This window comes from Aedes albopictus, chromosome 2, assembly GCF_035046485.1.
Source record: "Aedes albopictus strain Foshan chromosome 2, AalbF5, whole genome shotgun sequence".
Lineage (NCBI taxonomy): Eukaryota > Metazoa > Arthropoda > Insecta > Diptera > Culicidae > Aedes > Aedes albopictus.
Genome location: NC_085137.1, coordinates 53,279,891 through 53,424,069, shown reverse-complemented (window position 1 = coordinate 53,424,069; position 144,179 = coordinate 53,279,891). Strand labels below are relative to the sequence as shown.

The following is a 144,179-nucleotide window of genomic DNA, read 5'->3' as shown; positions in this document are numbered from 1 at the left end:
CTCCCATTCACCGTGGCGGTTAATCAACCGTAAACTCAGTTCGGCAAAAAAGAAGAAGTGAATAAATCTGATTTCAATATGTGTGCCGGCGAAGTGATCGAGGATGTGTAAGGTCGCATACTTTAAAAAAAATACTTGATAAAATATAAGATTTTCCAGAGTGTTCGTTAAAGAGCAAAAACAAAAGAACAAAAAATTCAATAAAACCAAGAACAAAACAAAAAAGCAATACGCCTAAAAATAAAAAGTTAATTTGAGGCAAAAAATGGAAAAAAGATAAAAACTTAAATTTTTTGAAAACAGTAGCAGAAGTTCTCAATCTTTAATTGAAATAAAAAACGTGAAGAACCATTTTTTTGACAAACTTAAATAAAACATAAAAACAAAATCTGTCATCGGTCAATAGGTAAAGGTCACTTGATCTACAAGTGGAGGGAAGCGAAACATTCAAACGGAGTCGTACTGTTAAACTCAATTGGTGGTCTCGTAACGAACATGTACCCACAAGGGACCCTTCCGGGATGGACTTGTTCTCTGTATGGTTTTCGACTCGACGAGAAGATCAAAGGATGCAAGGTGTTGGACTATCGGGTATGCATGTAGCATTACCATTTTGGAAAGTTAGAAAGCTAGGGTTAGTCTGCGGAGGGTCATAAACAAGTCAGCGGAAAACATACAAGGAGTAGAGAGATGTTTCTTCGTAGCAGTAAAAAAGCGCATTTGAATTTTGCAATAATTCAACGTCATGGTCAAAACCGAGTAGGTATTCGTTAATCTCTTGGATTCGATTTCGTATTCAAAAAGCTAAATTTCACAAGTGGTATATATCAGAAGTCCATTTTGACCATTCATGTTTGTACATATGTAAAAATCCAATGCTCACATTACATGTGAACAGGAGATATTATTCCGGGCAGCAGGTGCCAAGAGCATATCGAGTGGGCAACGCGTGTTGGCTCGCACTCAAAGAGGCGTTATCCTGAAAGAGATTTCGTTTGTGTTTTATGTGGCAGTGGCATGCAATTGGATTTTTCTCTTATATTTTTTTGTGGGAGTTGTTACCATTTCTCGTTCATTCCGCTGCTCTGGAATGCTTTTACATTCGGATTCAATTTGGATACATGAAACATTTCCCTTCGATGACCGTTTGTTCTTGGTACGGAAATTGAATGAGTGAATAATGGCTTTGAATAGAGTGAATGCATTGAACAATGTTGGAGGGGGAGGGTTATAATAGTGAGGCTCAAGATTTACATTTTTCGATCATAAGGGCTGTTTATGTAAATTGAAAGCATAAGGCTCATAAAATCGACAATTATACAATAAATGGACGCTAAAATGAGTGAAAAGCAATAATAAACTTCTCTCAAAACACGGTAACTGAATAAGTAGATCTTTCGAAGAACACACCAATGAATGAGGCACCGGTCACGTCCTCAGGATTATTGTGAAAGGAGAGGAATGTTAGTTTAGCAACTATTACTGCTAAAAGAAGAAGGGCTGCAAAATGGTGAGTCGATAAGGAGAGCGTCTAACAAAGCTCTGGTCCCCACAGGTTCCTACCTCCTTCCATTGGTCAATCGATGGCAAAGAACACCAGCTAAAAGTTGTTTGCTTATCTGGTAGTATAGCTTGGCACTGTTGTTCCTCTGACTTCAGCTAGATTGAAGAGGTAAGTCCCGAGCGTCTGATCACTTAGGAGCTGTGGCTCCAACAGCGTCTGTTATGGCATCCAGCGGCTGCATATGTAATACTGTATCGTGTCAGTTATACCTAAGAAGGCGGCAGAACGTGTAGTGATTGGGACGCAGATGAAACAGGTTATTCGGTGGAAGACGATTAGCGAGCGAATTAGTGCGTTGAGGTCACATCATAGACGTGACGTGAGGTTCAGCGTCCCGAGTTCAAGAAACCACAGGACGGTGCCTTGCAATATCCGATGCTTGTCAGCCGAAGGGGTTGCTGTACAATACCATAAAAACTAGACGAGGTGATAGGAGAGACCAACGGATCTGAAGATGTCAACAGTTCATGGGGGTTTGTACATGAAGCAGTGACAACAACAACGTAAAAGGTGATAGGTACTGCTCAGCGACGCCAACGTAATGGCGTCGTTCCACCAGAAGTCGAATGCTAGTCACCGGTACCCGGCTTAACAGGGAGCGATACAGGGTGACAAGAGCAGAAAAGAAACAAATTCACCACAGTAAAAAAAAACGCAGCATGAAAAGAGAAGCGCAGCAAATTATTGACAGGAACCATAAGCGGGGGTTTTATGCAACTGTCAATGGCACGCGACACAAGACTGCGCACATGCCAACCATGTGCACTGACCGGAAAGAAAATTTCTGACAGACAAAACCTGGATCAACATTTGAAAAGGGCCCAAGAGTCTTGTGTCTTCTTTCGAAAATGCTCCGTAAGGTCTAACAGCAGCCCTTCCACGCAAATGAACTCCGTTATCCGAAAGATCGATGTTTGCTCTATCTGATAACGGTCTTAGTTTGTGTGAATAAACTGAGGGGGGGCTCAGCAGCGGTGTTTGAAGTAATTTTTTACAAATGCTTGTAGACCCTTTTCAAATGTTGCTCCAGAAACAATGATGGCAGCTAGTTGGAAGGAGCACATTGAAGATTTCCTGAATGATAGTACCGTCGTTGGGGGTGATAATGGGTCAAAAAAGGATACTCAAAGATTGTTTGTTAAATAACAAATGCAGTTGAAGTCAGAATAACTTTTTATTTGGTATGTATACTCTTCTATATGGTAATGATAGTTTAGCAAGAAAGTATCACATTATATGAATTGTCTACTAAACTACAAATGATTAAAAATTGACCCAATCTCACCCCTTAGAGGGGGTGAGAGTGGGTCAAAGTATTCGAAGTCGCCTCTAAGAATACAAGTTAATTTTATTGATCATATCTAGTAAACCTACTTAAAATACAATGTAACCATGACGAATAAAAACTGAGGTAATTTTAAAAGATGATTAATCCACCTAAAAGGGCTAATACAATCGAAAAAATGGTTGAAACTTGGTAAAATAAAGTTTGCATGTTGTATCGCCATTTTTAGCCACCATAATCATCCTCATTTAAAGTTTCAACCTCCATGAGAGGAAGGGAGATTACAATGAGGTTGAGATGCATTAAATTATTTATTGAAAAAAAACATGATATTTTTCGACGTTCGTTCGTCTTCCGAAATTTTGTCATGTTACCGGTTTTATGGTCCCGGTATTTCCTGGATGCCACTACCGTCTGGTAGTTTCACGATATTTCCTTAAAATTTAAAAAATGAGTGGAGTGGAAAAACGCTATCAAGTATATTTTGTAAGCTTACGATATTGCAGTACACTAAAAATTAACTGATAATCAGAGGAGCTGTCAAAACGCATGGGTTTATTGTTATAAATGATTTTAGGCACTAAACGTATGAACACACTCGCTTGACACTTCTTCGACATATTTTCGGAAAAAAACGTGCTTTTATGAAGATACGGTAAACATGGCACCACTCTAACGTCAAATGGAGACTGAATAACAAGCTGAATTTTTAGTTAAGGTTATGTGCACTCGTTAACTTGCTTGACCAAATCTCACCCCCATTCTTAATATTTAGACATAGGGTCGAGAGTATTGAATATTTAAATAAAAAGTGCATTGATAGTCCGCTTTTTTCGTTGCATCAACCAAGTAATACATACAGCTAACCACTTATAAGAAAATTTATGGTTAGGTACTTGTGTGAAACATTACGAAGGAGAATTTTTTTTTTTCAGAGTGATTTACTAGTAGTTTCATCATATAAGTTTAGCCACAAATTTAACAAAAAAACGATTATTGCTAAACATCTTATTCTGCATCATGATGTGTAAAAACATCTTCTCTTTGAAATAATATAAAGTTTTCAATATAAATTGGCGATAGTTGATGAGCTATTTCAAATTTTATGTTTCTCCGTTTTGACCCAATCTCACGCCCCAGACCCATTGTCACCCCCATCGACGATAGTAAAGGAGCACTCAGGAACATGATTAACATATTCAGCGCCGATCAACAAAGGATCAAATTTTTAACCTGAAGATGATTCTAAACAAGTTTTGGGAATATAACTTACAGAATTATCATCTGTTAATTGATTTTAAAACAGTGTACGATTAAGTGAAAAGAAAAGCGCGGTGTCAGGAAATGTCACCATGCTGGAACATGGTTTTCCAGCAAATCTATTTACATTGATACGCGTAACGCTGGGTGGATCAAAATCAAGTATTCGGATCGCAGACGAACCCAGTCAACCAGAACCAAGATGTTGAATAAGATGTTAAAGAGGGGGCGATATGCGCACATTTTACATGCGCCTAAATGAAGGCATGTACTCATATGCCCACTTTATCATCTTATGCAACATCTTTAGCAATTACTGGTTGTCTGGAAAGTAGCTAACTCGTTTGTGACCTTGGATGGTGGATTTTTTTTTTCCTCCCCTGTTGGGGAAATTAAGCCACTGCGTCCAATAGGCTGAACTTTTGTGGCATGGTGGATTGTGGATTGAAACAGGGTGATGCGTTTCCAATTTACTGCTCAACATTGCACTCGAAGGAGCGATTAGGAGGTCTGGCATGCAAAAAATGGCACTATCTTCAAATGGTCACACATGCTCCTCGGCTTAACGTATCATTGATCTCTGGAGGAAGCTATTCTCCTATGAAGAGAGACATAGCAAGGATAAGCTTGACGGTTAACTCTACCAAGGCCAAGTACATGATGGCTTTTTTTTTTAATTTCTTTATGTGTATTTTAATATCACGCGAATTCTACACTGTACATGATTGCTGGTAGAGAGAGGCTCGCGGCTAAAGAAGTCCTGTGATCTCTACACGTTCGGGGAAACCCGAGTTTAAGAAAAAATGAAATCAACATCATCATTAGATATTACTCAGTGAAGTACTCAAGATCAAAATTAGCTATTGGTTTGTTTGACACAAGAGATAAAAGATCAAAAATAAGATCAAAAATTAGTATGGGGACGAACATAATAAAATCTCATTTAGATATTATAAGATCAAACTAATATCTGGGCAGATCTGGGCTGTAAAACATCAAACAAATATATAAAAAAAATGATCTGACAGATGGATTACAGTAAAACAGAAGTAATGTGGCCGCGACCAGAATCGAACTTATGACCTTGTGGTTTATGAGCAGTGACATTACCGCTGCACTACGACTCATGTCTGAAAATAGCAGGTAATAAGAGCATTAAGTTCTACGTTTTCCAAGGTGTTTGTGGTTAATGGTAGTTGTGTTGGCGCGACCAACGTCATGTTATAGATGAGTGTAAGAAAGAATTAATTTTGATCTTGTATAGTAGATTCCAGATTCCAGAACTGATTTTGATCTTGAGCAGTAATTTTCAGATCTTTCGATTTTTGGATGTTGCAAATGGAAATGCGAAGAGCTAATTTTGATCTTAAGCAGTATGTTTTCAAAATTTGTAATGATATATGTTCGGTTGCAGAATATTAATACAGTTTCAACCCAAAATTTGCAAACTGAAGCTATTATGATACTCTTTGGCCAATGCCAAATATTTGACCATTTTTGACAGTTAAATTTTGACCAAGATGTACCGAGCAGACAAAAATATTTGTCACTCTCGAAAAACGAATAGGAACAAACAGAGCCAAACAGTTTGCCAAAATTTATCTGTTAAAAGAGGCGTCTGGTCAAAGCGTGTACGAGCTCCTTGAAGCGATAGCATGGAAATTAAAAATTATAAAGCTCAAATGAGAATTGTACATTTTCCTAAACTAAAAGAGAACTTTTTACTAGATGATTCCACATTTTATGCCCATGTTACGAAATGTTACAAAGGTAGTAGAGTGTCCATCCCGGGACGTCCCGCACACTTATAATAAATTACAGTATTCGGTGAAAAAAATCACCGAAACTGGTCTGTAAACAAGCAAACTACAGTATTACGGCGAAATCGATGAAATTGCAGCAGAAAATCGGTGAAATCTAAGAAATCACCGAAGAACCGGTGAAATCAGACAAATTTACAGGAGACCTGTGAATATTTTACCGAACAGATCGGTGATGCGACTATTTTACCGTACTACTGTAAAATGCGTTTGACAGCCACGCCGGCAGCTTCGAACATCAGTTCTATTAGAATTTGCGCATCATCTCCAAGCAAGACTCTCTTGTACAGTGGCAGCAAGTGTAATTCCTGATCAGAAGGTCATGTATTCAATCCCATCATCGACGTTTTTTATGAAAATACAGTCGACCCTCCATGAGTCGATGTTCCTTGACTCGATATCGACTCATGGAGGTAGTTTTTTGCATATTGAAAAATAATTTTTGGGTTACTATGATGGTCCCCCGAAAAACTTCCCAAAGCATTTTTGTTCCACTACTCGATATTTCCTTGAGTCGATGGTCCCTTCAATATCGACTCATGGAGGTTTTACTGTATTGATTTTTTGTGCTCGCATAAAATCGCCGTAAATTTGTAAAACTTACCGTACTTTCAGTGATATTGATAATTCATTCGTAAACAAACATACCGAACGTTCTGCGATTTTTACGGTAAATTTGTAAAAAGTACCGAACGTTCCGGTAATTTTGACAGATGCATTTTCCTGAGATTCACAGTACGTTCGGTGGTTTGAAAAATCACCGGACTTTTTACCGTACGTTCAGCTGTTGAGATTACGGTAAAATTTTACCGTAATCCGTCATTTTTTCTAAGTGTGCGGGACAAGAATTCCCGGGATTTAGGGAATTTCGGGATTTCCCGTATCCCGGGATTTAATATTTGATTTCCCGGAGTTCCCGGGAATCCCGGAATGCATGATTTTATGCCCATTATTGGTGTTAAATTTTAACAAATCTTGATGGAGCCTGCAAGAGGACGATTCAGTTTTTGTTAACAACACATTCTCTTGACGACTTCTATAATTGCATCACAAAATCACGACATCCTGTAACAATCAAGTAAACAAAAATTTTACTCACTCGATAGTTCTAGATTGAGTTTAAATAAGGGCGAAAGTAACATGAGAGAGTTCTCTTCATCGACTCTCTCTTCTTCAAATTAAAGTGACAAGATGCAAGTATTGTTTAACTTTTTGGTCTTAAATCGCTAGGTTGCGATGCAATCTAGCGTCTAAGTGTAAAAAAGTTCGATTGAATTTGCATCTTGTCACTTTAATTTGCAGAAGAGAGAGTCGATGAAGAGAACTCTCTCATGTTACTTTCGCCCTTATTTAAACTCAATCTAGAGTTATTAAACTTTGTGTGGGCATGTATTGTTTGGTTATCCAAATCATCGAGACAATACCTAGTTAACAGAAACATGTTCGCCCCTTTAGAAGCTCAGTCAAGAGTTATATCAAACAATATCTACATTTGCTAAAAGAATTTTGAGCAAATTGCATTCATATTTTGCAACTAATCAAAAAAGTACTGCTAGCTCTCCAGCAGCATATTGCAATTTAGTTTGGGGTCCCTATTATTTATGAGATTTCTGAAACTAAAAAAGCTGTTTTTATGAGTGACTACTGTAACAATATTTCCCCTCCATATTCAACAAAATGGATAGGCAATAGCTGACAAATGGTGTTTTATTTGAAATTCATCTCAATTTCCACTGAAATCTGTATTTCCTAAAAATCCCGGGATCCCGGGATCTCCCGGGACATGCTACAATTTTTATCCCGAATCCCGGGACAAGAAAAATGCCCGGGAAATGGACACTCTAAAAGGTAGTGATACAAACTTCAAAAACGACATGTGTAGGAATATGTTTGGTTTATTGTGCGCCCAAAACAGGGCAAATTTCCACTAATAGGATGCAATCAGTGAAGTACTAGATTGGAGTAACGAGCTGAATTTTCGTATAATGAGGAGGTAAATTCTCCATTTCTGCAATAAAATGATACAAAAAGCTTGGCTATCATGATTCCTTGCCTAATTTAATGCTGTTCGAGGAAAATTTAGGGTAACTGTGTTATTGTTTTCACCAATTCTTGCAACTTAAGCATTTTGAAAACGGTGGTTGGCAGTGGTTGGTTCATTAGGATCTGGCGACCTCCATAATGTGTTTTTTATGAAAAGTCCAACTTGTTTGTTTGAGTCGTAACACTAGGAGGCTGTATTCTCTATTCCTCTGAAGCGTTACGTAATTTATTAATTCCCTATCGACTGAAGTGTTACATAAATGGGAGATGGTGCATGATGAAAATGTACATGATAGTTAGTTTTCATGGGCAATGTTGGGAAATTTCGACATTTATACAACGGGTTCTGAAGATCAAATTAAGTACTAATTTTGAAATCATATCACGATGAGATATTGAGCAGATATTTGGCAACTTTTTGAATATCTCACCAATATCATATTAAGATATGACATCAAAATTTGATCGTTTTGGGATATGATTATGCTATTCACGTCTAATCGGGAACTGCAGAAACATTGCCCAAGACCGACGTAGATGGTGCTTTACTGTACGCTCGGCGTTGGAGTGAAGTTACTTTGTAGCCAACAACTCTAGCGTGCGCAGCTTTTTCTTTTTTCTCACTCACTCTCGTAAACAAACACGCGAAAGTAACAGTTAATAGAGGGGGCACTTTGCCCCCTCTTTTATCTTGCTCTTTCTTGCGTTCAACAAAATGAACGAGCGAGAAAAAAGAAAAGGCTGCGCACGCAAGTGGCCAACAACGTATCACGGTAAGTACTGCACGCTATGTCCAAAGGGAAGTATTATGAAAAGTGAATGTACCTCAAATGGTATTCCCTAGAATCGTAGGTTTGGACCTCTAGTTTCAGAATCTGTGCGATTTAAAATATTTCATCTTGGGTTTTTTGAAATTTTTGATTTTTTTCCTATTTTCCCATACAAGTGTCGATAAAGTCATTTTAAGGTCAATTTCATCCCATATAAAAATGTATGGGAAAAAAACCCAAGATGGATGATTTTAAATCGCACATATTCTGAATCTAGAGGTCAAAAAATTCTCTACTAGCGAAAAACATTTGAGGTACATTCACTTTTCATAATACTTTCCTTTGGACATAGCGTGTACTGCTAGAAGCAGGACCTCCAAATTTGTCTCGGGAACGAGTATTTGTTAGCAGGGTAGGGCAGGCCCGGGGGGGAGTGGTGGTTTCTCCAATTTCGGCAAAAAGCGGAGGGGCGCCTAGTGTATGAAGCGTCAGTAATGGGGGGGGGGGGGGTTAACACCCAACCCCCTCCCCCCTTCGCCCTTGTGCACGGGCTTGCGTTACAGAAACCTACCCGTAGGGTTGGGTAGGGTAGGGTAGGGTAGGGTAGGGTAGGGTAGGATTGAAGCGTTGTTTATTTTGTTTCATATTTTTGTATTTTTTGTTAGAAGTGAGCACGCATGAAAACAAAAAGAACGGAGCCAGTTGGTGCCGTAGTTGCTTGTTTTCGAATAGGATGCATATGGGAGCGTGAGATTACTGATGGCACACATACCCTACCTAATAAAGTTCCCGAAAAAATCGCAGGAAGAATGCCATAATTAAAAGTTCTATTAGGAATATGTACCTTCATTTTGAATACTCAAAATGCGTGTGAGCTCTGTCACATCACTCCATTTCTTAAACTAGAATCTATCCATCAATACTGCCTAAAATTTTAATAATATTTGAAAAGAAATTTTCTTTTTGGTGGAGCGGACCTGGTGTGATGGTTAGAACACTTGACTATCACGCCGAGGACCTGGGATCGAATGCCACTCCCGACATACTCACAAAATGTGAGTTCTTCCTTCGGAAGGGAAGTAAAGCGTGGGTCCCGAGATGAACTAGCCTAGGGCTAAAAATCTCGTTAATACAGATGAAAAAAATTTCTTTGCGTTATAAAAGAAATCAAACAATAACAAAAACCCATTTATACTTGGCTTTGTTACCCTAAGCAAAAATCCAGAAATTGGAGTATTTCGAGTATGGAAAAGCGTTACGATCCATACAAAAATTTAGAGGTTTTCATACAAAAAAGCTCTAAGGAGGGGGGGAGAGAGGACAAAAAGTGTCGATTTTAGCGTTACTTAATAGATAGATGCTGCCTATGAACTGAGAATAACCTTGAAAGCTACTTTCCCTAGAAGTTTTTCCTTACCGGGGCGTTGGTTGTACGTCGCTATATAAGCGGAATGTCCTGAGTTTGATTGTCAGCTTCAACATCTGTAATTTTATGTTCAACTTTCCTTTCCCCTCGAGACCGTCTGAGCCCATGACTCAAACGGATGCGGATATTTGGATATCGACAAACGCCAACTCATAATGGACCCTCAAACGTACTGTAACAAGGAATAACAGCCATACATCAACATCATCCTGCTTATCGAACTATCGAATTTGTTCAAAAAAATAAATGCTAGATCTTTAGCGATACTGTCGTAAATGACTGAAGTTGTTCTACTTTAAATATACAGGGGATGGCCAAAATGTTTGGGATAGGCTACTTTTTTTTCTCTCACAAAAAAGTTCAATATGCTATAACTTTTCATAGAGTGCATCAAAAAATCTCAAATTGTGACTGTTTGTCAACCTGTTATATGTGCATCATTGGTACAAATTTGGGCTCGATTGATTAATCTTTCGCAAAGTTAGAACCGTTCGGGTATAACACTATTTTTTAGGCAACTCATTTTTGAGCTGTCATAATTCGGAAACCAGTGAATCGAATTGAATGAAATTTTGAACGTACACTTACAATATACAAATGCTTCACAAACTATTAAAACATAGATACTTTTTGAACGTTGAAAAAAGTTATCATGGATTGACACTTTTTGGATTTTTCTCGAAAAAACGTTATTTTTTTACATCAATGTCAATAAATTTTAGTGATGATATCCAAAGATTTTCCACTTCTGTTCTCAAGTTATCTTTAATCAGATATATTAGAGCCTATTTAGATTGAACAAAGAACACATTTAGTAATTTTTGTGTGGTTTTGTAAATTTGACTTATTTTCCTCTATTTGGGTAAAAATTTCAACCCGGTATAACTTAATTCGCCGTGAGAAAATATAACATTTTATAAAGCTGTATTAAGTATCAGTATATTATTGATAAACGTTAAAAATTTCATTCAATTCGGTTCACTGGTTCCCGAGATATGACAGTTCAAAAATTAGTTGTCTAAAAATAGTGTTTTACCCGAACGGTTCTAACTTTGCGATACATTAATCAATCGAGCCCGAATTTGTACCAATGATGCACATATAATAGGTTGACAAACAGTCAAAATTTGAGATTTTTTGATGCACTCTATGGAAAGTTACAGCATGTTGAATTTTTTTGTGGGAGAAAAAAAGTTGCCTATCCCAAACATTTTGGCCATCCCCTGTGTGTGTAAACAGGTTTTATATTTATTGGAATATGCTCTCTATGTACAGAAGACTAGAAACAGTTTTAGCTCAACATGCTGTTATTGAATACGGAATCCAGCTTTCCACGCTCGCCATAATGGCGGATGCTATAAAACAGTTTGACAGTATCTGTGCCCCATGTAACGCAACGACTTATTTTATCCATAGCAACCTTTGATAAACACATTTCTTCCCTGCCAGTGGAAAACGAAAGAGGAAAAATTTCTGCGTTTCGTTATCGTATCTAAACAAAATTAATCAGTTTTATAACATTTATTTTTCTTTTAGCCTGAAAACTTGAAATATGTTTGTCATGGCCGGACACCGCCGGAATGGGATTTTCGCTTATGCACTTCGACAAACGTTAACTATCTTACTGAATCATACTTTCTGTCGCGCACTTCGCGAGGACCGTCCGGAGGATGACCTGTGGAAGCTGGACGCCCGAGGTGCGTCGATTTCTTGGGACTTTGTCCCGAACCGCCGTTGGTGTACACTGACAACTGGAGCAGCCAGTCGTGATTACGGGTCACGAGGTTTGGGATTGCGCCGAAATACGGTGCCTGGTAAAATCCTGAATCCGTTCTCGATCATGCTTCAAGGGTTGCCACGGATATCCAACCGAATCACTAAATCAACGGCTGGGCAACTAACTGGCTTTCGAAGGTCAAACAAACTCCTATCCGTTCAAATTTGGCGAATTTATGTAGCACAGTGGTATTCAATCTGTATCATCTCTTCCCTTTACGACTATCTTTCAATTGTTTCGCCAACTTCACACTTATTGCCCTAAACTCCCACACTCCACAAACTAATACGTTACGGCAAATGTTACCCGTGGAAAACAAAATTAATGTGTTGATTTCACCTAGAATGTAAAACCACCGACAAACAGACGTAACACTCTGAACATTTTTCGATTCAAACACCCTCATTCTTGTTTTCGATCGAATCCACTTTCGAACGTTCATATTCCCGTTTACGCCAGCAAAATCAAATGGGTTACGGTTTCGAACGAATCGAATACGTTTGAAAGCGGATATGCCCGTAAACAAGAATGAGGGTGAAAATGTAGTCACGGAAACATTTGCCCAATGCTAAAAAAAACAGTTTGGCCAGCCATGAACTAGGTTGCGGTAGTGAGCAAACGTCAAACTTGAGCAAAACTCATGCGAGCACCACGGGTGGACAGTTGGCCAACTATCAAATTTTGGAATTGGTCATTAAATCGGTGTAAGATGGGAATGATTAGTGGTACGTATGTTGGTCTGTGGTAAAATATACATAACCCTTTGGGCTGGGTTAGTACTGCGAAGTCGTTCATTGAAATGCAATTAACAATCTAACCAAATTGACTATTTATTATTAGGTGCGGAGTAAACTGGTAGGAATTTCTTCGGGGTACATTGTCACAAGTTATGATCATATTTATGTGGTCAAGTTTGAATATAGACTTTGATACATTGCCACTAGTATCTTGTCTGAGGGCAATTGTTCTAGCTCCGGGAAATCCGGAACTGTTTGCCGAATTCCTGTTCACGACGATCAGGAATTGCCCTGGATAATCGCCTGAGAGTTTCCCGCTGGTTTCTGCTGTGCTCGCATCCTCGGCATTGATCCTGTCCACTGTGAATCGCCATTTCAGACCGCCTGATGGCCGCTCGTGGGCACCGCTGCTGGGATACTGGCCCACTGTTGCGACAGGCAAAAGCTCATAGCCTACAACATCTCCGAATCCACGAGTCATGTTGTTGTTGGAACGTCAAATTGTTGGTCAATCCCTCACTTTGGCCACGTCGCACGCGTTCCACGAAAAACTTCCCCGCAAGACGCCCTGACGAAAGCTGGTTGTATCGCGACGTACCGACAAGACTGTCCGTAACACTAAACACCACATAACGAGCCGCCATTACAGCATCCGGATGATCTCGAGCCAATGTCGTCGCTGACTCCCGATCATCCACCGCGGCCGCGGCTTCCAACGCCTCAAAGTCATCACCCTCGACATAGCCGGTCGGCTACTGGCCTCCCACCAAAACTGTTAGACGGGAACAACATAATGATGTGGACATATGGCAATTTTTCAGACTAGAAGGGAAAACTGATTTTTTAGAGATATATGCAGAGAACAAAAATGAGGATCCATTATTTTACGAAGTGGTATTTTAACGATAAGCGGGATGATTATTTCAAAGTTTCAATTTTGTCTGGTGATAATAATGAAATTCAGAGTATGTTTTTTCCGTTGACAAGGAAAATAATTGTTTATCAAAGGTTGCTATGGATGAAATAAGTCGTTGCGTTAGCTGGGGCACAGATATTGTCATATTGTTTTATAGCATCCGCCATTATGGCGAGCGTGGAAAGCTGGATAGTTTTTTTTCAAATTTTCGCCAGAAATTGCTTCATGACTTTCTACAGAATTATCAAAGTTTCGCCAACAAACAAGTCACGCTTCAATTATAGTCCTGTTCTTTTATTGATTGATATAATCATTTGATTATTTTGAGAAATTTAGCACCAAATTCAATATAACATTAAAGGTAATATAATTTCAAATGTAGTCTTTAGGATGGTAGTAATATTCATGTCACTAGTTCCCTAGACTATGAATAGAAATAGTTGACGAACACTGGATGCAACTTGTTAGGTACATTATTTGATTCAATTAATTTGTGATCACTCAACTCGTGCTGAGTGCATGCGCTTGTGTTTTTCTTCCCAGATAGAATGTAATGGCATGATAGATACATTACCATCCACTGGTATGCACTGCACAGAAATTCTTCGAAAGCCATCAATTATGCATGTCTACCATCCCAACCAAAGTACCCCCACGCGCTCATTACATCATCCACGCTTCGTCTTCTTTTAATTAATGCCAAATTAATGCTTTTATCGACAGGTTTGTCCCCGCCTGAATCTCTCCCTACTCAATTCCTCTTCAACATACCGTGTAATGATTTACAATTTTCCCCCGACGTTGCTCTGGAACACGTAATCCAAGTTTTTTCATTAATTCCGAGTATTCACTACTTCTTTGATAAACCAATATCGGAGTTTCTCTGCGGCTCCCATATGTACACTATTTACACTTCACCAACAGTTTTCTTTTATATCCACAGGGAATGCGCTCTTCAATTAATGATTCAATATGTATCAGCGTACAGATATTCAAACATGTGCACCAATATTTAACTTTCTCCTCTAATTGAATTATGCAATACTGCGAATTCTTCCACTTCGTTACACGGACAGAACATACGCTTTCACTGGATTGAGCTTTGCAGATGGTACATCGAGGACGGGTCAACTAATCAGCACTGATACTGCGTAGCAAAATTCCATTTTTACCCGAATTAGAACCACTTGAACTGTTTGCCCCAGGCGTGTACTGGAACAACCGAAAAGCCAACGTAACTTGAGCCACCACAATTAAATCCAATCCACAACGGAGATGATGCTCGGTAACTTGAACTTTTTCCACTTGAACGCCTCAGTCAGAGGCTTCAAAGTTCAAGCAGGAGACGAGTTGTTCATTTCCCGCACTGGGGCACTCCGGATCCTCAGGAAATTCTCGCCGTCAATCCTCGGGGGTGTGCCGAAACACGAAAAACTTGAAAGAGATGAAGAACTAATTATAGCTCCTCCACCGAAAGAACCACCACTTCGCCAGCAGCTTCGCACGTTGCCATGGGCTTCTTCTAACACGACTCGCGCCAGCTAAACCGTACTACTAATTATAATTAGCCATCCGCAGCCAACTTGAATCTGGAGTTCAAAACCGTTACAGAACGCACTAGTGGCAACCGCTTGCGCCCTTATCCAATGATCCTTGCTGCTTTCTTCCCATGCAACACCTCACTCACTGTATCCCCTCACTAGTTCCAACATCCACGAACTGTAGCTAGCGCGCACGAAAACTGGGGCAGTGTGCTCGACGCGTGACGACCTGCAAGACTGATTTCAAGTGCACTGCAGCGAAGGCTAGTAGGTCCTGCTCGGTCGGATGCTGGCGTTAGATGAGTTTTATCACCGTGCGGTGACAGGATAGCTGACAGCATCACTGGCGCTGCCTAATTCAGCTGCGGGTCCTGGCGGCGCCGCGTACATTGTAACCCCAGCTGAGGAGGATGCTGCTGCTCGGAGAGAGAGAGAGTGTTGTTGAGAGTGTGAGATAAAGATGTGGCGTTGGAGCTGCTGGGTCGAAAAGGATACGGATGGAAAGCTTGGATGAAAGCTTTAACTTTCAAAAAGATTTGGTAGGTGGCTTTATGACTTTAGTTGGGAACACACCTATATCCGAAACGGTAAAACGCAGGCATTCAGCAAGACTATGCTGAGGATGATGGGTTTGATTTTCGGTCGGTCCATGAACTAATGGAAATTGATTTAGCTTGCTTGGACATAGACAACCCGTCCAGCATTAAATAGCACAATTATACCAAGTTGTGATGTTGATATCTGAAACGAAAACCTCTTTTATTTTGATTATATATTCAGCTCTAATTTACGCAAATTTTAAATTTTTAAAAATAGGGAGAGCAATTAAGAGGCAATGTCAACTCCTAACTGATATAACTGTGTCAACGGCTGGTGGAATTTAAGGGAGGTTCCAGAAGGTTTCAGGAGTGTTCAGGGAGTTTCGTGGTGGTTCTCAGGGGCGTCTCTGGAGATCCCAGGACCCAGGGGTACCTTTGGAGGACTCAGGGATGTTTCAGGGGGTTTCAAGGGTGCTCCAAGAGATCACAGGGGTTTCAACGGGGTCACAGGGGTGTTTCACGTGGTCTCAAGGAGTCTTTTTTCCTTCTAAGCCAAAGAAGGAAAAATCTACTCAACACACACGAACACAAGAGCCCAGATAGTGTGGGGTTAAGGCCGTCTTCCACAACAAAAATAAAATCCAGGACTACTCTCTCTTCGGCCCACTAAACACATTCCCATGGTCACCAAACCATACGTCTCTCCGGAATCAAATGAAGGCATTGCTTCAGAGAGGGGATAGTGCACATCGTACCCTCCAGGTTAGCTGTGTAGCCTGCGCAGCATTGATGACTCGCTTTGGAGAATTCACCAAGATATCATGCTGGCGCTTAGTCATAGTTTCCCGAGTGGTCCTCACCATTATCTTTGTTCCTGGAAGGCGGGCAGGGACAAGAACTGATGCTTACGTGTAACACGATTTGACCTGCTGAAGGCAAGGGTATTACTACCCTTCATGCCCTATCAGCTGCAAAGGTTACTGACAGTATGGCCTTCACCAGCTTCTTTCCAACCACGGGCTCGGATCCAACCCAGTAGACCAACGCCTCGACAGCAACGCTTCCAAGATATTCTCTTCGCGGCCACTTAATCGCTGTAAGGATCGATTTCGACCGCAGGGCATCGGTATGACCGACGAAGCCGACTCCGAGCCCCTGGACCACCGCTTGTATCGTGTCTGAACTAGCCATTCTCCAAGTCCACGCGACACTTTCTCTGTAGCTCCAAGACGATGTAGGTGATAGTCGTTGAAACGACATTCCGGCCAAACCCACCCCTACAAGATTGTCCGGAGTTGTGTCCTCCCCGCATGTGCCAAGCACGCATTGTGCGAAAAGGCGGATACACAAACAAAACGTGTTCCACCGTTTCCTGTAAACCAGCACAAACCGGACATTCGGAAAAACCCGCATGCCCGAAACGGTGTAGACTGACCATGGCCTGAGTCAGGTGGAATGCATCTTCCCCATGGTGCCTGTTAACCCAACTACACTCAAACCTCCATTTAGGTCGAATCCATTTAGGTTAAATCTATTTCGGTCCCTCCATGTAGGAAACGTTACTTAAATGGAATCAGATTGTGTTCAGAGCAATTGTAGTGTTTTAGATTGGGGATAAGATTGGTGTAAGGGAATTAAGTTGCAAGTGTAGTTATGGGGAGTTCAGGTCGTGCTCAGGGGGCGGGAGGCAATGAGGGGGATGGAATTGGTTTGGGACTATTTTCCCAAGAACTTTATTGAGCATAGGTCATTGAATCTACTCGCATAGCTTGTGAGCTGAAATGATTGAATAAAAGTGATGCTTACAAAGCCTCATGCAACACCGAAAACGCCTTCGTAACGCCTCTGAAACTCGCCAAAAATCAGTGGAAGCTGTCTGAAATACCTTCGAAATCCCCCTAAAACCCCTTAGTACCTCATGTAACGCACCTGAGACATTCAGAAACCACCAAAAACGCCTTCGTAATGCCTGAGTAACACCTCAGAAACTCGCCAAAACTCATCGGAAGCTTTTGGAAATGCCTTCGAAATCCCCCTAAACCCCCACGGACGCCAGGTAACGAAACTGAGACCCTTAGAAACTCCCCGGTGTAATGCCTGACAAACCCCCCCCCCCCCTCCTTAAGCTCCCATGAAATCCCTTAGGTAATGTACTGAATCCATTTAGGTAATTAATCCATTTAGGTAAAAACTCTACACTGAAACCTCCATTTAGGTAGGATCCATTTAAGTAAAATCTATTTAGGTCCCTCCATTTAGGTACTTACTTACCTTACCGGTCAGGCTAAGGCCGGGGTGGCCTCTGCTGTACATAGTAGCCGCCTCCATTCCACTCGGTCCATGGATGTTTGTCTCCAGTTCCGCACTCTGCGTAGGGTCCGCAGATCGTCCTCCACTTGGTCGACCCACCTAGCTCGCTGCGCTCCACGTCTTCTTGTACCGGTCGGATGACTTTCGAGAACCATTTTAGTCGGGTTGCTATCCGACATCCTGATGACGTGACCCGCCCACCGTAGCCTCCCGATTTTCGCGGTATGGACGATGGTTGGTTCTCCCAGCAGCTGATGCAGCTCGTGGTTCATTCGCCTTCTCCAAGTCCCGTCTTCCATCTGCACTCCGCCGTAGATGGTACGCAACACCTTCCGTTCGAAAACTCCAAGGGCGCGTTGGTCCTCTGCACGTAGGGTCCATGTTTCGTGCCCATAGAGGACGACCGGTCTAATCAACGTTTTGTAGATGGTTAACTTCGTGTTACGGCGAACTTTATTCGATCGTAGAGTTCTGCGGAGTCCAAAGTAGGCACGATTTCCTGCCACAATGCGCCTCTGAATTTCTCTGCTGGTGTCGTTGTCGTCGGTCACCAGTGAGCCCAAGTACACGAATTCTTCAACCGCCTCGATTTCATCACCGTCGATATGAATTCGGGGTGGCGGGCGCGGTGATTCCTCCCTGGAGCCCTTTGCCATCATGTACTTTGTCTTCGACACATTAATAACTAGTCCGATTCGCCTGGCTTCATTCTTTAGTCGGATGTACGTTTCCGCCATCGTCTCAAATTTACGAGCAATAATATCAATATCATCAGCGAAACCAAGCAGCTGAACGGACTTCGTGAAAATCGTTCCACTCGTGTTTATCCCCGCTCTCCTAATTACACCCTCTAACTTTACCTAAATAGAGTTTGTGTTCAGAGCAGTTGGAATACTCAGGATTACAGATAAAGTTGGTTTACGGAATAAAATCAGAATTAAGAGTTAAGTGACGTTTACGGAGTGTTTAAGGGTTAAAAGTTTAAGAGTATCCGAGATCTCCCTGAAGTTTAGGCTATCTGATCAATAAGCGTAATCAGTGATCTATTGGAGCATTATGAATGGAATTTATGCTTACACAGCCTCATGTTGCTATGTGTTGTCAAGTGGAGAGTTCGTTGTCAGTTTGAGGATCTCGAGGAACTTCTTTGAGTATAGGTCATCTGATCTACCAATGATTCTATAAGGTTCTCCGAGAACTCCCTTGAGTATAGATCATCGAACCTACGAGGGCTAATAGTTGTATCTAAGAGCATTAAGAATGAGGTTTATATGATTGAATAGGAATATCCGAGAATACCCTGGAGTTAAGGCCATCTGATCTACAAGTGTAATCAGCGATCTATTTGAGCATTATGAATGAAATTTATGCTTACACAGCCTCATGTAGCAAAGTGCTATCAAGTCGTGAGTTCATTGTACGCTTGAGGATCTCCAAGAACTTCCTTGAGCATAGGTCATCAAATCTACTAACGTATTTGGTTGTCTCTAAGAGATTTACGACTAAGGTTCATACTCACACAACCTCAAGTAACTATGATCTATCAAGTTTTGAGTTCGAAGAATCTTTGAAACGCATTGAAACGCTTCGAAGCGCCTCTGAAATTCCCATGAAATCTCTGTGAAATTCACCTGCGAGCTTCTGAAGCCCCCTTAAGCCCACCTTAAATCTCCTGGAACGCTCTAAAACGCATTAAAACGCGCTACACCGAAACCTCCATTTAGGTAATGAGTCGGGACTGCCTAAATAGAGTTTTTACCTAAATGGATTCATTACCTAAATGGATTCAGTTTGTTACCTAAATGGATTACAAGGTTGCAAAGAAGTTCAACAAGGGAGAGTTACTAGGAGATTTAAAGAAGATCATGCGGAGTTTCAGATGGCTTTTAAGGAGTTTCAGGAGGGGGGGGGCTTCAGGGGCGTTTTCGGGGGTTTTGGAGGATCTTAGATCAGAATTGTCATTCAAATGACTAGCTGGGCACGAAACACGAAAAACCTTGCGAAAACCCTGCAAAATTCCGCCAGACTGAAAAATTATTGAATGTCGGGTCAAAGTCGGATCAATTTTTATCGTATGTTGGGCCATTGTTGGACCAACATCGAACAACTGTTGGGTCTATGTTGGGTTTGGTGGCCAAAATAAAAACAGGTGAATGATAGGTTGATGTCGGGTTTGACGTCATCAATGCTGGAGCTGATATCAATTGAATGATGGATTTGACGCTGGACACTGACACTTTTCAACACTGCATGGAAGGGAGGGGGTTGTTTAAGGGGCAACATTGCATCCCCCTCCCCCCATACCCACCCCCTAACACCACTCACTACTTCTTTCCCATAAACCAACCTTATACCTAATCTTAAGTACTCCAACTGATCTAAACACAATCAAATTCCATTTAGGTAACGTTACCTAAATGGAGGGACCTAAATAGATTTTACCTAAATGGATCCTACCTAAATGGAGGTTTGAGTGTATACCCCTATACAACCCCTATTAAACCTCCGTCAAATTCACCTGCGATCCTCTGAAGGCACCCTTAAACTTCCTGAAACGCATTGAAACACCTTAATACGCATTGAAACGACTCTGAAACCTTCGTACGTGCGTTTTGAAGCACGATGACGTAAAGCGCATCGTATGCGTTCGCAACCCTCAGGAACATCAGCCTACAAGTACTTTCCAGCATACCACGGTAGCTTTCGGTCCTCAGCGCAGTGTCCCACGCCGGGCCGCCATACCATAGTATGGACATAGCAACACTAGCCAGAAGCTTACGCTTACTGTCATCCACCGCAGAGCTATTGGACATCATCCGGGACAGTGCCGCTTTAGGCTCTTTTACAGGCGTAATCAACGTACATTGCTACCGAAGGTAAGCTTATCGACGATCATCACACCCAATTGTTTGAGGAAACGCTTCGACGTGATAGTGCAATCGCCTACAACACTGATGATCACAGACTGATCACCGCTTGCTGCTCCGACTTCACAACCATCACCTCACCATCCAGAATCGCCACTGCACAGTATCAAATCACCCTTTTCTTACGCTGGAGCGCTATCTCGGCGGTTTTGCAACCGAAACGATGTAGTGTCTATGATAGACCTCCCCTTCCGGATGCCGAACTGGCTGCTAGAGAGACCATCTATACCCACGGTGTGTCTAAACATTCTATTGAGGATGATCTTTTCGAGCACTTTCCCCGTCGTGTCGATCAAGCATATTGGTCTATATGCCTACGAGTCTCCTGGTGCTTTCCGCACCTTTGGCAAAAGAACCAGTCTCTGCCTAAAGCATTGTCCAGTTAGAATTCGGACGCAAAGGATAATTTATTGTGACGCTCTAAATGATCATAATCATATTTGTTTCACTGCAATCTGATTATAAACAAGTTCTCTATTGATGGTGAAAATTTCATCGATTTTCTTGCTACGAGTGAAAAGTTATTTCAGATTGAAGATATGTGAAGGAAAAAAAATCTTGCACAAACACGCTGAAAATTTAGGGTGGTCATTTACGACAGTCGCGAAAAATGTTAATACCTCCAAAACCAGTATGTGTGATTTGCTCAAATGTTGTTAACCATGCCATAAGGAAGTGTGCAAGGAAGATTAAAGTTTATGTTCATGGATAAATCTGCTTGGAATTCCAAGATTTGCCAGGAAGTTCGAGCTCTGGACATCGTTTTCTCACATCACGATTTTTACACAAAATGTGTACAAAGATGATAACCTCAAGAATCGCGTGCTGCTTTTCAAAAATGCCCACAAAGGATGTGAAGAGGTTTGAGCTACTTTGGTGAGCTATAACGACAGCCTGAGATGTGCAGTGGTGTCATCACTGTTGAATAGTGTTTAATAACGAAAAAACACTCAAATTTTGCTTCTTTGGAATTTACTAAACAGCCCTTAATTTCGCAAGAAAAGCGATATTTGGTAAAGTTTCTTTAGATTGCCAATCAGACTGGTAGAGGGTCTCAGGACACTACAGAGATGACCCGATTGTTAAACAAATACGCCGAAGGGGTTGATGTTAAAATTTACCACCATTGTGCAGATTTTTAAAGAAGTTATCACGGAAAAAATGAGAAAACGTATTAAAAATTAAATTTAAAAATTTTAATGATATTTTTCCATGAAACTACAGTAAATTATCTTTGTTTTGAGGGCTTAACCTTTTCTGTTTGTTATTCCACCTCTGAGATATAAGTGATTATCTTCGTCCGGATTCTAACTGGACAATGCTTTATTCCAAACTTCTGAAAAAACTCCCTCGTTGATACATTTCTGCCTAGCAGACCTGAACATCTCGGGAGCCTCTACAATAGCTACATTTAAGACCAGGTTTGGAACTCTGTCCGGACCTGGGGCCTTACCTACACTAAGGGACTTTGCTAACACCGCAAATTCCACATCACTAAACCTCTCCTCGTCGTCAGCCCCAATCCCAGACTGTCCTATGAAGGGAGACCAAGCACTAAGATCATGACGCGGAAAAAGCCCTTCGATGATCTACTCCAACATTTCTGGAGATTGCTCTGTAGGAGTCATTACACGATATCGTGTAGGCATCACCCCACGGATTCACATTGACACTCTGACGGAGACCCTCGAAGCATGCCTTTTCATTCGTCTTTATCTCGGTCTTCAGCGCGGCTTTTGAAGCGCCGGATACCACCCGTCGTTTGTTTGGCTCTTCCTCAGATCGTGCTTGCTGCATCCACCGCCTAGCCCGTGAACAGGCGCGGGATAGGTCCGCAATCGCTCGAATCCAGCTGTAAGCCGGTGGTCTCCCATTTCTATGGAGGACTCGCCTAGGCACCGCTCGCTATCAGCTCGTCGCCGTCTAAGCCAAGAAGGTCTTGCCTACTTGGACCACCTGTTGCGAGCCTGTTGTTCACGGCTTTCCCGGAACAAATCAAACACATGGGTGTACTTCGGCGCCGCATCTCCTGCACAGTTTGCTCCTGTTAGGGCCTTTGCAGCCCCATGACTTGTGTCTTGGCTCCAGACACCTGAAACATACCTCCGGTGGCTCATGGAAGGTCAGATGACATTCACACCAGCCTCCCTACTTTAACGGCCTTTTTTACGTCTGCCACGGCTAGCTGAACCAAGGCTATCTATGTCCCTGCTGACATTTTCCGTAGCTGAATGGTTGTGGTGGCCACCTGTATCTCGAACTGTTGCCGCAGTGCCGTGACGAGTTCTTTCGCTTCAGTGATCTCGTCTAGGTTCTTCACCTTCAGAGTCGCCTCTGCTGTAAGAGCCCTCGCCTCGAACCCCTTCGCCCTTTGTAGGTGACGCCCTTTCGCTCCTTGTCACGCTTGAGCTCAAGGATCATTTCACTCAAGGGGAATCAGAGGCGTCCGATGTTTAGGTGTGCTGATCCAGTTGTAGTGTAACATAAAAAAATAAAAGAAATTTATATTTGTCATGGTAACACATGAATAACACGTACTTGAGGACAATTCTACACGATCTGGACGAAAGGACAATGTGAAGTATGGAGCTTTCAACATTCTATGATAAGATAATAAGATTCTGATAGTCGAACCTTTCGACCAAGATTTCAGAACCTACTTCTCACAAAATTTCTCCTCTCTAATCAAGCATCATTTTCTCCGGCCAGCATCTCGCTCTCTTGCAACGTTCCGTGCTATCACCGACCGACGCACTCCGCAAATCAGTGTACGGACCAGCACGACAAATCAGCTGGGGTTGCCTATGGCAACAAACCAAAGCCGAAGCGTGGTCGACCTGGACTAGACCGGAGTCTGCGGAAGGGCCAACAAGATATGTTTCAACGCACTTTTCCGAGCGTCGTCATGTTACGGCTGCTAGAGCTAGTGCTAGGGTAACAACAATGCGGCATCGCTTTTCAGAATGGACGGAAAGCTTCGTCAATAGAGCGGAGAGTACATGTGGAAGCTGGGAAGCTGCAGGGGAGGCTTTCCATCCTGGCGCAAGCAGACAAGTTTAAGCTGTGTAGTGTGTTGCCTGGGTTGTTGTCGCCTTCGCCGTTCGGTTCGATGAATGCTGTTCTATATCTGTGGGTAGGTACACCGTTGTAGCTGAGAGCAAAGCGAAGCACAGCGCTCGGTTGCTATCATCCGTTACGATGATGTGATGGTGGGTCAGCAGCATCGAGGTAATGTAAACGGGGTTTTTGCTTTTAAGCATCATCGATGATAGTATCAAGTTCGATGGGTCAGATGTTGCGGGCGGAGATAAAAAGCGCCACCAAATACCAGTGTTCGAGTTCCATGATTACAAGGGGCGGGTTGGTGATGTTGATGTAGGCGGCGTCGCACGGACGAGGGATAATATCATTTCCAGCGAATGGCAATAATGCTTTGCATAAATGTGCGAGCGAACCACTAGCGGATAGCGACATCGGCAATACGGATGAGAATCACCACACCACCAGTGGCGTGGAAAACAAAATCAGCGTGGTGTGTACAGTGGTTGGGATGGATAGGATAGCACAACAGCGATAGGGCTTGTGCCCTGCAGCGAGATACGAGTTGATGGCGTTAAGGCTCAATAGCGGATGACCATGACCAATCCACCATGGGTCTCCATCACGCCGCGCTCTCGTTAATTCACATAGGTATGGCACTCGAAGTGTAAGGCTGTATAACTTTTTGATGGCTTTTTATTCAATACTATCAATCCTATCAATGGGAATAGGATCACAGGATGGTATGTTGGTGTCCGGTGTAGTGGATCCGTGTGAAATTGATACAATTATCTGTAGCCGATATTACCGTGGATGAAATATTTTCAGTGACCCGCAGACAACGAATCGCCATTTGCTCGGATACCAATAAGCATCTTCAATCGAACTTTCTTTCAGTCCTGAGCACCTACGGTGGTGCAGAGGGCCGAGTTGAAGATCTCCATCCTGGGCGATTGCCCAAATTTCTGTCGACTTGCTTTATTTCGCTGTTGAGGTTGCGTTTCCATGAGCCTCTGGATCTGCCTCTGCTGCGATTTCCTGCTGGGATCCAATCTAACGCTTGCTTGCAGATTACATTTCCGCCCCTGCGTAGAGTGTGGCTGACCCACTTCCACTTTCGTTCCCGTATTTCAGTCGCTATCGGCTTTTGATGACATCGACGATGGAGCTCGACGTTGGAGATCCAATTGTGAGGCCCCCATGCACGAATTATATACCGCAGGCATCTATTGATGAAGACCTGCAGCCGTTGAGTATTCTCTGCTGATACACATCAAGTTTCACTGGCGTACAGAATCAAAGATTTCACGTAAGAGTTGAAATTTCGGATTCTGATGCGTCGACTAATCTGGTTGTTTCTCCATACATATCTTAAACTCGCAAAAGCAGCCTTCACCTTGTTAATCCGAGCACCTTTGTCGATCTTGGTGCGGCCATCGGCCGCCATTTGGCTACCAAGACATTGGAAGCTTCTAACATTCTCCAATGTTTGCCCAGCTACCGTTAAGCTGGAAGGGTTGACCGTGTTTACATCCAACGGTGTGGTCTTGTTGACATTGATGGTAAGACCTGTCGCCGAGGAGCGATTGGCAAGATCATCGAGCTTGCTCTGCATATCAGAGCGCCGTTGAGCTAGGAGCAGTATTGTCATGGTAAAATCAAAGCTGGTTACTCATGATTTCCAATTCCTAGTGCCCCTATACCACGAGAATGATTCCTGGAAAACACCTCCATGAAAACCTTGAAATAGTTCTTAATTGTTTTCATTACCAAATTTTCCTTATTCTCGTGGAAGGGGTATTCTGGCGGGAATTCCTTTTATGAATTCAGTAAAAATTCCTCTAAAGATTACCCTGAGAATTAATTTAGCTTTCTTTCTCCTTCTTGATGATCTCCAGGAACACCGCCAGAGGTTTCTTTAGGAATTCTTTCAGGGTTTACCTTTTTTTCTAGATTTTTTTATAGAAGGAAGACTGTTGGAGGATTTTCCATCATGATTTTAGCGGATGGATTTTTTTGAAAATTTATTAAGGAATACCACAGGAAATTCTTTGCGGATTTTTTTGCAGAAATATTAATTTGGTGTTCTTCAGGAGTTTCTAAATAAATTTCTTAAAATATTCATTCTGAAAATAGTCCATAGTTTTCAAAAAAAAATCGTCCTGGCTCTGGGGTTCTTTCAGTGATTCTTTAGGAAATTACTTCAAGAATTACTATAAAAGTTCGTACATGTATTTCTTGAAATATTTTTGAGGGCATTACTAGCGAAATATTATCAGAATGTCCTTCAATAGAGTTTTTAGGAGATCTCCGGAGTTTTTCTAGAAATTTCTAAAGCACTTCCAGGAATTTCTCCAAAGATGTTTTTGAACTATGTAATTCTTTGAGATTTTTTTATAGAGATTGATTGTTTTGTGAGAAACTTCTCTAAGGTTTTCCATTAGAAATTAGGATTTTTTTCAAAGAAATATTTCATAAAATATTGTCGAAATTTCTTCAAAGATTCGTTCGAGTGTTACTATATTTTTCCAGAAGAAATTGTGGGGACGTAGAGCCATAAAGAAGAAGAAGAAGAAGATTTCTGCCAGAACCGTAGGAGCAATCTCTACAAAAAAAAATTTGGAACTCTTGGAAGAATTTGCGAAGGAACCTCTGCAGATTTTTTGGGGGAGATATATAAAAAACGTCAATGGAAAAGCTTTTGAAAAAGTTTCAAGAAATTCCTAAAACTCTAAAAAAAGTCTCTGGATATATTTTTCGAGCAGGAATTTCTGGAAAATCTCTGTAGAAATTTCTGAAGACATCTCCAGTGGAATACTTCTAAATATCTAAGGTACTTTTAAATTAATATCTGAGGAGATATCTGAAGAAATCCCAGGAAAATACTTTAAGGAATCCCAGGAGAAATTTCTTTAGAACCTTATGGTGAATCTTCACGAGAAACTATTGATGCGTTTCCTAGAAAAGTTTATTGAGGATTTTTTAGAAATATTCTTGAAGATTTTGTTTTATCAAGAGGATTTCCATAGAACATTTCTGGAGAAATCTACGTAAGCATTTCTAAAAAAGTTCCTGAAGAAATTTCTGGCGAAACGTCTAGGATTGGTTTTCATGAAGATCCCTCAAAAACACTCTTGAGATGATCCTTTGAAAATCCTGAAAAAGGAAACATTTCTGAATAAGTTTCTTGAAGAATTAGTGGAGGCATTCATAGAAATATCCTTAGAAGAAATCTCGGAGAAATTTCTGGGGAAAAACATGGACGAATATCGGGAGGAAATCCTGAAGGAGTTTCTGCCTGAATCACTGAAAGAGGTTGTGGAGAAATTCCTGCAGTATTTTATGGATGATTCCCTGAATAAATTTCTTGACACATTCCTGCAGCAATTTTCATTAGAATCTAAGGTATTTTTTGCACAAATCTCTGGTGAACTATTTTAAGAGATTACGAATGTTTGAAGAAGTCTCTAAAAGATTTTCTTTGGAAGAATTGGTAAAGGATTCCTGGAGGATTATTAAGCGGTTCTCGAGAAGAATTGCAAAAGAATCCCTGCTGGAATTTTAGGAGGAATTCATGGAAATGTTCCCAAAATAATTCATGAGGGAAATTTCTTGGAATATCCCTTGGGAATTCCTCTTGAAATTGCTTCCAGGATCCCTTTTAGAGTTTCTTCAGGAACTCTTCTAAGGAATTCCCCAGAATTTCTTCAAGAATTCCATCTGCGATTTTTTCAGGAATTATTCCTAGTACTCCTCTACGAATTTCTTAGAAGATTCATCCACTAATTTCTACAAGAATTTCTCTGAGAATTTCTGCAGGGATTTGTCTAAAAATTCCTCCACGAGTTCCTCTGGATATTCCTTCAGGAATTCCTAAGGTATTCCTCTAGGTAAGATATCCTCCAGAGATCCCACAAGATTTTTTTCCAAAATTTCCTACCAGATTTTTTTCTGAGATTCCTCCAATAAATCCTCCTCCCAAGTAACATTTTTCAGTAAAATAGACTAAAAGAGGTACTAAAAACCATCATAACCATCGATTCCATGAGGACTTCCTCCAGGCATTCCTCCAGAGATTCCTGCTTCTGGGATCCTTCCAAGAATTCCATCATGAATTCCTACAGAAATTTATCCACGAATTCTTCAAGGGATTCCTCCATGCATTTTTTCCAGAGACTCTTACAGGAATTCCTCCTAAGATTTAGGAATTACGTCAGGGAATTCTCCAAGAATTCTACCAGGAATTCTCCTAGGCATTCTTCCAGGGATTCTTGCAGAGATTTCTCCAGTTTTTTTTTCAGCGATTCCTCCAGGAATTCCAAGCAGATATTCCTCCAGGAATTGCTTTGGAGACTCCTTCGGAAATTCCTCCTGGTAGTTCTGCCAGTAGTTTCTCCTGGGATTGCTTCAGGAATTCATCCTGGGATTCCTCCAGAAAATATTGCAGGCATTCCTCCAGGATTTCATCCAGGCATTTCTTCAGGGACTCCTCCAGAAAAATCACCAGGAATTAATCAATGAATCCCGTCATAAATTATGTCAGCAATTATTCCAGGAATTTCTCCAGAATATCCTTCAGGGATTCCTTCAGAAATTTTTCCAGGATTTTCTCAAGGAATAACTTCTGGAATTCTTCCAGATTTTCCTTCAGAAATTCCGCTAAAAATTAATCCAGAAAATTTTTCAGGGATTTTTCAACGAATTTCTCCAAGGATTCCCTCAGAGATTCCTTCAGAAGTTCTTTCGAGGATTTCTCCAGAAATTCCTCCAAAAAATTCTCTAGAAAATCCTCCAGGAATTTCTGAGGGTTTTTTTCGGAAATTTCTCCCATAGTTTCTTTAGAGATTACCCCCAGAAATAAATCTAGTAACTTTTTCAACAATTCCTGTAGAGATTTTCCAGGAATTCCTTCAAGGATTCACTCAGCCATTCTCAAAGGAAAACCCCCAGGAATCCTCCAGGAATTCCTCCAGGCATTACTCCAGGATTATGTCCAGGATTTTTTCCAGGAATTCCTCTAGGAAATTCTTTAGGATACCCCAAGAATTTCTTCAGGAATAACTTTAGCAATTTCTCTAGGAATTGATCCAGAAATTGCTCCTGGACTTCTTTCAGAAATCATGTAAACAATTTCATGAGGATTTTTTTTTCAGAAAATCTTCTGGGAATTTTTTTAGAAATACTTGCAGGAAATTCTCTTGGAATACCCTCAGGACTTTTTCAGGGATTCCTCCAGGGATTTCTCCAAGAATTTCTACACTACTTTTTCCAGGGGTTTTCCAGTGATTCCTTCAGGAAATCCTTCGAAGACCCCTTCTGGAAATCCTCCAGAAGTTCCTTCATGAAATCCTTTAGGGTTTCTTCAGAAATCCTTCCAGGAAATTCTCCAGGAATACCTTCATCAATTTTTCAAGGATTCTTCCAAGTATTTCTCCAGGAAATGCTCTAGGGATTTCTTTAGATTCTTCCAGGAAATTCTCCAGGAGTACTCTCAGAAATTTAACGGGGATTCCTCCAGAGCTTTCTCCAAGAATTCCTCCAAGGATTCCACCAGAAATTTCTCTAAGATTTCCTCTAGGAATTCCCCAAGAGATTTCTTCTGGATTTTTTAGGGATTCCTCCCAGAATTCCTCCAGGAATTTATACGGAATTTCCTCCAAGCAATCCTCCAGAAATTTATCTAGGATTTCCTCACGAGATCTCTTCAGGTATACCAAGGAATTTCTCTAGGTATACTTTCAGAAATTCTTCCAGGGATTCAACAGGGCTTTTTGCAGGTATTCCTGTACGAATTGCTCCAGGAATTCATCCAGGCGTTTGTTCAGGGATTATCCAGAAAGTCTTCCAGGGATTTCTCCGGGAATTCTTGCAGGGATTGATCCAGGAGTTCCTCAAGTGATTTGTTTAGAAATTTCTCTCAGGTTCTCTTCAAAAATTCATTCAGGAGTTCCTTCGGAAATTTCAGAAATCCTTCTTTCATCTTTTCAGGAATGTATGTACCCAAGAGCTTCTCCATGATTACATAATGATTTTTTCAAATTATTTCAAAAACATCAAGAGCAATTTTTTTCCAGCGAATAGTATTGGAAGATAATTTGAAAAGGATGCATACTGGAACCAGGAAATTCTAGGTTAATCCTCAAAAGTGTTCGTTATTTCCAAAAGAGTACAGCTATAATTTCTCATGAATGTTTTGTAGACATTAACTTAATTAAAAATCATAGCAGAATAATGCACGAGCAAATAAAAAACCCTAATCTTCCAGAAATCGGTCACCGCTATTAGCACCACGTCAGTTTGTGTATATACATATGTATATATTATTATAGTCATTTTTTTCGTGTTGTGTTTACTTATAAAAGCTAGGAGGTACACATTTGCTAATAAAGGCGTTCTTGATGGTACTCAATTGAACTTCTACGCTTGCACCTTCCGGAATATTTACAGCACGGTTCTCCAGCTCCTCGACGAAAGATCTTTTCACGGCAACATTTTTCGTTCGGCGTGTGTTGAACCGGCGTCCCCATTTTCTACTCCTGTCGATCTATCGCAGCCGGATCTCGCTGATTGGGAGATAATGGTCGGTGCTACGTTTGTTCCGCACATCAAGAAGGCTCCGTCTCCATTTTCGACTGATGCAGATGTGATCGATTTGATTTTCCGTGATGTCATCACGGGAAATCAATGTCACTTTGTGCACTGGTCGATGAGGAAAGAGTGATCCTCCAATCACAATGTAGTTGTTGCAAAAAAGCTCTGCAAACAGCTCTCCGTTTTCGCTCATTTCTCCTAGAACATGGCGTCTCTCGACGTGCTCATAGTAAGAGTTGTCGAAACAAACCTTCACGTTGAAGCCGCCCATGAGGATCTTGATATCACCTTACGGAATCTTGTCCACGCCAGCATTAAGTTGGCTGTAAAAGTTCTCTTTGCCTTGCATTTCAGCAGCATCCAGCATCAGTTGGCCAGTCCTAGGATCTCAAGCTTCATACGGCACGCCTTATTGGACTAGGGTTAATACATTCCAAATTCCAGTTCTTGTCCGTTGCTTCGCGCTAGAAGTCGTTCCATGTTCGGTTTCTGTAACGTTTGTTTCTGGATGCCAGAACAGACGCTGTTTGAGCTGGACCTCCTTGGTGAACAGACCCTCAGGACGTACTTCCACAATCTAGCTGATGTCAGAAGGACAACAGTACCCAGGCTGCACTATCAGCTAAGCACACAACTCTTAGCTGGCGGTCTTTGTCATCACTTGACCCGTGACGGTGAAGAGAATTGTCAGACAAAAGAGGCACAAAACAAGCAACAAAGAAGGTGTGACGATTACTCTTTATCCCTACTGGTAACAGATAATGACATGATCTCGAAATTTTTTGTTGCAGACAAAACGGAAGCTGAATTTGTTGCGTACTTTTCAACTCGTGAATAATCAATTACTTATTGCTAACCCAAAGTCGAAACTGTTTGATGATTCACCAGAGTTGCAGTGTTTACCGACTCGAAGTTACCGTTCGAAAATCGCAATGCAAGGCTTAAAAATCTCTAAACTAGTGGTGTACGATGTTAATCCCATTATTTTCAAGTTGGGACAAACTTATGTCGCATGGGATTGTTTGTCGCAACAAATACAGGTTGCGACATTGTCATTATTGTTACGCAATGGTTGAATTTTGATTCACTACCCGTGGAAGCATGAGGTAGGAACTTGTGAGGACCAGAGCTATGTTGAACGCTCTCCTTTCCGACTCACCGTTTTGCAGCCCACCCCAAATCGAAGGTTTACTGTATTTTCTTTTAAATTCTACGTCTTCTATAAGTCTTCTATGTACGAGGCGAGAGGACGACCAAAAGCAAATTTCCAGCATGTGCTTCAGCTTCCATCATGTTTTCGCACGTGTCATACAGAAATCAAAAACATGCACGATTTGACTGAATCACCTACTTCCGCTCTTCAAGTACATAGGTAAATAGTCACAGAAATATACGAATCTTCCTCCGTGGGGGGAAAGCTCTACGTGCGGTGCCTGTTTAAAATTTTACTCGCCATGACAAATTTACGTTCGTCCATGCTGCTCCCACCGGTCGTCGTCTGGAATTTTTTACATCATAAATATTTTTATTCGCATTATGCAGAAACCCATCTCCGCTAGGACGATGCTGAGGACTACGACGACGACCGACAAGCGTCGTCGTCGTCGAGAATCGTTGAGGCACACCAAATGATACCTGTGCGTATGTCTCCTGAGCGCTTTACGTGAATAAATCTTCCCGGGCGTTCACTCGAAGCGGAACAAAACACGACAATTTCACGCAATTATATTACACCGGAGGACATTTGTTAAAGTCGTTGGAGCAGAATGGCTGTTTGTTTGCTCAATAGGACAATAATGCCCGCAAGGCGGGCGGACGGCTAGTGAACATGTTTTGCAGAGCGGACCATTATATTCACAGGAAATGAAGTCTAAACTTTGGCCATCATTGTTCGGTCGAGGAAAACAAACGGAACCCTGGGACCGATAACTACCTATTAGTAAAACTTGTTGATATTGAAAACATCGGGATGACTGTTATTGTTATTTTTTGAATAGTATAGAGATGACGTGGGAACTACCCTAGTGGGAAGAAGAGGGTCGGCGTCGGTGGTGTAGTGGTAAGCGTGGTTGCCTCTCACCCCAGTCGGTCGGGGTTCAATTCCCGTCGACGCCGATGGGATTTTCTGAGACATAAAATCCGTGATCACGTCTTCCCTCGGATGGGAAGTAAAGCCGTAGGTCCCGGCCCATGTGTTGATGGGTTCGATATGTAGGGTCCTCAGGTGTGGTGGCTGTCTCCCTGGGGCGTCGGAATTTAAGCCCAGCCGACGTAAAACACAACTGGCGCCGAACGGTGCTAGTTGGCCAGAAAGAAGAAGAAGAAGAAGGAAGAAGAGGATGCTTCATAGAGTTCATTGATGTCGGGAAAGGAATCTATTTTCACAATTTATATATGAAACATTTTCTTCTTGGCATAACGTTCCCACTGGGACAGCACCTGTTTCTTAGCTAACAAACTGAGAACTGTCCAAGAAAGTCATGGAAATTTCTATAACGAAAAGTTCCGTGACCGACCGGGAATCGAACCCGTGTCTCTCAACATGGTACCCATGCGCTTACCGTTTCGGCAATATGGACCCTATGAAACATCGTTCTATTCGTATACGAATTATAATTATTATTCAGGTAAATGTTTACGCATAATTGAGGATAATAAAATCACACAATATCCCTTGAACTATGTACTAGATTTATTGTCAAAGAATCTATCTTTAAGAAAAGAACCAACACCATTAATCAAATCACAATAATCTTTCTTGAATTTTTCAACAAATGACATCCATATGTTGAGGTAAATATTGAAAAGAAGGTAGAAATCACTGTCAGATGCTCCCAACGAACAATCAATCGGTCGCATCTTGTCCAGCCTCAGCCACATTGAGCAATTCGGCAATCATCCTGCGACCTCGTCCTCCATGGTGACCTTCCCTCGATCCAAATTGGGTTCCGTTCATTACTTGACAAACGACCTAGAAAAATCATGAGTATTTAGTTTGATTGATGAGCTTAGTTGTAACTGCACCAGGATACTTACATAGGTACTATTTAAAGGAGTACAGTTGAGATGTCCTGATGCTATCAGGACAAACGATACTGCCAGGAGCAGAACGACCAACGAAAGCTTGCTTGAGAAACTCATGTCTTCTGTTGAATACTGAAGGGGTATATGCGGGCGAATGTAACACTTTCCGCGCAATTGTTGGATTGAACTAATGGAGTAACAACCGACCGTTTATCACTCTAGCTGACAACGCACCGAACTACTAACTGAGTAACTAGCACAGATCAAGCTTTATATCCTAGTTGGTTGGACACCGCAATAACGGTTTGCAAATATTTGTCCAAAACAGTAGCTCAACAATAGAAAAAACTACCAGACCAGAACACGAGAAACCACACTTGATACACAAATTGTTGTGCCACTGATTATATTTTTATTATGTGAACGAACGACCAATTTTCACGCGTTTGGAAGTCGAACTTGATGTACGTCTAGAAAACGCTATTGTCAGATATGAAGTGTGAATTACTCATTGAAAAGTTAACAATACATCGAGCAAAAAGAGGAATACAACTTCAACTAATTTTTTTTTTGTATTGTTTATCATAGACTCAGTATTTTTCTTTTTGTGTTTGCGAGACGCGTACAGTTCAACGTTTGAACAAGCCTTGATAACGACAGTTTTTCGATTGTAAACAAATTATTTACGCAGTATAGTGACAGCTGGTATTTTTCATTTAATCACACCTATTCTCAGATAATCTAAACTCAATTTGGGAAACCTCTGACGTTCATATGTGTGATAGAAGCTCAGATCATTCTCCGATCCTTACATTGTTCTTCTAAATCATGCGCTACTTTTTCGTTATTAGGTGTGTCATATATTCGAATATTTCACGATCCTAATAAGGGTCCCTGTAACAACAGCTACTAAGGCGTAGGTATTCAGCATGATCATGACGGGTTCGATTCCCGGTCAATTCGGATTTTCTTGACATCCCTGGACATACAGTGTCTATGTACCTGCTACACGATATGCACATGCAAAATGATCATTGGTAGATAAATTGGTAGATAACTATGGAAGTGCTCATATAAAACTAACTTCATCGATTTTTTCCGGTAAAATAGTATAACGGTTGAGATTTCGGTGAAATATTACCGAAGTCGGTGTTTTTTTCTAAGTGTGTAGATAACAACGCTGAGAAAAGGGCTTCATATCGAAGGGGACGTTACGCCAAGAAGAAAGAAGAAGAAGTACAAGATAGAGCCTGCTGTATGGTAACCAACGTCATCTACACGTTCCCCAAGGGTTTTTTCAGGAATTGCTCAAGGGATCAGAGATGGAAAATGATGAAGATAGCAGCTGAGCAGACACAAACCAAAACAAACGTACTCGTGAACAACAGGGGCCCGAGAATACACGCACTTTTTTATTCGTGAGTAAACGAAGCTGACAAGCACTCGCATGTGATTCGTGAAGCTTCGTGAGTTTTTTGCATTTTGTCGTTAAGGCAGTGCCGCTTTTCAGAAACAATGGAGCATAAAGCATTAGTTTATATTGGATAATCACTGGATTTTCTATTATAATAACAATAAAATGCACTTCCCGCACCTTCACTAATTCTTCACGAATAAAAACTCATGAGTGTTTCTGTTTTTGTTTTGTGTCTTACTCACGAAGCAGGCAGTTTACTCTCGGAATCGTGAATAAGCCTTGTGTTGGCTTTACACTCGCGAATTGCTTCATGATGAGAGTAATTCCATCACCGCAAGGAATTCCATTGCAAATTCGTACATGAATGTGTCCAGAAATTGCTTCAGATAGTCATTAAGAAAACCCTGCAGGAATTCCTCCAGAAAATCTTGCACTATTACCTTCAGAGATTCTTCCGTAATTTCTTGCAGGAGATTATACAGAGATTCCTTCAACATTTCCTCCAGATATTTCTCCATGTATTACTGGGGTGGGGCCAATTTCGAAAAATCTCCCTGGGATATGATTTCCCAAGTGGATATGATTTACTGGTCCAAACAAGTGAGATGTACAAAAATAAACGATTTCGGTTAATATTTAAAGGTGGCACAAAAGGTTTATGTAGAATTTGGGCCAGAATAATATTTACAAAGCATTTCAATTTAAACTTTTAAACATAACTTTTTTTAAACCTTAACCTTCCAGGACGCGCGCCATCAAGCAACCGAAACTGCACCGCGCTCGCGCTTTATACGAAAAGGGAGGTTTTTTGGTAGTGTTGTACTTTTTACAACAGCGCGCGCCTGAAGGGTTAATATTAAATTCTTGAGAAACTCGTGAAGAAGTACTAATGAAAATTCCTGGGGGAGTTCCTGATAAAATCTCATAAATGTTCATTGATAGGGTTGCATTCTAATTGTATCCTTTAGAATTAGAATTAGAGGAATGTATCAAGGAATTCTTACTAAAATCATTCTTAGAATGCCTTGAGAATCAGCTATCTGTGAACATTCCAGAAAACTTTTGATAAATCCTCAAAGGATCCCAAAGGAATTGTTGATACCCTGAAGGTATTCCTGGAGATGTTTTAAGGAAAACAAATAACAAATAAGAACTTTTGCTCATAAAAGGAATTTCAACACGAATGTCCCATCCGCACAAATCACAGAAACAAACCGTGAAAGGCTTCAGATGCTTACTAGTCATTTTCTTTTGCCGTTTTCTTGCATACTCAATGACAAATACAGGATTCGATTTTTAGAAATTTTTCAAAATTTTTATAATAGCATATTATGAAAATGGGCAGACTTGATCCCTCTTTTCAAGATTTGAGCTAAAACAATAATAAAGCCTGTATCCGCAATAATCGGGACACAGAAATACAGCTGTAACTCTGCAGTAGATACATTAAAATTGTTAAAATTTGGCCTAATAACAACTTAAGATGTGTTCATTTCACCTACAAAATTTCATGTGAATCAGTGCAGTACTTTTTGTTGTAGCAATGAAAGAGTAGAATGTGCGCCATTGAATTTTGTACAGCCCCTAGTTTTGCTTGTTAGTGCGGTAACTTTTGAAATTAGCAAAGTAAATGGCTGAAATTTTGAACACAAACCTCTTAATCTACATTTGTTGCATAGGCAAAATTTCAAAAAAATCGATGCACATGTTTTGGGACTCAACGTAATTTTAGCCCCTCCGACAGCAATTAGTCGGCACCCTTTATTGTTTCGATTGTACTATTTAAAGTATTATACCAATAATCATCAAATTTTGAGGCATAATATACACATAATCAACTATCTTCTGTGAATATTTAATGAAAATTGACAGAGAAATTCAAAAGTTATGAATTGGCAAACATCGCACTTGAAAAACACGAAAAAAAAATCACTAACACTCACCCACCAGTACCTTTAAAACCAATTGAACAAAATTGATGAAATTTTGCAAAAAAGTGTCTCTATAAGTATCATAACTGCTAACGAAATTTCATAATTATCGTCACAAAACTTTGAACTGTAGCGTAAAAAAAACATTTGTTATGCGAATGAAAATTGGCCATGATTGTACAAAATGCTTAAAACCACGTCTGTTTGTTTTTCATCCACAGTTAAAAGTAATGTATCGATTTTTATGAAATTTGGCACAAATAATGAACATATACCAAAGAGCTCTCAGTCAATAATTTGGCCAGTTTTACCGATTCATTACAGAGCTACAGCCGTACTTCTGTGTCCCGATTATTGCGGATACAGGCTTTATTATAATTATCTTTTATTGGCTTTTTTTAATGAATCAAATACAACTCAATGTAGGAGGGAGGGAGTAACAAAAGTAATTAAAGAAACAGTGGATAGAATCATAAGTGTGCAACCAGAGAAATTTAATAGAACTTGAAACTAACAGAGCACCATAATTCAACAATACAATCACTACGACGATTTTCTTGCCTAACTACTAGAACTCCAAGTAATTACTAACTTCCAAAACAAATTTAATTATTATTATTAATATTTAAAGACACTTCACAACTCCTGTGACATTCGTGTTCGAAACGAATTTGATGTTCCGTAAATATAGTGTATGTGTAATCCTCCAGGAAACAAGTCTTCCCGTATCACTGTCGTATAGGACTAAAGCTAAAAGGTTGAAACAAATTGAGACATTTATGGAGGATTGATAAACAATAAACAATCAGCCTTTATAAAAATCTCTTATTCATAGTAGTTCTTTCAGAAGTAGTTTTGGTAAAACAATATTCTAGAAGAAAGCTTTTTCAGATTCGGAGTAAACACTGTGTGTCTTCCAAGGAATCAAGACTCCATCAGTGTCCCCTACAGTTCCATTGTATTTCCGTTTAGGAATAATGTAAGAATTCCCTGTTCAATCTATTTGAAATCCATCTTTGCATATATGTAGTTTAAAGTGATACATCATGAAATAGTATTACACTATTCTGCAGGAGTTTCTTGGCATATTCGTCATCGAATGTATTTGATATTCCTGATGACTTGAGGGTTTGAAGCTTATGTGAGAACCTTCCATAGAACCACCTAAAACTTCTCCACTAACAACAACGGTTGATTTATTGCTTTGACATTCATGCACACACTAGAAAGACGTGTTTGATGAACAAATTAAGATTTGAATTATGAAAAGCAATCCACGTGCCACGCATAAGCTTAGGCTCTAACGCTCGGGCACGAGATTAAATACCTGTGTCCCATCCCAGGAGAAGAGTCGTCAACCATAACGGAGTGTGCATAAGCCTTCTTAGCTGTGACACTTCCAACGATTTCGAAACCCATTTCTCTAAAACGAAACAGTTGGTATGGTTGTCCCCGTTTTTTCTTTCAATAAATTCGAAAAAGTATGTCAATCATTTTATTCATACGTAAATTATTTTATTCATACGTAAATTATCTCATTAGTCTGCACAGTGGGCTTGGCCATTTTAATATTTATATCACATTTCTGATATGCTGCAAATATTAATAATGACAAGAAAATATCAATAGATATTTTAATATTTCCAGGATGCTTTTCTATACTGGTTGTGCGTGCAAACACTAGAATTAAATAGAATAGAATATAATGAAAGGAACCACGTGCTCCGGTGGGAATTAAACCTACGTCTCCCAATTTGATAGAAGGGCGCTTATTTTCTCCAAGCTACGAAGCCACTTGACAATCTTCGTCCTCGCAATGTCAATTAAAGCAATCAAACGTTGATGCCGGAGGGAAAGTTGCTCTTTCCTCCTGAGAGCAGCTGACACTGACTCTGTTCTGAGCTCATGACCCAAACGGACCCGGCTACTTGGACATCGACAAACGGCAGCTCATAATGGACCACCAATCGGATTGAAAAAAAGGAACAACCAACAGCCACACATCAATCATGCTCATCATTCTACCATGATAGGATAGAAAATAAAAGCAGCGCGAAAAGCAACCACTTCGATATAGCAGATTAATATAATACATTTAAGCGCTGTACAAAAGTGCTGTTGCCAATTGGAATCACTCACGTAGTGGACAAAAGAGCTGTGGATAAGGTTAAGTGGTTAAGAATAAAATCAAACGATGTCATTTCCACTTGGCTTGGTTAGTCAAAACTGAAATAGAAAAATTGACCTTTGTAATGTGTTACGGTCACACTACCGCTTACAAAATGTCAGTGATGTTCCCCGAAAATGCTAAACATATGTGAATGGGGCTTATTAATTTTTCTCGTTTTTGCACTTCTTCTTACTCAAAATTTAACTATCATTTACTTAACCTATTTCACAACTGTTCGTATACATTTAAAGATATTTGGGGTCCAATTATGTTGTGAACAAGGACCTAGATAGCCGCAGTGGTAAATGATCGGGTATATTCAGCATGACGGGTTCAATTTCTGATCGATCCTGGATCTTCTTGTAAAAGGAAATTTTCTTGTTTTCCTTGCATATACTATCTTTGTGCCTGTCACACGATAAACATAATCAAAAAAAATGTAAATTTCATTATTTTTTTTTAAATTTTGGATTTGTTCCACGAAGTGTTGTTAAAATTTGGACCTGTCCATAAACTACGTAGACTCTGAGGAAGGAGGGGGAGGGGTCAGCAAAGGGTACGCTCCATACAAATTTCGAAAACTTTGTATGGACAAAACTCTACGAGGGGGGAGGGTGTTGGGTTTTGCGATAACCAAAAATGATTCTACGTAGTTTATGGACAGCGCCTTACTGGATTTTTACATGACAGGAAGATTATCACTTTCTTCATGGTAAAGAAACCTCATTTTTTTTTTCAAAAAAAAATGCCTTTGATGCGGTTTTGCAGAATTCCGACCATAGCCATTGTCAGCGATAATCTTACTCAGTCAAGTACTCAAGATCATAATAAGAGTTTGTTTGACAAAAGAAATAAAAGATCGAAAATAATATAAATAATAGCATGGGGAGAACACAATAACATCTTATTTAGATATTATAAAATAAAACTAATAGCTGAGAAGATCTGGACTGCGGAACATCCAACCAATAGCTGAAAGTGATGACAGATGGATAAGAGTAAAAAAAAGAAAAAAAAAAATCCGCGACCGGAATTGAACTTCCGACCTTCTTAGATTCTTCTTTACTGACCATGTTATCTTTTGTTTTGATTATGTTAGATTTGAGAATTTTTAAACATTTTCAAGGTTTCAAGGTTAGGTTACCCGTAACGTAGGTAGATCACCTTATAACAGTACGTTGCGGCGAAAGATCTACCATAACCAATTTTGATTTCGTAATTCTCCAGTTTTGGTAATTTAAATGCAGGAAAATTATAAGATCAAAATATGGTTCACTTTTCTGTATTTTGTTTTATTTTTATGTTATGCTTTTATCACTACTAATATACCATTAGTTTAAGTGTTGTTTGCTTGATTTTAACTTCAACTTTAATAAAATAACTATTTATTTCAGCGCTGTTTAGGTAAATAATGTTTTAATTGTAATGTAGGTCAATTAAATATCTATGTATCATTATAATATTTGTTGTTTCATGTAAAATCAGGTAATCGGACTACATATTTAAATATATTTAAATTACATGATGCTTGGGATATTGGGAGGGGTAGCCTAAGGAAGCTAAATGAACTGGTTTCTGGACAAATGTTCGTGGGGTGGCCAGACTTTGTCACGAGATAACAACCATCGTGTTGTCTTCCGAAGGTCTCCAGTAAATTTAGCTTACCCTACCATAACAAACCATAAGGTAGATCAGTGGTCACCAAACTGCGGCTCGCGGGCCGCATGCGGCCCTCGATCAGGTTTTTTGCAGCCCGCGAACTGGTTTTGAAATGTATTGGAAAGTGACCCACTCACAGATTCCATAATGAAAGGCAGAAATTTCACCATATTTTAAAACTTTTTTGATAATGAATATTAACTACTGAAATTTTGCCAATATCAAGGAAAGTTTTTCAAAAGAAGTAAGATTATGGAAAGTCTTACAAACTGTAAAAGAAAATATTTGAAACTATTGTTGGGAACAGTAGTGTGCCTAAATTAAATTATGAATTTAGGCTAAATTTCACAGGTTCTCTGCCATGACTTGTGAAGAACTCGTCATTAGTAATTTGTTTGATTTCACAAAACTAAAATTAAAATAATTTCCATTTTTTTTATCGTCCAAAAAATCGTTGTATTCAATAGACTTTATATTCAGCACTTCTACCAGAAGACTATTCCAAAAAAATAACAAAATTTATGCCTACAATTTTTCTTAAAAGGAAGTGTTGCCCAAACTTTTGGAATTTCGCTAAAAACTTCAGGGATTGGCCGAGATACTCCTCATTCCCCCAACAATACTTTTGGGAATCTATTCTAAATTTGCACACATTACTCAGAAAATCATGCCTGCAGGTTTTTTCTTCATTAGTCTCCTAAGAAATTACGCAAGAAAAACTTCAATGATTTCAACAACAGTATCTCCAGGCAGTTTTTTAGAAATTCTTCCGAGAACCCTGAAATCCTTACAAATCATTCTTAAATTTCTAGAAATCCACGAGAAGTTACAGTTCCAAGATTTTTTTGTTAAATAAAGGGTTCGATATACTTATCACAATATTCCTAAAGAACAGGTATTACAAAACCAAAATATTATGGTCTTGAAAACCGTGTTTTCAATTCCCTACGATTTTATAATTTTCCCAAGTGAAATAAAATCTCCTTTTAACTCCAGGTTGTTTAATTTTTTGCTCTTGTTCAATATTTTCAAAAAATCAAACAAATGGGTTTTGTATGAAAATTGTTGAAAATAAACTATTGAATGTCTTGCGGCCCGCAGTCTCTTTTCAAAATTCAATTTTGGCCCGCAAAGACAGTTAGGCTGAGGATCACTGAGGTAGATCATTCCCTTCCGGTATGACTCCCGAGCAGAAGAAAATAACAAGAGAATAACATATCAAGGTATTTATCCTAAATACTACCATACCTTGATATGCCTTTCATTAGGTGGTAATAACAGGCAAAATAACAAAAACGAATACCAAAATATTGTATAAATAACACCTTGGAAATAACAAGTCTTGTTATTTCAATAATGAAAGCATACCTAAAATCTCAAGTGCTGTATTTGTTATCCAAAAGTTATTAAATAACAAACTAATAACATTTCTTGTTATTAAATATTTCATTTGTTCGATGACTGCAAGGTATGCAAGGTATGCCCTTCTGCTCGGGCTCTGCAGCCATAGGTAATCATTGCGCTGATAATGGGTACACAATTATCATCATCATCATAATGAAAAATAAATCCCTTTATTTCAAATTCAGGCCATTTTCATTTTGTTTTGCCCCAGTGCTGATTTGTAAAATCAGTAATGAACACCAAATTAAAAAATAAATTCCGTTTGTAGTGTTGGAAATTTTTGACTTTTAAACCTCGACCACGATGTAAATTTTGAAATCATACCACAATGTGATATCAAGCAGATAGGGTAGCGAACCACTTGAGCAGCAGCCGGTATTTTGGGCACTCTCTCCCAAAATAGGACCACCGCAGAGATGGTTCCACTTCCCTATTTGGATTTTTTTTTGAAAAACTCATCAATATCATATTAAGATATCATATGATATCTTAATATGATATTGATGAGTTTTTCAAAAAAAATCCAAATAGGGAAGTGGAACCATCTCTGCGGTGGTCCTATTTTGGGAGAGAGTATGTATGTGATATGTATCAAAATTTGATCGATTTGAGATATGATTTAGGCCTTCCCGTCTACCCGGGTGGGGCTGCTACCTTATCATACCTTCAGGTGAAGAAGCATTTCATACTCAGCCGCTGGGTGCCAGAAAATACTCAAGTCAAAAGAGCAACAGTGCCCAGGCTGCACTACCGGCTAAGTACATCTATACTCTTAGCTGGCGGTATTTGTCATCAATTGACCCGTGGAAGCAAGAGGTAGGAACTTCTGAGGGCCTCACTACCATGATCCATTGGCTAATTACTAAGGGTCTTATGAAAAAGTTGCTGCGTCCTTGTTTTTGAAAAATTGAATAAGTTATAGGATGAATTTGGCACTCTCAGTCTTGAAAATCAAACGATTTATTTCATTCTGCCCGACGTTTTGGCCATGGGATGTGGCCTTTTTCAAGGGAAACATTGGTCTATCGTTTTTGTCCTAAATTGTCTGGTTTTGTGGTTGTCAGTTAGACACGGACACGGACACGTTTAATGCTTCCAGTGAGCTATTTGCTCTTTGAAGGAAGCACGACACTAGACAACGGACTAGCATGCAACGCCCAGTGGCACAGCCGAAAACTTTTCCTGACAGCTGCGGCGGGAATCGAACCCGCGCTCCTTAGCACGATGCGACTAAAGGCTTGGTGACCCTAGCCGTACGACCACGAAGCCACAGTTGGTCATGATCTGGGCTGAGAGTCTACAAATAAATACAAACGTAACAGCTTTTTTGTGGTGATTTTGTGGGAACTTTTATCATTAACTTTACACAGTACTACTTGATCCACCAACGAACAAGTTATAGTAAATGACGCGTAAACATGTAACCAATTTTCATCGAATGAAAACTTCATTAATTGAAGCATCACTACCTTTTACACGTACATTACAAGCGAATTACGCGTGTTCCGGTTTGTTAGCTTTTCCATAGTAAAGAACGAAATGAGAATCGCGGGGGTTGTTACTACCCAAAACATTTCTTCCCGCTATATAAACGCAGGCTATGGTTAAATATTTGAGTGTTTTCCTTGTGAACCATCATTGTGGCACAGGAACAGCCAGGAAGTAGAGCTCGATCACCAACAGTCAGTGCAACCAGGAGTTTAGTGCCGAAACATAAAGGTTGGTCGCCTCATTAACTCAACCCAACAGGTGTACCACTAGAAGTGGTTTAATTTTGTCTGCTTTTCTCGTTTCGCTTTTGAAGGGAAGCGGAAATTCTACATTTACCCGCACAACCACTACCCGGTATTCAGTATGAGTTTTGCAAGTAAACTTTCGCTGGTTGTTTTACTCCTGGCAGTTTCGTTTATACTGATAGCATCAGGGCAATCAGCAACGCCAACCAATAGTACCACCGCCGTGAGTATCCGCACCGCATTTGGGTAGTTAACTGAATTCATTATATCGAATATTCTCAACTCTTATCAGATACCGTGCAATGGAACTAGAGGACGTGGTCGTAGGATGATTGCAGAACTGCTCAATGTGGCAGTAGCTGAGCAAGATCCGACATACTGAATAATAGCTTGCGGTTACCGTCAACAGTCTGGAACTTCATTTGATGTGTGGTAACGTTGTCTACTTCTGGTAAAGGAACTGCAGAAACATGAGTGTTGAGTGATGTCATAATATTGTTTCAAAGATGGCTCTGTTGAAATAATCCTGTAAATTAAAGTTGTTTGGTGAACGAATTTACCAAGTGCAGTGTTCTTATTTAATAAGTTTGAACCATCTTTTTCTAATTCTTTTCTTGGTATAACGTCCTTACTCATACAACGGCTGCTTCTCAGTTTAAGTGTTCTACGAAGTTAAATAAATTTCCTTTATAGAATGTTCCTGGATCGATCAGGAATCGAACCCGTCACTCTCAGCATGGTCATGGTGGATACCCACGTCTGGGCCTTCTTGAACGCTTTTCCCACAACAATGAAAGGTTTGAAACCATTCCCGGAACTGTAACGACGCTCAAACCAAACAAATGGCTCCTACCCCATTTGCCAGTGAATTTAATTGCTTCGATTCGTTAGTTAATATTTTTACCGCCACCCACCAAGAAACTGCATCGTTCGGTTTCGGCATTGAATTCCTCACTCATGCGAAATGCGAAATGGTTCTTGGGGGAGTGGGTGAGAAAATATGAGTGAGTCTGTCTATCGTCGGTACATGGAACAAATTGAAGAGTAAACGTTCCGGCATCGAATTCCAACTTTTCATCCCCATATCGAACGCGCGGTCGTTGCAGTCGACGCCTTTGGTTGTTGTTTTTCCGGCATCCATGTGTAGTGCACGTGATGGCTGCTGCTTCGTTGTGTTTCCCAAGTGCTGCAGCAAGGATACTGCTGGAGGCGGTTAGGAGAAGATGTTGGTTGGCTGGTACATGTTCATCGATAACAGGGAACCATTATTGCAATAACAATACACACAATGAAGTTTGGTGAGGCGCCTTGCTTCAAGTGCGGGATCCTTTATATTGCGCAAACATTGTCGCCCTTCTCCATCCATTGGTTCTTTCTCCGGAGGAATCGTCTAGCTCTAGAACAGGCACTAGAGAACTCTGGAAACACTTTTACTAGCGTAGGGCATTATTGTGCAGGGCGTTCGATGCATGGATGGAATGCCATGCAAGTGCCGGGAGAGTGAACTGTGATTTTTTGGTCGAACAAAGGCAGGAAATGAAGCCATGGATGGCAATGTGGGCGATCTCCGTCGTAATTTTTCTTTGCGAAACAGGACTTGCATTGAATCGAGGGTGGAAAAGCAGGAGGTAATAGATTGCAATTGCTTTGACACAGTTGGAACGATGCCAATGATTGGCATCGTTTCGAAAGACTAGTCACTGTTTCAGTATGTTGCCGCTCCATCAGAGAAAAATAGTTTTTGGAAGGCTCTTTATTTGCTGAATGCTATTGAGTCTCGAATTGATTCCAAATAATCAGTTTCATCACTGTTGATAACAGACATTGAAGTGGCACTATGAATCTTCTTTATTTTTAGATCATTTGACGATAATGTATAACTAACTTATTAGACTAGAGTTATCATCAGTAATTTTATAACTAGAAGTATCAACAGACTCCACTATATCTTTTCCACTTTTAACCACAATCCCCCTTTCGGAGCAAGAATGAAGCTCTTAACGTCAAACTCCAGCGGCACTGTACACTTCTCGCCGATGGAAAATTTGAAACTATTCAGCAGATAAGCCAAACCAATCCGTGCTTGCATCATACCAAATCGCAAACCAATGCAAATTCGCGGCCCTTCGCCAAACGGAGTCCACGCGTAAGGATGACGCTTTTGCTCTTCCTCTGGACTGAACCGATTCGGGTCGAATCGTTCTGGATCAGGGAATATCTGGGCGTCATGGTGGATGGCATAGACAGGGACAAACAGACGGGTACCAGCTTCGATGACCATATCCGAATCCGGAACGTTGTAGTCCTTGGATGTTTCCCGGAAGTGCACTGGGACAGGTGGATATTTACGTAAGGCCTCTGAAATGCACAATTAAAACTTTATAAAGCCAGTCGTTCTGAAACAGGGCGAATCACTCAACTTACCGTTCAAAATCTGATCCAAATACTTCATGCTGGTTATCGACTCATACGTCATCTGTCCATTGTGTTTCTCTAGAACATCCTTTACATGCTGTCTTCCTTTCTCCTGGATATCCTGATTCATGGCCAACTCGTACAGTGTCCACGTTAACAACGTTGAGCTGGTTTCAAATCCGGCCAAGTAGAACACAAATGCCTGGGCAGCAATTTCATTAAACGATAAAAGCCCCTCGCTGCTCTTGTTCTCATCTGGATTCCTCATCTGTATGAGCAAATCCATGAAATCATTCCTGTGCACATTATTTTTAATCCGGTAATCGATCGTTTCTCTGACCACGTTCATGAAGAAGTCCGACACATCCACTGGTGTGATTCGCATCCTCAAAAGCTTCGCCACCTTGGGCATGGTGTTCATCAAAAACGATTTTGGCTTACTCAAAGGAGACGTAAATAACTTCCGCCCCATGACTCGAAACTGTGCATCTGGATTCTTGATAGAGTTGCACTCAATTCCGAAAGCGCACATACCGATAACATCTGTGGTAAATCTCGCCAACAAATCCTTCAATTCAAACTCGCTCTCCTGCTTAACCTTTTCGTCCATGAAGTCATGGAATTGCTTTCCCGCAGAAACAATCGTAGGAAACATCATCTTCATCTTGCCAGAGGTAAAAGTCGGCGACAGCTTATTCCGTAGCATCTTCCACTTGTTTCCTTCCAGATTGAACATATGCGCCGTCAGCGGGTCAGCCTTCTCGCTGTAGAAAGTCCCTCGATCATGAAAGTATTGGAAATCCTTCACGAAGATACACTTCAGCAGCTCAAGATCCGTCACCACAGCCACCGGGGTCGTAAACATGTAAATCCCGCCGAATGGACTGCGCCCTTTCAATTCATTATAAAACTGTTGAAACATTTTCCCAACCTGTATCGTCCGCGACATTTTCTTGACGTTCCCGTAGAAAAACTCCGGTTTCACAAACGGAACTCCCCGATTGGCCCAGTACGAGTGTTTTTTGTCCAGAAACAGGTAAACGGCCAGCGCGATCATCACCACGGTGATGATCGCGTCCAACGGTTCCATCATCGTTCCGCTCACTCACTTAACTAACCGGAAGCAAAATATTAAAAAACGAAAATCGTACAAAAACGCTTCCACCGTCCACCGCGCACGCACAATTGAATAGCTAGTCGAAGACTAACGTTCTCGCTGGGTGATCGTCAATGTTTTATTGTGCTATCTCACATCAGAGATAGCGAGGCTGCGTCACATATAGCCATATAGCCAAGCCACAGGGAGTACCTACATTTCATTGACTGAGTAAGATAAACCATCATGGTGACGGTGCGTTTTGCAGCGGTTCATGAGAGCGCCGCTTGCAGGGAAAACAGTAATTTATTGCAAGCATTGCATGATGGATTTCTTACCATCTCAGCGTATGAGTCATGCTCAAGATATTGGCAGAGATCGATCCATGCTACCTTCTAAATAGTTTTTACTACAAGTACTAGTGTTTATAATCTTCCTTCCACATGGCCAAAGGCTGATCGTCTTCGTGATCTTATCGTGGTTGAATATTGAAGATTTATTATGCTTCTTATCAATAAACGATTGGTAAAGGTTCGACGAGAATCGAGCCCACCGATTGTTCGTCCAAACACCTTATCCGTTGATTTTTTAACAAGTTCAATAATACAAAGATTATTCATAAAACTTTTTTGTTTATTCAACTTAATTATTCAAAATCATGGTATACTTACACTCCCGTTCAAAAGTTTGGGGTCACCCCCTCAAAAACATGTCATTTTTTTAGGCCCATATCTCCGCCAATTTGCGTCCGATTTCAAAACCCTAGGTTATTTTCTATAAGCTTTCAACTGCTTTTTACAGAACTTAGCTAAAAAATCTAGAAAGTTATTAAGTAAATTAATCCTTGATGTCATCGACCAAAAGTTTGGGGTCACCCCTCAATATGATGTATCGGCCAAAAGTTTGGGGTCACTTTCGTAAAACATGGAAAAGTGATTTGGTGATATCTTCGTCATCTATAGTTCAATTTTAATTATTTTTGGCTCATTTCAAAGATAATTAACTAAATTTACGTTTGATGTCTTCAACTTAACGTATTTAACGATTTTTGTATATAAAAATGTTATGTAAAGTTAACACATTTCACCACACTTCAAAAAATAAGGCAACTTTACGTTAAGTTTTACAATGTAAATTTCAACAAATATGTGTGGTTCAATGTCTATGCAGTAAGTATCATTCATTTTGTTTCCAATAAGCTAAAAGAATTAAAATTGAATGAAAGATGACAAAGATACAGTGTTTGGAAGAAAAAGTGATCAGTGAACCACTCGGCAGTTTTTCTTCCCTTCTGTTGGTTCTGTTTCAATTACCAAGCGGTGTATGTTCTCTCGTCGAGTCGCATGGTTCACGAAGGAACACAAAGAGGATACTCCGATATAAACAAGCTGCGGCGATGAGCGGGCTTCGCTAAGTGTAACACTTACCGATGATCGCTCATCGTTGGCTTGGGGCAACTGTGAATAATCGTTATTTTCATAAGTATTTAATGCGTTTTCGCTTTAAAAACGTGAAATACTATTTAATTTAACTGTATTCATGACGTTGCAGGTTGTGTAGTCACAATTAAAAAAGAATTATGGCAATAAAATATTCTTACCGAATGCATCGCTTTCATTAGCGTCATCGAGCATCTTCTCTCTTGATTGCGTTCTCGTATCGAACCGGGCAAGAGAATGAACAGCATTTCGGGGAGCGTTCCCGAGCATGTTGGTTCATGAAATGTTACATTCGCGAATGTATCACTTGCTGAGCATGGACCATTCAGTGGTTCGCGATAAAAATCCACACACTGCAAAGATATCAACAAATCACTTTTCCATGTTTAACGATAGTGACCCCAAACTTTTGGTCGATGACATCAAGGATTAATTTACTTAATAACTTTTTTTCTACATTTTTTAGCTAAGTTCTGTAAAAAGCAGTTGAAAGCTTATAGAAAATGGGTCATATTACCGCTCTCATCTTAAAATTTGGTCGACCCAACTTCCAGCGACACTGCCGTAAGTTTATATTCATTTTTTAGAAAATTTGCCAACTTTGGGTTAAGTTTACATACAAAATTTTTTGAAAAAGTTTCTTTTAAATCATGTTCAAAGTTTCTTTGACTTATTATCTTTTGAATGAAACCTAGGGTTTTGAAATCGGACGCAAATTGTCGGAGATATGGGTCTAAAAAAATGAAATGTTTTTGAAGGGGTGACCCCAAACTTTTGAACGGGAGTGTAAGTCTGGGCTACGCATACACAACACATACATTCATTGAAATAATCTTGGAAATGACGGATTAGACTACTTTAATCATGTTATATGTCATTAGGGTAAAAGCTCTCTTAGTGGAGGTGGTACCAATAGTGGTAGTAGTGCCAATTTAGCACTATTTCGACCAAAAAGCTTGCAAATGACATTTTTAATAGATGCATCATACCTAATTAATAACATTAATTCAGTTTTGTGTTCAAGATTTGCGGAAAAACCTATTCTAAACAATTATTTTCCTTAATTTTGTTTGTTCCTTTGCACCTATAGTGGTGGTAGTGTTCCTATAGTGGTGGGTCACATAAGAATTCAATGGAATGCGCCATTATAGGAACCAATGTTAAATTTTACCTCCATAATACGAACCGTGTACCTATAGTTGGTGCAAGTGATTTATTAGCAAAAACTGAAATAAACAATGCTTTTGCATTTTTCCTAGCAAATTTAAATGAAAAACTGTCGATTAACGTTTTAAAACTTTTTATTTTGTGGTATTATCAATTTTAATAAATTATTTTACTACAAGGAGCTACTAATTGCACCACTATTGGTACATTTACCCTATTAATGCATTTAGTACACTGGAGACGTTTTACAGGCATTTAATGCCGTTTTTCTTTTTGAACCTGGGTTGGAACTGGATTGGCGGAAAATGTGTAAATAAACAACGTCAAACAAACTTTAGTACAAGCGAAACCGAAATCGGGTTGGGGTTAAAACTGTGATCTGATCTAGTTCCAACCCAGGTTGGAACTGGATAATAAAGAAAAACGGCATAAGTGACCACATCCACTGTGCTGTGTCGTTATCATTTTCAAACTTGTCCCCATAGAAACCAAGCAGAAGAGAATACCTCACAAGTATCATAATAGTACCGAACTTTGATCAAATACCTAAACTTGTGCCGATGTTATCATATTGTGTTCTACAAGAGCATCACAATAACAATTCAAAGTTTTGTAGCAGAGGAAGGCATTAAAAACGTTTTTTTTTTATTAAGCAGTGACAATATGCTTAAATAGAGTTATCCTTGAGCTGTGTAATTTAACCTTCTTTACAAATAATGCATTGGGATCACTATGACCCTGAAATACTTCCCATTGAATTCGAATTACATTTTCTAAGAGAAAATAGAGCATTTGTATTGCAAGTCTGGAACTCTAATGTTGAACACTTCCTTAAGCCAATTCATCCTAATTGTTGAACTGTTTAAGCTTTGGTCATGATTAATGACATATAAACCGACATAAAACTACACACAAAAAAATCTCAATTTTGATGGTGACATAATTGAAAACAAAAATGACACAATAGCATATTTTTGAGTCCTCAGAGACGTGAATGCAAAGAAAAACATAATCGGGTCATTTTTAAACATGTTTGACGTGCTATTTACATGTTGTTCCGTTTCATGTACCAAAAATTTGCATGACTAATAACGTAATCCAACGTTGTCCATGTTTGTTGACAATGAAACGTCAAACGCCATCGGTGTTTGATTCATTTTTTCCCGAGTTGAGTTTCAACCTGTGACAACATTTATTAATCATTTTTTTTTAAAGACACGGACACGTTTAGTACTTCCAGTGAGCTATTCGCTCATTGAAGGAAGCACGACACTAGACAACGGACTAGCATGCAACGCCCAGTGGCACAGCCGAAAACTTTTCCTGACAGCTGCGGCGGGAATCGAACTGCGACTAAATGCTTGGTGACACTAGCCGCACAACCACGAAGCCACACATTGGTGTGGTTAAACCTGGATCAACGAGAGACGGCCGTTAGCATGCGGAATGATACTATTCGAGATACGATTCATTTGGATACAGTTAGTAATGGCTGAGAAATGTACTGTATTGTGTTTACGCGGAGAGGAGGTTGTCCGGATCCTGTGATTTTCTAGTGGAACACAATTATTTACCAAATCATTTACATATATGTGAAATGATGAAAACTAAAATAAAAAGCTAATAAACTGTGTTCAAATGATATTTCTAGTTTCCACTATATTTTTTTTATATTGAAAAGAAAAACTTGGAGAGTAGTGTCCTGAAAAAAAAAGATTGATACTATGTTATCAACAAAAGACGCTTGCTGTAAAATTACAAGCCCGCTAGAATCAGCATCGTGTAAATATATGATCAAACTTAATTTTGTGTCATTCTGCTCGCTGCTATATGTCGGCGTTAAATGACACATGGGTTTTTCGAATTGTGTATAATGCGTACGTGTGATGCGACCATGCCTAGGCGAGTCCACCCTAGAAATGGGAGGCCACCGGCTTACTGGTGGACCGACGCGATTGCGGACCTGCGCCGCGCCTGCCTACGGGCTAGGCGGCGGATGCAGCGAGCACGATCAGAGGAAGATCGAAACGAACGGCGGGTGGTGTTCGCCGCTGCAAAAGCCGCGCTCAAGACCGAGATAAGAGCAAGCAAAAAGGCCTGCTTTGAGGGTCTCTGTCAGAGTGCCAATACGAACCCGTGGGGTGACGCCTACAGGATCGTTATGGCCAAGACGAGAGGTGTCCTACAGAGCAATCTCCAGAGATGTTGGAGGGGATCATTGGAGGACTTTTTCCGCGTCATGATCCTAATCCTTGGCATCCTTTCGTAGGACAGCCGGGGACAGCTGGCGATGAGGAGAGGGTCACCGATGTGACACTTGCGGGGATAGCTAAGTCCCTTAGCGTAGGTAAAGCCCCAGGTCCGGACGGAGTTCCAAACCTGGCCTTAAAAGTAGCTATTGCAGAGGCTCCCGAGATGTTCAGGTCTGCTATGCAGAAATGCCTGGACGAGGGAGTTTTCCCAGAAGCTTGGAAGAGGCAGAGCCTGGTACTATTGCCAAAGGCGGGAAACTACCTGGAGACCCGTCGGCATATAGACCAATATGCATGATCGACACGGCGGGGAAGGTGCTCGAAAAGATCATCCTCAATAGAATGTTGAGGTTCATCGAGGGCGAAAATGGTCTTTCGAGCAACCAGTACGGCTTCCGGAAGGGAGGTCCACCGTAGACGCTATCTTGTCGGTTACAAAAACCGCCGAGAAAGTACTCGAGCCGAAGAGGAGGGGAATTCGCTTCTGCGCGGTAGTGACTCTGGGGTGTAAGGAATGTGTTTAATAGCGGCAGCTGGGCTGCTATTGCCGATGTGCTCTTGCGTCTGGGGATACCGGAGTATCTGTACAAGATTCTCGAAAGTTACTTTCAGAATCGTGTACTAGTCTACGACACAGAGGTGGGTCGGAAGTGCTTTCACATAACCTCAGGAGTCCCGCAAGGTTCCATCCTGGGTCCGGTGTTATGGAATGTCATGTACGACGAGGTGTTGAGGTTAGAGTACCCAGTAGGAGTGGAGATTGTCGGATTTGCTGACGACATTACGTTCGAAGTCTACGGTGAAACGATCGAGGAGGTGAAGTTAACTACCGACCACTCGATCAAGGTTGTGGAGGCGTGGATGCGGTCCAGAAAACTGGAGCTGACTCACCACAGGACAGAGGTGACGGTTGATAACAACCGGAAGTCGGAGCAGCAGACGGAGATCAGTGTAGGAGAGTGCACTATCCTGTCAAAGCGCTCCGTCAAACACTTGAGCGTGATGATCGACGATTAGCTTACCTTCGGTAGCTACGTCGATTATGCCTGTAAAAGAGCCTCCACAGCTATTGCGGCACTGTCCCGGATGTTGTCCAATAGCTCTGTGGTGTACGCCAGTAAGCGCAAGCTTCTGGCTAGTGTTGCTACGTCCATACATAGGTAGTGCGGCCCGGTGTGGGGCACCGCGCTAAGTACTGAATGCTACCGACGGAAGCTGGAAAGTACTTACAGGCTTATGTGTCTGAGGATGGCGAGCACGTACCGTACCGTGTCACACGACGCTCTCTCCGACAATACTGGTATGGTGCCTATCAGCATTCTTATCAGTGAGGACATGGAGTGCTTCGAAATGCGCGGTACAAGAGGCATACGCAGGACTGCCAGGATGACCTCTATGGTCAAATGGCAGCGCGCGTGGGACAGTTCCACCAAAGGAAGGTGGACCCATAGGTTGATACCGAGGGTAGATAGTTGGATTAATAGGCGCCATGGGGAAGTTACATTCCACCTGACACAGGTCTTTACAGGTCATGGTTGCTTCCGACAGTATTTACACCGTTTCGGGCATGCGGATTCTCCCGAATGCCCAGTGTGCAATGGTTTAGAGGAAACGGTGGAACACGTTTTGTTCGTGTGCCCGCGTTTTCGCACAATGCGTGACCGCATGCTTGCCACATGCGGGGAGGACACAACTCCGGACAATTTGGTCCAGAGGATGTGTAGGGATGAGGTTAGCTGGAACGCCGTTTCAACGGCTATCACCCATATTGTCTGGGAGCTACAGAGGAGGTGGCGCGTGGATTCGGAGAATGGCTAGTCCAGATGCAGTACAAGAGGTGGTCCAGGGGTTCGAAGTCGGCTTCGTAGGTCATACCGGTGCCCTGCGGTCGAGATTGACCCTTACAGCGATTAAGTGGCCGCGGAGAGGAAGTCCCAGGTAGCGGTGTTGTCGTGGCGTCGGTCTACTGGGTTGGATCCGAGCCCGCGGTTGGAAAAGGGTCCCCGGCAAGGGTCGGGGTAGGTGAGACCCTGCTGTCTGCAATCTTCGGGTGCATCTGATAGGGCCTGAAGGGTAGTGATACCCTTCCTTACGGGCAGGTCAGATCGGGTTGCACGTGGGCATCAGTTCTCGATGTCTGCCAGGCAGTTGGGCGCGGGCGGGGTTGACCCTGCCCGCCTTCCGAGAACAAAGGGAGTGGCGAGGACCACTCGGGAAACTGGCTAAGCGCCAGCATGTTACCGTGATGGACTCTCCAGAGCGAGTCATCGATGTTCGTTGCTGCTAGGCTACGCAGCTAACCTTGAGGGTGCGATGTGCACGAGCCCCTCTCTGAAGCAATACCTTGTTGGTGGTTCCGGAGAGACGTAGGGTTTGGCGACCATAGGAATGTGTTTTAGTGGGTCGAGGAGAGAGTAGTTCTGGCTTTTACTAGTGTTGTAGAAGACGGCCTTAACCCCACACTACCCTAACCTTCCTGTTAGGGTGACTGTTGAGCAGATTTTTCCCCCTATGGTTTAGAAGGTAAAAAAGGGCACCATAGCGGACATCATTACAACGTTTCCAAAAATCTAACAAGAAAACGACTTGCATCTAATCTTTGAAAAAGGTTAAATAAATAACCGAAACCCTAGGGTTAAAATGCAATAACCGTTTTTGCAAACGTTTAGAGACTGCCAAGGCCGAAAACACATCCTCTGCCGGTTCTCTTTGTCTACGTAATATTGAATCGGGAGCTCAAGTGAACACCATACATACCGACCTGAAGGCTGCGTTTGACCGTGTGGATCACTCCATATTACTAGGAAAGCTTGGAAAACTTGGGGTTTCGTCGAGCTTGGTGCAGTGGTTTAAATCATACTTGAAAAATCGCAAACTCTGTGTCAGAGTTGAGGGGTATAATTCAGAATCACAACGTATGATATAGGAGGGTATGTGTACCATCAGTAATCTCATGCTCCCATTTTCATCCTATTCGAAAACAAGCGATTACGGCACCGATTGACTCCGTTCTTTTTGTTTTCATGGGTGCTAACAAAAAATACAAAAATAAGAAACAAAACAAACAGCGCTTCAATCCTTTGTTTTTCGTGGGATTAAAATGGGAGCCACATGCTTAATAAGGGGACCAATACCCTAGTAAGGCATGTAACATCACTTGTTTGCTTATGATAAGGTTTTTACAGTAGCCAAAATTTGTAAATTATCCAAACTATTTGTATATTCACTAACATATGTATGTTTGTTACGCATTACGTGTAACGCGTAACGCACTATTTGTTACGTGTAGAATGTCATAAATAACTAGCAGACCACACGAAAATTTATAAAAAAATGTGTCATACAATATGGATTGTTTTTGTTTATTAAAACTTAGATTTAAACATTATTGGAACGAATTGACCTCGGCTTTTTTTCTACACCGGTGTTTCAGCATGGTCAATACGGAGTCAAAACTGTAGGCACCCACACTGGTACTTCAACTTTGACGATTTCTGTGGCCCAACCCGCTGAATAAAAACATTTCAAATTTTGACCACAACATTTCCTATATGTACAGTGAAATTTTCATGAAGTTACTTTAATTTTTCACTGAAATACGGATTTTTGAAAAAAGTATGTCCATAAATGGATTTCTTGACAATATGAGGCAACTGCAAACAATTCTTCACTGTCCCATATCTTTATAAGAGTCTAGTGGAATTATGCATGCACATGCTCGCTTCCGTGCTTAAGAAGTTCGAATCGTGCTGTTTTTAAGCTCCTCAGGGGGTTCCTAAGCCTCGTCCAATGTTGCTAATTCCACTGCTTAACCATCATCCACTATGTTCTTCCTGTGTCTGGGTGCTCCTTCATTGATACCATTCATCAACTCTTCGCATCTTGCACCTGGTGGCCATCCTTGTTATATCTATCAACAAATTTCCTTCCCAATTATTGCAGATGGTGGGCACAGGCAGTGTTGCATTTGAACTGAACGCGAGCCAAAAATGAACTGAACGCGTTCAATTTTTTGAACGTGAACGCAGTAAACATTGAACTTGCGTGTCAGAGCTTTTCACTGCTCAAGAACGCCCGTTCAGATCCCCATTCGGCTCAATGTTCTAATGCACTATTCTATCAATATGTAAAGCTAATGAATCGGTCCAGTCGTCCAGAGCTCCGTAGAAATAAGACTTCATGGAACATGGCCCGTTACTGTACCACATAATACCACATTAGTAATACGTACATACATTGCATTGTGGGGTTGGGAAGGAAGTGGATCGAATCGTCCGGAGTTACAACGCCTCGGTCCTTATGACGCATTTTTATGCGAAACAACGTCCAAAAGCTTGGATGCGTCATCATATTCTATATGCCTTCTCTCCTAGGACTTTGTGACGCATTTGTATACACTCGTTGTTACGACCTAGGCCATTGTGGCATCGGGCATTAAGATTCTGCATCGAAATACGGATTATCCGCAATCCACGGTGGCCGGACCGGTTCCCCTTCACAATAGAAGGTCAGATTCTGAATCCAATGAGCTTTTGCTAGAATTGGCGAAAAAAGGGCAAAAATATGACCATTTCAGTTTAGCGGGTACCAGGGTATCATGTTAACATGTTGGCATTATACTGGTGCAGTTCTTGCTCATTGTTCAAGGTGCGTTCAATTTCGAGTTCGCTCGCGTTCCAAATTTTGAACTGAACAATGTTCAAATCGTTTTGATCGCAGCGTGCCGAATTTGAACATGAACGCAAATTGATCGCGTTCAAATGCAACACTGGGCACAGGCGCAGTCTTTTTCCGCACACCATTGACCATTTCTTAAAACCTCCTCATATCGTTTCTAATCACAGTTACCCCGCTTCAGAAATCGCACACTCTCTTCGTACTGTCATTCGGGTAACATGGGATCCTTGTTTCTGATAAGTATCTCATTGATTTATCCATTTTTTTAAGCATAATAAATGCTGATTATAAACATAAATAAAAACGTAGTTATATTTCGTTTAAATATTTTTTTAGCCCGCTTCGGATAAGGTCCATTTTTTAATGCAAACGTTAGAGTTGCACTAACGAGCAAATTGTTTGAAATTGTTAGATGGCAAATATGTGCCACACAATACTTCAAATTATGACTGCATTAGTAAATGATATATAAGAGCACTTATAGTAGAGTAAATTCAAACAAAAATAAAACAGTAACAAAAATTAAAACTTTTCCTTATGTTTACGTACCTTAAGATATATAACCCCTAATTACCAGTAAGGTTCACATGGTACATTGAGCTGAAAAGCAAGTTCTGTTCCAGCGGAGACGTCGCGTCGAGAAGAAGAGAAAGAATACCCCATTGAGAAGGACTACCGGATGGCTGTATTTGAATAGAGCTGCACTCACAAGCAAATTGTTTGAATTTGTTAGATGGCAAATAAGTGTCATATAATACTTCTGATTGTGACTGGATTAGTAAATAATGTAAAAGCACTTATACTAGACTAGAGTAAATATACTGATAGCTCCACCCGTCAGTTTTGATCCATTCCTACTCTACACTTTCTCAACCTTCAGCCAAAGCCCTTCTTTTGGCGTAAGTATGAGATTTTGCGGCTGGAACTCCATTTCGCTACACGACTTGGACCCTGGCGAAAAGCGTAGATCCTTCAGCAGCAACGCCAGTCCAATACGTGCTTGCATCATTCCAAATCGGAGCCCGATGCAGATTCTTGGTCCCTCACCGAATGGAATCCACGCAAACGGGTGCCGTTTGTTGACTTCTTCGGTTGTGAAACGAGTTGGGTCGAATCGTTCCGGATCTGGGAAAATCTCTCCATCGTGGTGTATGGCGTGTACTGGAATCATCGTGAAAGTTCCAGCCGGAAGAATTGTATCCGTATCAGGAACGTGATAATCCTTGGTGACTACTCGAAAGTGCATCGGAACTGGTGGGTAAAGGCGAAGAGTTTCTAAAATGTTTGAAATTATAGTAAGTATATTCATTGGAGATATCAAATATTAGTATTTTACCGTTAATTATCTGGTCGATGTACGTCATCTCCATGATTGCTTCGTAGCTCATCACTCCGTTATGCTTTTCTAGAACCTCTTAAACGCATTTTCTTCCCTCTTCTTGAATATCCAGGTTGCGCGACAGCTCATGCAAAGCCCATGTCATTGTAGTTGAAGATGTCTCGAAACCAGCGATGAAGAATACATAAGCTTGAGCCGCAATCTCGTGAACGGTCAGATGATCAGAACCTTCAGTTTTATCTTCCAGCATAGCGATCAACAAATCCATGAAATCATTTCGTTTGACATTATTTTTAACTCGATAATCAATGGTGCTCTCCACTACATTCATGAAGAACTCGGCAACGTCGGGCAGAATCTCGGTAATTCCTAAGAACTGTGCAAATCTTGGAGCAGTCATTTTGAATGCATCTTTCAACGCACTACGAGGCGTTTCGAAATGTTTGCGACCCATTTCGCGGAATTTTGAATTTGGTTCTTTCATCGAATTGCACTCAATACCAAAAGCGCACGTACCAATCATATCCGTAGTGAACCGCCCCAGCAAATCTCGCATTTCCAACTCGCTTTCTTGCGATACTTTTTCGTCCAAATGCTCGCGAAATTGCTTCCCCGCAGCGACCATCGTCGGATACATCATCTTCATCTTGCCGGACGTGAAGGTGGGCGAAATTTTCGCCCTCAAGTTTCTCCACTTGTTACCCTCCAAGCTGAACAAATGCGCAGAGAGGGGATCATCTTTCTCGTTGTAGTACATGCCACGGTTTTGAAAGTATTGGAAATCCTTCACCAAGATACGCTTTATCAGATCCAAATCCAGCGGAATGACGATTGGTTTGACGAACATGAAGATCCCAGTCAATGGATACTGCCCTTTGAACTGCTGATACCATCGTGCAAAGTGCTTCACCGGATGGATAGTTTTGTCAAGCAGCACTAAGCTCGCCGGCACGTGCGGTACATTACGGTCGGTGAAGAAACGCAGCTGCTTACGCAGTATATGGGTCCCATACGCTAGCAGGAGGACTAGAATGGTCACTAGAACTATCGTGATGACTTCCATGCTCGATGGAGAGGTGTGGATCACTAACTAGAATGGTTTTCAATTTTGAGTGGAACACAGCGATACCATATCAGAAAAGATTAAGTCCTATCTCAGCAAAGAATCAAGCAGTACTGGATGCAATCCACTAGCGTTTCAAGTGTGAATTCGTTTGAATGTGGTGTGTCCATATCTACGCCTTACCGCGTTTGTCCGCCTATAAGATAAACAAAATAATTAAATATTCCTATTGGAATAGCGTTGGTGTAGAACAGTGGATTGGTGAATGGTTTATTTATAAACATGATTCATTCTGATTGGAACAATGTTGGTGTTCAAGATGAAACGCACACAAGTGCACGATTGTGAACAAAAATGAACTTCGCGAGTATCAACAGTATATAGGATACTGCAAGATGACGTCACGAAGCCGTGCACTGACATTTCAGCGAGCTTGTTTACATGGACGTAGTCTCTGGCGGAGATCCGGCAAAACTGTTTTTCGATACAATTTCAGTAAAACTTTAATTAGACGATTGGTCTTGTACTAGTAGGATTGAATATAATCGATATTTCCGTATCATTATGGTTTCGGGACGGAAAAAGTAAATTTAATTTTCGCCGCTCGTAAAAAATGCTAACACCTTGTAAATAAGCTCGCTGAACTGTCAGACAAAATGAGGTTAGATCAGGTGCTTGCAGTACCCTATGGGTGGCTTTGTATGCCAGTGACGTAAATAAACAGTCAGTCGTTCTAAAGTTTTTGTTTGGAGATGTTGATTGAAGCTGACGCAGATCAAAGGTAAATCATAAACAATGAGTTGTTTGTGTTTCGATACATTATAATCTACTTTTTATCTGTATCTTAACAGATCCGCCACATCTATGTACATCCAGGATATCATTCAAGAATCTTAAAATAACTTTCTTTATGAAAATGTGGTCCGATTTGTATAAAACTGGAGAAAGTGGAAATTGTCCCGCCAATTCTTATGCTTACTTCATTTTTAGATATTAAACGGTCGCACACAGCATGTGATAAATGAAAAATAAGTCGATATAAGAGCAAACTTGGATTTTGAAACGCAATACAGAAGCCTCAGTCATTGAACAATTAAACTGAAGTAATGTTTAAGGCCCAAAAAACACGATGTGCCTGATAAGCGGCATGGAGAAAGTTAGACCTCGATGATGTTTATTGATGGATTAACAAAATTGCAAAGGAAGAGAACCCAGCAAGGCAACTCAACGAAACTATTAGAAGCTATACACCTAAGGCACTTTCAGGCCTGAAATAATTGGGTAAGTCAAGTTCTTGTATTATGAATTCGGTTGGAGATCGAAAAACTTTTTTTGAGAAAAATATTTTTGTTTATTTTGGGTTGTTTACAACTTACATCGGAAGTGACGTATATGATAGTGCATCATTGAACGCACACAGCGCACTACACCCGGTACTGAAAAAAAGTGTCGCTAGTCGAAAAGTGTCGCTAGTCAAAACGTCGCTATTCGGTTTGGTGCTGGCGCCATAATAAATTCTAATGTAGGTGACTCCTTATCTTGAGAAATCTTTTGTATGTAGGGGTTGTGTGCTATTAGTGGACCCTGCGCCTATAGTGGACCCCCGTCAGAAAAACTCAAATATAAATGCCCAAATCAACTGTTTCCAGGCAACTTCCACCGGGGGAACATTAATTACATTGCCACACAGCAGTTCTTGGCAAACAAATGCCCCAGTGACCGCAACAATCGATTATTTTAACTATTTAATAAATGTAAACACTCAAAAGGGTCCACTATAGGCACCGTCGGCGGCGTGACAGCTAACATGGAAATAAAATGGGGGGTCCAATATAGGCGCCAATATATTTGTAAATAATCCTATAATGGACCCCGGTGGTGTTCATTATAGGCAACATCGATGCGTATTTTCAAATGCGTATTTCACTGGAATAATGTATTGATGTTGTATGTTTGACGGTCTTAACATAAAGAGGGAACGTGAAAATTGTTAAAAAAAATCCACTTTGAAATAATGCATTATCTTAACATAGCTAAAGAGCCGCAGAAGTAAATTTCGATGGCATAGGGGGTCTACTACTACTACCCAAACCCTACCTAGTCTTGTAAACTTCGAAAATGCCATAACGACACAAACTAGCACAAACATGATCAAGGATCTATCAAGATAGAAAAATATCGAGATAAGGAGTTACTCAAAGAACGGAAGAAGTCTATGTAAACATAGATAGCTGTTCCCATACTGTATTCTCACATTGAGCATTTTAGAAGAAGAAAAAAAAAACCACGGAAGCTGGGAAACAGGTTCCGTTTCATTGAGGAACGTTACCGTAAACCGGGGTCAAATTGATCTCCGGGTTGATTTTGATTTTCATCTAGATAAGGTACACCGGGGCAAGTTGAAACGGGTGGGGCAAGATGAAACACGAAGTTTTGAAACAGATTTCAATACAATTTGATAATTTATCCTTCGTTAAAATATTGTTCGAATCAAAAACTATGCGTTATGGAGATCAAACTGTTTATCATCATTAGAAAACGTCATGTTAACCCGCTGTTTCATCTTGCCCCGGTGTACCTTAAAGCATTTTTATATAGCTTCCTTACAAATATCGTTTAGTATTCAATTCCAACAGAACGACACTTGAAATAAAGCTTTTAAAAATAAGTTTTTTCTAACGTCTGATCAATTTCGACCCGTTGATCAATTTGACCCTGGTTTACGGTACACCGGAAGGAAGAGGACCACCACAGAGAAACAGACGTCACACTCTACTCGCTTCGCATAGATTACCTTTTTAACGATTGATTCAAATGTTCGGTAGTTGGTCAATTGACCAGTCGCGGCGCCGGCATCGTTTTTGCTCCTGTTTGACGTTTGCTCACTACCACCATCTAGTGGTGGCTTGCCCAAATACAGCATTACTAGTATTGGGTGATTACGATTTCGAGACGATGATTTTTAATATAGTTTGTTCTAAGTGTTACGTCTGTTTTTCTGTGGGACCTTGTTCTTATGTGAATATTTACGACGTAAGAGTTCTAGTATTAACAATACATACAACACGATTTCACTTTTCGTGAATAATAATTGTAGGAAAGCAGGATACGTTAAAAATTCTTCGTGGTTTTACGACTGGAAACTTGATGTGAAGGGCAAACGGCTTTCTAAGTTTTCGAATCAAGAACGATTATCTACATTTCCGACGTTTCGGTCTGGGGATTCAGACTTTTTCAAGAGTCATAGTGTCTACCGTTTATCGTTTTTAGAGTTTTTGTATAAGATATGCACTTCTGGGTAACGTTTCATCACAGACAAACAGACGTCTCACTCTGCTCACTTCCCATCGTTTCCCTTTTTAACGGATTATTCAAATATTCCGTAGTTCACAAATCGCTCGCTCAAGGCGCTCGCATAGCTTTTGCTCCTCTTTGACGTTTGCTCACATCTGCCATCTACTCAGTGGGTTTACGAACCAGAGTGAAATGAGCATTGGGCACTCAAGTAACAGAACTAGCTGAACAACAGTTTCTTAAGCTGAAGTTTGCTTAAGAGTGGTATCCCAACTAACAATCGCCAGCCGCAAACAAGCATGCATGCTGAATTGTTGCTTTATAATAGTAATTATAACTGAACTAAAATTATGCTGTACACATTACTGTACAAATGCTATTTCAATTGAAAACGTAGCCAATACTCGACTTTTCGTATTGGTATTTCCAATAATAATTTAAAACACTTTTCAAGCGTTTAATAATATTTTTATTCGACTCGCATAGTTTAACAAGACTTTTTTCTGCTTCATGATGAAAAACACGTGTTTTTTACTGTTGTTCAGACGTTAACCATAATATCTGTGCTTATTCACCACTGCTGAATAGGAGTCGAAGTCTGATCATTATTAAACCACGGGAAGTTTATGTTTTGATTTGAGCACTGCAATTCATCATCTCTAGGATGGCGCAGATAGGAAGGCATGCGGCTAGTAATCGACGGGTCTCGAGTTCGAATCTGGATTTAGGTAAATTTATGTGTTGTTGTCTGCCGTGAATCGCATATCTGCCCCATTTGCATAGGAAATCCAGCAAAGATGGGACTGATATGCGATTTACGGCAGTTATTGTTTTACAATATTTGTTCACAGCATTAAATTCCAATCAAAAACTCTCGTGGAAATTGAACAATTTTGCATTTTATTTATTTTTAATCATTTTTACTCAAGCTGAATAACAGCTTTACTATATAGTTGTACAACGATTTAAGAACAAACAGTTCAGTTTGTACACAACACTATGCTTTATAGTTTCTCCAAATTTGTGTGAACAAACCCCGAACAAAGGTTGTGCCTGAAATATATCCAAATATTATTCAGCATCATGCTGAATCAATTCGTCGAAAAGGTGCTTGTAAAATGAGTGGTTTTTAGTTGGGATATTCCACTTTTGTATGTTTGTATGTTCCAAGTGATACGTCTGCTTGTCTGTGGTTTCATGTTTTAAATTTTATATAACTCAGTGTGCACTAATAACGACTCAAATGAGGCAAAGCCTGCTACTCGGAATAGTGTTTTATGAGCAATTATCAAGTTATTAGCTGAGAGATTTCTCAATCAGTGACTATTTTGCATTTATCTAATCATGTAGCAAAAAAAGGATAAATTTCTGAACCCACTGGCAATCGAACCCGTCCCTCTCCACATGGCCTTGATGGAAACACATGCGTTTATCGCTTTGGAAAGATGTGGAAATACCTATTCTGATATTATGTTTTAGAAATTATTTATAGCTCAATGATTTAAAACTAAATAGTGAAGAGGGCCTCTGAGAGGTGTAGAAGGTTTGGAACAGAATATGTAGTTTAAGGGAGAGAGGACGTAAAAGGATCAAGGAAGAGTATCAGGAGGAACAGTATAAATGAGTCGCAGAATTGAGTATTAAGAGGAGGCAAGGAAAACAGAAGATGCTCTAAGGGCCGATTTCTTCACCCTGGCTTAAGCGTTAAACCAGGTTTAACTATATGGGTAATCCTGGCTTACCGGGTAAGCCGAGGTGAAGAAATCGGCCCTAAGAGCCGTCCCGTTCGCAAACGAGGCAACTTAGCTTGTAAGAACAAATTTTGTTTCACGGGAGACTATGAAAAGGAGTTGCATAGGCGTTTGGGAGGCTGCAGGAGGGATTTATAGTAAGTACTTCCGGTAGTTCCATACAGTTTTACGTTGCCTTGAGTTGCATTAAAAAGAGAGCATTTCAACTACATGGAGCTTTCAGACAGTTTCAAGGACTTCAAGGAGAATCCTGAGAAGTTTTTGAAGGTCTTTAAGGGTCGTTTCAAGGGGTTAAAAGGACGTTTCAGAGAGATTCGTGGTGCCCCAGGGATGCACCTGAAATACTCTCTCTGAGTTCCCCAGTGATTCAATGCTTCAAGAGTAATCAAGTACCCCGTACTCTATCCTAATTACCCGAACAGGACTACCCTAGTAACCCGCTTGTTGAAGAGTGTCAACAAGTGAAAATTTGTTCATTCTCTGTTAAACCTCCGTCCTGTGAAGACCTAAATTTAAGTTGTATTTCATTCGATTGATAAAACTGAAGCATCAAATCCACATTTGTGTGGCGAAGGACGGCCAATCGATTACCGCGAGGGACAAGGGACAAATCATGGGATCCAACAGCCAAGGAGTTCTGTGCTCCATAGACGACGTTCTATATGTGTCTGTTGTGAGAGAACTGCCAAAGAACTGCGAATCTGCTTTCCGTTAGAAAGATATTGTGGATTTATTACTAAATTGGTGTCGGAAGTAACTTCATTGACTTCCACTGCCTTTTCTAAGCGTTAAATATAACGTCGGAAGTATTGCGCTGTATAGATCATCAGATTTACTATACAGCGCACTACTTCCGACGTTATGTTTAACGCATAGGAAAGACAGCGGAAGTCAATGAAGTTACTTTCGACACCAATTTGGTGCTAAATCCACAATAACCGAAGCCGGAGTAAACGTTTCTTTCGAGATGGATTTACAACGGCGATATCATTGGTGTGTGTCTTGTAAGAGGCAATTTTTACGAGCTGAATGGCTACCAGAAACAGGCGGCTGTAAATTTGTGCGATCGTAAGTAAAATAATAATATTTTGAGAATGGAATATATGTATTAAGTTATCCAGCATATGAAAGTTTGTTATTGGACTGTTTGAATGCACGTATGGTACAAAATTAATATGTCACAAAACTTTTCAAATTTTCATATATTGTACCTTAGAAATTTTGGTAATTTTTAAGTTAAAAAACGGTTCGTGTCGTCACGTGTCGCCGCAATTTCGAATAGTACATCTTAAACATCATGCTCAGAGCTGCCTAAAAACGTTTAAATATTTTGCAGAAATTTGCAGTTTTTTAAATTAGAGCTATTTAAAAAAGTCATGTTTTTTCATATGTTTTACGTTATTTTTCCATTTTTTACTGAAATTAAATTTATCTTTCCACATTTTTCACACGTTTTGAACAAACTTGATTGGATTTGATCGAAAGATGATCATTTATTTAAATTCGAATTGATTTTTTAACAAAAAACGCAAAAAATATGGGGTTTACCTATTTTCACCATTTTTGAAATTATTGAAATTAAGTAATTTTTGAATACCCCTTTTTAAACACTAAAAATACTATATAACATATCTAGGCAACCTATAACTTTGATTAGACACATAAAAAGAGTTTTGACCGAACTTTATCTTTTTCCGACCATTGTGCCATGTTAAAAAAAAATTGTTTTCACGCAAGCGCAATTCTCTCAGAGAGCCTCAAGGCGAATACCTTATTACAAAAAAATAATGAAGCACTACAAATGCACATTAAAATATAACATATTATAGTGGAACCCATATAGCCCATATAGCCGAGGCGGTAAACGCACGGGTATTCAGCATGACCATGCTGAGGGTGACGGGTTCGATTCCCGGTCGGTCCAGGATCTTTTCGTAAAGGAAATTTCCTTGACTTCCTTGGGCATAGAGTATCTTCGTGCCTGCCACACGATATACACATGCAAAATGGTCATTGGCAGAGGAAGCTCTCAGTTAAAAACTGTGGAAGTGCTCATTGAACACTAAGCTGAGAAGCAGGCTTTGTCCCAGTGAGGACGTTACGCCAAGAAGAGGAGGAGGAGTGGAACCTTACAAATGCGTAATAAATTAGGACATCACAATTGGACAAATACAACACAGAACATAAATTTTGCCCTGTTACCCTATTGGATAACAATTTCCGATGACAGGACAGGATGACGAGGTTTCATCAGTCCATCAGTCAATCCTGTAATCGTATTTTTCCTGGCTGTTTGCCTTTAGTTCGCAGCGATAATTGCTTTCATAGCTTGTGTTTTGTCTAGGAAATTCTAATCCTAAGGGGGCATCCCGATTCGGGTTTCATCACTAGAGTTCTATAACTTGAAGTATGTGCCAGGGAAAGGTTTCCATCTCTAGTACTTAATCGCGGCCCGAAATGGCCTGAATGTTGGCAATCGAAAAAGGGTTCCTCTATTCTGCCAGAGCCCTATAAATGCGCATTAATTCTAGGGAAATATTTGCAAGTTAAAATAGCACATTTAACACAAAAAATAAAACTTGTAATACAACCACACCCAACGGAAAAGAAATTTTTGTGGATGAAACCATCCACAAAAATTTCGTACGTACTCAAATTATATAAAAACTTATATAAAGGTACCTTCAACATATAACTAACTTACATCCAACTTTAACAAAGCAACTCTTCCATGGAAGGCTAGACCTTTCCTTGGTTCGGCTAGACCTACGATAACAGAAATGCAACTTAAATTATACGCAACACTGCAAGAAAACTGTAGCTAGGCTCCAATCCAAATCAAACAGAGATTCTTCCAATATAATTGGACCTTCGATCTTGGCGGCACTAGTACGAACTCAAACAAAACCTCCAAATCGATCAGAGAAATTCCAATCGATCTTGGAATAACTGAATAATTACAAAGCACATGATATCTTACTTCACAACGTAGTTGTGCAGATCACTGCAAGTGTTCATGGCCGTAACGTATTTACACTATTTACAATGCCCGCGTGGGTTTTACGGTTGGGTGCCATTTTACGAAAGTAAATGGACCCTACCAATACCCGTGCCCCACGTTGGGCGCCATTATTACGAAAAAATAATGAAGCACTACAAATGCACATTAAAATATAACATATTATAGTGGAACCTTACAAATGCGTAATAAATTAGGACATCACAATTGGACAAATACAACACAGAACATAAATTTTGCCCTGTTACCCTATTGGATAACAATTTCCCATGACAGGATGACGAAGTTTCATTAATGTTGTTGGTCCATCAGTCAATCCTGTAATCGTATTTTTCCTGGCTGTTTGCCTTTAGTTCGCAGCGATAGTTGCTTTCATAGCTTGTGTTTTGTCTAGGAGTTTCTAATCCGAAGGGGGGCATCCCGATTCGGGTTTCATCACTAGAGTTCTATAACTTGAAGTCTGTGCCAGGGAAAGGTTTCCATCTCTAGTACTTAATCACGGCCCGAAATGGCCTGAATGTTGGCACCCGAAATAGGATTGCGGGCCTCTTTTCTGCCAGAGCCCTATAAATGCGCATTAATTCTAGGGAAATATTTACAAGTTAAAATAGCACATTTAACACATAAAATAAAACTTGTAATAACCTCGATATGGTAACCATGAGGCGTAGCGAAAGGGAATGCATGTTTCCCGGTAAGTTACGACATATGTACTTTGAATGAGGACGTTTTTACTGCAAACACATTCCCTGTAGATCGACAATCGGAGATATCAGGAACCATGCACGTGTTGACCGGTGCAAACAGTACTGTTGTGAGCCGTTCAGAATCACTCTCATTTACTCGAAAGTATATTTTTGTCACTAACACCCCTTTGCTTCTAACTGCAATCACACAGAATCAGATATTCTATATGTTGTTTAGATGAATTCATTCACGATCATATGAAGAGAAAGACGCGTCCCGAACTATCATTGCATGGGAAGCTGCATCATTCACTTCCGAATTCCTATCTGTCTCCAATATTACTAATCGATACATCTAAATCTTGTTCCATATATGGAACTCATACCTTTCAATCTAAGTCAGACGATGATGACTCAAAATTTTTGGTGGCAATTAGTCACAATACAAGATAGAGAGTCAGTGCTTCCCTCGCGTCGTTTTGGTAATTCAAATCGTTACACAGCACTTTTATGTTCATGTTCAGATGCGTGCCCACTTTCGGAGAACCTATCATCAAATTCGTAGTCAAATTCAGACGGATGCCTACGGCGCCGTCCATAAACTACGTTGCCTAATTGTTCACCTTGTCAAACCCCCATTCTCTTCATATAGTTTTGTATATATGCAATTTCCTAAACTCATGTGGACAGCAGCCTTTGGCGTCCGTCTACTTAATCTACGGACGAGCCTTACCGACAAACCCTTTCCTCTTATCTTATCATTCTCCTTCCAATTAGATAAAACCAAGACTCGCCAGTAAATATATACTACTAAGCAAATTGATTCATTTCAGTTATTTTCCGGCCACCATAAGCGATGGACATCTTTTTACTAATAACCGCCATAATCCTGCTAGTAGCATATGGCCTACATCGAATTCGTAAACAAGTGAACTTCTGGGCGGACCTCAACGTCCCACACAATCCCGTAAACCTACGTCAAAATGTAGACCAATCGATTCACATGGCCCGTCGCTTCCAAGGGTACTACCATCGGTTCAAGGGGCAGTATCCCTTTGCCGGTATGTACCTATTCACCAAGCCGGTAGCGTTGGCCATCGATCTGGAGCTGTTGAAGTGCATATTTGTGAAGGATTTTCAGTACTTCCATGATCGCGGTACGTACTACAACGAGAAGGATGATCCCCTGTCGGCGCACTTGTTCAACCTGGAAGGCACCAAGTGGCGCAACTTACGGTCCAAAATTTCACCCACGTTCACATCGGGAAAGATGAAGATGATGTACCCGACGATGATTGCGGCCGGAAAGCAGTTTAGCGAATACATGGAGGAGAAGGTTGGAAAGGAGTGTGAACTGGAGCTGAAAGATCTGTTGGCTCGGTTTACAACCGATGTGATTGGAATGTGCGCTTTCGGGATTGAGTGCAACTCAATGAAAGATCCGAACGCGGAGTTCCGGCAGAAAGGGCGGATGCACTTTGAAGCGCCTCGTAACAGAAAGAAGGATATGCTGTGCTCTATTGCGCCAAGGTTGGCTCGGTTGATGGGATTGAAGCAGATTATCCCCGATCTTTCGGAGTTCTTCCTAGGAGTGGTACGCGAAACCATCGACTACCGAGTCAAGAACGGAGTTCGACGAAACGACTTCATGGATTTGCTGATTGGAATGCTCACTCGATCCAATACGGAGCTCGGACCGTTAACGTTCAACGAGGTGGCTGCACAGGCGTTTGTGTTCTTCGTAGCAGGGTTCGAGACTTCATCTACCACAATGACTTGGGCTTTGTATGAGCTCTCGGTCAACCAAGATATCCAGGAAAAGGGTAGAAAATGTGTTCGCGACGTGTTGGAGAAATGCAATGGCGATTTGAACTACGATGCGATCATGGAGATGACTTATATCGACCAGATTTTACAAGGTGAGTTAATGAATGAATAGTGTATCGTACAGCTAAATAACTGAATGGAATTCATCTGTTCCAGAAACATTAAGAAAGTACCCACCCGTTCCGGTTCACTTCCGCGTCGTAACCAAAGACTACAAAGTGCCCAACACGGAAACCACCCTCCCGGCAGGAACGTCCGTCATGATCCCCGTGTACGCCATTCACCACGACCCGGAGGTTTTCCCCGATCCGGAGAAATTCGACCCCAACCGATTCAGCACGGAGGAAATCAACAAACGGCACCCGTACGCCTGGACTCCGTTCGGGGAAGGTCCCCGAATATGCATCGGAATGAGGTTCGGTATGATGCAGGCCCGGATCGGACTTGCTCTGTTGCTGAATAATTTCAGGTTCTCCAGTGGAGAAAAGTCGACTGTGCCGCTGGATTTCACCGCCAAGAGCTTCATCCTATCACCGGAGGAAGGGCTTTGGCTGAAGGTGGAAAAGCTTTAGTTGTTTGCACCATGTACCAACACCAACAACTAGAACTGTATAGAATGTAATAAATGATGCATTTAGTAGTTTTAGCATTATTATCTATTAGAAACACCATGTTTCACTACATGTTTATTTTGTACAAGATCTAGCTTCTTCATGCAACTCAAACAGAGGAATTCTACACAGCAAGCTTAACCGTCATGCAGACAGAAGATGTTATGAACAAGTAACAGTAACATCGGCTTGTTTCAGTTGCTCATGATTACAATGCGTTTTTAACATTTCGTGATAGCGTCCCAAGTCGATAACATTGAAAAACGATAGGCGCTGGCGTTTCCAGTTAGTCTAGCGATGAACACTGTGACTCGTAAATTCAGAAACCGATTAGTTCGAGTAGCTGATAAAAAAAAAAATCAATTCACAGCAGTGAGGGTTCCATTGAGGAGACTGGCTAAATTCCTGTATCGTCAGATTGTAACTTCACTGTTGGAGCGCTGGTACAGAACATTAAACTAGAAGTATATGCTTTATATTAAGAAGAAAAACAAATCAAAGAGTTTATTTTTACATAGGGTATGTGTGTCATCAGTAATCTCATGCTATTCGAAAACAAGCGATTGCGGCACTGATTGATTCAGTTCTTTTTGTTCTCATGGGTGCTCACTTCTAACAAAAAAATCAAAAATAAGAAACAAAACAAACAGCGCTTCAATCTTTTGTTTTTCGTAAGATGAAAATATGAGCCACATGCTTAAGAAGGGTACAAATACCCTACATATGTACTTTTGTGTGCGAATGAGTCAACAATCAAAATGACGCAAACTAGGGTAAATGAACTAGTTATCCCCATTGTGCATAGGTTCCCAAACTATCAGGTGCGCGACCCCCTTTGGCCAGCAGACGTACTTTTCGCGACCCCCCATAGAAATTCCCTCATTTGTTGTATGTTACAGAAAAATATTCGACTGTCCCTCGCGACCCCCTGGATGAAGGCCGACGACCCCCCTGGGGGGTCGCGACCCACAGTTTGGGAAACCATGCCATAGTGGTTCCCTATTTGGCCATATTGGAAAAAAGGAACGTTTTCAAGCTTTGACCTACTATGAAAGTTTTACAGGTAAGCCTCGAATTAGTGGACGTATCATTTTGTTTTTGCTTTTTCATTTCGCTATCTCGGCGATCGCTTTTTGTTGCATTTTTGTTATTTATGTTTGTAAACCCAGATTTTACAACTTTATTAATATGGTCTCCGAAATCCGATGTATCAGTATCTTGAAAGAAAAAAATGCTTCATCAATTCCTCCATGATTTTTTACAAATCATTTCATAAATAGTTTGAGAAATTCGACCAGGGATTACTTCAGAATTTGCTCCAGTGATTTTTTTAAATCTGAATTCCTGCCAGAAAATCTTCCTGGGATTTACAAATTCTTCGAAAGATTGTTTCAGAAACTTATATACAAAAAAATTTAGGGATTCCTTTAGACTTTATAATGTCCTCCAGAAATTTCTCCAAAAGACCCTTAAGAAAATCTTGCACGGATAGCTTAAATGGATTCTTTTAGAAAATATTTTACGAATTCTTTTCAAAAAATTTCGCATAGATTTGTTTCAGATATTCATTCTTCAACTTTTTTCATTGAAATTCCTTGAGAAATTTTTCAAAGCATTTGTCTAGAAAACCTTCCATTAACTTTCTCAATAATACTCCATGAATTTATTTTTAGAAAAAAATTCACGGATATATAAGAATCATAAATTCAGAACTCTTTCAAAATTTTCTCAGAAGCTTTCTCAAAATTTTTCGCCAAAGATTGCATTAGAAATTCTACAATAGATTATTAAGGAATCTCCCAAGATTTCTCCACATTCTTTGAGATATTCCTTAAGCCCATTGCTCTCCCAGGAATTGCTCCAAGGATTTCTTAAGAAAGTCTTAGAAAATCCTCCAAGATTTTTCTACAGATTCTTCCAGAGATGTTTATAAGAATTCTTACGGAAAGGCTGGAAGACATTCTTGCAGAGATTCCTGCAGAAATTCACACAGAGATTTTATCAGAAATTCCGCCGCGTACTCCTCAATGTATTTTTTTTTTAATTCTTCCAGGATTTCCTCCAGGAATTCTTCTAAAAACGCTGTTTAGGATTTTTTAGGGGATTTCTCCATTTTTTTTTCAAAAATATTTCATGAGGTTTTGTTAGGTATTCCACCAGGGTTTCCAAATGTTTCATTGGGTACTCCTCCTGGATTTTTTTTTTAGAAAATCCATCCAGGATTCTTAAAATATTCATGTTTTTCAGAAATTCATTCAGGAATTCATTTATACTTTTCTTCAGATTTTTTTATATTCCTTCTCTAATTTATTGAGTGATACTTTCGGAAATATCTTAAGAGGCTTCTACAATATTCCAAGAATTACTTCAAAAATTTCAGCTGCGATTTGTACAAAAGTTGATCCATGGATTCTTTCATTATACAGTCAGGTTTTTTTTTACGCGGTTTTTTTTTACGCGGTTTTCATTTACGAGGTTTTTTTTACGCGGATTTTTGAATTAACGCGGTTTTTTTTACGCGGATTTTTGAATTAACGCGGTTTATTTTTACGCGGATTTTTGAATTAACGCGGTTTATTTTTACGCGGATTTTTGAATTAACGCGGTTTTCATTTACCTGGATTTTTAATTTTAGGCCGGAAGTTTTCCACGCATTATTATAGTTTTTCTACATATTTCTGTAGTTTTGGTGCTTAACAGCATTAAAAAGGTAGAATAGGATGCAGAGAAATTTTCTGGATATCCAAGGACATCCAAACTGTTCTTGAGTTTAGATCCTAAAGTCTAAGTCTGTAACGGTAACTTCTTGCATTACACAAAGCAACGATTTGTAATCTATTATGCCTAGTAAATCTTTTGAAAGTTCCATAGACAGTTTCAGATCAGTCGGGATATCCTAGGTCACCCAAACTGTTCTGGAGTTTAGATCCCATATTCTACGGGTGCAGCGGTAACTTCTTGCATTATACAAAGCAACGATTTGTAATCTATTAAGCCCAGCAAGTCTTTTGAAAGTTCAATAGACAGTTTCAGATCAGTCGGGATATCCTAGGTCATCCAAACTATTCTGGAGTTTAGATCCTAAAGTCTACGGGTGTAGCGGTAGCTTCTTGCATTATACAAATTAACGATTTGTAATCTACTATGCCCAGTAAGTCTTTTGAAAGTTCAATAGACAGTTTTAGATCAGTCAGGAAAACCTAGGTCATCCAAACTGTTGTGGAGTTTAGATCCTAAAGTCTACGGGTGTACCGGTAACTTCATTCATAATACAAAGCTACGACTTGTAATCTTTCATGACTTACTGAACATCTCAAAGTTTAATAGACAGCATCAGATCTGTTGAGATGTCTAAGGACATCCAACATTGAGATGTCATGAACTTTTTTCATTGTACAAATCTACGATTTGTAATCTATTATGTCCAAAGATTATTATTATTATATCTATTATTGTATCTATCTATCAGATAATTATGTCTATTATGTCCATTTCTGGCTGTTCAATTGGTTGATTTGAAATGTGTATTTTAACCCTCGAGCAGTCGCGTCTTTGACTACCTGCAGCGACGCCGCGCTCTCGCTGTGTACCACAAGCGTGCATTTTTCATGGTGCGTGTACTCAGTACACGATGGGACCGCTCCCGGGTTTAAACTATTTTGAAATAATTATTGATTTAAACCCTGTCTAATTATGTATAGTTACTATTTTTAGCTTGAGAAACTACTGTCATAGTCATAGACTTTGAAAACTGAGTTCCAGAACACTTAGGATTACCTGGAGTATCCTAAAATTTTCTAAGAATGCTCTGTGACCGTCAACTATCAACCCTCGAGTAATCGCGTTGTTGTATTTTGTACAACACGTTGAAATAATCTCGCTTTTCGTGTTCAGCATTAGCGTGGTGCTGACGGTGGTGAGCAACCGCGCGAGCTACGGAAGGTTAAGTGAACATGATTTACTGCCTGTACTTCGACACTTTTGCGACAACTGTGAGATGGAGTCTTAACAACGAACCGGTTTAAAACAGTGTTGCAAAACTTCATCTCATTCATTTGAACATTAATTAACAAATCTTTTTAGTCATTTTTCCTTCTATTCATGTTCAAAACGATTTCATGCAATCAGAGCACCTATCAAATGAGAAGCGAATCCTTGTCAATTAAATACATTGTCACTCGAATGCGTAGCTGGGCACGAAACCGAGAAAACCCTGCAAAATTCCGCCAGACTGAAAAAATATGGAATGTCGGGTCAAAGTCGGGTCAATTTTTATCGAATGTTGGGCCACTGTTGGACCAACATCGAACAAGTATTGGGTCCATGATGGGTTTGGTGGCCAAAATAAAAATAGGTGAATGATAGGTTGATGTCGGGTTTGACGTCATCAATGATGGTAAAAGCTTTAAACCTTCAAACAATAGCTTGACAGTTTGTGTAGAAATTTTGAGTGACAGGCAAAAATCTAAAAAAGGTTGTCTTAAAATAATTCGCTGAGTTATTGCTAATTTAGAGAAAACTTTCCGTTTTACGGTAGAACGAAAAGCTACCGCAGCTGTCAGACTACTGATTTTCACTGAGGTATCATCGATCTACCCTAGCGAGCCGTAGCGATGCCTTGGATATCCTTGGATACGACGCCGATGATCATTGTTTGTTGTTGGTTTTCAGTTCAATTCACCTTGCAAGCATGCTTTGATTTGGCCTTCAGTTTCAATGATAGGATGATTTTCAAGCCTGCGGTAGGACTTTGACAGCTGCGGTAGAACTCGGCGGCTACCGCAGAGTGGAAATTTTTCTAAAAATCCGCAATAATTTTTTAATATAAAATCGAGAAGGAAATTATTGAGTTAAAAGTTATAAAACATGGTTTTCATTTACGCGGATTTTTGAATTAACGCGGTTTATTTTTACGCGGATTTTTGAATTAACGCGGTTTATTTTTACGCGGATTTTTGAATTAACGCGGTTTATTTTTACGCGGATTTTTGAATTAACGCGGTTTATTTTTACGCGGTATGTATCCCCCGCGTAAAAAAAACCTGACTGTATGTTCATCAATTCCTTCAAGAATTGATCAAGTGGTTCCTTCACAGATTCTATTGGAATGCACCAGTGGAGGGGCGATGAAATCGGGGAACCTTGACTAGCTAGCTCTGATTATGCCATGACAGCACTCGAAACAATTTATCACACATCTTGTCAGTAATCTACCGGAGCATTACAATGACCTTTTTATGGAATTTACTACAAATTTTGGAATTCGTCCCGAAGATGGGCAACTTCGAGCCCAAAACCGGTCAACCAAAAAGGTAATTTTTTAAGTTCCTTTTAATTAGTAAGAAGGATAAGTATTGTGTTCCGTCTCGTGTTCGCGTATTTTAAAACCGCATTATTACATTTTTTTGTTGTGGGCAAGATATCGTATTAGCTGGTATTAGTCGAGCTATAATCGGAAATACTGGTTCGCTTCGGAAGGGTACCGTATGCAGTAAGTTAGATATAAAAGGTTCCTATCATAAAGTCATGGTTGCTGCGAAGTCTTGAGACGTATAACAGAGAAGGGATTCTACAGTAGCGTGGCTCAAAATACCACATGTCAAAAAATTGGATGGACACCCTTCTCATTTCATACTATATGATGATGATGATTTTGTTCTACCATTTATTGTAGCAAGGCAGCTGCCTATAGCACTGGAATAATCTGAAAAGCGATTTGATCAAGATTGTGCTATTGTTAGTGATCAGTCATTCTCCTGTATGAAGGGCCAAAAAGGGTTGTGCGGACCCGCAAGCAGAGACACTTGCGCGAAACCCGCGTCAGGGAAAAAGAATCTCCTTCCAAAAGAAAGTTCTCACGAACAACTGCAAAATCAAGCCCTCGATTGACAGGATACTCCCAATAGATGGGGTCGAAGAGCCCACCCTCAATCCACGAATTGTTAACAACAAGGAGGAGGCAGTCCCAGGCTCCTGTCCAATTCGTTCCAATCGGGTGCCCTGATGGTCCCCAATATATGATATATATGATGTGTTGTTTATGTGTGTGATTGTTTATTATATGATAGAGCATTCTTACCTTTTTGTTATCTGAAAACTAAAATGTTATGATTATATTTGATTAGCATTTATTAATAAATGAAATTTACCTGAATCCTCCTGAAATAAAATGTCATCTAGCAGTAAAAATTCAAATAATGTTCCGATTTTATCACGCCCTTCGAGCGTCATTCCTTAATTTTTCATTCATTTGCTGTTACATTTGAAAGTAAGTGTTTCCCCTCTTCTTCAGGATGTAGGTTAAAGGCGTGTTTTGCAACGTTGAAAATATTGAAAATGCGTATAGATTTTGTAGAATATTTAAGAGCATTTTCGAAAAGGGGCGTGATAAAATCGGAACAATACTGTATAACACATACAGAAAAAGTACACCAAACTTAGACCTTAGAATGTACCCTTCTCATGTCATACTATATGACGCCATTAAGCACTGGTCACATTTTCAGCCAATCCGGTAACATTTGAGCGGTGCTAAACTCATTTGGAGTTTGTATGAAAGTTTATGAGGGGAAACATTGTTTTTTTTTGCATTTTTCTCGTGAATGGTCCTATTTTTCTTAACCTTTCAGGACGCGCGCCATCAACCAACTGAAACTGCTCCGCGTTCGCGTAGTATACGAAGAGCGAGGTTTTTTGGTAGTGTTGTACTTTTTACAACAGCGCGCGTCTAGAAGTGTTAAATCACATAACTAATGAAATCAAACTATAGCCTTAGATGTTCCGAAAAACTTTGTCGAAGACCGTAAAGCCATCTGCAGCTTGTGAGAAAAGATATTACTTACAGACATCTGGTGGTGGTTAGCATTCAACACGTAAAGGAAAAACAATAGCAATAGAATCTCATTGATTGGGCATGTATTGTCTAGGCTATAGCTTTTTTCACAAGTGTCTGATGCACATTGTGCATGTCCCATGAAAATTAAAAATATATATATACATGTTTGTTAATCAATTTTGTGTTAGGAGCTAGGTTTGGTATAGGTAGTTAAATTATTCCCAAAAACATGCCCAATTTGCACACTGTCGCAAATTGCCCATAAAGTGCAAGAACTAGGAGATTTAGTCGAGGAAAAGAATGATAAAAGCTCCATCGGGGATGAATCCTCGAGTGAGAAAGACTCGATCTCTTTGGTTTGAGCTTCGAACGTGAAAAGGTGACCTCGTGGTGATCGCGTGGTAGGGTCTTGTAACCTTTGGCAGGTGTAGGTTGCCTAGTGATTTCTTCCACGGACTTTTTTTTTAGTGGTTCCACAGATTCCTTTATGCATTCTTTCAGAAATATCTTCAGATGCTCCCTCACTGGGATTTTTTTTCATTACCTTTATCCTTTAGAATTGAAGCCGGATTGTTTCGCCCCTATTGTTGCAACCTCGGTGATCCCGAACACATTTGTTATGATCGGATTCATTGCCGGGGTCATATGTGATCCCTTCGGTCCCAAAGGATAAGTAAACCTTCGCGAATTCCTTCAGAAATTATTAGTAATGGACCCTCAAGGACTTCATAAGACATACCTGCAAAAATTCTTTCCGCAATTTGTATAAGGATTTTGGATATTCCTCTAGGGAATCTTTCAAAAGTTATTTGCACAAAAATGCTTGAGACATTCGTGAAGGAATTTCCGAAAGAACCCCAGAAGGACTTTCTAACGGAATCTCTTCAATTATTCGTGGAGCACCTCTGGAAATTCCCAGAAAAAAAATCTTGAAAACTTTATGGACAAAAACACTGAAGCAATTTAGATACTAATCTTTGGAAGAATTCCTGGAGGAATCCCTGAGGAAACATCTGTAGGTAATCTTTAAAAAAAAGACACGAACACGTTTAATGCTTCCAGTGAGCAATTTGCTCTTTAAAGAAAGCACGACGCTAGACAACAGACTAGCATGCAACACCCAGTGGCACAGCCGAAAACTTTTCCTGACAGCTGCGGCGGGAATCGAACCCGCGCTCCTTAGCACGATGCGACTAAAGACTTGGTGACCTTAGCCGCACGACCACAACGCCACCACCTATGGAGCAATTTTGAAAATAAATTTATGAGAAAAAAAAGAAAAAAATCTGAAAGGGTGTCTCTAGGAACTCGTGAAGAAATCCCTGGATATTTTTTCAGGACTTTCTGAGAATTTCTATGGATGGATTTGTAATGGACACCCATAAGGAATTTCTAAAGGATAACCTGAATATTATTCTGCAGGAATCTCTGCAAACAATTTCAGAGAATTATACTGGAAGAATTCTTGAAGAAATTCTTTAAAGTTTTTGAAAAGATTGCCGGAGACCTTTCCATAGGAAACCCTCGAAGAACTTCTGGACATACCCCTTAAGGAATCCTTAGAAAAATGTCTTGTAACAATTGATAAAGGGATTGGAGGAGAAACTATTTCTGGAATCCTGCAGAAATTCAAGGTTTACGAAGGAATCTTAAAGGCACTCAAGATATTTCTGAAGGAATGGGCCACGTTCGGTGTAGTACTGGATTTGTAGTAATGAGCTGAATTTTACTATGGTGAGAAGGTCAGTTCTGCAATGAAATGGAACAAAAAGCGTGGGTATTATGATTCCTTGCCTAATTTGATGCTGTTTGAGCAAAACTTTGGATAACTACAGTGTATCAAACAATTGTCCGTACAGCAAATTTTTTGTCAAAATAATTTTTCATTCAAATGCTTATAACTTTTTTATGCGTCAATCAAAAACGCTGTAAATTTGACCAATCATGAATCCTATATTAAAGCTCCATTGGTAAAATTTTGAGCGAGATCGAATAAGTTTTCTGATAGTTGTAGAATTTTTAGAAAAACTTATGTGATTTTTGAACACATTTTTAAAACATCATATCTCAATATATACTCGATGAAATTTTTTATTTTTTTTTTTGCTTTGCATCTTGTACCTAAGGCTTTCATATGCAGCTATGTTTGGGGTTTTATATTCACTACAAAAAATATGAGAAATGTGCTTATGTAGCTGACGATGTTTAAAAATTTACCATATTTTGCACATATAATCTGCCAAACGTTTTCCACCACTAATAGTGCATTAACGGAACGAAAAATCTATAGGACCTACTCTTCATATGTAGTTTAGTAGGTCCAGTATAAAAATATTACATTAGGGGAGTTTAAAGAAGTTGAAAACACTTGGCACTTTTATTGATCAAAATATGATAAATTTCCAAATGACACTCCGAACATATACAGATTTTTCTTATTTTTTGTAGTGCATATAAAACCTCAAACGAAGCTGCATATGAAAGCCTTAGGTATAAGCTGGAACATGAAAAAAAAATTGGAAAAGTTTCAGCAATATGTACTGAGATATAATGTTTAGAAAATGTGTTCAAAAATCTTATAAGTTTTACTAAAAGTTCTTAAACTTTCAGAAAACTTATTTGATCTCGCCCAAAATTTTACCAATGGAGCTTCAATATATGGGTTATAATTGGTCAAAATTTCAACGTTTTTGATCGACGTATAAAAAAGTTATAAATATTTAAATGACAAATTATTTTGACCAAAAAATTGCTGTACGGACAATTGTTTGATACACTGTATGTTGTTTTTGTTGCAAGAAATGGAGAAAACAACAACACTGTTGCCCAAAATTGTGATCAAACAGCATCAAATTAAGCAACGAATCATAATACACACGCTTTTTGTACCTTTCACTGCAGAAACGGAGAATTGACCTTCTCACCATAGTAAAATTCAGCTCATTTCTACAAATCTAGTACTTCGCCGATCTGTCCTATTGAATACAGTCGACTCCCTATGTCTCGATGTTCTATATTTCGATATCTCTCCCTATATCGACGAACTGATCGATCCCTCCAATCTGCATACATTTTCCTCTCTACATGTCGATAGCACTTTATCTCGACATCTCCCTATCCCAACGCGATCTTGATTGTTTTTGTTCAAGGTTTTTGCCTTTCTCGTACACCAAGGTGTACCGAAAGGCTATATGTTCACTCCAAAAACGAAAATTTGATAGAGCCTCCGGAGGGGTCAAGTGTTATATACCAATCGACTCAGCTCGACGAGCTGAGATGATGTCTGTGTGTGTGTATGTGTGTGTGTGTATGTATGTGTGTGCGTATGTGTGTGTGTGTGTGTGTACAAAAAAGGTCACCTAACTTTTAGATAGTAAACATCAACCGATTTTAACGACCGACGGTTCATTCGACGTGGAATCTGGTCCCATTGTTTCCTATTGAAAATGGTTCGGATCGGTCCAGCCGTTTCGGAGTTATGGCCATTTAGGCGTTCCGCACCGGTACCCCAGGAAGGGGCCAGATATGAAAATGCAACAAACCCATGCATGCGACCCATCAAACCACGGCATCTTCGATTATCTGATGAACGGGAAGTAGGGAAAAAGTCTCAGACTATATCTGAACCGGTAGTGTTCCGGAACCGGTTCCGGGTGTCCTGCCGGAAGTGGCCAAATATAAAAGTGAACATAACCCATGCATGCGACACATCAAATAGCGGCTTTTTCGATAACCAGGTGAATGGTAAGCAGGAAAGTAGTTTCAGACCATATTTGAACCGGTAGTGTTCCGGAACCGGTTCCGGGTGTCCTGCCGGAAGTGGCCAATAAAAATATTGAACCAAACCCATGCATGCGACGCATCAAAGACCAGCTTTTTCGATAACCAGATGAACGGTAGGCAGGAAAATAGTTTCATACCTTATCTGAACCGGTTGTGTTCCGGAACCGGTTCCAGGTGTCCCGCCGGAAGTGGCCAGTTAAAAAAGTGAACCAAACCCTCATATGCACATCAAATCATCAAAAATGTTGGATAACCAGATAATCCGGCAGCAAGAAAGTAGTCTCTGACCACATCTAAGATGGCCAGCAGTGTTGCAGAATCAGGATTGAATGCATCGCTGAAATTACGAAAGTGAACAAAATCAATGCAAGCGATAAATTTGCGTAAAAGAACAAAATCTTAATAAAAATTAAAGCGATCTTGTCAAATCACACCATTTTAGATTCCTGAGACGTAATTATACAGTAAGATGAATCAACGTTGTATGGGGAAATTTTAATTTTATAGCATCAATCCCCTTTTGCGGTTGAAATTACTAGGCACAATTTAGATGCAACTGGTTGAGCCCTCGCGCTCTGTAACACGGTTGAAATTTGAATGGGTTTTATTATGCGAAATTTCACTAGCTTGCACTTTTTTTTTGTCAAATGTTACATAACTCTTATAACCAATGCAATGATAATTAAATAAAGGCCAAAGTGTGCAGGGAAAAAAGTGCCGAAAAATCTTGATAATGATCGGCATCCAGTGCTAGTGAAGGTGGTCAAGCAGTCAACTGAGAGGTTTGATATTTTTCAGCTCTGCTTATACGTTTAACATAATACATAACTTCGGAATATGAGCCATCAATAAGTTTTCAAATTCGATTATGGCTTAGATATAATTGTTGCTTTTCTGAATAAGGCTGACACAAATTTCGATTTTCTCTTAAGTCAAGAGGGGTCCCCCTTGGGAATTTTATTCGGAATTCATCATTTTGAGGAAGGGCACAAATAAATAGGTCAACCAAAAAAATTTTAAATTTTAAAGTGAAATTAGAGTCCAGAAAATTTATTACTTAATCCGATGAGTTAAGCGGATTTGCTCATTGTTTGGGTAGTTTTTCATCAAATATATTAATTATTTATCAACTCTACTCCCCCATTGTTAAGGTGCCATGATGCATCACTAAGCTTTCGAACGAATCATTGACTTTTTGCTTTTCAATGATTGTTTGCCTCGCATTTTTGAATTGATAAAAAACTGTCAATTCTGCAGCAACGTATAAGAAAAAATATCATCGCAATCACTGTGAGTGAGCATATAGGATGATACTTTTTCATACGAATATTCACTTTGGTGGCAAAGAATTATCACTTTGAAATTTCGAGCCTCAAATCCAACATGGCTGCCGATGCTGATGATGCCGTAAAAAGCCAACGAGAACTGTGATAAAAGAAGAAGATGAGATTTGTTACGTTCTTGAGTATTCTCAGAATTCAGGAACACTTTGGCTTATGGCTCTTGAGTACATATTCGACGAGAAAGGCACTATCACCACTAGGTGGATTAATCTAGGTTTTTCTCTATATGTCGATATTCCCATTTTAACAGGTTACTGGACCTTGTTTTCTTGGTGTAAAACATTCTGTAAAGGCAAAGGGACATCTTTTTGTTGTCGTTTTTTTTTACTTTTATTGTACATTACAAACTGATTCTTCAATCTGATCTTTCGCTATCTCGATGGTCCCTTCAATATCGATACATGGAGAGTCGACTGGATTTTGAAAGAATCTCTGAAGAAAAACATAGGGTATCGCGCCACTTGGGCAGTGGCTTCTATATTCGTCTGTTTTCCACTATAAATCAGTCAATTTTGAATCAATTGAAATGTTATACACGGGTAGATACTATACCTATCTCACCACATTCCAAAAGTTGTGTCAATTGGTTCAAATTTGACTGAGTTATAGTGGAAAACAGACGAATATAGAAGCCACCGCCCAAGTGGCGCGATTCCCTACCTGGAACAACTGGAAAACTCTCTGCAGGTATACACAGAAGAATTTAGTGAAAATTTTACGTAGAAAGGCCAAGCAATAAATCCTGCAGTTCTACATGATTTCTTGAGAGGAGAGATCCCTGAAATATGACTACACGATTTCTTGATGAAAAGTCTAAATTAATCCTTAAAAGATTTAGAGTTACCCGTACACTAGTTCCTAAAACCCAATAAAACATTCTTCAGAAATTCTTCAAAGAATTCCTGGAAAAAAATCAAAAACATACTAAACAGAAACACATTTTTATTTATTTATTTTTAGAGAGACTTTACCCTGAAAGGGCATTTGTTTCTATATGAATACATTCTAAAGGGTTACCTGGAGGGATCTTTAGTAGAATTCATGCTGAAAGCATCGAAAGAATCCCTACAAGAAACTTTTTTCTACGAAAATTACAGAAAAAAAACAACAAATTCTGAAAGAACTCCTGTTAGAATTTCTGACGGTATCCTGATTTTACACTTTTGATCGACAATAATATGGGACAATTATGCAAACAAGTCCAATCAGCATCTTATCAACCGTCGTACCCCCAGCCTCGCGTCGAGACAAATCGCCAAGTTGAGTTCGTAGGGTACGAGCACCCTTCTTCAATAATGTTCTCATGTTCATCGAATATAAAATCTAACGATTTATTCAACAATTGCATCAGTTAATCAGAGAGCAAGCGTACTCACTCCGAACAAAAAAAAAACATAAATAAGAAACTTAGCAAAAACGCCCAATAGCATTGTTTTGAGTAAGATGAAACTGGGAGCACTTTGCTTAACATGGGGTCCGTTCCCCTATACTCTACTCATTCATCCGCAGCACTACGAAGCAGCACACGCTTTTGCAAAACTCTATCTCAGCCGAGAGGGTAATGGCAAAAGAAGAAACCAGTTAGTAGGTTACTCGAGTGCGAAAAGCCGATCATCAGTGTACCATAATCAGTTGAGACGAAAAGACGAACCCGCAGTCCGCGTCATGTGGTTGGTTTACCTAGTGTGGATAGTTGTTTTCATTCTACTAGCCGGTTTTCGATGGGTCAGAAGAAGATTTGATTTTTGGAAAGATCGTGGCGTCGAGTACATCGAACCGGAGTTTCCGTTCGGAAATTTCAAGACCCTAGGCAAAGTGGAACACATTGCACCTATTACGCAGCGACACTATGACTACTTCAAGCAGAAAGGTGTCCCATATGGCGGTGTTTTCATGCTGACTTCGCCTCTGCTGTACATCTTAGATACGAAACTGATCAAAACACTGCTGGTGAAGGATTTCAACTACTTCCCCAATCGGGGTGTATACTTCAACGAGAAAGATGACCCACTGTCGGCGCATATGTTCGCAATTGAAGGGACCAAGTGGAAGACGCTTCGTAACAAACTGTCGCCTACGTTTACGAGCGGACGAATCAAGATGACCTTCCCGTTGGTTGTGGGGGTGTGTCAGCAGTTCTGCGATCACCTTGGAGAAGTGGTGCAGCAAAGTAACGAGGTGGAAATGCATGATCTTCTATCCAGATATACGATCGATGTCATCGGAACGTGCGCTTTTGGGATCGATTGCAACAGTTTTCGTGAGCCGGATAACGAGTTCCGCAAGTATGGAAAGATCGCGTTCGATAAGCTTCCTCATTCGCCGCTGGTCGTGTACCTGATGAAGGCCTTCCGGAGCTACGCAAATGCTCTCGGAATGAAACAGTTACACGAAGACGTTTCCTCGTTTTTCTCCAAGGTGGTCAAGGATACGATCGAGTATCGCGAGTCTAATAAAGTTGTGAGGAATGACTTTATGGATTTGCTGTTGAAGTTGAAGAACACCGGTAAACTGGAAGAGGCCGGTGAAGAAATTGGAAAACTATCGTTCGAAGAGATCGCAGCTCAGGCATTTATCTTCTTCACTGCCGGTTACGACACTTCGTCCACCGCAATGACTTACACCCTGTACGAGTTGGCACGGAACCAAGAAGCGCAGGAAAAAGCACGAAAATGTGTGCTAGACATCTTTGCTGCAAACAATGGCACCCTCACGTACGAGTCCGTCGGCAATATGGGTTATCTCGATCAGTGTATAAACGGTTTGTAAAAAAGCAACTCAAAGTCCGATTGTTCTAGTCTTATCATGCATCTGTTATTTGCAGAGACGCTTCGCAAGCATCCTCCGGTGGCTATTTTGGAACGAAATGCCGATAGGGACTACCAACTGCCGGACAGCGATATTGTTATCAAGAAGGGTAGGAAAATAATGATTCCCACCTTTGCCATGCATCACGATGCGGATCATTTCCCCGATCCGGATCGGTACGACCCGGACCGGTTCTCGGCGGAGCAGATGGCCAAGCGCGATCCGTATTGTTATTTGCCGTTTGGGGAGGGACCTAGGATATGTATCGGAATGCGATTCGGCACTATTCAAGCTCGGGTTGGATTGGCGAGCCTATTGAAGAGATTTAGATTTGGTGTATGCGATAAGACGCAGATACCGGTCAAATACTCGAAGACAAATTTCATTTTGGGCCCTGCCAATGGAGTCTGGTTGAGAGTGGAGAAACTTTAAGCACCATACTGGCTATCTGTCGCATTAATAATGTTAACAAAAAAACTGATATTTAAGGAATAAACACAGTTTTGGGCAACCCATTGATTCATACATTACATTATATACATTTATTTGTTCAACATCACATTTAAGACAAGACATAATCAACAATAGTACGCCACAAAACTTGGTTTGTGGCTGCCGCTCTCCATCCTCGGTCGCGTCCAATGCTCGCCAAGTCACGCTCCACCTGGTCTGCCCATCGTGCTCTCTGCGCTCCACGCCTTCTTGTGCCAACCGGATCAGTAGTAAACACCAGCTTTGCAGAGTTATTGTCCGGCATTCTTGCAACGTGCCCTGTCCACCGTATCCTTCCGGCTTTGGCCACCTTCTGGATGCTGGGTTCAGCGAGCTCGTGGTTCATCCTTCTCCGCCACACACCGCTCTCCTGCACACCGCCGAAGATCGTCCTTAGCACGCGTCGCTCGAAAACTCCGAGTGCTTGCAGGTCCTCCTTGAGCATGGTCGATGTCTCGTGTCCGTACATGGTGCATTTGGTGCGTAGGTGAATCTTTTTCGACCGCAGTTTCTTCTGGAGCCCGCAGTAGGCCCGACGCCAGTGCTGTCATGCTAAAATCAGAGGTGGTTACTCAAGGTTTTCAAATTCTAGCGCCCCTTATACTGGTACGCTCCCAAGGAAATTATTTCACTATTGCGCTCAATTTATAATTATTCTGGGGAAACTACTCCATGCATTATTATTTGACGATTTTTTCCGTAATTGTCGTGAAAGGGACATTATTTCTGGAATTCTTTTTATGAGTTTAACAAACATTCTTCCTAAAAATTTTAGAAAAAAAAATCCAGTATGTGGACTTCGCCAGAAATTCCTTTGAATACTCTCGCATGATTTATCAAAACAATTATGGAATGTTTACAAAAAGAAGATCATCGTCGTTTTTTTAATGATTTTAGCAAGAATTGCTACAGGAGTTCCTCCAGGGATTCTTTCGGGGATTCCCCTTGACACTTGTTTAGGAGTTTCTTATGAATGGTTTAAGCCTCATCTTGAAACTTTTCCTCAGAAATTTCTTCTGAAATTCCTCCTAGGTTTCTTCAAAAAATACATTGGATATTCTTTCAAGGAGTGCTACATAAATTCATGCTTTCATTCTTTCATGTTTAATGTTTCTGAAGGAATTCGTTAAGAAATATTATGAAAATTTTTCTAGGAAATACAAATTTCTCAAGAACTTCTTCTAGGGATTTCTCCAGGAATTTCTCCAACCATTTCTAAAAAAGGTGCAATTGCAGGGCATTTTTCTCAAAGATTCGGAGATTCTATCAGATGCTAGATTTCAAATTCAAAGATTTATCAACAAAGTTTTTTAGTTGTTATTGCTTGAATTTCTCCAGACGTCCCTAATGTATTGCTCCGTTTTATGGATTTTCTTGGAAACTCCCCTAGAAAATTCTCAAAAGATTCTTCTGAAAATTTTAACAGTTTTTTTTTAAATTTCTTTCTGTTTATGAATTTAAAAAGAGTTTCTCTACAGCTTTCTCTAGTGTTCTTCCAGGTATTCCCCAGGCATTAATTTGGGTTTATTCAGAACTTTCTTTTGGAATTATATAAGATTTATTTTTTTCAAAGACTCTTTCAACAACTGCAGAAATTGCTCTAAAATCTATTTCGTAGCTTCACTTCCTCAAATCCCTTCAGAAATTGTTTAAGGAATTTTTCTGAGAATTCACCAGGAGTTCTTCCAAGGATTTCTTTAGAATATCCTTCAGGGATCCTTCACAAACTTATGAAGGGATTTTCTCAATAAACCAGCAGTACCGTTGTTTGCGATTTCTGCAGGCATGTTTCAAAAGATTCCTTCAGAAATTCTTTTATGGATTTCTCCACATATTCCTCCAGAAATTTCTCAAGTATTTTTACTTGCAGAGTTTCTTCAGACGTTAATTTAGAATTATGTGACCAGGGATGGCAAAAATACTTTTTTCCCTTTTCCGTTCATCGATACTGGCAGTAAAATAAAAACAAAACAACGGCAGCACCAATACCATCAGACGCCGCGCCGACGGCAGTCAAGCAGACGCTTGATGGTTTTCGCTTCCCCACGAAAACATTTATGAGCAGTCATACTGAGGTGGGTGATTGCGAAAAATGTCAAATATTTTCAACTGCTAATAACTCACTTGTTTTAATAAATAATTTTAATCGATTTGCACAAATAGCTAGAGCACACTCCTAGCTTTGTGATGCATGTAAAGAAGTTTGTCTAGAAGCGGTTTGAAACGCAGAAAAATGCGAAAACGGGAGAGACAGAAATTCTTGTCGTCGTTGTGCTCGAGTACTGGCGCTCTCGCGCTTGGAAACTGTTTCGAGGGAGAAGGCTGCAGGAAAAAAAATGTTATGACATTTATTTTTCGAACAGTTTGACTTTGGCTGGGCCTATGATGTTCGTGTGGAAAAATGTCAAATGTACAGCCGGTAACCGTTTTTTCCAGTACATTGCTCATCCCTGTATGTGACTATCTTAAGGTACCCATGTATTCTCCTGGGCATTATCTCCGGAGTTCTTTAGGAGTTGCTTCAGAAATATCATCATAAATTGCTACAAGATTTTTTTAGGAATCCCTCCAAAAAAATTCCAAAATTTTTTTAGGAGTTGTCAAAGGTATCCCCGGAAATTTTTAAAGAAAATTCATTCAGCGGGATTTATTGAAGAACTTTCGTACAGACGCTAGAGGATCATCTGAGCAAAAACTCCAAGGAAGAACTGTTGAAGAAATTCCTTGCCAAAATTCCCGAAGAAATGCTTAAAATTCTAAAGAAGTTTCTGGAGATTAAAATATTTCTCCAAGGAAATCTTTCCTGTTTTTCCAGAAGATATTACTGAAAAAAATAAGTAGAGAAATATCTAGAGAAACTTCCCGAGAAAGGGATAATAGAATTCTTTGACGATTTTATGGAAGTATTTCTGCAGAAATCAGTGAACGAATTCTTGAAAAAAAAATCTGTTGAAATAACTGGTGAAACGCATATATAAGCGTCTGGAAAGATCAATAAAAAATTCTTGAAATATTTCTAAAATAATTTTCATAGAAATTTCTAGAAAATATTTCTGAATTTATTTCTTAAATAATCCATGAAGAAGTCATTAAAGTTATGCTAATGAAGAAACTTTGGATGAATTACTGTGGCGATACAGGGAGGAGTATCCGGTGAAATTCTTAAGGAATCTTAGAATGCACTCCTGCGAAAATTTCTGGAGGAATTCCTGCAAGATTTTCTGAATGAATCCCTGAAGATGAATTCCTGGATGCTTTAATGAGGAAATTTGCAATGGAATCCCTAGAGGGATTCCTGAACAAATATTTGCTGGTATTCCTGAAGAAATACCTGAACGAGTTTCTTAAAGAATACCTGGACAATTTTTTGAAGAAACCACTGGAAGAACTCATGAAAGAATCTTTGAAAAAGTTTCTATAGGAATTCACGTAGAGAATTCTGGAGTCATCCCTGGAGAAATTTCCGATGATGTTTTGAGCGATTCCTTATAACAATGTTGAAAATAATTACTCTAAGTTTCAGAAGGAAATCTACCTAAATGAAAAAAAAAATCTGATGAAATTCGTGTGGGAATATCTGAAGGAAGCGCTGGAGAAATTCAATAAGGAAACCCTGGAAGAAATTTTAAAAGAAGCCTTGATAGCTTCCAAGAACGAATTCCACGAGTTATTTTTAGAAGGAATCTATGGATTAATTTTCGAAGAAACCCATAAAAGTTCACCTTGAATTTGGAATCCTTGAACATATTTATGTACTTAGTAATCTTATTTGGAATTTTCGACAGAATATCCATGAAAATTTCTTAAGTTTTCCTTGGAGAAATTTGTGGAGCAACTTTTGATTTTCTCAAAGAATCGCTGAATGCATTTCTGAAGGGATCCATTGGCGATTTTCTGAAAAAAGATATCTCGTACGATTTTTGCAAAAAGCTATTGTGGAATTTTTAACCCTTTTTTCGGCATTAGGGTCTATTTTGACATATAACGTACACGATGCCAGCGAGCTGTTCCCAACGTGAAGCAATAGGAAGGTTTAGGAAACTTTCTCTATAGTAGTTTTTGGATACATTTCTGAGGGTTCCTCTAACGAAAATTTTGAAAGAAATCTTAGACGCTCCGAAAAAAATCCTGTAGGAGCAATATCGGATGTGATCAAAAGAAAGTTTTTCTGTTTGTTTGTTTTTTTGTTGTCTCCAATTAATTTCTAAGGAAATCTTTAGAAAACTTTGGATAAAATTCTTTGAGTTTTCTAAAGGAATCAATAGAATAATGGATCATGAAAAACACTGAAATGGCCGCTTTGAATTGAACAGATAGTGCCATCGCTGCGTTGTGTGTTTGACATAAATTCTCTGCTGTCACCATGTAAAAGGTCGTATACGATGGTGCCTATGTTTTTTGTTAATGTGCTGAGCATCATCAAAATACATATGTTGATCGATTCCTGAAGGATTTCTAAAAAAATCTCCAAAGTCATTCCTGGCAGAATTTTTTGTATTTCATTATTCTTGAGATTTTCGCCCGAGATGAGTTTATTGCAATTGCTGAATTTCTTAAAAATCCCCTTGACGATTTTGTGGAGGAATCGGTGAAGGAATTTCTAAGAAGGATTTCTAGATAAATTTCTGAAGATATCCATAAATGGTTTTAAATCAATCCTTTAATAATTTTCTGGAGGAATCTTTCAATGAATTTGTGAAGGAATCACTAAAGGAAAATTCATGGAATGATTACTAAAGCATGCAAGCTATTCTAAAATAATATTTTGATATATTTCGTAGGAATAACGAGTGAAATATCTAAATTAATTTCTGTAAGAATTTAAATAAAAAAATACGAAATGACTCTTCGATAGGTCATAGAGGAGTTTAAGAGGTAAATCGTGAATAGATTTCTGAAGAAATTTCGGAAAGAATTCCTGAATGAATCTCCGAAACATTTGTTGTATTTGGAAAGATTTCTGAACGAATCCATGTAAGAAATCCCCATAACACTGAGTTTTGTTATTTCCTGTATGAGCGCAAAAAAGGGTGAAACTCACAAAGATAACTTACTTTATCTAAATATAACAAGCCACAAAAATCGTAAACTGTTTCTTAGATTTGGGAGGAAAAATTTTCATTACCGCCTTGAAGTCGATGAACAGGTGATGCGTTGGGACCAGGTATTCACGGCATTTCTGAAGGATTTGCCGTACGGTGAAGATCTGGTAAATTGTCGACCGGCCGCAACCCACTGATGTTATCCCTTTTTCCCATTCGGTTAGTTAAGCTTAGTAGTAGTTCACTATTTTAAATACCAAGATTCATACATCCAGACGATCGACATCAGTTAATGCGATAGGATAATGTATATATTTTAGCTTACTCGCATTACATTATTATTTCGGCATATGAAAATCAATGTTGTCGCAGTCAAATCAGAGCTGCTTACTCAACGTTTCCAGCTTTCGGCACCACTATACTGGTACGCCCTCATAGAAATTACTTCAGCATTGCGTCTTGAGTATATTATTTTGATAGTTTTTCCTAATCAGGGTGATAATTTGGTATTGGTTCTCTTATTAAGCTTGCGGCTCCAATTTTCATCCTACTCAAAACAAAGGATTGGAACGCTGTTTGTTTTGTTTCTTATTTTTGTATTTTTTTTTTTGCTAGAAGTGAGCCCGCATGAAAACAAATACAACGGAATCAATCGGTGCCGTCATCACTTGTTTTCGAATAGAATGAATTTGGGAGCGTGAGATTACAAGTGGAACTCACACCCTAATATAGTTAAAAAAAAACACCGTCAAATGGAGCTGAACCAACGAGGAACTCTTGAAAGAATCCCTGAAGGAACATCGGAAAGGATCTAAGAAAAATTCAAAAAAAAAAATTAGAAGAATTCTTCGAGAAATCGCTGGAGGAATATCTGGAGAATCAAATGGATAAACACCTGTAAATTTGTGGAGAAGTATTTAAATGAATTCCTTGGGTATCCTTGGAGAAAACCCTGGATGAATTTCTGGCAAAATATATAAAAGTTTAACAGGAGGAATTCATGAGGGAATCTGCACGAGTTTCATTAGATTTTCCTGAAAAAAATCCTACTGGAACCACTGAAAAAAATCACGGAAGAATTTTTGGAAGGATCCCTGAAGAGATTCCCGGTTACGTTTCTTCGCCTTCGAAAATTCACCATAAAATCCTTTGATTTCTGAGGGAGTTCTAGTGGGAGTTCCTGTTAGAATGTCTGTATGAATTCCTCAAATTCCTGGAGAAACGGCTAGAAGAATTTCCAAAAGAATCCTTCGAAGAATCTCTGGAAACAATCTGGATAAAAGGATTAATTTCAGATGGATTTTCTAAACGAATCCCTAGAAGATTTCCCGAAGGAATGAATAAAAAACTGACTTGAGAAATCCTTGGAGATTTTTTTCGAGAAGCGATTTCTTAAAGAAGCTCACGAAGAATTTCTGAAGCAAATATTGGATAATCGTTGGAAGATTTTTTGAAGGAACAATTTCTGAATTTTATATGTAAATTTTTGAAAGAAATTCATGAAAGATTTTCTAAAGCAATTCCGATTTTTCGAGAGAACCTCCGGAGGGATATGTAAAAAAAAAACGTGGGAGAATTTCTGAGGCAGTCCATGATATGTCTTCTACAGGAACGCTTCGAGAAATTTCTGGAAAAATCTCTAAAGGAATTTCTAAAGGGAACTTTCATGGAGGAATTTCTGAAACCATCCATACTAGAGTTTTATAAAAATTCACCGGGGAACCTATTGAAGGCTTCCGTGGAAGAATTTCTTAAACAACCTATTAGGGTCGTTATTATCTCGGGGGGCAATGGAAACCTCTCGGCAGTAGCTTGGTAGTTCAGCAGCTTTAAGGCTGTAATTTTTTGAACTCGTAGAATGTCACATTCATATATTTTATTTGACTAACATTTCTTGTAATTCAATAGTTATACTCAAACTAAAGGTCTCTCTAAGGCTAAAATATAAACGACTCATAAAAAAATGATTATTTTCCATAACAAAATCAGAAATTGCCAATAAAGAAGTAGGGGTTGGAGCAATAACAAACTACAACATTTCCATAAACAAATCAAAAAGTGCATAAATAAATCAAAATTTCCCATAAATAATTGATTTTTGTGCAATAAAAAATGTCGGAATTTCCACAAAAAAAATCAATCACTGCAATAAATAACTACATATTTTCCACCAAAAAAGTTAAAATTTTCCATAAATAAATCTGATTTTTCCATAAATAATTCAAAAATTCCCAATTGAAAAACATTAAAAAAGCAATTGAAAATTTAGCAATAAATACGAAACAATGAGCAATTAATTTGAATGCAATTCTAGCTTAAAGTATCGGCTGAGCTATGCGGCGAAGCCGCTTAGAGGATTGAGGAACTGAGGCGGCAGAAGGCCGCCGAAGTTTCCGAAATCTGACGCGCCGGATCTACGTCGATTCGGTTCTAGGCAATCCACAGATCCAAGAATTTGCCCGGTATAATGCGGGCAGATATGTTATCCCTTTTTAAAGTCCGACGAGCGTTAGCGAGTTCGGACAGCAAGCGATTGTCTGTTAAATTGCACACATAGTTTCAGTCTCTCTATCATAGTTCTGTGATGTAATATGTTCGAATTTTTTTGTTGGAAAAAATATAATTTTTTATTGCAATTGTTGATTTATTTGTGGAAATTCTGACATTTTTTATTGATCGAAAATCAAATATTTATGGGAAGTTTTGAATTATTTATGTGCTTTTTGATTTGTTTGTGGAACTTTTATAGTTTATTAATGCTTCCACCCCTATTTATTTATTGGCAATTTTAGAATTATTTATGGCAACTTTTAAATTTATTATGGGGCGTTTAATTGGCTGCCGTCTCTCTAATGGCTGCTCGGTTGAGGATTTCCCCCTTTAATCCCCTATACGTCAAAGATGCAAAAGTACGTAATGAAGAAGACTAGAGGGGATTTTTTTTTATTATCGTACAAATTGGTCCGAAGGGTATCAGATTTTCATCAAACTTTCTTCACAGGCAGGGCTCATGGATATATGAACAAAAAAAAAAATTGAGAAAAATTCAGGGTCACCTATTTTCCCGGAAAACTCAGGTGGAAATTTTTGTTTTCTTCAAACACTACTTACTTTGAAAAATCATAATTCAAAAACGAAGCATCGTAGAAACAATTTTTTTATGAAAACGAAAGGAAATTTTCTCAGCAATCAAAAAAAAATATGAACTGGAAAAAGTTTTCCACAGATGAGAAAATTTGTAAAGGAAAGCCGGAAAAACTATGCCCGAACTCATGGAAAATTTTCAAAAAAAATTGTTTGAGAAGGTTATTTTATAAGCTGTAATCGCTGAATTTTTTGGAATGCACTTTTTTTCGTTTTTGAGTTATGGCCAATTTTGTTGAAATATGTGCAAATGTGTCATATAAGCCTTTTCTTTGAAAAACCATAACTCAAGAACGAAGCATCGTAGAAACAAAGATTTTTTTTAGAACATGTAATAATTTTTTTTCAGAAATAAAAAAATATATAAAGTGGATTTTTTTTTATTAATGTGTACAGAAGTGGAAAAAGTTTTCCACAAAATTTTCCACCATTGAGAAAATTCATAAAGAAAAGCCGGAAAACTATTCCCGAATTCGCGGAAAAATTTTAATAAAATATTTTTGTGAAGGTGGTTTCATAAGCTTTGATCGCTGAAATTTTTGGAATGCACTTTTTTTCCTGAGTTTTGGCCAATTTTGTTCACTTAATTGGCCATAGCACAGGAGCAAAAAAAAGTGCATTGCAAAAATTTCAGCGATCAAAACTTATGAAATTACCTTCTCAAAAATATTTTTTTTTAATTTCCGCGAATTTGGGCATAGTTTTTCCGGCTTTTCTTTATAAATTTTCTCAACAATGGAAAATTTGTGAAAAACTTTTTCCACTTAATATTTTTTTTGGATTCCTGAGAAAATTTGCTTTCGTTTTCATTAAAAAACTTTGTTTCTACGATGCTTCGTTCTTGAGTTAAGATTTTTCAAAGAAAAGGCTTTTATGGCACATTTGGACATTTTCCAACAAAATTGGCCATAACTCAAAAACGAAAAAAAGTGCATTCCAAAAATTTCAGCGATTAAAGCTTATTAAATACCCTTGACAAAAATATTTTTTTGAAAATTTTCCACGAGTTCGGGCATAGTTTTCCCAACTTTTCTTCACAAATTTTCTCAACTGTGGAAAATTTTGTGGAAAACTTATTCCAATTCGTTTTTTTTGGATTTCTGAGAAAATATGCTTTCATATTCTTAAAAAAAAACTTTGTTTCTACGATGCTTCGTTCTTGAGTTATGATTTTTCAAAGTAAGTAGTATCAAGGGAAAACAACAAACTTCCACCTGAGTTTTCCGGGAAAATAGGCGACCCTGAATTTAATTTGTTTTGTTCATATATCCATGAACCCTGTCTGTGGAGAAAGTTTCATGAAAATCTGAGACCCTTCGGCCCAAACCCGTACGGTAATAAAAAAAAAATCCCCTGGAGTCATTAAAGGCTTCAGGAAATCCCTTTGATATTTCCAACAGAGTTATAGAAGACATATCTAATGGAATCTCTTGAAGAATTTCTGAAGGAATGTAAAGAGAATATTTCAAGACCAACAATTGAAAAGGCCGCATCAACATTTTGTAAACAAACATGCTTCTGTCGACTTGAGGCCTTTTGAGCTCCACCCACACTCCTCACCACCACTAACAGAAAGCGCAAACATCAAGCTGTATGTTAATGGTGGTGAGATGCTTGGGTGGATCCCAGAAGACCCTAAGTCGACAGAAACGTGTTTGTTTTAGAATTTTAGAAGAATTTTCTTGAAGCATCACTGAACATAATTTTCGAGTGTTTCCTATTTTTTTTGAAAAAATAATGAAATAATTTCTATAAGATTTTTGAAGAAGTCTTAAGATAAATTTCCTTAAAAAAATCTGGAGGATTTCCTGAATAAATCTCTGTAAAATTTTCTTAACCTTAAGGCATTTCAGGAGATTTTTCTGAAATAAAAAATATCAAGTCAAAGAAATTCCTGGACAAATTTCTGAAAAATCCCTGAAGTAATTATTAAAAATCTTGGGGAAATTTTTGAAGCAATCCATGCACACACAAAAAAGAAATCTTTGTGAAACTTCTGGCCAATTTTTGAGAATTTCTGGTCCAATGAAAGCCCTGGATACCAGACTTGCGCAACTTTCAATCTTTTAGCATGGTTCTTTTTTAATTTTTTAAAATAATGTTGTGTTGTTTAAACATACGCTATAACTTTTTACCGCTTAACTGTTTTCCAATTTTCAGCAAAATTGAAAACCAATTTTAAATATCTAATATTACCAGCATATCTCATTTTCCTCAGTGAGCTGCTGTATGACTTATTCAATTTCTTAAAAACTTAAAAAAGAAAAATGTGATAGTATAATCAGTTTCCTAGTCTGTATCATTTTTTTTGAAATCTGAGTTTTTTTTCCGTGAATCTGTATCCTGTCTGTATCGACCGTTTAAAATCTGTACGACGTGGCAGGTCATAGGTTTATTTTCCAACCCCGGCAGTTGCATTTTTTTTTCAGATACTCTTCCCCCCTGAAAGCAACCGACACTGACCCTCTTCTGAGTCCATGGTTCTAACGGACCTGGATACTTGGATATCGGCGAAACGGCAACTCACAATGGATCCTCAATCGGACTGGAGAAGGAACAACAGCCACACATCAACAACCTCGTGGTCATCATTCTACCATGGACTGAGCAGAAAAGAGAAAACAGCACGAAGGCAACCCGTTCGATATAGTGTTCTATGGAATGCATTCGGGGGCTGTAAATAAGGTTAAGCGATTAAGAATTAAAAAAATGGCTTCGAAGTTTGCATCACCATTAAGATGGAATCTTTTTTATTTTAATATGTTATCGCCAATTATGTGCTAATTAATTAAATGTTCAGAAGCTGTTGTTGAACTACCGAATCAAATCAGCACTTTACACTTGCGATATAGCATAACCAAAACACAGTTTACTTTCTCTGTCCCGTTCAAAAACCGTATTATAGCTTCTGAAGCTTCAACCAAAGTCCACCCTCGGAAGCTAGCACCGTACTGTTTGCCAGTATATTCAGCGGACTAGGCGTCTTCTCCGATAGCGTGAAGCGAAAGTTCTTCAACAGATAAGTCAATCCAACGCGGGCTTGCATCATACCGAAGCGCTGTCCAATGCAGATTCGGGGTCCTTCGCCGAACGGCACAAACGCCATCGGATGGCGAGCCGCACACTGGTCCGGATTGAAGCGATCAGGGTCGTATTGCTGTGGATCGGGGTAGAGCTGCGCATCATGATGGATCGCATACACGGGCAGAAGGACACGGCAGTCCTTCTCCAGTGTGACATTCATTCCTGCGACCCGGTATGGTTTGGTTACATTACGCAGAATGTTAGGCAGAGGTGGGTATTTCCGAAGCGATTCTGCAACATGGAAGGAGTTAGATAAGACATAGCTTATTGAAAAAAGAGAAAACATACCATTGATACAGTTTTCGATGTACCTCATCTCGTGTACAGCTTCGTACGTCATTGATCCGTGCTTAGCCAATACTTCGTTGATGTTGCGTCGCGCTTTATCTTGTAGCTCCTGATTTTTGGCCAGTTCGTATAAACAAAACGTCATTGCCGTAGACGATGTCTCGAAACCCGCAATGAAGAACACGAACGCTTGCGCTGCGATTTCATTGAAAGTCAATGCTTCAAGTTGACTAGGATTTCCATCCACTGATTCCGCGTTCTTTAATTTGATGAGCAAGTCCATAAAGTCGTTTCTTTGAACCTTATTACGTTCTCGGTACTCGATGGTGCTTTTAACTACGTTCATAAAGAAATCGGCAACATCTGGATCGGAAATTCTAACACCAAGTGCCCTGGCCGCATCTCGAAAAGTGACACTTAGAATCCTTCGCAAGAAACCCATCGGCGAGGGAGTCAGTGCTTTCCTGCCCATTCTCCTAAATTCAGCTTCAGGGTCTACAAGGCTGTTGCATTCCAAACCAAAAGCACAGTTACCGATTACATCTGTTGTGAACCTCGCCAAAAACTCTTTCATCTCAACCTCTTGTCCTTTATCAACTTCGTTTACCATGCATTTCCGGAATTCCTCAGCAACCGCCGTAATAGTTGGAAACATCATCTTCATTTTTCCGGAAGTGAAGGTTGGAGTCAGTTTGGCTCGCAAGTTCTTCCACTTGGTTCCCTCCATCGCCACCAAATGAGCTGTGATGGGATCTACCTTTTCGTTACTGTATACTCCACGATCATGGAAGTATTGGAAATCCTTTACAAACACATCCTTTGCGAAATCGAGGTCCAGGATCAGCGCCACCGGGTTTACGAAAAAGAACATTCCTCCGAATTTGCCTCCGGTTTCTTTCAGCTTTGAGTACACATCTTGCGCCAACAGTCCAAAGTGGCGCTTGTTGAGACCTTGCAGATTACCTAGCGGGAAACTAGGTTCAACGTAGGGTATCGAGCGTTGCTTCCAGTACGAGTATCGCCTTCCAATCCAGAAATAGGTCAACGTGACCACCGACAACAGCAGGAAAAGCAACATGGTTGCAGCTTTGAATACTGATGGACAGAACTAGACTATGACACAACACCTACTGACACCGCTGTTTACTGATCTAATGCGATGAACACTTATTTGAGCAAACTCTTTTATCGGTTAGATTTTTGTTGGCCCAAAACAGGTTTTGGCTGTCAAAAGCGATATGGGGGAGTGTGGGAAACGTAAAAGATGCTCCTCAGTTGGAAAGAGGTGAGGTGCTGCGGCAGTACTACCGGTAATTCAAATCATTTATTGTCGAAACTGATAAGGCGCCTTATGAATCGGGCTAGATAAGGATGGAATTGCACATTTTTTGGGAACTTATCGTCATTTACGCGTAAACATCACTGAATTCACAAGCATGCTTTGGAAACGAAAACTGTCGTTGTCTAATTAATTCAGAAATAAATAAAGCACACAATTGTTATCGATAATATCGATGAACCAGTTTGAGCGTATATGCAGGTACAATGCATCCATAGTTTACCCTCTATTTTATGATGTGTTAAGAGTTTTGACAGTTATTTTTTCAAACAACGGGTGACAAACGCGACAATATATGTGGTCGGTACGCAGCTCAACAGAGACCGATGCAGAGGAACAAAATCAACTGAAAAAACGGCAGTACAAAAAAGTTGGATTGCTGAAGCATTGGAAAGCTCGGATCGAAACGATATGCGGAGGTTTTATACATCTTTTAATGGTTCGTGCTACAAGACTCCTCCATTGCGTTATGGGCAATTTCCATACATGCAGTTGGACGAGGAGGATTCAAGTATTTTAAAAGGTGTTCCAAAAAGTAATCCTGAAGGAAATTCTGGATGGATTTTGACTTTCAGATTAATCCACGATATCAATGACTCCTCATAAAATTTGTTGCATCTTACCAGAATCATCGGCTTGCCGGAAATATCTGCTTGATCTATGGGTCTCCTCTTGTTCCTCTAACGCGGTTATCCAGATTTTTTCTTGGTTTTATTTGCTTTCAGATAATCATTCGAAGGAGTCTTCTATTTTTTTATGAAACTTTCGGCCTTGGTGAAGGTTTAAAATAGTTTTATTATAGCTACATACATGCTGTTTGGCTTTCACAAAACATTTAAAGATGCAAAGCAACAACATTTATTTTTTTTACTTATTACTGTTCACAAAACCATCTGTAGACAGATGATGAAGTCTTAAAACGTTTGGCATTTAAACAACGGCATTCTGTCCCTCTTGAAGTCATTACATCGAAACTTCCGAACGTTGTCTTATGGGTGTCATAATAAATTACAGAATTAGAGTGTTTTGCTCTCACAAATGTTCCTACTAAACCAACCAACCGGCACAGAAATTGTCGCCCATCGACAGCGCAATTCTCTTAACGTATACTTTGAAGTTAAACAATTATTAGATTAGAAACACCAAGAAGAACCGACATTTGGTAGATGGATTTACCTTATAAGACTGAAATGTTTGCAAATACAAATGGAGTACATCGCGCCCCGATAACCTTCCGTTTCGTTGCACGATTCGGGGAAGGCATTTAGTTCGAACAATGAATCGATTATGGTGTTACATTGAGTTGAACGCCGGTGGCACCGGGAGAATATAGTCATGATGTTATTGCACTTTTTTTTCTCACATCACTAGCTAATTTGCCCAATAATATATAAGAATATACACTGAAATGTTCCAAAACGAGCAGCCAGACCCAACATTTACAGTTGAAATGAATTAGCTGTCAAAATTTTATCTGCTTGCTGCTTGTTCATCATAAATTCCGAAAAATAACCGAACAGCTTTTTATCAGATTTTATGCAAACTTTTTAGCATACAAATTACTGTCACAAAAGCAAGTTTAAACCGTTAAGTATTTATCAGTTCTTTTAAGAAAGTAAAGTAGCAACGCTGATAAAAAAACTCAGTGGCGTAGCAAGGGGGGTGCAATGGGTGCGGTCCGCACCGGGCCCCCGTTTTCAGGGGGCCTCCAAATCAATGAAGGTTTCTAACACTAGTTTGAATAAAGTTCTTTAAATAGCGAATGATTCCTATAAGTTCAACACTTCGAAGAACTTTTGATAGGTATGTGGGGGCCCCTTCGTGATTATCAAGAGTTTTTTGGAATGGGGCACAAAGATGGCCCCAAAATTAAAAGAAAAATGTGTTAGAATTAAAATTGAAGCTTACGAACTCAGTATCGATATGGAAGTAAAACTCATGAGCACTGTGAAAACGTCCCTGGTATCCTAATAATAGGACCAAACATAGTTGTTGACTTAGCTTAAGGTAGCAGCTGAAATTTATGGGCCGCAGTTATGAAAATTAACCTTCATCCAGCCAACGTACATTTTCCACCTACAGAAAAGCACAAGAATGGTCATAACTTTTTTGTTTTTCAATGGATTTTGATGAAATTTTCACAACTTCCCGAAAAACTCTTCTAGTTTATGATGCTGGGGACATGGGTGCCTGGTCCACATGGTTCCGGAGTTATTCCGGATTGTCTTGGGATACCAAAATTGGCCACATACTTTGTGCAACGTATAACTTAAGATCCCGATGAGGTAGAAGTATAGTGTCTTCGACGAATTTGTTCAGCAGGTTAAGAACTAACTGGCAACGGCGACTTTGGTTCGCGATTCGGACGCTATGCGGCGCTAGTGTCAAAAATATTCAAACCCTCATATCTCAGAAACCTGATAAGATAGAATGATGCTGTTTTCTGCAACATTCTTCAGCAAGCTCAGAACTATCTGATAGTAAAGTCTTTGGTTTGGGATTTATCCGCTAGGTGGCGCATTGTGTCTGAAAAATTCAAACACGTTTATCTCGATACCCTAATGAGGTACACAGTGTTGGTAAAAACTCAAATTCTCAAATCTCATGGTTGAGTTGTTTCACGCACGATTCTTGACTCGCCAAACTCGCCGCCGAAAAAATCATGCATGAGTTAACTCATGATTTCACTCACTGCTTTATTTCTTGGTATTGTTATTATTTACATCGAAGTTTTTAAAATTTCTTGATAGAACAAAAGTATATCTAGCGTACAACAACATTGAATGCCGTTCAAATTGATTTGAATTCGTTTTATAAGCAAATGAGATTTCGGCGCTTGACTCGTGAGAGCGAGATTTTGCATGAAAAACTCGCGCGTGAGAAAACGATTCAGAATCATGGATCATGTTCATGAGTGTGCTTTGAGTGTGAGTTTACCAACACTGGAGGTACAAGCATGCCGTTTTCAGCAAAGTTGTCCAGCAGGCTAAGAACTATCTGGCAATGGCGTCTTTGGTTCGAGAATCGTCCGCTAGGTGGCGCCAGGGTAAAAAACTTCAATCTCCTATATCTCAGAATCCTGATAAGATAGATGATGCCGTCTTCAACAAAGTTCTTCAGCAAGCTAAAAACTGTCTGATAGTTGAGTCTTTGATTCGCGATTTATTCTCTAGGCTATTCGCTACACCGTCTTCGACCCCCTGCAGACAAATTTTGTTACCCCACAATATTGCTCCGTTTTTTCTTCCGGGAATGTCTCCTGGAATTTATACAGGAACTCTTCCAGGATTTTTTCCAGGAATTTATACGGGAATTTTTCTAGGAATTCCTATGGAAATGTCTCCGGGAATTCTTCTGGAAATTTTTCCAGGATTTCCTCTATAGGACCCACATCAGGAACTCCTGCGGAGATTCCTTCAGATATTCCTTCGATAATTTCCCCAGGAATTCTTCTGGGAATTTCTCCGGAATTCCTCAGAGAACTTGGCCAGGAATACCTCCATGAGTTCCTCCGGGAATAACTCCATGAATTGCTCCGGGATTTTCCTCAGGAATTGGTTTAAGAATTTTTCCAGGCTGGATTTCTCCGAGAATTTTTCAACGAGTTCCTCCAGGAATATCTCTGGAAATGTCTCCGGGAATTTCTTCGGGAATTTGTACAGGAAATCCGCCAGGAATTGCTTCGGAAATTTATTCAAGAAATTATCCGGGAAATCCTCCAGAAATTCTTCCAGGAATTCCTCCGAAAATGCCCCCAGAAATTCCTCCAGAAATTCCACTAGGATTTTCCTTCCAAAATTTTCCTGGAATTCCACTAGGAATTTCTTTACGATCTCTTCCAGGAATTTCTCCGGGAATTCTTCTAAGACTCCCATTAGCAATTCTTTCGGGTATTTCTCCAGGAATTCTCCCGGGGATTACTCCAGGAAATCTCTCAGGGGAATCCTCCAGAGTTCTTCCAGGAATTTCCTTCGGGGAATCCCCCAGGAAGAAGGATTCCCTGAAGAATTTTTCTTTTTTTTTCATTTTTGCTGGAGAAATTACCAAAGGAATTCCCAGAGAAATTTCCTTCTCAGAGGGATTCTCAGAGGAAAACTTGGTGAAATTCCCAGAGGATTTCCTGAGAAAATCCCGATGATTTCACTAGTTTACAAAAACAAAACAAAAGTCGTGAACTTCTGTCAACGACAAAAAATTTTTGAAGCACAATTTAGTGCTGATTTCGAAACCATACTTCAATTTTTTTTTTTAAGTAGAACAGTTTTTAAGTTTATGCTCAATATTGAGTATGACATCTTTTTAAAATATGGAATCAACTAAAATTCAAATATCTTGCGTTCTGTTCAACCAATTGTAAATCTTTTTCCGTAATTTAAAATCTGAATATAATACTATTCGATCATCCGAATACAGGTTTTGTGTCAGATTGATTAAGTTCAAGATATTTGCGAGTTTAAGGAACGATCTCCTTAAATTTTAGCAAAATTTCCAAAAATGTATTTTTTTTTCAATAAGATAACAACAATTTAAAAATTCTTCTCAGCGTTTATTTGACATGTCATATGTTGGCGAGTTACAGTAAAAAAAATCAGCTCAATCGGAGCATTGATTACGGAGAACGAGATGTGCGAAGCGAGCGACTTTGCTTAAGAATAAAACAAAAATCGATTTCAAATCACCAACCATGTATGGAAAGTAGAAAAAAAATCCGCTCTACTGTATTTTTTTTCCTCGGTTTTTTTTTAACTCAGGGCATGATTCTACACCAAAAATGATCATCAGCTTACCGAGTTCAAAAATGCTGTAAACTAGTGTTTCCTTTAAAAATTCCCGGAGGAATTTCCAGAAGAGTCCCCGGAGGAATTGCCAAAAGAATTCCTGAAGGATTTTCTGGAAGATTTCCAGAAGAAATTCCCAAAACAATTCCTGGAGGATTTCCTGGAGAAATTCCTGGAGACATTCTCGGAGGAATTCCTGGAGAAATTCCCGGAGGAGTTACAGGATAAATTCCCGGAGGTATTTTTAAAGGAAGTCCTAGAGGAATTCCGGGAGATATTCTTGAAGTTTTTGTGAGAAAAATAAAAATCACGGAAGACTTCCTGAAGAGATTCCTGGAGAAATTCCCAGAGGATTTTCTTGAAAAAAAAACGACAGTTTTCCTTAGAAAATTCCCGAATATATTCCTGGAGAAACTCTTGGGAAAATTCCCAGCGAAATTCCTAGAGAAATTCTTGGAGGAATTCCTATAGACTATCCCGGAGGAATTCCTGAAGAAATTCCCGGAGGAGCTCATGTAGGAATTCCTAGAGGCACTCATGGACGAATTCTTGGGGAAACTATCAGTGAAATTTCCGGAGAAAATCTTGGAAAAAAAGTCCGGAGGAATCCCTGGAAAAATTCCCAGAAGAATTCCTGCAGAAATTACCGAAGGAATTCCTAAAGGAGTTCCTGATGGGAGTCCTAGATGAAATCCTGGGGAAATTTCCGGAGGAATTCCTGGATGATGTCTTAGAGGATTTTCCGGAGGAACTTCTGGAGAATGTCCTAGAAGAACTCCTGGAAGATTTCCTGAAGAAATTCCTGGAGGAAGTTCTTGAGGAATTCCCAGTGGAATTGTTGGATAAATTTCCGGTGGAATTCCCGGAGAAATTCCTGGAAAAATTCCCGGAAGAGTTCCTGTAGAAATTCCCGGAGACATTCCCGAAAGAAATGACGGAGCAAAAGAAGCAATATTGTAGGGCGACAAAATTTGCCTGCAGGGGGTAAAATACGGTGTTTATTGCCTCTTGTACCACCGTATTCGACCATCTACTATCCTGCTAAATGGCTCTTAGCTTGCTGAACAAATATGCTAAAAATGGAATACTTCTTGTTCATTAGGGTTCATACAAATATTTTCTTAATACATGCAGCACTGAAAATGAGCACAGTTCTTATCCTGCTGAACAAATTCGCCGAAGACACTATACTTCTACCTCATCGGGATCTTGATATATACGTTGCACAAAGTATGTGGCCAATTTTGGTATCCCAAGACAATCCGGAATAACTCCGGAACCATGTGGACCAGGCACCCATGTCCCCGGCATCATAAACTAGAAGAGTTTTTCGGGAAGTTGTGAAAATTTCATCAAAATCCATTGAAAAACAAAAAAGTTATGACCCTTCTTGTGCATTTCCGAAGATGGAAAATGTACGTTGGCTGCATGAAGGTTAAGATCTGAACACATGTCAGGTCCAAACCGTAATAACAATAGTTTGTCGATTTTTTTGCTTTCATATGAAAAATAAGTGCAATCAATGTATCCAACGATTTCATCAAGTATTTCTTTCCAAGTATCCCTTGAAGGGTTTCTGCGAGAATTCCTTTGAGCAAGGTAAAGACTTACCTTGCCTTCGGGAATATGTATTACGATTTATCCAGCAGTTACTCCAAAGACTTCTATAAAAAATCCTCTAAGATTTACTTCAGAACTTTTTCATAGATTGCTTCAGGAATACTTCTAAGCATTGATTTTGGAATACTTGAATTGATCCCTTCAGGAACACCTCCAAGAATGTCTTCTGGAAGTTTTTCAAAAACTTATCAAGGAATCCTTCAAAAATTCCTTCGAAGATTTTTTTTTTACGAATTCCTTCAGGAATACCTCTTTGGATCCCTTCATAAAGTCCTTCGAGGATTATGTCATAAAGTCCTTTAACGAATCCTTCAGATGAACCGTAAGAGATTTCTTCTAGGATTTTTTTTAGAGACTTCTCAAAGAAGGAATCTTGCAGGAGTTCCTCATGAAAAATACCTTTGATGAATTTCTGAGATCATGCTTGATCAGGTATGGTTCTTTGATGGATTCTTGTGAGATTTTATGAAGAAGTTTTGGAAGAATTTCCAAAAGAATCCTTGTAGAAATGCTTGCAGGAAGTTTTGGAGGAATTTTTAAAGGAATCCTCGAAAAATCTTCTAGATAAATTCTAAGATGTTTTCGGAAAGAATCATTGGGTTGATTTTGGAGATATCTTTGATGACATTCTTGACGGATTACTACAGTACTGTGAAGTAGTAGTAGAAGTACTAGAAGTACTACGAGGTATCACGTAAAGGATTCCCGAAGAAATTTTTAAAGCAAAGGATTTTTTTTAAGAATTAATTATGAAATGCCTAGATTATTTTTCAAAGCAATCAATGGCATAAACTCCAAAGAATTCCTCTCAAATTCGTTGATGTTGATTAGCAAAAGAATTTCTATAGATTTCCGTGGAGAAATTTCTGATGGACGCCTTGGTGAAATTTCTTTAAGATCCCCTGAGGAAATTTGTGCAGGAATCCTTTGGGGATGAATGTTTCATCCTTGCAGAGGTTTATCTGAAGGAAAACGTTGAGAAATCCCTGATGGAATCTTTGTAACGTATCTTGAAAAAATCCTTGGAGAAAAAGAGGTCTTCACTGGAATTTCTTAAAGGATTCATGATCGAATCGTGAAAGCGCAATTTAAAAAAAATGCCTAAGGAATCTTTGGAAGATTTCATACAGCAATTATTGGAAGAATTTCTGAAGAAATCTTTGAAATGCTTGAACAATGCTTCGTAAGAAATCCTTGAAAAGACTTCAAGAAAAAACATTTGTGGCATTGCAAAAAGAATTCTTGCAGAAATTTCTAAAAACAAATCTTAAAGAATTCTTCTAGGAAATTTGCTCAAGAGATCATGTGGGGTAGCTCCAAAAGAATCGTTCGTTGAAATATTTAAGAAATTCTTTTTGGAATTCTTGGGAATAGATATTACTGAAGAAATCGCTTCAGAAACACTTGGAGGAAGTTCCCGAAGTAATCGTTGTAGCAACTTTCGAAGCACATCTTGGAGGAATTTGTAAAGAAGTCCTTGAAGTTATTCCTACAGATGAATCGTAAAAGATATCTATGAAAGAGTTCTTGGAGTTCCTCATTTGGAACAAATGCTTTAAAAATCCTTATAAAAAAAGCTTCGTGAAGAAAATTCGGATGAAATTGGTGTTATCGCTAAGTAAATCTTTAATGGTATCAATAGATGGAAACCTTGGAAGAATGCCTTAAGAATTCATTAAAAAAATCCAATAAAATTTCTTGGAGGAATTTCATTGAGAATTCTTGAAAGAATTCTTACATTTTTTTTATTAGAATTTTCCTTCGGCAATTTCTTTTAGATCTTTTTCAGTAATCGCTTTGGAAATCCGTGCAGCAATTCGTTAGGGAATATCTTTGAAAATTTATTTGGAAACTCCTTCGGCATCCTTAATTATTTTGAAAGAAATTCTTTGGCAATTGTCTCAGCTATTGTGTTCGCAATTTCTTTGGTAAAGATTATCAAGATTTTTGTTTAGGAACTCTGTTACAAGATTCATTGAAAATTAATACGGCAATTCTATTGAGAAATGGTTAGGCAATTCCTTTGAAAACTTTTTTGATCAGTTCTCGGCAATGCTTCAGCAATGGCTTTGCGAACTTCTTCAGAATATTTTTTCTACAGATATTTCTTTGGAAATTCCATTTAGAACTTTTCGTTGGTTTTTTTTTGATAATTCGTTTGAAAAATCCTCTGGTAATTACCTTGGGATTAACTTTTTTTTTCCTCATCTGTAGAGCCTTTTTAACCACTGCGTCCATTATTTAGGAATATTGTGGTATGACCCATATTTAATTTGGTGCTAGTCAAATATCCTGTCACAATTGAGCTGTGATGGACAATGGTTGATGAAACACCTGATCCCAACTAGGCACAACTCGTTTTATGAAGTTTATTACCCTGTTGGGATTACTTCGCCAAATTTCCAAGGGCTCTAGAAACCCTTTACCAAATACATACCGCCAATCTCTGATTGGATAGTACTCCACAGTTGCAGAGTAAATGTTCAGCAGTTTCGTTTTCCGCTTTGGGATTAACTTACTTTGGAAATGTATTTGGCGAGTTTCCTGTGAGCTACTCCATGGAAATCTTTCATATTACCTTTGGCGGAGTTTTATTAACAAAGCCTTTGGAAATCCTTCTAGCCATTTCTATTGGATTTGATCATAGAATTTTAACCCTCTAATACCCAACCCCGCCTTTAGACAGGGTATAGTTTGAGCATTTTTGTAATTTTTGTTTCGTGGAAAACCAAAATTTTTATATTTTTGGCTGGTTTTTAGGACTGTTTTGTATATCTCAAAACAGTTTTTGATGTATTTTAAAGCGTATTTACATTTATTAAAAATCATTGAAAAATTGATGTTTTAGTCACCTTCTAGAAGTCATTTTTTTTTTGTTGGGATTTGAACCACTGCGACCATTACTTTGATCTATTGTGGTATACCCCTATTTAGTTTCGCATTTGTTCAGGACGACGAGTCACCATTGAGGGTTGACGTCGTTTGCTGATTATGCGAAATACCCCAATCTGGGATGATTCTTAGGATAAAATCAACCATCAAATTGGGATTTTTCAATCAAATTTCAGAAGGATTTAGAATACCCTTGGTAAAATATTGTCTTCTACGCACAAATAGTGCTGGACAGTCACATAACAGATGGTGAGAGGTCTCAATTGCATAGTTACAGAATCGACAGACATCAGTTTGACATCGATTAATATTTTTCAAATGATATCGTGTCGGGCAGTGCCCCGTGAGAAGCCCAATAGCTATGCTCAGAGATTTTTTATTTAGGTTTAATAGTTTTTCTGTAGTTTTGTCATTCGGAGTTATGAACAGTTTGGATTGTCTTGATGTTTTCGTAGCAATCCAGTTTGATTGTATCATTTGATCCTCCCATCGCTTTACTTCCATTTGTATTTCACATTTAGATACACCACAGAATGGTTCTGGGCCTATGAATTGAACTTCAGAGCCTTCTCTGGCAAGTGTATCAGCTTTTTCATTACCTTCTATTCCACAGTGGCCTGGTACCCAGTACAGATTAACCTGGTTTTTAGCGGCCAACTGTTTCAGTAGTTCAATGCATTCCCACACCAGTTTAGACTGACATGTGAAAGATTTTAGTGCATTCAAAGCTGCCTGACTATCTGAAAATATGCAAATCCGTGTATACCTGTACTTCCTATTAAGGCATACAGACACACACTCCAGAATTGCATATATTTCTGCAAGAAAAACGGTTGTCCATTTTCCCATTGATATTGAAATATTCAGCTCTGGCCCGGTAATTCCAGCTCCAGTGCCATCATTCATTTTTGAGCCATTTGTGTAGAAAATAACCGATCCTGGTAAGATATTCGGTCCCCCCGATTCCCATACTTGACGATCAGTGTTGACCACTGTGTATGGTATATCAAAGTTCAGTCTCTTATCCATCCAGTCTTCGTTCATTACTACTAATTGATTAACGGGAAAATCTTTCAGTATACTGAGATGCCCGACAAGATTACCTTCCAGTAATATAGTACTTCTTCTTAGCCTTAGGGCACTCATTTCAGCTTCCTTCTGCACATATTGATGCAGTGGAAGTTTATAAAGAGCGGCATCTAAGGCCTTTGACGGTGTACTATGCATTGCTCCTGTTATAGCCATACAAGCCAAACGTTGTAACTTTTCGAGTCTTCTTTGTGTTGTATATTGTTTTGTCTTAGGCCACCAAACCAGCGACGCATAGACTATCCTGGGTCTTACGATAACCGTATAGATCCAATGAATCATTTTTGGTTTGAGCCCCCATTTTCTTCTAAACGTAGTTTTACTTACCCAAAGAGCACTCGTGGTTTTGTTAATTACATGTTCTAAGTGTAAGTTCCAGTTAAGTTTATCATCTAGAATTACTCCCAGATATTTAGCATTTGACGAGTATTTTAAGATAGATCCGTTAATTTTCAAAGTTTTCAAAGCAGGTTTTCTTTTGCGGGTAAATGGCACTAAAACTGCTTTTGAAGGGTTGATAATCAATCCTTCGTTTTGACACCAACGCCAGGTGCAGTTTAGTGCAGATTGCATTCTGTTTGTTATAATACTGTCAAACTTTCCACGCACTATTATAACTACGTCATCTGCAAAACCGATGACTTCGAAGCCTTTTTCCGCTAGTGTATTAAGAAGATCATCAACAACAAGTGACCATAGTAAGGGGGACAATACACCCCCTTGAGGACATCCCCTGGTAGTCTTTACAGTTATGGATGATTCTCCCAATTCAGCCGATACTTTCCTATTATTTAGCATTTCCATTATCCACTTTTTGATACAAGGATCGAAGTTTCTATTTGTCATTGAATTGTCAATAGAGCTGTAAGATGCATTATCAAAAGCACCTTCTATATCAAGAAATGCTACAAGAGCAATCTCTTTCCTGTTAAGCGTACTTTCTATTTTTGTAACTAGTTCGTGAAGAGCTGTGACTGTAGATTTATTGGATTGGTAAGCAAATTGATATCTACTGAGAGGATATCTTTGTAAATAATTTGATTTTATGTATTCGTCTATTATCTTTTCCATAATTTTGAGTATGGTAGACGTAAGACTTATAGGCCTGAAAGATTTTGGTTGTGCTTTGTCTTTTTTACCCGCTTTTGGAATAAAAACTACTCGAACTTGAGTCCATACTTTAGGTATATGCCCTAAAGTTAAACTGCATTTAAAAATACTAGTAAGGGAATCTAGCAACTCTTTTCCACCCTTCTGAAGAAGTGCAGGAAATATGCCATCCCTTCCCGGAGATTTGAATGGTTCGAAGGAGTTCACTGCCCATTCAACTTTAGATCGTGTGAAGATTGCATCCGGTATAATAAAGTTGGTGTCTACAGTCCGTATTGGCCTATAGTTTTCATCAACTCCCGTACCATCTTCATCATCACTTGATAGTAAACTTGATCCAGGGAAATGAGTTTCCATCATTATTTTGAGTGTTTCGTTTGTATCAACAGTGAAACTCCCGTCTGTTTTCTTCATACTTCCCAGGCCATTTGAATGGTCTTTGGAAAGAACTTTTTTGCAGTTTTGCTACATCTGGGGTTTTTTCTATGTTTTCACAATAAGACCTCCAGGTTTTCCTTCGAGATTTTCTTATTTCTTTATTGTAAAGTGAAAGGGTTTTTTTATATTCATCCCATTTTCCCGAAACTTTTGCTCGATTGAAAAGTTTCCGGGATTTTTTCCTTAAGTTGTTTAAAGTTTTGTACCACCAAGGTACATCTCTATTTGAGATTTCTTCCTTGACTGGACAAGTAGCATCATATGCCTGGATAATTTTTCCTGTGATATTTTCTGCAATTTTATCCAGTTGTTCCTGTGTTTCAATATTTCCATTTATTGTTACATTATAATTGGATTGCAAAATTAGTTTATAATTTTCCCAGTTGGTATTCCTAGGATTGTTGTAAGTCACTTTGGTTGGTTCACTGGCATTGTACTCAAACACTATGTGTTTATGGTCAGATAAAGATTCTTCATCTGAAACATGCCAGCGCTTGATATTTGAGGAAAGCATTGGACTACAGATTGTTATATCTAAGACTTCTTTTCTAGTTTTGGTTTCAAATGTTGGCTGATTTCCTTCATTACATAAATCGATGTTGTTCGAAGATATGTACTCAAAAAGGTCTTCACCTCTTTTATTAATGTCGGTGCTTCCCCATATTGTGTGGTGGGAATTAGCATCGCACCCTATTATAAAATGTTTATTATTTTTCTTGCAAAAACTGACGAAAGCTGTAAATTCAGGTGGAGGTACCTTGTCCACATCCCCAGGAAAATAAGCCGAAGCTATGTATGCTTCAGTTTTTCCTCGGGTTGTGGGAATCTCCATGCGAACTACAACTAAATCTTTTGTGATAAATTGTGTGATAGGGACAAACTGTATTCCCTCTTTTATTAGTAAAGCTGTTCGTGGTTTTAGACTATTTTCATCAAATATAAGTTTTCCAACTTGCTTTGAGATACCTAGAACCTGGTTTTTATGAGCCCAAGGTTCTTGTATAATTGCTACGTTTATTTTTTCCTTTACAAATCTCCAACAAAGCACTCCGGTTGCTCCCTTAGCATGATGAAGATTTATTTGTATAAATTTCATTATTTTTTTCATTGCTATGGTAAGAAAATGAAGTTTATTAGTGGACTTTTTATTCACTCCTAATAATCAATCTTATGGTACATTATGAATTGATCTGGTCCTCCGCTGGCCCAGATCTTGTTTGATTGTTTGTTGATTCTTTTCGGTCCTGAGGAATCCCAGATGCATTACGGTCCTTTGTAGACTCTAATGGACTCTGGTTCCTCTGAGAATTTGTATTATTGTAATCTTTGAAACGCCCAGAATGTTTTTGGTCTTTCAGAGTGCCTAATCTGTTTTGGTCCTTTGGCGGCCCAGAGAGAATTTGATCCTTTGAAAGGTCTGAACGATTCTGGTTCTTTGGCAGCCCTGTATCATTTTGGTCCTTTGGTGGCCCTGAACGATTCTGGTTTTTTGTCAGCCCAGAACGACTTCGGTCCTTTGGCGGCCCAGAATGATACTGGTCCTTTTGAGGTTTAGAATGGTTCTGGTCCTTTGGTGGCCCAAAACAGCTCTGGTCCTTAGACGGCCCAGAACGATTTTGGTCCTTTGGCGGCCCAGACCGAGTCTTGTCCATTTGTGGCTCAGAATAGCTCTGGTCCTTTGGCGGCCCAAAACAATTCTGGGCCTTGGACGGCCCAGAACGATTTTGGTCCATTGGCGGCCCAGAGCGATTCTGATCCGTTGGCTTTCGATCATCTGTGTTACTGCTTAGAGTTTGGCTTTCGGAGACATGTACCTTCAACGAGTTTCCATGAATTCCGCTTGTTCCCGGGACACTAAGATCTTGTTGGTTCCCAGTACTTACGAAATCTTCCGGCTCCTGGTCTTTGGTATCATCGCTCAAGCTAACTTTTCCATTCGAATCAGGTTTATACATACCCTTTTTCCGTAGAGTTGTCTGCCCAAACTTGTAATTAATTAGGAAATTACACGTTCTGAAATGTTGCATGGATGCCTCATCCACAGTGAAGTACCATTCAACGTGTTTCTCATAGAGAATGTTTCGTTGAATGATCCTCCATTTGTCTGTGGTCAGGCCGTCATTTTGACTCTCGATGAAAATCCTGATAGTGTCATTATCGTTGTTCACGCTTTGAGGAATGAAACCTATCATCACGTCTAACCGTGGGATATCATCTGCCTGGACAACTGTTAATTCGGCGCCTTGCCATGGGTAAAGCGTAGGAATAACAGTATCCAGCCAATCCGCCGTTTCCGTGTCCTGACAGTTAATCAATAAATGCCCAGTCCGTTGCCAACAGTTGATGAACTTCGGCTTGAAGGACTCTCTTCTTTGCATCGCAACTTTTTCAAGAATGGGCTCTTGTACCATGTCCATCTGTTCCGTGGTCAGCTGGAATTGTGGGTAGTTTTTCGGGAGAATTCCTACCCTCACCCATTTGGCCACTTCACTGTAGGTCGGCTGTTGATTCGCATTTTTCTCGTTTGTTGTTGTTCCTGATCTGATGTTATCCATCCGTTTGTTGACGGAATGGTGAACCTGAAGTCCTTTTTGCTTTTTGGGGATGGGATTCCCCTCACTGTTGCTGCTGCAGTTCATGTTGCGTGTTCTCTTCGGCGTCGACACTTGTTGTGGCATTAAAGCCATGGACAGTGCTTCCTCCCGATTATCCCATTCAACAGCAATTTTCTAAATCGCTTCTTCTTCGCTCCACTTAGCTTCGGCCTTATAACTTCGCTTTCTCGGTTTCTGGGATTCTCTGGAGGCATGTTGTGTACCTCCTTAATGGTTACATTCACTCCATCCTCTTCATCGTCAGAGTTCAGGATTGAAGACGAAACCGATCCCCCACCCCCGATATCTTCCATTGAGACACTTTGCAGAAGATCGTCTTCTTTTAAAGTATCTTCTGTTTCCATCATTTCCGCCGCTGCACTTGAAACTGGTTCTTCATACGACTCCATTACTTCACACAGCACTTCAATATTTTTCGGTTTCTTTTTTTGAAATTCTTCCTTTTGGATTTTTTTTTCAAATACTGTATTCTGACACACCGCGCACTAGGCTTGAGTGATCAGCAGATCCTCTCTTCACGCACAACAGTATCAGTCGCCCGATAGCACCAACCTCAGGCTATCGGATCTCCCGCTCTGCGATAGATCACTACTAACACACAATCGTAGTCGACGACAATGCCTCTATATTTTCGGTCCCCTCGCACGTCCTTCTGTCACCCCTTTCTTTAATTTTCACACAATGCAATTATGATCCACAGAAAATTGCACTTTCTTCCGCACTTTTTGGTGAGAATTAATGCACTATTTAGGTTTTCTTCATATGCACAGTGTAAATATGAGCTTCACGTAAATCTTCACAATAATTCCAACCCGATTGGAAGCACTTTCAAAGAAAATTTTAGGAAAAAACTGAGAGCACCAGATGCCAAGCGATATACTTTAGCAGTGTTGCCAGCTAAGTGTCTAGAAGTCATTGTTTATTTTCTATTGAATCGCTACAAATAACATATTTTAAATTTTTCCCAAATCATTCTATCTTAGTTTTATAGTTTAAGGGAATCGAATACACTCTAAAATTATTTTCCTTAAAATTACACGGAAAATAAACTTTTCTTTGAAAAAAATTTAAAATAAAAATATTTTAACAATAATCATAAAATCTCAAAATGTTCTCATCTCAAAAAATTCGTACCCCAAATAGACTTCCAGGAAAAATATAAAACTGTGGGGATGGTCAAAAATAAAAATTAGAAAAATCGAAAACTGAAATTCACGAAATCGAGAACTAAAAAGAATCATCTTCCAAAACATGCTTAAATCGATTTTAGATGACGAAAAATGATATTTAGATGAAAATCAAAAATTTGGGTATTAGAGGGTTAAGATTATTTTTGGGAGTTTCTTGGTTTAGTTTTTGAAAACTTTTTGGGCAGTTCCTTTGAAATTTGGATCGGTAACTCATTTGAAAAGTTCTGGGCAATAATATTCGAAATTGATTTAGGTTTTTATTTTTAACAATATCGACGGCATAACTTTTAAAAATTCTTTGGGAAATAGCTTTAGAAATTTATCAGGCAAACCCTACGATTTTCCGTACAGCAATTTCTTTGGAAGTTTCACCGGCAGTCCCTTTGCTAATATACTTGACTATTACTTTTGTAATTCTTTCAATAGTTCCTTTCGAAATTCATTAGGCAGGTACTTTGAAAATTCCTTTAATTCGTAGATTAAGGTGGCAATTTTAGAAAACTTCTCCGTTAATTTCTCAGAAAATTTCATTGGCAATTCCTGCGGAAATTTCATTTGATAATTCCTTACGGATTTCCGTCTTTTGTTGCTTTCGAGATTTTGCGAATTGAAAAAAAACAAGCATTTACAATGAAACCGCCGAAGAAAATCTCAACGAATTACCTAAGGAATTTTCTCGAAAATCTAAGGAAGTTCACAAACAATTTCCTAAAAAAACACAAAAAATGTTTTAAGGAACACCAGTAGAATTTTTTTTGCCGCTTTTCTTGGGGGAATTCTTGAAAGAATTCTAACATTTTTTTTTGAATCAGTAGAATCTTATAAGTAATCGCAAGAGAATTTATTGGATGAACTTATAAAGAAATCTTTGGAAAAACTCCTGAAGGAAGGTTGCGAGGAATTTCTAGAGGCATCTTTGAAGGAATTCTCTTAGAATTTTGAATAAATCCTTGGTAAAATTCCTAAAGCAATCCCTGGAAAAAGCCCAAAAGTAATCTTCTATAAAGCTCTTGGAGAAATTATTGAATAAATTAAGCAAAGAATGCTTTATCCGATTGATGAAACCTTTGCAGAGGATCTTAATAAGATCTTTGCCGAAATTCCGAAAGATTTGTCCTTGAAAAAATCCCGTAGGAATTTTTGAAGCAATTCCTGAAGAACTATTGAAACCCTTTATGAAATCTTAAACTTGCATTAATCACTTAAAAGATGCTTCTAGGCATTTTTAAAGAATTCAGTGGCAAAACAGTCTTAGGAGGAATCCTTATAGAAACTTCTGAAGAAATCTTTTGATTTTATCTTATTTTAAAGACTTCGTTGGAAGAAATCCGGAAGGATATTTGGAAAAAAATCCAACAGAAGTTCCTCTCAGAATTTTCTTAGAGGAATTTCTGTAGGGATCATTGAAAGATTTTTTTTTGAATTATTATCCAATGGATTCTTTTGAAATTTCTTAGAGGAATCCAGGATGAATCTCTTAACAAAACTTTAGAGAATCTTCTTGAAGAATCTTTGCAGATTTTTTTTCGAAAAAAAAAAAGCGTTGCAGTAATTCTCGAAGGAATCCTTGGAGGAATTTCTAAAAGAATCTTTGGAAAAATTTCTTAAGAAATCTTCAAAGGAACGCCAAGATGAGTAATGAATACTTGAGGACATTCCAAGATAAATTCTTGGATAAATCAATGGAGAAATGATTTACGAGTCATCCGAAGTGATTTCATCGTGCGGGTTCGGAGTGTAAGCGTGGCGGTCGGGTTTTTGTGCCATTTAGTGTGATTTTGGAGGCAAAGTGGATGTGCCGCTTTTCTCATTCGGATCGGCCGCGTCGTCGTCGTCAATTTGAATGTGCACATCGTCGTACCCGTGTGTAATTGTAGCGGTTCAGTGTGATTTCGGAGAAGAGACCAGTTAGTGGAAGATGCTGCAGCACATACGCACTGGACACTTCGAAGGATATTTATTGGTGAGCTCGTTCCATTTTATCATAATAATTAATGCTGTAGGATGTAGAAAATTCTTCTCTGGTTTGTGTGTATTTGTCTAACAAATATTGAAAAGTTCGTCACGTCATGTGTCGGCGTTAGTTCCCAATGCACATTTAGTTGATAATAAATATTTTTCTTTCATTTTTTGCATTTACACAAAAATTTGAATGGTTCGTTATCTTCAGTGTCGACACATTTGTAATATTTTAGTCAAAATGAATAAATGTTTTGATTGAAATAAAGGTTGCATGAATCACATCACTTATCAAAGTGAATCCAAATCATGTGACTCTTCCCTCCCCACTAACAAAAACTCCTTCCCGTGACAGTCGTGGAGAAGATGAGATGATTTCGGTCTCTAGTAGCAACGCACGTCACACTAACATTCCTTCCCTTCCTCGATGACCGTAAGGACGTGGCCGGCGCCGTTATTGACTAATAAAGTTTGGAATTCTCGAACTGTGCACATTGGGAGCGGTAGCTACTCCCAAGCTCCGTTTGTTGGATCCTTGTGCAATTTCGATTGTTCTGGTCAATCACGGAGTAGCAACTACGAATTGTACGGTCATCTATGCTCATGCTCATGCTCATGCTCAAATCAATGGAGAAATGATTTACTTCCGTGGAAAAATCATTTAGGGGATATTTCTAGGATCTCCTGAAACAAACTATGGAGGAATGTTTGAAGAAATTCTAAAAGGACTTTGAAGCCTTTGCAAGAATCGTTTGAAGTACTCTGAAGTACTTTTGAAAACATCCTCGGAGACAACACTGTAAGAATACATGAAAGAGTGTTTAGAGAAATATTGAATGACACCCTTGCATTAACCACTTGAAAGATTCTTGAAGACAAATTATTATTCAAGAAAATGTTAAAAAAAAATCGAAGTCGACATTTTTTTCAACGCTTTGTACAAAATACAACGGCGTGATTATTTGAGAGAAAGTAGAATAGATTAATCATTGTAAAATATGTATATCTGTAATTTTCATGGGGCCCACAAATTTGGTTCCGCACTGGGCCCCCAAATTCCTAGCTACGCCACTGAATAAACTGTGTTTATTCCCCCGCCATATTGATTTCTTTGGTTTTACTTTTTCAAACCGTTCTGTAAAAAATATTTTCATTATTACAACGATGCATATTTTAAAGGGGCACTTGATTTTTGATTCTTTTTTAACAAATTAGACAGTAAATTGCTTGTGGCATTTAGAATAGGTACTCTGTATAGCAAAAATATTCCTCCATAATTCAATGTTTTTTAAGAAGTTTTCGAGCATTTTTTACAGATTTCGTTCTGCATGATTATTTTTCCAGGCTGATTATAAATTATTGATGTGAACATGTATAAATGTCATGTTTAGTGTAGCTGGCAAGAGAAGATTTTATAAATGCCAAACCACTTTATCGAAGTGTTCATATGGTTTTCAAAACGCTTTTGTTATGACCATAACGTAGCTTGACAATTTGAATTGCCTCGTTGACAACCTCTTCACAACCCTCACCAGGGTGGGCCAACTAGCCCGATTCTGCCCTTCGTGTGGTTTTGATAGAAACTGTGGAGATGAAATTGTCATGACAAGGGTTTTATCGATGTAGGTTTAGAATTATCTAAAACTAAAACTAAAAATGTTACTTGGAATCCTGTTGAACAGGACAACAGCTGTAGTCACTTGAGCTGTCCTTCGTCGATGGATACTAGGGCGAAGGATCAATTAACGACGTTTACTGGTTCAAAGAGTTAAACGCCCGAAAGAACTTAACGAAACTTTCAGCATTTTGAAATGCAACAGAGAGCAATATGGTTTGGCGGTTTCAATAGAATACACGAAACGCATTTTTAGTTAGTTGTTATCTTGTGTACAAACATAATCTAGTTTCCCAAAAATAAAACTACTGATAAAGAAATTTGCTTAGATGATAGCACAGATAGTTCAAAACTTGTTAAAAGCAAGTGTTATTACCTAGCTGCATCCATTACTATTGAACCTGCCAACCATGTTGTTCTACATTTTGTTAACCATTGTCACGCTGGCCTACCTCTGGATCCGCCGAAGATATTTCTACTGGAAGCGGCGTTCGGTGCCCTACGTTGAACCCAGCTTCCCCCTAGGAAATCTCTGGGGTATGAACAAGCGCCACTTTGGTTTGCTGGGTCAGGATGTATACATGAAGCTGAAGGAAACCGGGAGCAAGCTCGGAGGAATGTTCTTTTTCGTGAACCCGGTGGCGGTGATTCTGGATCTTGATTTTGCCAAAGATGTGTTTGTGAAGGATTTTCAGTACTTTCATGATCGTGGAGAATACAGCAACGAAAAGGTGGATCCAATCATGGCTCATCTGGTCACGATGGAGGGAACCAAGTGGAAGAATTTGAGGACGAAGCTTACTCCGGTTTTTACATCGGGAAAGATGAAGATGATGTTTCCGACTATAGTGACGGTAGCTGAGGAATTCTGGAAGTGTATGGTGGAAGAAGCAGGCAAGGGTGAAGATATTGAAATGAAAGAGTTTTTGGCGCGGTTCACGACCGATGTGATTGGGAATTGTGCCTTTGGATTGGAGTGTAACAGCTTGAAGGACCCTGAAGCGGAATTTAGAAAAATGGGCAGGAAAGCGATGGCCATGTCACCGATGGAATTTTTGCGTAGGAGATTGTGTAACTCATTCAGAGGTTTGGCAAAAGTACTTGGAATGAGACTCTCCGATCCAGATGTTGCTGATTTTTTTATGAACGCCGTTCGAAGCACCATTGAGTATCGTGAAAGAAATGGGATTCATAGGAATGATTTTATGGATTTACTGATTAAAATGAGGAATCCAGAATCTATCGATGGGAGCTCTGATGAGATGGGTATGTTGACATTCAATGAGATTGCTGCGCAAGCTTTCGTGTTTTTCTTGGCTGGATTTGAGACGTCATCCACAGCAATGTCGTTCTGTTTATACGAACTGGCCAAAAATCAAGAGCTACAGAATAAAGCACGACGCAACATTGCTGATGTACTAGCCAAGCATGGTGCGATGACGTATGAAGCAGTTCACGAAATGGCGTATATTGAAAATTGCATTAATGGTATTCAGTTACTGGACTTCATCGATGATATCACTGATTTCTATCTTGATTTCTATTTCACAGAATCACTTCGAAAATACCCACCTGTGACAAACATAGTACGAAGTGTTACCAAATCGTACAGGGTACCAGGAATGAATGTCACACTTGAGAAAGATTGCCGTATTCTTCTACCGGTTTATGCAATCCATCACGATCCACAGCTTTTCCCACATCCGGAGCAATACGATCCGGATCGCTTCAATGCGGACCAGAGTGCGGGTCGTCATCCGATGGCGTTTGTGCCGTTCGGTGAAGGACCTCGAATCTGCATAGGACTGCGCTTCGGAATGATGCAGGCACGCATAGGCTTGACGTGCCTGTTGAAACACTTCCGTTTCACCTTGTCGGACAGAATGCATGACCCGTTGATGATGAAGTCGAACACTATCATTCTTGCTTCTGAAGGAGGTTTGTGGATGAAGTTAGAGTGTCTTGAAGATAAATTATAGGTGGTTGGAACAAAAGCTCATTTTTTCCTGACGTTGAAATTATATCTTCATTGAACCAATTCTTCAGATTAGTGACCGAGACACAAATAATAATATATTTTTATAATGTCATTATGACCTAAGTAAATTATAACTGAAAAATCATATTCATCATAAAGTTATTAAAAAATAAATAAAACAAAATATACAAAAAATCTTATTGGTAGCCAAATGGCCTACTCCTCACCATCGCTCTGGAAGGTTTAATGGGACGTGCTGTACTAAACAACCGGGATACGATTTTCACGAAATCCGGTCAATTTGTGTGCATTACGGACGACATGGATAATAACTTGGATTGCCATAACATTTTTAATTTGCATAAAAAAATGGACTTTTTTAAAGTATGCTAGAAAAGTGTATAAGTAAAATATAAACAAACAGCACTATTCGTTATGCTAGAAAAATTGGCTCAGGCAGTTAAAGCCAGTTTTATTGGATATAAGTGAGGATGTTGGTTACAGTCTTGGTTACAGTAGAACAAAACAAACGAGTTGACATATTTTTCGATATTTTTACAGTTTTAAGCAATTTGTATATGAAAACTAATACATATTTAGTTGTGTATAATACTGATTTCACTTCAAAATAATTGAGAAACATGTGAGAAATACGGATCCCATGTTAGGTGTCAAAAAACAGCAAATTTCGACTTATAATTATGTTATGATAATCGTCGTTGTAGATTCATGTCAAAACAGAATATCATCATCCCCATGATAATTGCGAATGAATTTGGATATCTTCCGTGAACATTTGGTGAAATTGATACAGAAGTTCACCAAATTTTTAAAGGAAATTTTGTTACCGAAAGAAACATATGATTTAACCGTACTTTCTTAATAGTGTTGCCCTACTTCAAAGGTTCAAAGATCACAATCGTCTAAGTTTCCCATGTATTTTTATCAACCATGCATAGATACAGGCAAGGATGGGAACACTCACTTGCAAAGAGTTACACACACTTGCTATTTTCTCAGCTTAGAAGCGTGCAATCAAGAAACGATGTATGGACGACTTTTGCTTTAGAGTGTAGAATTAGCATTTAAGTTAAAATACACATAAATAAAAAAAAAAGACTTTTGCTTTATGGTTTTGTCTAAAAGTTTGCCGAATAGAGTGGGGGTCGCACACGCATACCGAAGTCGTGAGGGAGCTGCAAAGGCAACTCTTCACGAGGTGAATGTAAATTACACTCACCTCGTGGAGAGTCGCTTTCACAGCTCTGACACGACTTTTGTATGCGTGGGCGACCCTTACTCTATTCGGCAAAGTTTTAGACAAAACCACAAGGCAAAAGTCGTCCATACATCGTTTCTTGATTGCACGCTTCTGAGCTACGAAAATAGCAAGTGAGTGTAACTCTTTGCAAGTGAGTATTCCCATCCCTGGATACAGGGGATAAACAAAATGATCGGGAGAGGCAAAATTTTCACCTTTAAAAAAATGGTCTACTAGCTGAAACTTTTCAAAAAAGTGCATAAAAAATTCTCAAATTTTAAGTTGGTCAACTAGTTGTCTAGCAATGGTCCAAATTTGGAAAAGATCGGGCTATTTTTCATGAAGTCAGAAAGATTCTAGTCAAAGACATAATTATACGATAGCCAACTTTGAGCAGTCATATCTCCGGATTCAAAGAACCGAATACAATGAAATATTGAGTAATCATGACTTCAGCTTTAAAAAACGTTTGACATAACTTAAAATTGTTCAAGAGAAAAAATGTTATAGCGAATAAATTTATTATACGATTTTTTGATAAATTGGTCTATTTTTAACATGCAACCCATAACCCATAAGTTTTTTCAATTTATTGTCGGATATTTTATTACTTCCTTTCAAAACATATTTATATTCAAGTCAATTCGAGGGAATTTGAATGAACTATAATTACCATCTTGAATTTTGAGGCGATTTTGAAGTTTTACAAATTTTATGTTTTATTAAATATTTTTTAAACCGCTATATTTTTTTTCCGTTTTAACAATTTTAAGTCGAAAGTTTATCGAAGCCCATTATATAAGTCATAAATGCTCAAAATTTCATTACATTCGGTTCACTGAATCCGAAGATATAAAAGTCCAAAGTAAGCTGTGGGATAATTATACCTTTTTTTCAGAATTTTTCAAACTTCATGTAGAATTGTCCGATCTTTCCCAAATTTGATCCATTGATAAACAACTTTTTTTTTTTGTTTTTATTTTTGTGTATTTTAACTTAAATGCTAATTCTACACTCTGTAATTTTGTCTATCCCCTGTATATTCGTATAAAGTTTTGAACGATTTTATCTCAATGAAGCACAGAGATACAGTGCAATGCAATGTGTGTGCTTAGTAGAAAATCATTGGAAAAATGGAATTTTTCAACACCGTTTCGCATTTATTAGAATAACTTCGCAATGAATGCATTTATCGTTATGAAAATTGGAGTAAAAGTAGTAATCAAGTTTTGAATTAGGGGAAAATTTTAAAATATGGCACTTCGGTGTAAAAGAACTTTATGAAAAACGGGTGTAAAAAGTTCCTTTTTTGTGAATGCAAACGTTAGTAGGCGGAACAGAACACGACAAAGTTCGTCTGTAAAACAACGTTACGATAGATGGGAAAACCTTCGAGGTAGTGGAGGAATTCGCCTACCTAGGGGCTGTCCATTTATTATGTAAGGGAATTTTCACGATTCTTCGACACCGCCTCCCCCCCCCCCTGTATGATTTTTTGTATAAGAACCCAAATATTTTTGTATAACGCGTAAGATTTGCCAGACCCCCTCCCCCATAAACCCTTACGTAAATAACGGACAGCCCCCTACCTTGGATCCCTTCTGACAGCTGACATCAATGTAAGTCGTGAAATACGAAGGCGATTTATCAGTAAAAGTCGTGCATAGTTTGGGTTCCAGAAAAAATCTGCTATCAAAAAAGCCACCTGAACCAAATAATTGTAACCGTGTATAAAGCACAAATTAGACCGATGTCTCTCTACGAACATAAGACATAAAACATGCTCAAAACGACCTGCAAGTACTTCGATTTTGAGCATGAGCATGAGCATGAGCATTGGTGACCGTACACTTCGTAGTTGCTACTCCGTGATTGACCTGAGCTAGCGAAATTGCACAGAGAACCAATTGGTTGGGGCTTGGGATTAGCCACCATCCTCAATGTACACGTTTCGAGAGCTCAAACTTTATTGGGTCAATAACGGCGCTGGCCTTACGGTCTACCGAGGAAAGGGAAGGAATGTTAGTTCGACAACTGTTGCTACTAGAGGTTGTATGTACTACTGGACCCTCCACAGTTGTCACGGGAAGGAGTTTTGTTAGTAGGGAGGGATTGATAGTTACATAGATCAGGGATACACTTTGGTAAGCGATGCGATCCATGCAACCTTACAGTATAGGGGTGATACACAAATTATGTCACGCAAAAATCGACCTTTTTCAACCCCCTCTCCCCCCCTGTGTTACACTTTTTGTATGGGACGTCAATACCTTTTGTAAGAGTCGTCACGCTCTGCAAACCCCCCCCCCCTCCCCCCTAAAAGCGTGACGTAATTTGTGTACGACCCCATACACACAAATGTGTCACCTCAAAATTTGGAAGAATGGTGAGACCATGAACAATTTAAATTAAAGTTTATGGAATGTAAAAGATTTTGCAACACCTCGCAATTGAGAGGACTGGTGAACCAATATGCTACTTGCCATGAAATCGATATATTGAAACAAAACAGTGACGGACCGCACAACTTGGGCAAAATACTGACGCATAATTACGGATCAAATCAGTGTGGCCAGCACCGTAAGGTGCCGAACTGCACAAACATACAGGAGATTTTTTTAACACAAATTTAATTGAAAAATTTGGCCGACACTTGAAGTGACGAACTTTGCAGTTCTTGTTGAGTAAATACATGAAGGATGGTTTTAAAACTAACAGATAAATTTACTGAATCTTTCAAAGAAAAACAAAAGCTTGTTCACCGATCATCAATCATTCATTCGAGCACCCGTCGACCTATCGCTAAAACGATACAAACGTGCGACACTATTTTTCGACACTCGCATGTACAACAAAGAACAACACAATACTGAACACTGAACACCCGCGCATCTATTGTTTTGATTTTCACGCGAGACAATAGCGAACGCGATCGAAGCAAAGCAGCCAAGAAGCCAAACAGCAAAGACCAACACAATACTCAACCTGCAAGTACTTCGATTTTAAAGAATTACTCAGCGTTGTTTCGGATTACCTCGATTTCCTAGTTGTGCTGACGCATACAAATATACTGTATCTCTTCCATCCAAAGAGATCCTCAGCTAGTTCAGATCTGGTCTAGAGCGTGTGCACAAGGCAGGGAATAAACCTCTACCACTGCCGATGTTTCATACACTGCACAGTGGGAAAAATCGACCCAAAAAACGGATCTTTTAACGCCGCTGGTTTCGGTACGTGAAGTTGACCATTTCTGACGTAAAAAATTACGAGAAATCGATTGGTGCTCATTTCATTCACCGCACGGCACGGGAAGTGGTCCATTTTGCCCCATTTTGCCCTTTTTCATACAAAAAAAAAAAATCAAAATGTAGTTTCAAACAACTAACACGACTGTGGATCACTGGAAATAGCTGCAGGTGTAATTAGAGGTTATTAGAAATCATAAACATATATGAAAGATCCTTTTAAATGCTTATATTGCCCCATATGCCCCAACAACTGCTAAAATTGTGAATTTTACAGTATGCGGCAGGAAAAAATGCGAAAGTGTTTTTCAACTTCAACCCTCATTTTCGTCCATTTGACATTAACCAATCTATGTTTCAACGTTCCTTGATCTATAATAGGCTAGTTTTCTGAAAAGTTAATTAAACAATTTCCCATTTTGTTCACTAACCTTTACAGGGCGGCGCCTGAAGATGAAGACAACCAAAATTTTCAAACCGCAGAAAATCACACAGGTCGCTAAATTTCGCATCTGATAAAACAAAATGTTTGATTTTCTCTACAATATCATCAAATATATGTACTTATTTCATCTGGTATGTGAAACTACATGGCTCTGGATCAGTGTGGTTTGGTTGTTCATCGAATTTGAGCTAATTTTGTTACTGTTATAGTCATTTTGTTTTTTTTTATAACCATTGGGCGCGCAGTTTATTGATATCCGCTTATTAGGCCTACATTATCACATGTTAAACATCAAATGTGTTCATTTTTATTTTTCAATGCTAGAATATAGACATTGACTGATACACTGTCATGAAAAAATAGTCATATATATCCCATATTTAGCGTGTAATAGTGCCTTGAACTTTTCGCATTTTTTCCTGCCGCACCCTGTACATGATTATGATTGGATTTTTAATTTTACTGATTTGAATTTCTTTTTTGTTTGCATAAACAAAAAGCGCTAGATCTGTTATCACCAGAATCATCTTCAGTAGTTGTCCAATTTGCCCTATTTTGCCCTATTATCATAGAAAAATGAGATTTAAAATGTATTTATAAGAAACAGATGGAACGTTGAAATTAGTTTTAGTTACAATTGGAAGCTAACAGCTATCGTGCGCATAAATGAAAGATATTTTCCCAATTTTACCCTACATGCCCCTAAAACTGCTGAATGATAACATTTTTTCTATTGTTTTGAAATGTCACTGGTTGCAGTACATAAAGTCCTGGATCATTTTTTGTATATACAAATACAGTTTATCGATAAGGGTTAGAATCATTCACGGGAGGGTACAAATAGCCCTAATTTGCCCTGAGTTGTTGTCGCCTCATGAATGAATTGACTTCCCCCATTTGCTTATGTCCGAATTGATGGACTTTTGTTACTGAAATCAATGTAATCGAAAGGACAGTTAAAACATATGACTTTGGTGGGGAATACAGGGTATAATAAGCACTAACCCTAATCTTAATTTGTAGCAAATATGCACACAACTGATTAAACGTTCCATAGCAGTATTTTTTTTTCATAAATACATTTTGAATCTCATTTTTTCATGAAAATAGGGCAAAATGGGGCAAATTGGACAACTACTGAAGATGATTCTGATGAAAAAAGATCTAGTGCTTTTTGTTTATGCCAAGCAAATCAACTTCATGTCAGTAACATTAAAAATCCATTCATAATTAGGAAAAATTGTGAATATACGACAGTTGTTGGGGCATATGGGGCAAAATAAGCATTTAAAAGACTCTTCCATTTATTCTTATGATTCCTATTAACTTCCAATTACACCTGAAGCTATTTTCAATGATCTACAGTCGTGTTAGTTGTTTGAAAGTACATTTTGATTCTCTTTTTGTACGACAAAAGGGCAAACTGGGGCAAAATGGACCACTTCCCGTACCTTGCGGTGAATGAAATTAGCATCAATCGATTTCTCGAATTTTTTTACGTCAGAAACGGTCAACTTCACGTACCGAAACTAGCGGCGTTAAAAGATCCGTTTTTTGGGTCGATTTTTCCCACTGTGCACTGGGCACCCGTCCGCTCTGTGCCATGTCGCCTTTTCTGTGCACGGGCCTGTTATGGTCCAACACAGTCACCCTTAGCATGGTTCTGTTTAATGGTTACATGTTTCCCGCCTGAGCAACATGGACCCAAGTTCCAAGGACATTTCTGCATTTATTGTGGACTACACGGCCCTTTCAGTGAAATATTAATTATTTAGTTCAGGTTCAACAAGTTGAGGTGCGTGAAAATAAGGAAAAAAATCTCGTCTTACGTCATGCATAGTACCATATTTAATGTGTAAAATCAGCTTGAGGACATGAAAAAATAGTACTAATTACCAAAGTTATAAACATTTCTGTAAAACGTGGTTTTCTTTAAAGAGGTTTGCTGTGACTATGATTACAGTCCAATGGCTCAACTGATAGCGCAAACCCAAACAAAAACATTACTAGAGTACCTTGTGGTGTCCTTGAACGATCGGAATAACTAAAAAAGTTTTATTGATTGTTCAAGGACACGACACATAAATAGCGAACACTCAAAAAAAAAAAATTGGTTGAAATCGGTAAAGAACTGATTCCGCAGTCGTAGTCACCGCATCGACGTTTTTGGGAAAACACGATTCCGAGATAATCGCGTTTAAAGTTTCAAATATACACGCTGAATCTTTGCTTCTACTGCTTGGGTCTCTTTGAAAATTTGACACAGCATTAATAAGAACCCATACTGCAAGATAAAAGAATAAAAAAAATCATTTTATCTTCTCGACCTCAACATATATAACCCCTTAAGGCGATGGTGGATGGCTATGCTACTGTATAAGGACCAACCTCAACGCTCTTAGCGCACATGAATAACAGCAGCCATAAATCAGTTGAATGAATTGCACAATTTCACTCCAGACTTACGAGCCCCCTTCGGAAGTGCGATTAGTGATTCATCACTTCAACAACTGGTTGGGTTTGTCTGTATATTTGCATGTGATATTGAAGAGCGTTAATGAAGCAACGACAATCAACCCGTAGCTGACATAATTCGCTGACGGATTGAAGTTGATGAGAGAACTTCGCTTTACACAACTGTATCGAGTTGCCCGTCGAACCTTAGTTCATCTGGGGGACTAGTCTAGTTCAACCAAAGTGGGTGTGCCAAGCAATGTTGGTGTTCATTTTCGTCACCTATTACATACGTTGCTTCAGTACGGTTTTTTTGCCGAATTTACTTCGCGTACAATCACGAGATAAAAAAAATTCGCTCACACTCATGCAACACTGTGAATGAGTATGTAAGTTTTACGTTCGGAAAGAGTATAACAACCTTCTGCTCGCTTGGTGGGATTCGTCAGTTAACATTCATTCGCGGCGCGGAAATAACCGATCGGCTCGACAATGTTGATTTATTTGACGGTGCTGGCGCTGACCTTGGCGGTTCTGTGGGTGCGTAAGCGCTATTCATACTGGAAGGAACGAGGAATACCATATGTGGAACCGAGCTTCCCGTCCGGGAACATCCGTGGCATGGGCCGGAAGGAGCATTTTTCTACGCAAATGCAACGCTGTTACAAGGAACTTAAAGGAAAAGGCCCAGTCGGAGGAGTGTTCTTCTTCATTAATCCGGTGGCCCTGGCCATGGACTTGGATTTCATTAAAACCGTGCTGGTGAAAGACTTTCAATACTTCCACGATCGATCAATTTACTATAACGAAAAGGATGACCCACTATCGGCACATTTGGTCGCATTGGAGGGTACGAAGTGGAAAAATCTGAGAGCCAAACTGACACCAACGTTCACTTCGGGAAAGATGAAGTCGATGTATCCAACCATCATTGGAGTTGCCGAAGAGTTTCAAAAAATGATGGAAAGCGAAGTAGGGGGCAATACCGAAATCGAAATGAAAGACGTTCTCGCTCGATTTACAACCGATGTGATTGGTACATGCGCATTCGGATTGGAATGCAACAGCTTACACGACCCGGATGCTCAGTTTAGGCGCATGGGAAGAAAAATATTCGCGATTGCTAAAGGAAGATTCGTCAAATTGATAGCAGCACAGCAATTCCGTTCGCTGGCGCGATCGCTTCACGTAACTCTTATCGATAAAGAAGTTTCTGATTTCTTCATCGGTGCCGTGAAGGACACGATCAAGTATCGTGAAGAGAATAACATTGAAAGGAATGATTTTATGAGCTTATTGATGAAGCTGAAGAAAGTTGACAATTCCGATAATACGGGAGAGGATTCTGAAGCTCTCACCGATGAACAAATCGCTGCGCAAGCATTCGTGTTCTTCTTGGCTGGATTCGAAACATCATCGACAGCGATGTCAAACAGCTTGTACGAGCTGGCGCAAAATTCTGAACTTCAGGATAAAGCACGGAAAAGTGTGATGGATTCTATCAAGAAACATGGTTCTCTGACGTACGAAGCAATTCAAGATATGCAGTACATCGATCAGTGCATCAACGGTAAGAAGCTCTGTTACATCAAATATTTTAAATCTTTAATAAATAAACTTTCTCTACAGAGTCCCTGAGAAAGTATCCCCCGGCATCCAATCTAACCAGGATAGTATCGAAAGATTACAAGCTGCCCAATTGTGACGTAGTCTTGCAGCAAGGTTCCACTATAATCGTACCGGTATACGCCCTACACCACGATGCCGAATACTATCCCAACCCGGAAAAGTACGACCCGGATCGATTCACATCGGAAGAGGTGGCCAAGCGGAATCCGTACTGTTTCCTGCCGTTCGGGGAAGGACCCCGCAATTGTATTGGCATGCGATTCGGAATGATGCAAGCTCGAGTTGGATTGGCATACCTGTTGAAGGACTTCAGCTTCACGCTGTCCAGCAAGACACCGGTTCCGCTGAAGATATCCCCTCACAACCCGATTCTCACATCGGAAGGGGGTCTGTGGTTGAATGTAGAAAAGCTGTAAAGGGGCATTTGTTTAACATTATAACTTTTGACAGTACTTACATTTATATTTGTATTGAAAGCAGACCAGTGTATATCCTGTAGTAGGCTTTGGAGTACTTAGGTAATGTCTGTCAGAATAAAGAAGTACTTGTTCAGAATCAAACGTGTCTTCCTTCAATTCAGAAGTGGGATGGATTACTCATTTGCAAAATCTATCAAAATTTCAAGTTATTGGACGTGGTGAATACTGAAAGCAGACGAAATGAAGTCAACCCTTTTGGTAAAGGATTGCAGTACCTTGCAGTACCATTGAAACCCTGAAGAAAGAATTCTGCCGAAACATAACGGAAAGCGGGTCGTTGAAAATGAAAGTTGAAGGAGAAAGCTGAAAGCTGGAGAATACAATTCATTAGCAGAAAAGTCTGCAAAAGGAGTTGCGTGATGGGAGTATAGCTGTAACCAATACTGGTGAAGCAGCATTACAACATCGAGGACTAGGTCATCGAGTTGGAGAAAAGGAACATATCGTTGGAGTCGTTGGAGTGGCCGTCACATCGAGGACGATGTGTATTGTCAAGATGGCCGAACTGTAGTAGGCTTTGGAGTACTTAGGTAATGTCTGTCAGAATAAAGAAGTACAGTGACCCCACACTGATGAATCACCCACAGTTTATGAATCAGCCTACTCAAAATAACAAAATTGAAAGGTAACTTGTCACAAAACATCTAAAAAGTATTTTTGTTGGACAAATCCATATGTATATTGAACATCACAACAGTTGTTACCAGGCTTCCCAAAAGTACCGCATCATGATAGCATTTTGATGGCTGTCGCACTCTTATTCCCATGACAGCCTTGTGAATGCATGGTTCATGACAGCCCACAGAATAAAACTCATGCGACCTACAACAACACTGTCGGGAACTGCTCACATTGTCTGCTTTCGCTGTGCGTTCGTTCGCCGATGACAACCTCGGCTCTTACCCAAACCGTCTCTCGTTGGCTGGACACGAAGTGACGAAAATCGCTGCGCTCGGCCCGAGCATTTTACTTCTGTTGAACGTGTCGAGTATCGTGGTATACCCCACGCTCAAAATTATCGACGCGTTTCATGTATTATGTATTTTTTCAAATCGAGAATATGTACCTGTAAGTCCTATTCGAGTAGAGTATTTTGCATAGCATTATTTTTTATTGGCATGTGAAATGCACTGCTATGTTTTCAATATAAAAGAGAGTTAAATCTCACATCAGTGGTATATTTTAGACAGATTACAATTTTGACAAACGCTGGCACAAACTTCTTTTCACCCCTGGGGCATCTTGTAAAAAGCATATCATGTTTGTAAAAAAATATTTATTGAGCACATATTTTGTGAATAACTTTTAGCGTTAAGCCATGTGCAATAAGGCAATCCATGAGACAGATGCGATCAGCTGATTTTTTTTGTTTACCATGTATTTTTGACAACCGATGATCGGGGTGACAGTTGAACACAAAGGAATTTGTTAAGCACCGACGACACTTGACGAAACTTTGTTAAGTAGTACTCACACTGTGTTTACATTTTTGGCTGTCACCCCCATCACGAAAAGTCGTCATGGATTGCCTTATCGTGACAGCCTATGACACCCTTTACGCGACAGCCGGCTTGGTTAGCCGAAGATTGTCATCGCCATGCGACCAACAATACTCACGACGTTTCCCACTCGGCTCGATACGACTCGAATATGCAACTGTCAGGCAAGCAGCCAGAGCAGCGGCTGTTTCAATACATCTTTCGCTCATGTGTGTGCGTGCTGTTGGCGATACATTTCTCACTGATGGTGTTGCACACGGTAACGAGAGGTGGTCTGCACACATAAGAGAGTGTCGATTCAGCCTTGCGCGGGCTGTTGCGAGAAGGATGTACATTTGGAAAGCCTGGTTGTTACTGCGCGGAATTTGATTTTGTTTCCGGAATCAACGAAAATTGTCGACGTGATTTTTATGCTGTCATTGTTGCCATTTTTGTGGTCGTTTGTGCAAGACGTACGCCTGTTTTCGATTAGAAAAAAATGACAATTTAGACGTTTCCTTACAGCTTTTTGAGGAAAAATCGAGCTGTAACCTACTGTAACATGTTGAATCAGCATGTTTATGAAGGCAAAGTGCTGTAGAATGGCGACTTCACATAAAAATTGAGCAAAACACCTGATTCATAAATTGTGGAGAAAAAACGGGTATGGCACAATTTATGAATCAGGTGGAAATCGGCTGAAATTTTGCAAGTTTTAAATATATTTCACCAGGTTTTCTATTTTTGTAAGAAATGCTCAGCATCCTGGATGACTTTCGACAGATTCGATGCCATTTTGTATGATGGTATCGCTCCCGAACACTTGATGGAGAGCGTATCAGTAACGAATATTAGTCCAAAGCATAGGATTTTGTATATTTTGGGGCTACGCTGATATTTTAATCATATGTGATGAGATAGTACAAAACAGAATTTGAAAACATGTTGGAAACAAGGATGCTTTCATTCACCTGGCAATCATTAAATTCATTTGTCTATAACTCAATTCAGGAGCTTGTTACTACAATGCAATGTGATGTTCGGAGAACTTGTATAGGGTAGTGTTTTTCCAACATAATTATCAGCAAGGACACCATGTTCTAACTCCTATTTCTACGTCGTGAGAATGCTAATATTACCTATTCATACTAAATGATCAAAAAAATCAATCGTTTAGTAACAGTAGGTGGTACCAACACATTCACACCGTTAATATAAAAGTTATAATATGGCGTCCTTGGTGATAATTTTAGGAAAAACACTACTTCACAAGTTTGCCGAACATCACATTATAGTAACAAGCATTTGAACTGAGTTATAGATGCTTGTGTTAAATGATTACCAGGTAAGTGAACGCATTATTGGTTGGTGGCCTCAACTTGGGTCTAAATGAGATTTTCGATGAAATCATCGGCTTATTCATTTGAACCTTATGTAACGCTACATAATACCACAAGATAATAGCAAGCAACGATGAATAACATTTCTAGATCCCTATCTTCAATAATTGACTATAAATAGCCTTTAAACCTTGCGATACCTTTTAGCGCATGTAAAGTATTCAGGCCCATGCCAATTGAGTGTGAGAATACCATGTTGAAGTTTTATTCATTTAAAAAAAAATGAAATTGATTCAGATTTTTGCAGATGTCTTTAATGTGTTCTGGGATGATGGTTCTACAGCCATTGAGGCGTATGGTGTCATGAGCTTTACGAGATTTGTCAAAAATTCGATGATTCATAAATAGTGTCTAAACTGATTCATATGTGTGGGCAAGTATTCTGCTGATTCATAAATTGTGGTTTCCGGCATTCTTCTAGAAAGTCAAAATTTTTACATTTTTCATTAAATTCAACGAGCAAAGTGTTCACGAATCAGAAGTATAGACATACTCCTACTGTTTGTTTTTGACTACATTGAAATATATGGTTTACTTTCTTCCGTATTATTATTTTTATCATGCAAAAACCCTTAGATGATTCATACGTGTGGGGTCAGTGTACTTGTTCAGAATCAAACGTGTCTTCCTTCAATCCTAAGGTGAATAGGAGTGGGTTATGGTGAATTCTTTTCAAATGAATGGTGTGTAGCTTTTCAATATCTGGGGATGTGGTCTCCACATTTTTTTTAAGAAAGTATGTAATCACGTTTTCAAGAGCAAATAGATTCGTAATTAAATGCTTGTGTTTTAATTTTAAGGAATGAAGTGACGAAATATATGATACACATTTTTATACAAACAAAAATTTTCTTCTTGTTTTTGTACTAATATAGACCTTTCCAGAAATTGATTGTGACAGCATTCGAGTTATATAAAACACACAAGGCTACAGTGGCGCTATCTGTTCATTTCATAGCGGCCGTTTTAGTTATTTTAATGATCCATTTTCTCTTCCCATCCTCGCAACGAAGAATATGCAACGCTCTACCTCAAGGCCAAATTGTCTTTCTTTTCGTTTCAGAGAGCGACCAATGGCGCCTAAGCCTAGGTTTGTTAGCCAGGACACAGTGCAAATACCTGTGCCCCATCCCAGAAGCAAAAAGGCCCATGGAATGACGAAATTTCTTAGCTTCGTCATTCCCAACGTTGATGTTTAAATATACTAAAACACTTACACTCACACCCGACACATCTACATGATCTACTCAAATACACTTACACAATCTGAATCTTGTCACATCACTCGCTTAGAGTGAATCCCAAATCAACCCATTCCAAATATCCAACTTCTTGACACCTATGGGGGCGTGGGTGAGTCGCTGACCTTTCCTGAAGTAGGTATCATATCATCACATCCTTTCCAACCCTCGTAACGGAGAAGATGGGCTTGGCCGGCAATGGAAGTTTTTATTTCTTTTTTACTTTAACATCTAATTGGATAGTTGTTCCTTCCCAAGTAGCATTCCATAAGCAATTAGAATAGGAGTATTAAAGTTAAAACATGACAACTTTCAGTATGCAATCTACGAATTACTCCTTTACCATGCAACGCAACGCAACGCAAATATAGATTGTTCCAGAAATTTTAAGCACACCTACGCATAGCGAGAAAATAATGATTTTCTCAACAAACAGCTATGTTTATATTTTTGTATTATTATTTAAAACATATTCTTCGATATCTGTAATGAGTTTATACATTGAAACGAGTTTTCATATCCCTAATGTTCATTACAAAAAAAAAATAACTTTGCACAAACCACTTTTTTATATTTATGCTGATTTCATGTACTGTAAACTATCCTTTTCTATTTTTTTCACAGGAACATTTCAAAAACATGTTTCTTTAGATACTTGATTGGCGTTTTTTTTTTTGAAAATAATATTTTGACTGTGCTTACGGGCACTTCGAAATTTCGAGAAAACTTGAAATTTCAGCTTTCTTATTTTTTCAAGGAATGAGTCCACAGTTGTTGGAATTTTCAAACATGTTCCTACGACAAAACATTATTTCACTTTACGCATAATGAAGTTAAGGCATTGCTTTTACTTATGCTTAAATAAAATTGTGGTTTTACACATGCATTAGTATGAATTTTGCTACTTGTTTCGACAAGATTTTTTTTTTTCAATTTGCTCAATGATTGTTGTGAACTGCAATCGCTTTCTTCTAACATTTTTATCGCTTCAATGTTAGGCCTGCACCAGAGCTACAAGATTAATTTGCAGATATTACAGACTCCAGGAGTCCTCATGAAAACGCATTGGCGAAATTACCCCAACTTCTTCTAGTTTGTAAAGAAAAAAAAAACTCGGAATGATCTCACCCAGTTCCATGTCGTCGGATGACCGCAACCACTCCTTAACTCCTTCAATTTTCTGCAATACTGTTTGCTACCAAGTGTGCATCCATTTTTATCACTTCACGAGGAAGGACAATGTGCACCTGCCAAAAACACGTATCACTTTTCACTTTTTCCTTCGAACAATGCAACGCGACCGAGATTTTCATCGCAACTGCCACAAACACGCGTCACTTTTCGTTTTTCCGCCGAACAATGCAACCCGATCGAGATCACCATCGCAACTGCCCCAAACACGCATCCTTTTTCACTTTTTCCTTCGAACAATGCCACCCGATCGCGATCCCCATCGCAACTGCCTACAGTTGATTAAAACTAACAACACATAGTTAATTCTTAACTAATTTTACACTTAATTTATTGGGTTGAACTTGACTATTGGCGTCGGCACAATCTTCCAATTGGCAGCACGATTGGAGTGGTGTTTCTCTTGCGGTAGAACTCGACCAAATACTTATTGAGTCTAGCCGCACTCTTGCCCACCGCTTTCGTGATGATTAATCAATGATGATCAGGATGCCGATACCAACAGTCGTTTTACGGTACCGTTGCGAAGGGATACGGTATTACATTCCGTGTGTGCCAACTAACAGACAAAGTGGAGCGCGTAACTTTCGAACACCGCTACTACTCATTCCGCGATCGGAGGTTCAAGAGGGAAAATAGGTAAAATCGAACGTCCAAATCGTGTGTGATGTAAGTGCTACTACACACGATTTTATACGAGTATCCAATCATTGAATCTATCGAACTTTTTCTTTTTCTGGCAAGCTAAGGTTTCGAATGCGAGAACGTTGACATGAGCCTAGAAAGGCCTAAATGCTATCACACACGATTTGGACGTATCGATTTTAATTATTCTACCCCTCGTACCTCCTACCCTGAGTGAGTAGCATCGGTGTTCGAAAGTAACGCGTTCCGTCTAGTCTGTTGGTTGGCACACTCGGAATGCAATACCGTATCCCTTCGCAACGGTACCGTGAAACGATTGTGGGTTTCGTCATCCTGATCATCGTCGATTCATTATCGCGATAGCTGTGGGCAAGAGTGCTGCTGGATTCAGTAAGTATTTGGTCTAGTCACACCCACCACAAGAGGAACACCACACCAATCAGGCTGCCAATTGAAAAATTGTGCTGACGCCAACATTTGGTGGCTCCAGAGAGGAGGAGCTACTGCTATCAACATTTGGTGGCCTGCCAGAGAGGAAGGAAAATCGAACTCCAGGCACGCGCTAAAAGTAGTATATCGACACCGAGCTCAGTGTGTATCAGTGAAGAATATTGAACACTGATCATCCTCAATGTTCACGACGGCAGCATTAAGTTCAGAATGAAAAAGAATTTATGGAAGATGTTAGCTGAAAAAATAGTACCGAAATGTGAATCTGGAGTGGTGGAATTTTAAATCATACGAACCATTAGCTGTAAGTCCTTGACCTACCAAACAATTTTGCCGAAGACACCATCTCTGTAAGTAATCAGTATTTTGAAATATGAGAGATAACATATGCATGCATGCTTACTAGCGCCGCCTAGCGGACGCATTACGAAAGAACTTTATCACTACCAAACCACTTCCACTACTTTGCCGAAGTCAGTTTTTCTTTACACAATCAGGAGCCTTAGATTTCACGGTGCTTCTGAAGGAAATGTGAAATAAGTTTCCGGTGGAATGTGTACACTAATGCAACCAACCCAAAGGATTGGAGGAAGTGTTTTTCCGAGGAATCCTCTGAATTCTTGTAAGATTTTTTTAGAGGAGTTTGCAATCTCGTGTCAGCTTTTTGAAGAAATCTCTATTGAAATGGCTTGCTGATCTTTAAAACGATATTTGGGTGAAAATCTTGACAAAATCCTATCATGTCCTGCAATTTTGAAGATATTGTTTCGAATCATTTCTATCAGACATGCGGGAGCAGATTTTGGCATGACTCCTGAAGACATTTACAAATGTCTAAAGAATTTCTACGTAGCTGCCTGAGATTTTTTTTCTTAGCCCATTTTGATGACTTTCGCTACGATACTTTACCAGCTGCTTTGTTGGTGTTGAGCTGATGTATGGCATCTTAACTTGCCTCAATGTGAGGGGTTGGATAGTTTTCGTCCTCTGTTGCTCTGATGTAGTCATTTCCTTGGTTGTCTTTGTCTCCGGTGTCTACGTTTTCCACGCCATTCAGGTGCGCAGAAAATACTTCTTCCAGCTTTCAATCATCTCACGTCCATCTATGAAATGGTTAATACTGTCGAACTGACAACTTATGGAAACACAACATATCGTTAAGATGTAACTGTTTCAAATTTTATTATTTTGACATTGTCTTTTTACCCTTCTTACACCCAAAACAAGAGTATAAATACCGCTCGAAAAACCTACGTTTGATCTGAGTCTGGGAGGGCCAAGTCCTATACATATATCAATTAACTCAGCTCGACGAACTAAGCAAATGTCTGTATGTGCGTATGTGTGTGTGTGCGTATGTTACATAAAAAGTTACTCACCTTTCTCAGCCGTGTGTTAACTGATTTGGGAACGCTTAGCACCAAATGAAAGATACTACATCCTAGTGAACCCCTTTAAAATTAGACTACGATTGGACATTTGGTTACGGAGGATCTTTCGAAGAGTATTTGGGAGTAATACAACTTAACTTTCTGATAGATTTTTGACTAAGTGTATCATAATCAATATCTCAGCCGCCTGTCAACCGATTTGGGATATCCTAGCACTAAATGAAAGCTAAAACATCATACAGGTATTCTTCGATATAACGTACCCTCGATATAGCGTACCCTCGATATAGCGAATTCGATATAACGTACATTTTGCTTCGATATAACGTACAACATTGCAAATTTTAATTTTTCCCAGGAATAACTCTCAGATAAGCTGCGAAACCACTCAAATCAATGTTTTTTTGCAGTATTAACCTTGTTACCTAGAATTAGCGCTAATTGGGGAAAAATTTAGTGTACGTTATATCGAAGCAAAATGTACGTTATATCGAAGCACAAAAAACGAAATTACTTTTTTGTGAAAACTCCTGTTTTTCATTATTGGTTATGTAAATTTCACCGAAATCATTATTTGGGGTTAATTTCACGTCGAAATCATCGATATTAGCATAAAAAATATTAAATTTTTCTCTGCTTCGATATAACGTACACTTCGATATAACGTACAAAGAGAAAACTTTTTTGTACGTTATATCGAAGAGTACCTGTATTAGAACGCTCTTGAATCTTATTTGGATTGGACATTTGGTTAATGAGATATCGTTCGAAGAGTACTTCGGAGTAATTTCAATAAATTCTTTTTTTTTTTTTCATTTTATTATTATATTTGCTTGTTATCTTTCATAAGCTACAATCAATCATACAAATGTCTCTAAGTCGAATTGAAGATCATTCGACATCATATAAATACTACATTCTTTTCTTAGACTGCTTGAAAATTGTATCGCAGTTTCTCTAAGATCATGTTAGTGAAGCAAGTAAAAAAGCATTATTAGGGTACGGGCCCGGTTTTGGCCAGTATAAGGGAAAATATTTTTTAATGAATAATACTTCCATGACCTCATATATATTGTATAGTAGCAATATTGTTATTATTAAAATTATAAATTACAAATAAAGAGGAATTCTATGAAAACTAACAATATGTTAAATGAAAGTTTCGAATCTATACTGCCGTGAATCGTATATCTGTTCCATTTGCATAGGAAATTCAGCAATCAAACAAATCAAATGTTCAAAATCAAACAAATCAAACAATTGTCCGTACAGCAAATCTTTTGTCAAAAAAAGTTTTCATTCAAATGTTAATAACTTTTTTATGCGTCAATCAGAAACGCTGAAATTTTGACCAATCATGAATCATATATTAAAGCTCCATTGGAAAAAAAGTGAGCGAGATCGAATAAGTTTTCTGAAAGTTATAGAACTTTTAGTAAAACTTATAAGATTTTTGAACACATTTTTAAAACATTATATCTCAATTTGCCCTCGATGAAATTTTTTAAATTTTTTTGTGTATCGTCTTATACCTATGCAGCAATGAATGGGGTTTTTTATTCACTACAAAAAATAAGAAAATTGTGCTTATATAGTTGACGATGTTTAAACATTTAGCATATTTTGCACATATAATATGCCAAACGTTTTCCACCAATAAAAGTGCATTAACTGAACGAAAAATCCATAGGACCTACTCTTCATATGTAGTTTAGTAGGTTCTGTATAAAAATATTACATTAAGAAAATTTAAAAAGTTGAAAACACTTGTCACTTTTATTGATCAAAATATGATAAATTTCCAAATGACACACAGATTTTTCATATTTTTTGTAGTGAATATAAAACGTAGCTGCATATGAAAGCCTTAGGTATAAGGTTTAGCATAACAAAAAAATGAAAAAGTTTCTTCAAATACATATTGAGATATAATGTTTTAAAAATGTGTTCAAAAATCTTATAAGTTTTACTACAAGCTCTACAACTTTCAGAAAACTTATTCGATCTCGCTCAAAATTTTGCCAATAGAGCTTCAATATATGGGATATAATTGGTCAAAATTTCAGCGTTTTTGGTTGACGTATAAAAAAGTTATAAACGTTTGAATGAAAAATTATTTTGACCAAAAAATTGCTGTACGGACAATTGTTTGATACATTGTAGGACTGAAATGCGATTCACGGCAGTATATATTTTGAAAAAAAAAAATACAAGAACTGGATAGCAATATTTTTAAGAAACCTTGCAGGTTTAGATCGCAATAGCCAAACTAGGGCAAGGAAATTTAATTTCAAGGTGAAAAATGTATTTACTTTAAAGAAAATCGTTATTCTGGTATCATATTTTTTCATTTCCTATTGTATAATGTGCACAATTCAGCAAATTTCACGATTAGAAGGTTAATATTTTACCGTCAATGCATTTTACGTACGATTTTAACCAGCATTAAATATTGAAATTTTGATTTGAAATATATGAACGTGTTTTGCTAAAACTAACTGATTATTATGAGTACATCAACAGACATGAAACAACCCCCAACGATGCTCAATTTATTCTTAAGATTTGTTCCTTAAGCTCACAATCATATTATTATACTTAATGATTAGATACAATAACACAAGTCAAGAGTACATAATACCCGATACAAAAAAAAAAACAACTATAACTTACGAGAACTGCCAAATAAAAAACGAAAAAACTTCAGCGAGGAATTCCGAAGTCAAAGTCAAAAGCCCTTTGATGCCCAAGAATGATTCCATACGTGCTATGTATTTTTCATTACACCAACAAAGCTAGCCATGAAAATGTTTGACACTTCTCAGGTCATTTTGACAGACCATACACATGCACGAAGAAGACGGATAACATCTTCTACTTTATCGATCTTGTTGCCGTCCTTTTCATGCTAATGTTACATCTGTCAAAATGACCAGAGAGTTGTCAGTCATTTTGAGGCTAGGTTCATTGGTGTAATAAAGAATTATCTGATCCTCTAAATAGCAAGCGTTTTACAGTTGTTGCACCATAATCTAGTATCAATACAAAATTATTTGTTTCCAAATAGTTGGGCAAAATAGGACTCTGACTGTGTTCTTCATTAAAGCAACAAAGCTAGTCATGAACATATTTGACACTTCTCAGGTCATTTTGACAGACCACACACATGCACGAAAAAGGCAGATCATATATTTATGATATACTTCCTTTCCGTCCTTTTTATGCTCATATTACAGCTGTCATAATGGCCTAAGAGATCTTTATAACACCAACGAACCTAACCTCAAAATGACTGACAATTCTCAGGTCATTTTGACAAGTGTAACACGAGCATGAAAAGGACGACAACAAGGTCGGTGTAGTAGTAGGTATTTTTTGTCTTCTTCGTGCATGTGTATGATCTGCCAAAATGACCTGAGAATTGATAATCATTTTGAGGTTAGGTTTGGTTGTGTAATAAAGAGTTGTCAGTCATTTTGTGGTTAGGTTCGTTGGTGTAGTAAAGAATTGCTTCTTACATATAAGCGATGGTGGATCAGTTGGCTACACTGTAGGATGAACTCCATACTTTGAAGTAGTATTGAAAAGAAGAAGAACCGTTGTCGGTTGAAACCAGTTACAATGCTTTCACATTATTAAAAGGTAGCTAGGTATCTGGGAAAGCTTTCCGTTAAGCTCGAATTATATAATAACATCAACATAAATAACATCTGCATAGAGGTCATGTGATTTGATGAAAGTAAATCAAGAAGCAGGGTAAATCAATCCATAACTCGCAATTTTAGATAAGTCATTTTAACACTTGTCAAAATACAGACAACAGAAAAAAAATCCCGGGAAATTCGGGAAACCCAGGATACAAAAATTTGGTTCCCGGGATTCGGGAATCCATCCCGGGATTGGAAGCCCTAAGCCAAACTACTCACTATTTTGATTTTTTTTTATGTTTATGTTCTACCATCTATTGTAGCAAGGTAGCTGCCTATAGCACTGCAATAATCTAAAAAGCGAATTGATCAAGATTGTGCTGTTGTCAGTGATCAGTCATTCCCCTGTATGAAGGGCCAAAAACGGTTGTGCATTTGCAAAACTACTCACTAAGGCCAAAACTGATTAACATAGTCGATATATCATCTTTGTCTTTTTTACACCAGTACCATGAGTACCAAGTACTTCGGAGCTATTTTATTCGACTGATTAAAAGATATTAGACAAAGTATTTCTCGATGATTTTCTTATCCATTTGTTAATCGATTCAAGATTTTTTGGCAGTTAACAAAAGATACAATATTCCAGAATATGCAAGCTATTTTTAAAGCATTCCATACACGATTCTAGAAGATGCTGTGTATTTCTGGTAGTTTAGCTCATGGTCAACGATGCTATTTTGGAAACCAATCCAAATCCACAATATTTTCTAAAATGCACAATGGTCGGAAAAAGATAATGTTCGACCAAAACTCCTTTTATGTGTTTAATCAAAGTAGTAGGTTGTTTAGATATGTTATGTAGTATTTTTAGTGTGGGAAAAATTACGTAACTTCAATAATTTTAAAAACTGTATAACTCAGGAAACCCCACATTTTTGCGTTTTTTTGTTAGAAAATCAATTTGTATTCAATCAAATGATCAACTTTCGATCATATTCAATCAAGTTTTTCAAAACGTGTAAAAAATGTGAGAACATAAATTTAATTCCAGTCAACAATGGAAAAATAACGTAAAATATATGAAAAAAATGGCTTTTTTAAATAGCTCTTATATGAAAAACTGCAATTTTCTGCAAAATATTTCAACGTTTTTTTGCAGCTCTAAGCATGATGTTTAAGATGTACTATTCGAAATTGCGGCGACACGTGACGACACGAACCGTTTTTTAACTTAAAAATTACCAAAATTCCTAAGGTACAGTATATGAAAATTTGAAAAGTTTTATGACATATTAATTTTGCACCATACGTGCATTCAAACTGTCCAACCACAATCTTTCATATGCTGGATAACATAAAACATATATTCCATTCTCAAAATATGATTATTTAACTTTTTTGAAATGGTTTATTTTTCAATTTTATGACTTAGGCCACTTTGGCAGTGAAAATGTCATTGAAATACAAAAGCTGGTATGCTTTTAATTAAGAAGCATAAAACTACTACTAACTTTGTCATAAGGTGAAATAAAGTTTAATAATATCAAATTCGTTTTTTGGGAGTTTTGGCCGCCCCTTTGTATGGAGCCCGACCAATGTGGAATGGCCAAAAGGCACAATCATACAAAATAAATATGTACAGGGGATAGACAAAATGATCGGGACATTCAGAATTCTCTCTTCCCAATTTTTTTCTAAAATAGTCGTAACTTTTCGAAAACAGCATCAAACATTATCAAATTTTCACTGTAAGTTCGGGCTATTCTGCGCGAAGTTATAAAGATTCTAGAAAAAGGTATGATTATCCGATAGCCAACTTTGAGCTGTTATATCTCCGGATTCAATGAACCGAATGCAATGAATTTTTGACCATTTATGACTTATATAATGAGCTCTGAAAAACTTTTAACTTAACTCCAAATTCTTAACACGAAAGAAAATTATAATGATTAAATCATGTTTCTAATAAAACACCAAATTTTCTAAAATTTCAACATTGTTTCAAAATTCAAGTTCATTTAAATTTCCTCTAATTGTCTTAAATATAAATATGTTTTGAAAGAAAGTAATAACATAGCCGGCTATTCAATGAAAAAGTAATGAGATGCATATTAAAAATACACCAATTTACTAAAAAATCATAAAATTAATAAATTTGCTTTAACTTTTTCTCTTGTGAGTAATTTTAAGTTGAGTCAAACGTTTTTCAAAGCTCATTATATAAGTCATAAATGGTCAAAATTTCATTGTATTCGGTTCATTGAATCCGGAGATATAACAACTCAAAGTTGGCTATCGGATAATTCTACCTTTTTCTAAAATGCTTATAACTTCGTGCAGAATAGCCCGATTTTTTCCAAATTTTGATTGTTGATACACAGAACAACTTACAGTGAAATTTTGAGAATATTTAATGCACTTTTCGAAAAGTGACAGCCAATTGAAATTTTTTTTGGAAAGTGAAAATTTTGCCTGTCCCGATCATTTTGTCTATCCCCTGTATGTTAAATACGAATAATACAACAATAATCTTAGTAAGTGTTGGAAGGGTTCTGTTCACCACAGGTGGATTAAATCGTTTTGCCTTTCTCGTACACTAAGTGTACTGGAAAGGCTATATGTTCACTCCAAAATCGACTTTTTGATAGAAGGCTCGGAGGGTCAAGTCACATATACCAATCAACTCAGCTCGACGAATTGAGGTGATGTCTGTGTGTGTGTATGTGTGTGTGTGTGTATGTGTGTGTGTGTGTATGTGTGTGTACAAATAAACTCACATCACTTTTTGGCAGTAAACCTCAACCGATTTTAATGACCGATGGTTCATTCGACGCGGAATCTGGTCCCATTGTTTCCTATTGAAAATGGTTCGGATCGGTCCAGCCGTTCCGGAGTTATGGCCATTTACGTGTTCCGGACCAGTACCCTTGGAAGGGGCCATACATAAAAATGTAACAAACACATACATGCGACACATCAAACTGCGGCATTTTGGATAACCTGATGAAGAGTCAGCAAGAAAACAGTCTCAGACCATATCTGAACCGGTAGTGTTCCGGAACCGGTTCCGGGAGTCCCACCGGAAGTGGCCAAATATAAAAGTGAACCAAATCCATGCATGCGACACATCAAATTGCGGCATTTTGGATAACCTGATGAACAATCAGCATGAAAATAGTCTCAGACCATATCTGAACCGGTAGTGTTCCGGAACCGGTTCCGGGAGTACCGCCGGAAGTGGCCAAATATAAAAGTG

At 39.1% G+C, this 144,179-nt stretch overlaps 6 protein-coding genes, 2 long non-coding RNA genes and 1 pseudogene across 9 annotated transcripts; 5 read left to right on the top strand and 4 right to left on the bottom strand.

The window, feature by feature from the left end:
• Positions 1-33,219: 33,219 nt before the first annotated feature.
• LOC109421487 (uncharacterized) lies at positions 33,220-36,169 on the bottom strand. The gene is made up of 2 exons (XR_002132794.3): positions 33,582-36,169; positions 33,220-33,516 (listed from the first exon to the last, which is right to left on the bottom strand). It is a non-coding gene; the product is annotated as an uncharacterized LOC109421487 (long non-coding RNA).
• Positions 36,170-42,762: 6,593 nt separating this feature from the next.
• LOC109409213 (uncharacterized) lies at positions 42,763-44,441 on the top strand. Its single transcript, XR_002129935.3, has 3 exons — positions 42,763-43,869; positions 43,955-44,109; positions 44,179-44,441. It is a non-coding gene; the product is annotated as an uncharacterized LOC109409213 (long non-coding RNA).
• A 1,269-nt stretch (positions 44,442-45,710) lies between these two features.
• On the bottom strand, positions 45,711-47,530 carry LOC109421559 (probable cytochrome P450 6a14). Its single transcript, XM_019696079.3, has 2 exons — positions 46,311-47,530; positions 45,711-46,244 (listed from the first exon to the last, which is right to left on the bottom strand). The coding sequence occupies exons 1-2, from the start codon at positions 47,392-47,394 to the stop codon at positions 45,829-45,831; spliced, it is 1,500 nt and encodes a 499-aa protein (XP_019551624.2). The 5' UTR covers positions 47,395-47,530; the 3' UTR covers positions 45,711-45,828.
• Positions 47,531-57,209: 9,679 nt separating this feature from the next.
• On the bottom strand, positions 57,210-59,527 carry LOC109421558 (probable cytochrome P450 6a14; annotated as a pseudogene).
• A 538-nt stretch (positions 59,528-60,065) lies between these two features.
• LOC109409168 (probable cytochrome P450 6a14) lies at positions 60,066-70,551 on the top strand. Of its 2 annotated transcripts, none has more exons than XM_029871250.2 (3): positions 60,066-60,115; positions 68,918-70,003; positions 70,068-70,551. In XM_029871250.2, exons 2-3 carry the CDS (start codon positions 68,941-68,943, stop codon positions 70,481-70,483), a joined length of 1,479 nt encoding a protein of 492 aa, XP_029727110.1. In that variant the 5' UTR covers positions 60,066-60,115; positions 68,918-68,940; the 3' UTR covers positions 70,484-70,551. The 2 variants fall into 2 exon arrangements, with proteins under 2 accessions (XP_029727110.1, XP_062705671.1); XM_062849687.1 differs by lacking the exon at positions 60,066-60,115 and adding an exon at positions 60,332-60,615.
• A 13,360-nt stretch (positions 70,552-83,911) lies between these two features.
• On the top strand, positions 83,912-85,816 carry LOC109421556 (cytochrome P450 6a8). Its single transcript, XM_019696075.3, has 2 exons — positions 83,912-85,244; positions 85,308-85,816. Exons 1-2 carry the CDS (start codon positions 83,927-83,929, stop codon positions 85,721-85,723), a joined length of 1,734 nt encoding a protein of 577 aa, XP_019551620.2. The 5' UTR covers positions 83,912-83,926; the 3' UTR covers positions 85,724-85,816.
• A 10,867-nt stretch (positions 85,817-96,683) lies between these two features.
• On the bottom strand, positions 96,684-98,606 carry LOC109421555 (probable cytochrome P450 6a17). Its single transcript, XM_019696074.3, has 2 exons — positions 97,342-98,606; positions 96,684-97,284 (listed from the first exon to the last, which is right to left on the bottom strand). Exons 1-2 carry the CDS (start codon positions 98,417-98,419, stop codon positions 96,869-96,871), a joined length of 1,494 nt encoding a protein of 497 aa, XP_019551619.2. The 5' UTR covers positions 98,420-98,606; the 3' UTR covers positions 96,684-96,868.
• A 17,361-nt stretch (positions 98,607-115,967) lies between these two features.
• LOC109421477 (probable cytochrome P450 6a14) lies at positions 115,968-120,048 on the top strand. The gene has a single exon (XM_062854850.1). It carries the CDS (start codon positions 118,397-118,399, stop codon positions 119,963-119,965), a length of 1,569 nt encoding a protein of 522 aa, XP_062710834.1. The 5' UTR covers positions 115,968-118,396; the 3' UTR covers positions 119,966-120,048.
• Positions 120,049-127,657: 7,609 nt separating this feature from the next.
• Positions 127,658-129,525, top strand: LOC109421553 (probable cytochrome P450 6a14). Its single transcript, XM_019696073.3, has 2 exons — positions 127,658-128,939; positions 128,999-129,525. The coding sequence occupies exons 1-2, from the start codon at positions 127,862-127,864 to the stop codon at positions 129,412-129,414; spliced, it is 1,494 nt and encodes a 497-aa protein (XP_019551618.2). The 5' UTR covers positions 127,658-127,861; the 3' UTR covers positions 129,415-129,525.
• The last annotated feature ends 14,654 nt before the right edge of the window (positions 129,526-144,179 follow it).

Bases quoted from the DNA above. Each gene is read 5' to 3' on its own strand.
- LOC109421559 (XM_019696079.3), bottom strand. From the start codon at position 47,394: ATGATGGAACCGTTGGACGCGATCATCACCGTGGTGATGATCGCGCTG. The intron at 46,245-46,310 runs GTAAGTTGAGTG...TGTGCATTTCAG, and splicing joins TTTGGATCAGATTTTGAACG to AGGCCTTACGTAAATATCCA.
- LOC109409168 (XM_029871250.2), top strand. From the start codon at position 68,941: ATGGACATCTTTTTACTAATAACCGCCATAATCCTGCTAGTAGCATAT. The intron at 70,004-70,067 runs GTGAGTTAATGA...CATCTGTTCCAG, and splicing joins TATCGACCAGATTTTACAAG to AAACATTAAGAAAGTACCCA.
- LOC109421556 (XM_019696075.3), top strand. From the start codon at position 83,927: ATGAAACTGGGAGCACTTTGCTTAACATGGGGTCCGTTCCCCTATACT. The intron at 85,245-85,307 runs GTTTGTAAAAAA...TGTTATTTGCAG, and splicing joins TCTCGATCAGTGTATAAACG to AGACGCTTCGCAAGCATCCT.
- LOC109421555 (XM_019696074.3), bottom strand. From the start codon at position 98,419: ATGTTGCTTTTCCTGCTGTTGTCGGTGGTCACGTTGACCTATTTCTGG. The intron at 97,285-97,341 runs GTATGTTTTCTC...TCCATGTTGCAG, and splicing joins CATCGAAAACTGTATCAATG to AATCGCTTCGGAAATACCCA.
- LOC109421477 (XM_062854850.1), top strand. From the start codon at position 118,397: ATGTTGTTCTACATTTTGTTAACCATTGTCACGCTGGCCTACCTCTGG.
- LOC109421553 (XM_019696073.3), top strand. From the start codon at position 127,862: ATGTTGATTTATTTGACGGTGCTGGCGCTGACCTTGGCGGTTCTGTGG. The intron at 128,940-128,998 runs GTAAGAAGCTCT...CTTTCTCTACAG, and splicing joins CATCGATCAGTGCATCAACG to AGTCCCTGAGAAAGTATCCC.